Source organism: Pelophylax lessonae, assembly GCF_965119305.1.
Source record: "Pelophylax lessonae genome assembly, chromosome: 1".
NCBI classification, from domain to species: domain Eukaryota; kingdom Metazoa; phylum Chordata; class Amphibia; order Anura; family Ranidae; genus Pelophylax; species Pelophylax lessonae.
In genome coordinates, this window is record NC_138768.1 from 275,082,909 (window position 1) to 275,226,051 (window position 143,143).

General features: G+C 43.9%; 2 protein-coding genes across 2 annotated transcripts; one reads left to right on the plus strand and one right to left on the minus strand.

Annotated features, from left to right (window-relative positions):
* Positions 1-43,133: 43,133 nt before the first annotated feature.
* On the plus strand, positions 43,134-49,618 carry PIK3IP1 (phosphoinositide-3-kinase interacting protein 1). Its single transcript, XM_082254871.1, has 4 exons — positions 43,134-43,289; positions 46,145-46,318; positions 48,571-48,649; positions 48,762-49,618. Exons 1-4 carry the CDS (start codon positions 43,232-43,234, stop codon positions 48,964-48,966), a joined length of 516 nt encoding a protein of 171 aa, XP_082110997.1. The 5' UTR covers positions 43,134-43,231; the 3' UTR covers positions 48,967-49,618.
* A 2,057-nt stretch (positions 49,619-51,675) lies between these two features.
* Positions 51,676-102,431, minus strand: LIMK2 (LIM domain kinase 2). Its single transcript, XM_082243521.1, has 15 exons — positions 102,397-102,431; positions 96,593-96,698; positions 90,605-90,714; positions 85,090-85,254; positions 84,841-84,931; positions 84,532-84,695; positions 83,573-83,744; positions 82,945-83,031; positions 67,704-67,832; positions 67,515-67,571; positions 64,265-64,330; positions 63,920-64,094; positions 63,756-63,811; positions 54,928-55,085; positions 51,676-52,879 (listed from the first exon to the last, which is right to left on the minus strand). The coding sequence occupies exons 1-15, from the start codon at positions 102,414-102,416 to the stop codon at positions 52,702-52,704; spliced, it is 1,734 nt and encodes a 577-aa protein (XP_082099647.1). The 5' UTR covers positions 102,417-102,431; the 3' UTR covers positions 51,676-52,701.
* Between the last annotated feature and the right edge of the window lie 40,712 nt (positions 102,432-143,143).

Consider the following 143,143-nt stretch of genomic DNA (forward strand, 5'->3'; position numbering starts at 1 on the left):
AGTTATATGATCACTGTAAGTTCCCCTGTCAGTGTTTATTGGTTTGTCTCGTGTAACTGATACATCTGCAAGAACAACTTGTTCTTTTGAAAAATATCAGACTTACTGGCCAGATCACCAGATGGAAATAGAAGAAAGAAAGCCTAAAAAAAGAAAACTAATGCAGACATCACATCTAAGAACTGGTAAGATACAATAAAATAAATGTTTGCTTTTGGGTTTAATACCACTTTAATAAACTTAATCAAAGTTTGGATGAGATTTTTCTTGTAAACACTAATGGGCCATACACACTATAAGATTTTCTGAAGACTTTTTCTTTTAGATTTACCAAAACCATATAATATGAGGTCAAACCTAAACACTTTCAATTTGTATGCAATCTGGCAGACCCTTGCACTACATAGAAAAGGTAAATCTGAAGGAAAAAGTCTTCAGAAAATCTTATAGTGTGTATGGCCCTTAACTCCTGCTTTTGCCTCTCTGGTGGAGAAATCCTGAGAAGATCAGGTCTCCACTTGCAGCCCAGACAACAAAGAGGTGGTAGCGCTGTACCACTTACTTAGGCAAAATGATATTTTAAAGGCAATCTATAAATCTAAATAACAGGGAGATAGGATAACATAAACTGCAGAGAGAGTTACAGAAGAGGGACACTCCTGCTCTCTGAGCAGATGTGGGACCATCTGGCTTACTAATATAAGTGAGGTTAGATTTTCATGCTTGATCCAGGTGCCTGAGGCTACAAGTTTTACAAACATGACAGCTTGTCTTGGCCAAGTGTGATGGTTGTTGCCATTGAGCAGCACTTTCACACTGCCTATTCCATTGCAGATAAATAATGATCCAGGCAGCTTTTTAACTTTTGTAGCCTGCCTAATGGCATGTTTATTAAAAGGCAGCATTTAGGGGACCTCTAACAGATGTGAGATCATTACTCAATTCTGTAAAAAATAGCTGGACAGCCTGACTATCAATCTTATGCTCAAGGCAAGCCACAAATGACTTGATTCTCTTTTCTTCCACCATGGGTGGAAGGAAAGAAAATTGCTTGATTTCCCCATCAGCACAGTCAGGGTTGATGGGGGGGATTCCTCCCTTTGCAGCCTGCAGAACACAATGATTACTGCTAGCGGCTATAATTGCATGTAAGAAAAATCCAACCGGTTGGTTGTACCTAAGTCAATCAATGGATCGACTTGGATACAACCAGCCTGCCCATAGATGGATCGAATCTTGTCCAGTTCCACTGGGACCGGCTAAGATTCAATCCACCTATGGCCTGCTTAAGAGTATCCTTTGTCAGTCATACATAGGATGACATGTAGATAATTCTCAGGCAGTGCTGGTCTTTTGTTAAAAAGAAAAAGAAGACCATCAGGCTTTGGATGTATCCCGAAATAAAAGTTTTTTTATGTGTTAAATTAAAAAAAATAAAACATAAGTTTATACATACTTTTGACCAACAAACAAAATTGACCAAAAACCTTTGTAGTAGCTTAATAAAGATCCATGTGGTGTGTTGAGATATTTATTTCTTTATATCCAATATGCTTCTCTAATAAAATAATATTTTGCTTTTACTATGTGGTGATGCGACCATTCCTGATCGAGCTTCTTAGCTCGAATGTGCCTTCGTGCAGCTTGTAAGCTTCAGAGAGGACTTAGTACGGGTTTAGGACCACTGGGTCCACTCATATTGTATAACAGCCTAACCATGCCAGTGTAGTTGAATAAGTATGAATATTTACATCTGTTACATCGTCACGGATGGACTGGATGGTTCTCCACGCAGCCCCAGAATCAAGGATTTACTTTTTGAAGCAAAGTAGAAAAGCCCTTTACAGTCATTTTGTCATTCTCATAAAATACAGTAACTAAAGTAATCTATATCCTTAGCAGAAGGGCCTTAGAGGCACACCTTTATGTGGAAAAGTTGCTTTGAGTACCCTAGGGGCCATGAAGTGATAGGGAGGCAAACAAAGCACTTTGGCACACCCCCTATATCCCATACTGTGGTCAACACCATGTTGCATTAAAGTCTTTACAATCATGATGTGTATAGTTGGATAAGTGTGGGTCTGGAGACCTGTTTGTTTGGTTGGATGAGAATTTACAGAGTGGATGCACCAAGTATGTCTTCTTTGTCTAGTCTTCAGATGGCAAACACAAAATACCCCAATAAAATGCTAATTGGTGCGGAAGATGGAGATATTTGCACCACAAGGAACTTTAAAGCTACATTCCAATAGGTAATTACCAGTAGATGTGGCTGGAATGACAGGTGTGGGTGAAGAAGTGCAGCCGCTCAGCCTGTACAATCTGACGGCAGTGCAGCTATCCATGAGTGTTCACACAGCCAAGAATTCCTTGTGGTGGTCATGACTGAATACAAAAGGACCGCATCCAGCCACGATCATCTGTCCCAGGTAAGCATTAGCTGTGCTAACAGTCACAGATAGCTGCGGCCAAGAATGCTCAGATTCTGGCCACTAGAACTTGCAATCGCCTGTATAAATGTTGACTAATTATAAATACAGCATATCTCAATGCAAAATGGAGATTACTGGCATTCAGCACCCAGTATGATCTGGAGCCTGCTATTCCTGAATCCTCTCTCTGGTTGTAAGGCTGACCTTGTGTATTTAAAGTACGTATTTCTAAAGCCAGAACGTTGTTTTTGTTTAATAGTGTAGGGAAGGGTTAAACAGTTTCAATCTTTTTATTTAAAGTAGAAGTTCAGCCTAAAACTAAAATCTCGACATCTACTTGCAGCCATAAGACTAGCCTATCTAGCCCTGTTAAGGAAAAGTCGCTTTCCTTTTCTGAAGCCATTCAGGTCAGGTCCCACACTGAGCTGTCAGTGGCAGATTTTCTGTGTAGGCGGGTGCAGAAGAGGCAGCAGACAACATAAGTCCCATAGTAATTCTATGGGTGATGTCACTTCCATGCCATTTCCCAGCCGTTGTCAGCTGTCTCCTGCACATAGCTTCCGCCTCTGGAAACCCGACCAGATCGACCTCAAAAAGGGTATGTATAGAGATTTTTGCTTTCCAAGGCTAGATAAGATTAGTCTTAGATTGTGGGTGTAAGTAGATTTTGAGATTTTAGTTTTAGGCTGAACTTCCACTCTAAAGTGGGAGTAAACTCCCACGTTTAATGTTTACCTATAGGTACAGTCAAATATCTCCTAGGGGAAATGTTTAGAAGATACAGTATTTACTTTAGATGCAGCCGATGACATCACCGGTGCATGCGCTCTGAAGGAATGGCATACCCATGCCGTTTCCTCAGAGCCGTGCTGTAAACAGCGACTCCTGCACACATGCGTGGGAGTGACGTCATCGCCGGCTCTGCCATTCATATCGCCAAAGCCCACGAACCCAGAAAAAAAAGACCAGGCGAAGATGTAAGCGCCTTCAGCGGTGATAGCGCACCGTTGGAGGGCTTTATTTTCAGGTAAGTCTGTCATAATGTGCTAGTATGCAATGCATACTTTATATATAAGGAGAACTGCCCTCTGCTCTATTTGTCTCAAAATATGTTTTAATATGTAAAGCTATGTTAAAGCAATAGGACTTGTTACAGGGATTCATTCATACCCCAATGTGGTCTTGTAGTCATAAATGTTAAGTTAAAAGGAGATTTTATTATTATATAGGATTTATAAAGCGCCAACAGTTTGCGTAGCACTTTACAACATGAGGACAGACAGTACAATATATAGAAATTGGAATTATGGTCCAACCAAAGGGGTTGATATTATCTTAGCTGCCGTCAATTTAAAAAGCAGTTTTGAAGCTATGGAGACATGATCGATCCTGGAGTATTGATTATGGGCCCTAGAGTAGTGAGAATAGTCTTTTGCATCTGGATTAGCTTCCCTCCAAGCGTCTATCAAATCATGTTGGAAAAGGAGATCTGTCACTTAGTGGCTGTGTTTTGGAGGTGGTTTGTAGGTGACAGTTTGGGACTTATCTAAAATATGATCTAAAGCAAGATTAGAATTGTCAGCTAGTATTAATCCCCCTTCGAATTCCGAGGTAAGCAGTCAAAATAGAAATTAGAATTAGGAGTATAGTGAAATAAGAAAGTTACCAAACTCTCTTCCAGATTACTCTTTTCCAGTAAGAAACATCCCTTCTTATCTCTAATGGCCTTTGTTTCATTGGAGATTTTCTGCTTGGACAGAAAGACATTTTTCTCTTACGTCCTCTAACAGTCGCCGCCCACTCATACAGTCTTCACTTATGGGTATTGGTCTTATCCACAGGAGTAAGCCAGGCAGAAGATTTTGTTAGAAACATTCACATTCACTTTGCATAGACACACCTACAGGGGGCTGTCCCTCTGGTCCAATACCCCCGCCTAGCCTCATTCCCAATTCAGTTTGTCTTTTGCCTAGTTCAGGAGTAGGCAGGCTTCCCTTAGCTGGGGCTACAGTCTCAGCCTTTTCTCTGTTTTCTTGATTTTTATTTTCTGCTAAGTGTTTTTTCTTTACACTAATAGCTTTTTATTTGTTCCTGCGCTTAGTTAGTCAGACTTCGGAAGACTACAGCGTATGCAGAGCTGGGAATCGGACTGGTTGTACTAGAGCCTTAGGGAATCCCAGCCCGCCATTGAGCGTTTAGCAGGCTATGCATACGTCCTGGCCTCGCAAACGACCTGTCCCTGTCCTCAGGGACAAAGCCTGCGAAGTGGCCACTTCGCTAGGATTTCTCAACTGCGGTATGCCACGTGTTGCTAGAATCCTGTTTGGCTGATGGCACCCCCTCCCGGGGTGGGAGGCTTCCCGTCGCAGAGAGGCACCCACGTCTTTGCTGGATCGGTAAGTACCATGCTACCCCCTCTGTCTATGGCATTGTATGTCCGGGGGTGTATGTGGGGCCTCTGTCATGTGGATGGCAGTCTGTTTGGAGTCTGTGTCATCCCCCTCATGTCTGTCTGTGTGGTTCCCGATTGTCCCTCACAGTCCCTGCGGGGGCGCTATTTGCAGTCATGCCACGCTGTGGGGGGTTTATGGGGGTCCCTGAGCCCCTCGGTAATGTTTTGTGTAACGTTTGGGGGTGCAGGCATGCTTGTGGGGGCCGCTGCGGTGTGAAAATCGCAGGGCCGCCATTTTGGGTGTGGGCAGGCTGTTTTGGCTTCATGTGTGGGCATTCAGCAGCCATCTTCTCTGTAGTGATTTTGCGCCCTTTCGGGCGCCATCTTTAGTGTGGGCAATGTATTTGTTCATGTGCTCGGCGGCCATTTTCCCAGAGCTTCCCCATAGAATTACATTGGCAACCATTTTTCCTTAGCTCAGTTCTATTTTGGCCTCTAGCAGCGTGACGTCATTTCCTTTCTCCAGGCAGTTGGATCGAGCTACAAGCGTGGTATTGTACAGCTGCACTTCTGGGGGGCTTTTATGATGTTTTTTATGCTGTTTTTTTGGGATAATACCTGGCTGGCAGTTATTTTATTCAGTATTTAGCAACACAGGCTAGTCCTCATTGCGGTGGAATCCGCCGCTGTCGCTGATTTAAGGGGGCAGCGCCATAAAATTATTAAGTGTGTTTATGGATTCCCAGGACAGCAAATCCCCCCCCCCCAGCTCTGGTGGAGGGTTCAGGTACGCCTGAATTCTCTGCGATAGGCTCCCTTACTGCTGCACTTGCGACTTTACGCTTCTAAAGTGATCGTGTTAATATCTGCGCGGGCTTCTAGCAAAAGGCCCAGGTTTTTTCTTAATCTTCTGATTCAGAGCTAGATATGGTTGCCATGCACAGTGACCCCCCTGAGGGGTCTCAGTCCTCTCAGTCGGGGGGAGGTGGAAGAGGGGAGGTCTCCCCCTCTGGGTCGGCCAGTGAAAGCGCTGCAATGTCTGCGCTCGTTAGTTCTGTTAAAGATACGCTACATTTAGAGGATGAGCCCCACTCGCCGGGTAAGCAGTCTTCCTTTGGGACCCGCAGAACCCAGAAGCGACTCAGGTATTTCCCTGTCCCACTGATGTTTCACGAACCAGTGACTGTGCAATGGCGCTATTGAAAGCGCAACCTTGTGGTACCTAAGCGGTTTCAGTGCCGTTATCCTTTTGCGTCTCCGGTGGATTCGCACTGGACTGTGGCCCCTAAGGTGGTCCACACGGTATCCAGATTAAACAAGGCCCACGGAGGATTATCCGGTGCTTAGAGACCCGGCGGATAGGTGGGTAAAATCTCTTACCCGCCACTCCTATATGGTGGCAGGTTCCTTGATGGCGCCTGTGTTCGCCTCAGTAATAGTCTCTCAGGCTGTGGTGGAGTGGACTAAGGTGCTCATATGCACGCTTGTGGCTGATTCCGCCCCTCCTGCTACTTTGGAGATGGTGGACCAAATTATTCAGGCTGTTTTATACCTGTGTGATGTGGCCTTGGATGAGGCCCCTTTAGTCTCACGTTTATCTGCTGTCGCAGTGATAATCCGTCGCCTTGTGTGGCTGTAGAGCTGGTCGGCCGACCAGACTTCCAGGAAGACCGTGTCTGACATCCCTTATGCAGGGAATCGCCTTTTTGAGGACTCCCTGGACGAGTTGGTTAAGGGGGTCACTGTGGGTAAAAGCACTCTGCTGCCCCATGTGTCAGAGGGTAAGTTCTTTCCGCGGTAAGCGGGGCCCCTTCTTTAAACCTACCCAGGGGTCCTTTCGTGCCTTTAAGGCACAAGACAAGGGAAAATTCTTAAAGGCCTCTAGTGGCCAGAAGAAGCCTTGGGCGGGCAAGTCTAAAGTTGCCCACTCTGGCACGGCAGCCCCGTCCGCCATTCAGGACAGATGGGTTCAGGAACTCATTCGGTCGGGGTACAGGATCCAATTTTCGATCACGCCCAGCAGACAGATTCTTTCCCTCAAATCTTCCTTTGACCCCAGATCCTTTCCAAGATCTCCAACGGGCGGTTCAGGATCTCCTCGCCCAGGGGGTGATTGTCCTGGTGCCACATCGGGACAGGTTTCGGGGGTTTTGCTCGAATCTGTTCACGGTGCCCAGAAAGGAGGTGCTTCCGGTTCTGGACCTAAAGTTTCTAAGCCGCTTTGTGCGAGTTCACAAATTCCGTATGGAATCCCTCTGATCGGTGGTGGCCTCTCTGAGCCCGGGAGATTCCTGTCTTCAATCGACCTCAAGGATGGTACATCCCTATATTCGAGGGTCATCAGAGGTACCTCCGATTCACAATCGCGGAGGAGCACTATCAGTTCGTGGGGTTACCTTTGGTCTCGCTTCGGCTCCAAGGGTGTTTACCAAAGTTTTGGATCCTGTTCTGGCCCTGTTGCGGGCGCAGGGGATCGCAATCCTTGGATATCTGGATGATCTCCTGTTAAGGTCGAGTTCCAGTCCATGTTGCGCAATCTGTCAACCACGGTTCAGACGCTCCAGGAGTTCGGGTGGGCCATCAACTTGCAGAAGTCGACATTGTCCCATTCTGTTCATCTCCCTTACCTGGGATTGGTCCAGGCTTTCCTGCCGGAGGACAAACTCCGGACTCTGCAGAATGAGGTCAGGTCCCTCAGGGACAACGAATCCTCATCACTCAGGACCTGCATGCGGTCCCTAGGATTGATGGTGTCAGCCTTCGAGGCGATACCGTTTGCACAGTTCCACACGCGATCTCTGCAAGCGGAGATCCTAGCCAGGTGGGACAGGCACCCTCAGTCCTTGGAAAGGAGGATATCTTTGAGTCACTGGGTCAGAGCGGACCTTCTGTGGTGGCTCCAGTCTCCGGCTCTGACGGAAGGGAAATCCTTCCGGCCGTTGTTATGGATGGTGATCACCACGGACGCCAGCCTGTCGGGCTGGGGTGGCGTTCTGGGCAAATTGTCTGCCAAGGCACTTGGAGGATGAATCCTCCCTACCGATAAATATATTGGAGCTGAGAGCGATCAGACTATGTTTGCTCCGTTGGTGGGATCGTCTTCAGGGCCACCCTGTGTGGGTACAGGCCGACAACACCACTGCGGTGGCATACATCAATCACCAAGGGGGCACCAGGAGTGCCCGGGCAGCCAAGGAAGCGGCCGAGATTCTGTCTTGGGCCGAGACGCGGGTCAAGGTGCTTTCGGCAGTTCACATTCCGGGTGTAAAACTGGCAGACCGACTATCTGAGTTGCCAGACCCCGGACCAGGGGGAATGGTCCCTGCACCCGGAGGTTTTTCAGATGCTGTGTGTACGATGGCGCGACTCCTCTAAACAACAAGGTGGAAAGGTTTGTGACAAGAACACACGATCCTCTGGCAGCCGCCTCGGACGCGCTGGTGGTGCCTTGAAATCAGTATCGCCTGATTTATGCCTTCCCCCCGATCCAATTGTTGTCACGGTTCCTTCGCAGGTTGGTCTCGGAACCAAGGTTGGTGGTCCTGGGGGCCCGGACTGGCCGCGGCGGTCTTGGTACGTGCCTACGTTGACATCATGCAAATGGTCGTCGAGCCTCCCTGACGGTTCCCCTTACGAGACGATCTGTTGTCTCAGGGGCTGATCTTCCATCCTGCTTTACAGTTGACGGCGTGGCTGTTAAAAGCCAGGTCTTGAGAGATCGGGGTCTCTCATTGGCGGTCATTCCTACCTTGCTTAGAGCTAGGAAAGCCTCATCCGGTAAGATTTATTATCGTACCTGGAAGGCTTACTTCGCCTGGTGCGAATCGCAGGGTTTCCATCCTCGCTCCCTTTCGGTGGCGAGGGTGTTAGCCTTCCTGCAATACGGTGTGGACCAACGTCTTGCGCTGACCACTATTAAGGGTCAGCTATCTGCGCTGGCCATTCCTTTCCAGCGCCCCTTGGCGTCAAACTCCATTGATCCGCACCTTTATTCAAGGGGTACATCATCTGGCCCCCCTCAGGGGGCGTCCTTACCCCCTTGGGTCTTGTGTTTAGTTCTGTCCGTTTTTCAACGTCCTCCCTTTGAAGAACATCAGGGAGAATCCCCTGCCTGCGCTGTCACGGAAAGTCGCCTTTCTGGTGGCGATCACATCTGCTCGCAGGGTGTCGGAGTTGGCGGCCCTATCTTGCCGATCCTCCTACCTGGTGGTTCATAGGGATAGGGGGGTCTTGCGACCTCATCAATCCTTCCTTCCGAAGGTGGTTTCTGAAATCCATCTCCATGAGGACATTGTTTTACCTTCGCTGTGTGCGAATCCTACGCATCCTAAGGAGTTTGCCTTGCATTCTTTGGATGTTGTCAGGGCGATCAGGGTTTACCTGTCGTCTACCGAATCCTTCAGAAAGTCGAATTCTCTTTTTTGTCCTTCCTGAGGGACCTCGGAAGGGTATGACTGCGTCTGCGGCAACCATTTCTGAATGGTTTCAGGCGGTCGGTTGTACAGGCTTCTTCGCTTAGGGAACGGGTTCCGCCCTTCCCTGTCACGGCGCACTCTTCCGAGCGGTCGGTTCGTCTTGGGCCTTTCCCCTATCAGGCGTCGGTGTCCCGGGTGTGCAAGCGGCGACCTGGTCGTCCGTGCACACCTTTACAAAATTTACAAACTTGATGTTTAGGCATCGGCAGATGCCTCCTTTGGCCGCAAAGTTCTGAGTGCGGCAGTACTTGGGGAAAGACATGCCGTTTTTAGCCAGTTCCCTCCTGTTGGGGTTTTTCCCCCTTGGTTATTTTGCCTTCCTGGGTTTGTTCGCTCCTGTTGAGCTTTCCTGTTACCCAGTGGGTTACCTTTCTGGTTCAGATACGGTTCTTTTATCTGACCTTGGGTGCTTCGTTACCTTTGAGACGGTTGTGTTTCCCACCCCTCATGTCTACACTGCTTTGGGACATCCCATAAGTGAAGACTGTATGAGTGGGCGGCGACTGTCAGAGGACGTAAGAGAAAATAGAATTTTTGTAAGAACTTACCGTAAAATTCTTTTCTCTGAGTCCTCTGACATTTGCTGCCCCCCACCCCTCATTCGGGGTTCATGGACTATCTACTGCTTGCTACCAAACTGAATTGGGAATGAGGCTAGCCGGGGGTATTGGACCAGAGGGACAACCCTCCTGTAGGGAGTCTATGCAAAGTTTTGTGAATGTTTCTAACAAAATCTTCTGCCTAGCTTACTCCTGTGGATAAGACCAATACCCATAAGTGAGTATGAGTGTATACTGTATACAAATACTGTATGAGTGGGCGGCGACTGTCAAAGGACTCAGAGAAAAGAATTTTACAGTAAGTTCTTACAAAAATTCGATTTTTTTCCCGTAGTGTTAGCATAAGTGACAAGTAGGGACATTTTTTGAAGGTATTTTGAAGTAAAAGATTGAGGAAAGTTGTGTTTCCTGTAAAGCTAGAATGTCTGCACTTAGGTAATGGTAGAAAGTGAAGGCTCTGATAGGGGGAGTTTAGACCCTGTACATTTTGCAAGAGCAGTCATATGATTGCACTTGTATTAGCTAAAGTAGACATCGAGGTGTGTGGAAAAAAAATGAATGTACTCACCCAAATGGACCCTCCTTAGATTAGTGTGATGTAGTGGCTTGTAAAACCCGGGAGCAGCCCTCAAAGAAGAGAAACAAGAAAGACTGGAAGGAAGAAGAGAGAGAGTAGTAACAAGATACCTGAATTGTAGAGCAACAGATGCCAGAACCCTAAGTTCCAGGAGTAAAGGAGAGTTTCCAAGGGTACAGCCCTAGGAAGGGTCCTTTAAAAGAAAGGGTATTAGACCCCCTCTGGCACAGACCGACATACAGTGGTGATCAAAAGTTTGGGCACCCCAGGTAAAAATTTGTATTATTGTGCATAAAGAAGCCAAGGAAAGATGGAAAAATCTCCAAAAGGCATCAAATTACAGATTAGACATTCGTATATGTCATCAAAAGTTAGATTTTATTTCCATCATTGACACTTTCAAAATTACAGAAAACAAAAAAATGGCTGCAAAAGTTTGGGCACCCTGCAGAATTTATAGCATGCACTGCCCCCTTTGCAAGGCTGAGACCTGCCAGTGTCATGGATTGTTCTCAATCATCATCTGGAAGACCAGGTGATGTCAGTCTCAAAGGTTTTAAATGCCCAGACTCATCTGACCTTGCCCCAACAATCAGCACCATGGGATCTTCTAAGCAGTTGCTTTTAAGCAAACTGAAACTGAAAATAGTTGACGCTTACAAAGCTGGAGAAGGCTATAAGAAGATAGCAAAGCGTTTTCAGATGTCAGTATCCTCTGTTCGGAATGTAATTAAGAAATGGCAGTCATCAGGAACAGTGGAAGTTAAAGCAAGATCTGGGAGACCAAAAAAAATATCAGACAGAACACCTCGCAGGATTGTGAGAAAAACAATTCAAAACACACGTTTGGCTGCACGATCCCTCCAGAAAGGTCTGGCAGACACTGGAGTTGTGGTACACTATTCCACTATAAAGAGATACTTGTACAAATATGGTCTTCATGGAAGTCATCAGAAGAAAACCTCTTCTACGTCCTCACCACAAAAATCAGCGTTTGAACTTTGCAAATGAACATATAGACAAGCCTGATGCATTTTGGAAACAAGTTCTGTGGACCGATGAGATTAAAATTTAACTTTTTGGCCGGAATGAGCAAAGGTACGTTTGGAGAAGAAGGGACACAGAATTTAATGAAAAGAACCTCTGTCCAACTGTTAATCATGGGGGTGGATCAATCATGCTTTGGGGTTGTATTGCAGCAAGTGGCACAGGGAACATCTCACGAGTAGAAGGAAAAATGGATTCAATAAAATTTCAGCAAATTTTGGATGGTAACTTGATGCCATCTGTGAAAAGCTGAAGTTAAAGAGAGGATGGCTTCTACAAATGGATAATGATCCTAAACACACCTCGAAATCCATAGGGGAATACATCAAGAGGCGTAAACTGAAGGTTTTGCCATGGCCTTCACAATCTCCTGACCTCAACATAATTGAAAATGTATGGATAAACCTTAAAAGAGCAGTGCGTGACAGACAGCCCAGAAATACTGATACAGTGATACTTGCCAAAGGGGGCAGTACAAGATATTAACTCTGCAGGGTGCCCAAACTTTTGCAGACGTCATTTTTTTGTTTTCTGTTATTTTGAAAGTGTAAATGATGGAAATAAAATCTAACTTTTGTTGACATATTATAAGAATGTCTAATCTGTAATTTGTTGCCTTTTGGAGATTTTACCATCTTTCCTTGGCTTCTTTATGCGCATTAATACAAATTTTTACCTGGGGTGCCCAAACTTTCGATCACCACTGTAGATATGAGAAAAATGCATTGAGAATTTCATGTTAAAAGAAAATAAGAAAACTATCAGCTAGTATGCAGGTATTATTTCAGTGCACCAATTCTAACAGTAAAGACCCTACACAGGGGATCAAGTGATGAACAATGGAGTGAAGCAAAACATTCTGCGCACTGTCCCCCTCTCAAATCGGTCTTCTGCAGGTACCTGATAGAGGAAGATAAAATAAGTAAGCATTAGTCCACCATGTCAAAACCTATTGTTACAGTCCTAATGAGGGCAAAGCAGTAAACAACATCTCAATCTGTTAGTTACAGTGGAGAAAGTTGGCCTGCCGTCTCTAGTTTGGGATCATAGATTTCAGGATTCTTGCATCAAACATCGAAGGAGCAGAAGCAGATCTGAGAGCTTGAAGCAGATTTAGTAATGTTGCAAATCAATAGTTCAATCTGGCTAGATTCTTCTCTGCTTCCTGCCTCACCACACCAATACAGCATAGCAATCCTTAACTAATTCTGAAATCCCACTGCTTACAGTGACTGGTTACTGGAGGCTTAACCCCTTTAGTGCTGCAATACCGATTGTGAGTACCCTTGTGGGATAGATCTCACTACACATGGTGGATCGTAGGCATAAGGGGAATGGGTCAGCAGGCCTTGCCAGCTCACACGCAGGTAAACAGTTTAGAGGTCTGTAGCATCTCCATAAAAGGTCCTGATTCTGTTAGTGATGACTGCTGTCCCCAGTCTAAGCCACTGCCCTTTTTAGAGGCCTCCCTAATTCCTTTGGGCACACCCCTATCCTGTTTATAAAGAGAGGAGTTCTCAACCATTATGTCTGAATATTTGGGTAGGCTTTTGGCCCTTTTGGAGACCTCTGGCCGCAGGGGCTGCAAGTGGAGCCCTCCATCCTCTCCTACTAAATTCATCTCTGGCTTTCCTTTTACTACTTCTGTGCTTCCTGTGAAGGAGGAGGGTACCTCATTTAATTCAGGGGATTCAGAACAAGGGGGGGTCAAATTTGCTGATATTTCCCCCAAGCATAAAGATGCTTTGCCTTAGGGAAAACTGCATTGGCCCAGGCAAGGGTTATCAGTCTTGGTTCCTTAAAAATGCCTCAGCCTGCCAAAACATGCCCCTTACACTCCTTATACAAAGGATTTTATTAATATTCAATCTAACAGATAAGAACAACAGATTACATTGCATATTGAACAAAAACAAATCAAGAAGATATGCAAATTCCAGACTCGCCACCTCATGTCAACAAAGATCCAAATGTCACTAGCCGAGGCAGCTTGGAAATCCAAATTACACTGTATAATGAATTAGAACAAAGGCATCCAATTATACAGATAAATAGCTAGACATAAGACCTTATTGTCAGTTGGTTTACATGTAGGTGAAAAAGCAATATGAAAGTGGGGAGATACCGTAAACATCCCAACCAGGACAATGCCTAGCGGCCTGATAGGCATATTAAATAAATGAGTAGAACAAAACAGGAATAGCAAAGAAATTAGGACAAGAAGAGAAAGCCAGAAATGAAAGAGGGGCGGAAAAGAGAGGATGAGTCCCTGCGAAAGTGTGCATCGGAGGAGCGCTAAATCAAGAGAAGCATGTTGTCAAATCTGGAAGGTTGGATATATGCAATGCACGGGTTCCAGACTCGAAGAAATGGGTGTCCGAAAGAATAGCTGTCAGTTTCTCATTCACCATAATATCATTCATACGATTTTTAAACACTTCAAAACTATTTACAGGAGTTTCCCAAGCCCTCGTAATAGTTAATTTAGTTGTAGTAAAAAGATGCAAAGCTAGTTGACACTCCGGACTAAGCAGTTCTGCAATCAGTTTGCAAAGAAGAGCCTTGTAGGGGTCTCTTTTGAGATCAATATGGAGTAAATTGTGGAGAAGAGTATAGACCCTGACCCATAACCTACATACCTTCAGACAAGACTACCAAATGTGTGCCATAGTGGCCTCCTGTGAACATCCCCAGAAGCAGAGTGGAGAATAGGTTGGAATAAAACAAGCCAGCCTAGCCGGCGTATAGTACCATCTTTACAATATTTTGTAGGCATTCTCTAATATAAGAACATTTTTTGAGCACTTAGAAAGTGCTATAGTCATGATCTGCCAGTCCCCTGGATCCAACTGCCTCCCGAGCTCACTCTCCATTGAAGGTGATAAGGCCTCAATGGAGGTTTTCTGTAAGAGATTATTGATGTGTAACTCCATGATATTAGGCCCGGGAAGTGGGGTCGGGGTCTACAGAGGCTCTCAAAAGGGGTCAACATGTATGGAGTAGGCCAGGATCCTATAAGCTGCAGGGCAAAAAGTCTGAGTTGTAAGTAGCTAGAGTGTTCTTGCAGTGGAATATCATGAGAAGATCGTAGGGCATCATATGTTGTTTTGCTAGTAGGGGTAAAAAGAGAGTGGATGTCAACAAATCCATTGTCAGTCCACCAGGAAAACTGTTTAGGGTTTTCACATCCCAGAGGGAATAATGGGCAGTGGATAAGGTGAAGCAGAGGCAGATAGGGGGAAATCAATCCCATGGAAAATTTACCTGAACCTGAAAAAGCCAAGGGGCCAGACATGGGCCTAATGTGGTTTGATGGTGGATAGGAGGGGGGGGGAGGGCAGGGCAGGGAGGGGAAAGGTATAGGATAGGAATCCACAAGTTATAGTAGCCCATAATGGCAATTGATGTGTTTCATGGAGGTGGGACAGTGGGGCTGTATTTGCTGCCATATAATAAGCTTGAAAGCGTAGGAACCGAAAAACCGCCATTGATCCTACGGGCATACAGAACCTGCTTTTTATTTGAGGTCGAGTGGATCCACAGATGTATACGTAAAATATGTGAGGGGATTGGGATTGGTAGAACTCAAAAAAAAAAAGCAGTTTCGGAAGGTAGAACATGTGGACTGCAGCAATCCTGCCAAACCAGGACAATGGGAAATTGGTCCAGGAAGAAAACATGTAAGTCAGTTTTCCATACAAAGGTGGAAAATTGGCCTGATATAATCCTTCATACATCAGGCTTAGTTGGATTCTTAAGTAACGCAAAGAGAAAAGCCAATGAAACGGGAAGACATTTTTCAAGGCCATCAATTGAAAGGTTAGCAACATTGCTTTAGATTTGGTAGGGTTGACATAAAAGTGTCTAAAAGGAATAGCAAGTTAGGTAGGGAGACTCTGGGGGAAGTTAAGGTCATCAAGATATAATCAGCAAATACTGTAAATATATCCTATGTAAGGAGCCTGTGACTTCAATGCCTTTTATGTCTAGATGAGAACGGACCGCCTCCACCAAGGGTTCCAGAGCCAAGATGAATAAGAACAGTGATAGTGGGCAGCCTTGAAGGGTACCCCTCCTAATGGGAAAGAGAAATGACTCAAACTCATAGTATTTAATTTTAGCCTGAAGGGAATCATACTGTATAGCGCCGTTATCCATTTCAGAAATGAGGCACTAAAGCCATAATGGAAGAGTATGGGCACAAGGTAAGACAACGACAAGGTGTCAAATGCCTTGTTTACATGGAGTGATAAAAGTATTGTTTCTAGAGAACGACTATGAGCTTAATGTTGCAGCTGTAAAATTTGTCAAATGGTGTCTCCTGCCTGTCGTTTCAGAACAAAGCCAACTTGATCTTTTTTGATCCAGCGAATGAGGAAATAGTTTAAAGCGGAGTTCCGGGCACAAAAAAGATTTTTTTTTTGTGCCCCTCCGCTAGGTATGCCGCACCTGAAAAGGAATTGGATAGTTATTTTTTTTTTTTTTTGTTTACTCACCTTTTTATTGACGATCGTAAATACTCACCTATGACAGCTTCCTCCTCCAGCGCCGCGGCTCACCCCGTCACTTCCTGCCTCGCGATGATTCCTGGGAGCTAAACGTCATAGCTCCCAGGAATCAATGCGCCGCACCGGCCCCGCTCGTCATTTCCGGGCGACGCCGCATTCCCCTGCTAAACAGCTTCTGGGCATGCCCAGAAGCTGTTTAGGAATGCGGCGCCGCACCGGAAGTGACGAGAGGGGCCGGTGCAGCGCATTCTGGGACACGAAGACGCGGAAGAAGACGGAGAAGAGGACCGCGCCGGCTTCAGCTGCCCACAACCGAGATGGAAACGCTGTGGAAGAAAACTTCTAAGTAAGTATTTCTTCTAAAAGGTAAGTGCGAACCGGGACAGATCAGAGGCTAGCCATTGTGGAATGTGCTAGCCCTGACTGTCCCGGGGGTATGTTAAAAAAAAAAACGATTCTCTGCCCGGAACTCCGCTTTAAGTGAAGGGCTAGAATTTTAGTAAGAATTTTCATATCTAAGATATAAAAAAGAGAGTTGGGCCTAAAGTTGGCCCAGGATGAATAATCACAGTCAGGTTTTGGAAGCATCACCATGTTGGCAGTCAATAGGTTTGGTGTAAAGGCCTGACCATTTTTAATGGAATTGTACATGGCTGTCAGATGGGGCGCTAAGACATCTGCTAATTTCCTATAGTAAAGCACCATAAAGCCACCTGGGCCTGATCTATTGCCCACTTTCAGGTCTTTAATACATTGGAGAACTTCAAGATTAAACATCTCGGTCCATAAGAGTTATATGGGATGCAGATAGCTTAGGTAGCAAAAGACAGTTTATGTGAAATTGAGAATAGAGGCCTATGCCCTGCTACTAAGGTATAAGAAGTTGGAAGTGATTTGTATAAGTTGATGAAGTATGGTTAAAAAATAGGACGACGTCCTATGGGAAACAAGCAGCCAATTCTGTATTATCACAAATACTAACAGTAATTGAGGTATGTATAATGAATCGGCGCTAGTTTCTAAAGTGCTCAAAGTGAATATGAAACTATGCTAGTAGAGTAAATCAAAAATGGTGTGCAAAAAACGCATCCAATCCCAATATAAAAGAAGATACATCCAGTGACCACTAATTAAAGCTATGCATAATGCCTCCACATAGCAAAGAAGATAAAATCATATAGCAAGTAGAGAAAAAATTGAAGAAATAGCAAAATCACAGTGAGAACCTGGCAAGGTCTGATGTGTAGAAAAACGCATCTAATCCCAATGTGGAAAATGCATCAAGTGACAAATAATATAACTATGCAGGATGCATCCATGCAGCAAAGAAGAACGGTAAGTATTGTTTCATCTCTACTTAGGCAATTACCGTTCTTCTTTGCTGCATGGATGCAGCGAGCGGTGTCTATCCCACTTGGGCTGGAACTGCGACTGAGTCACGTGGTAGGCCGTGATCCTCTCACACAGCGACAAACTGGTGCACACTCGATGGATCCCGGGGAGCAAGAGAGTGTGGGCCAGGTCAGCAGATCCTTTATAGTCTCCCACAATTCTCCCCTGGAGCAGATGGCTTTCTGGGAGATGTAGTTCACGGATAGTTCTGCAGTTCAGTAATGTTTGTTTAAGAGACTACAGTCCCTCCTCTAGGCTCAGAAGTATGATGCATGTAATCCGAGCCCAGCACTAGGGGAATATAGAGACAGTCTGGGAAGTCAGAGGACAAGTCTGCAGTGTCATATAACTGTAATCCGCTCCTGGCTACATCCTCCCCCCACTTGAAAATCTTTGGTCCCCAAAGACAGGATACAATCTCATCAAAGTATTTATAAAAATACATGAAAGAATTGCAAATAATAAATCTGCTAACCAGACCCTACATTAGTAAATAGCTGTCTAATAGAGGGATTCCCCAACAGTAAACTATACAAGTCATCAGATAAATGTAAATCAATTTGATGACAGGCCGGTAATTGGTTAGTGACCCACCCAGTGGTATCAGAGGGTGGAACAGGGTCATCCTCTACCAAAGGTTCGGTAGAGGAAGCTGGCACTTGACTAGAACATTGAGCTGTAGAAATCGGAGCTTTCTCCAAGGGTGTCATATGTTAGTTTCTTAGATGGACAGATTTCCCATCTAAGTCTTGAATACATATTATCTAAGGTTTCAGGCTCATGATTCAGACCCCAAAAACGACAACGGGGCTCTGGTTCTTCCAAACTCTCAGGAGCAGTCTCTCCTCCTGCGTCATGGGTGGAGGGGGCTGGAATTTCTCCAAGATCTTGTACTTCAGAGTTGTCTGTTGGTTCTGGTTTAACCCCTCCAGTCCCTCTTACAGGGGATGGTACAGACCTCTCTGTCTCAAAAAGCTGATGTTCTACCCTTTGGGCTTGAGATATTTCACCCATGTCTTCCATTGGAGACTGAGAGACTCTGGTGGTATCCTCGAGCGGGGGATTACATATCCAGTCAAGGGTCAGTTCTTCCTAATCACTCTACTCTTCCTCATCCTCTAGGGAGGTAGATTTAGGTGTCTGACGGATTCTAGGCCTCAAAGTAGGAGAGCAGGGTGTATCAGAACAAGGGGATGAAGATACCCGAATACCTTAGATATGGGCAGGAGGTGGTTTTGATGCCAGGTCTTGAGCAGACCTGTCTTTCCCTCTGGGCAAATTTGGTACACAGGAAGTCCAGGTAGCTATTTGCAGACGATGTATGGCTTAAAACTTTCTGGTTGTGGATCTCCTTGGGGATGATAAGGGATGGTTCTGGACTTTTGAATGGTCAGCAGTTCACACAGCCATTTTACCAGTTTACTCTCAAAATCCCGACCTTGATCCGAATGTAGACGCTGAGGTAAGCCGTAATGAATGTAAAAAACTTCTCCACCAAAGTTTTGACAACCGTACTAGCTTGTTGCTCATTGGTCGGGAAAGCTTGAGCATAGCAGATGAAATGATCTCTCACAACCAGCATATTACTGTATAACAAATAAATAAAATTGATCTGCAGCATCTCAGCAGAAACCTACATCCCTATAGCTATATGCAAAAAAAGAAAAAGGGGGGGCCAGTGGGACTTTAATTGAGGTAAATGCTGTCTCAAAATAAACCGATTGAATAATTAGTAACCAAATATTAGTTTATTAGTAGCTACATGATGAAACATAATCACGCAGCAATTGTGAATATAAAGACATATTGGTCAATACATAGATAAATAAACAAGACAGGAATAGCACGTACATGGATACCATGGAGAGAAAAACATCTCACAACATGCATGTGTATAATGCATATAACATCAATAAAATAAAATGTATATAATATCAGACAAGGGTACATGTACATATAAAATACACAATACATGATTGCTGTTTAATCAGGAATAAATATGAAAAAATTAATCAAATATGAAAAAAATCCACATATCCAAAGACTCAACATTTTACCTCATGAATACTCCATGAATCCATGTCATGATCTATAATTTTTTAGCTCTACGCGTTTTGTGGAGTTTACATCCACTCTTCAGGAGCTTTGTAAAAATACCTGTAGATATAGATTAATTGGCACAGGTGTGATTATGGTAAAAGGAATACATCGGTAAATTCAACTTTCGAGCATCAAAGATCTGAAAAGCTGATACTTACAAAAACAGGATTATATTATACAACGAATCAACCAGAAAATCTCCAAGAATAATCTGGGATTAAAAGATATAGAAAAAAATCATTCCTCATTGTTGAATGCACCAGAACTCCACGAAACGCGTAGAGCTGAAAAATGATAGATCATGACATGGATTCATGGAGTATTCATGAGTTAAAATGTTGAGTCTTTGGATATGTGGATTTTTTTCATGTTTGTTTCATTTTTTTCATATTTATTCCTGATTAAAAAGCAATCATGTATTGTGTATTTTATATGTACATGTACCCTTGTCTGATATTATATTATATACATTTTCTTTTATTGATGTTATATGCATTATACACATGCATGTTGTGAGATGTTTTTCTCTCCATGGTATCCATGTTCGTGCTATTCCTGTCTTGTTTATTTATCTATGTATTGACCAATATGTCTTTATATTGACAATTGCTGCGTGATTGTGTTTCATCATGTAGCTACTAATAAACTAATATTTGGTTACTAATTATTCGAACGGTTTATTTTGAGACAGCATTTACCTCAATTAAAGTCCCACTGCCCCCCCCCACACACACAAGAAATCAATGCAAACCATTGGCCCTTGACTTTGTATATGGACCATTGGGGCAGCTTTACCAGGCAAAGGCTTTTTTTGGATGCACCAGATACAAAAGCGGCAATAACTTTTAACTTCCGCCCTCATGGATGGCCAATAGAAACAGTCCCTAACTAGCTTAAGGGTTCTATCCGGCCCCAGATGCCCATGGTCATCATGAAGAGCTGTCACTACTATCAATCTGTGCTTTTCAGGAAGAAACAATTGTCAAACACCTTCTGGTTCCTCAGAGGGGCCTTTCCTGTATATGATACCATCTTCCAACTGCTCCCATTCTTTTTAAACTACTTTTGCACTGTCAACAGAACTTTTCAGCAGCATCTGAGAGTCTCGAGCTACCAATGCCTTCTTAACAAGGTTACATAGTGGATCTTCATGCTGATCCCTTCTCAAGTCTTCCTTTGTCAGCTGAGGCAATTCTTTTTTTTTTTTTATAATTTCTTTATTTATTGAAAATATTACAGTGTGTAGTACAAGGTATGCATAGAACAGTTTGCAAGGATATCATATTTTAAGGTAAACCGGTGAAAACAAACAATAGGCAGCAAAAACAACCATAATCATATTCCACATAGGATAATAGAACTTCCTGTACAGGTCAAAAGCAGGCCAGTAAGGTATAAAACTATGACTCAGGGATCAGGAAGGGTCAATGATTTCCAATGCAAAGGGTCACCGTGTCTCTATAATAGTCACCCCTCAGAATGGACCACTTTGAGCATGTAATTCAGGCCTCAAGGCGCACAATCCCCAGTGAAGAAAAAGTAAAAAGAAACATGCTGCTCGAGTATTCGGAAAGAGATATGCATGTCATGGGAAGGTAGTCCCGTAGTAAGAAATACGGGGTGGCACTACAGGAAGGTTATAGGTGGTGTAATGAGAGCGTCGACTATACAGAGAATGAGGGTGGGATATGATGGAAATGGGAACAGATAAAAGAGAAAGGCAAGAAAAGAAAGGAGGGTATATGACTGTAGAGGAGAAGGGATCCACGCCCCGGGGCCCCTAGGCATCACTCACACAGTCTTGCCGTGCGGCCTCCTGTAGATAAACGTCCGTACCAACAAAGTACAGCCAAGGTCCCCAGGTATCATAAAAGGACCCCTCCCTACCGTAATGAGTAGCTGTAAGGTCTTCCATGTCCCTGAGTTCAAAGGGGGATGCAGGCCCTGGCTGCATTTAGGAGATGAATGGTCAGGGAAGATTTGTATTCCATGATCGGCCTCTGCGTGAGGTGTAGCAGGCATGCCGCTAGGTTGTCCGCCAGATCCACATTCGTCAGATGTTTAATAGTGTCAGTCACTGTCTTCCAAAAGGGTTTGAGTTTTGGGCACATCCAAAAAATGTGCAGTATAGTGCCCTGATCACCATTGCAGCGCCAGCATGTATCTGGAACCTGCGGGAAATATTGATGGAGAGTTATGGGCACCATATACCATCTGGTCAGGATCTTGTACCCATTTTTCTGAACTTTTGAGGCTATGGAGGATTTTTGCATGAAATACAGAATCTTCACCCTTTCAGAGGCCGTGAATGTCGTGTTGAGGTCAGATTCCCATCGGGAAAGAAACGGAGGGCAAAAGTCAGATGCCGGGCTAAGCAAGGCCTTGTAGCTGAGGCAATTCCTGACTGCGCACTTGAGTCAGATCACAGTAACACCAAGGCACTCCAGCAGGCGTAACTCCCGCGGCTTCAGCTCCCGTGGCCCCCTTATGATGATGTTCTACTTCTTGGCACACTGCGTAAACTCCTTTAGGAGTCAAATGAACCCAGTTCCTTGCACCATAATCTGAAACATACGGCCTTCGAAATAGGGCATCTGAATCCCAGTTTCCTATCCCTGGACAAGCTGAATTGAAACTCAGACAGTGCGGCCAACCAATGATGCCCAGTGGCATCTAATTTAGCAGGAGAGGGGACATGTAGGTCAAAGGATTGTTATCTGTTTTGACCACAAACGTAGCTCCATATAAGTAGTCTCGCAGCGTGTCCACTACTGTCCACTTAAGGGGCAGAAACTCTAACTTGTGCACAGGATAGTTTTTCTCAAAGGGAGTAAGACTCAGACTCACATAGGCTATCGGACGAAACTTCCCTTCTGTTTTTTTATATAGAACTCCTCTTAGCCTGTCTCGGGTAGCGTCCACATGCAACTCATAAGGCTTAGGAGGGTCAGCATAGGCCAAAACTGGAGTTTCAGTGAGGCTCTACTTCAGACGTCTAAAAGCCTTCTCACACTTCAAAGTCCATTGATCCTGAATAGACACACAGTCTCCTTGGCCCCAACTGCCTGGGCCACCCTGAATTCGACTTCTTCAAACCTTCGTTCACTTCCTTCGGCAACTCATTCAAATGCTTTGCAATTTGTGCAAAGTTTTTCACAAATTTTCTATAGTAGGAGCAAAGTTGAGGAGAAATGACCTCAACTCTGTAACAGTTCTAGGTCAAGGCCAAGAGGTAACAGCTTCCAGCTTTCGTGGATCGGTGGCCACTCTATTGGCTGAGACCACGTCCCCCAGATAGGCGACTGACGTCTGGTAGAATTGACATTTCTTGCATGAAGTCTCTGGAAGACTTTTACGAGTCATGCTTCATGCTCTTCTAGTGTCTTGCCAAAAACAATGATATCATCTAGATACACAAGCACCTCTATCAAATTCATGTCTCCCACCGTGTTCTCCATCAACCTCTGAAAGGTGACTGAATGTCACCACCCTCCTGGGGTCTTGCAGTAGTGACAGAACCCAATTGCAGCGGAACAGCACTCCCTTACAATCACAACCCTCAGGACAACCCTCAGGAGCACCTAGAAGTGGGGACAGGGTCCTAAAGGGTCTGTGGTGGCACGGAGGCCTTTAATGGGAAGAAGCAGAAAGTGAGGTCAGTCAATCCGAAGTCAGGGCAGGCGGCTGGCAAGAGAAGTTGATCAATCGGAAGTCAGGTCAGGCGGCAGGCAAGGAGAGTCAAACAGAAGATCAAGGGTCAAGAACCAGGGACACGAGCTTAGAAACAGGACAAAAGGCATGTATACAAGAGCAAGGAAAATAACAAAGCACTGACTGGAAGGCGTGCTTGGTTTGAATAGAGAGCCAGGATCACATGACTGACCACCTTCCACCAGTAGGTGGGGCACACAGGAGCTATAAAGGGAAGTCAGGGACCCAGCACCATCTTGATTTGCACCATAGTCCCTGACCTTCCTTCCCCTACCAGATCCGCAGCCCTCCACCTCCTCCCTGTACAGAACGCCGGTCTGCATTGTGGCCGCCATCTTGCCGCGATGGCGTTCTCGCCGCGGACCTCAGTGGCAAGAGGGAGAGAGGGAGCTGCAGCAGTCCTGGGAGAGAGGTCTCTAAAAAGTGGCGAGTGTCACGACCCTGCCGCGAGGATGCCGCGGGCACCTAGGAGCGGGTGAGTACACGGTAGTGCCATGACAGATCCCCCTCCCTAGATTTGACCTCAGGGCACGAAATAGGTTTGGCCGACCTGGGTGTCTCCTGTGGAAAGCTTGACAGGTGCGTGGAAATTCCTGGCCGGCTCCCAGGATCGTTCCTCAGGGCCATATCCCTTCCAGTGGATGAGATGCTCCAGATTTCCCCTATGACGCCTGGAGTCTAGGATCTTCTGGACTTCAAATTCTTCAGAGCCATCTACAACCACTACAGTGGGTGGAGCAACAATACGGGAAGCGAATCTGTTGGGTTTACATGGTTTAAGGAGGGATACATGGAAAACCGGGTGTAGCCGGTAGGTGGAAAGAAGCTCTAGATAGACAGCAACTGGAGATATGATCTCGGTTACAGTGAAAGGCCCTATGTAGCATGGTCCCAACTTCCGTGAGGGGCAGGACAAACGCATATGCTGTGTGGACAGCCAGACTTTGTCCCCTGACACATAAGGTGGGTTTAGCTGGCCAGCTAAGACCTGTCCTAGGTTGCTAATATGACTTACATGTATATACAGCTAGACCTGCTAATAACCTTAATGTTTATATGTGAGAGACAAGAGCAGAGTTATTTACTGTAATTTTATGTTTGGATGTCATATAACAGTTGTATATTGTGTTCACAGAAGCAAAGAGAAATAAGCCTTTAAGATTCATTATATGAAAGTAAGGTAAGCTCTATGACACAGCAGAATTGAAACCAGAAAGCATAGAATTAAACCTTTGTTACTCATCAGAAGTTTGGACCAATCACAGCCAATCTCACACTGAGCAAGAGTCTTGGCCAATTACAACCAGCCTTAAAATCTGTACTGACTGAGGAACAATTGGCCGTTCTGTTGTTGGCCAACAAAAATGTTATAGCCTGCACACTAGATTTTGTTCGGTCAAAAAGTCGCAGTCGGTTGTCAGAAGCATCATACTAACAAGCCGACAATCGGCCGACGTTGGCCGAAAATTTACGGCCAACAATCGGTGCGTGTGTACGAGGCATAACACCCATTTTTGTCTGGGAAAGTTCCTCAGCATGAACTGTTTGAACTCATTACACCAGAGAGAGAAGGACTGAACACACAGATCCAGTCAGAATCAGTTTTATGGAAGCAATTGGCCAAAAATATGGTAATTAATACAGTTATATATGTTCCTATTGTTAGTAATGTGTATAGAACTGTATACTGAACTAGTTATGTGTTCATTTGTAGTTCCACCAAACAATCAAACGTCCTAGCAAACTTCAAACAAAATCAAATATCATAGCAAATGTTCCAGCAAACAGCAATATGGAGCAAGTAAAACTATTGATTAATCATATTGATTATCATATATACCTCTCAGAGAGATCGTAAAGTGTTTAAACAATTTAAAGTGAAAGTACAGATACTGAAGAGAGAAATATATCCACCATTTTATGTAGAATGACAAGATTGAAAAGTTGAACCACCATTTTGTTATACTTCATTCAACACATGTTTGTACATGGACTGTCTGCTGCAAAAGTGTCAGTGTTATCTATGAATAAAAGTTGGAGTTAATAAAGAAGATATCTTAAGCGTTTGGTGTGCTCTTTAACCACTTTACCACCGGAGGATTTTGCTGTCTTATGTCCAGGCCACTTTTTGCGATTCGGCACGGTGCGACTTTAACTGACAATTGCGCGGTTGTGCAAAGCCATACCCAAACGAACTTTACGTCCTTTTTTTCCCACAAACAGAGCTTTCTTTTGGTGGTATTTGATCACCTGTGCGATTTTTACTTTTTGCGCTATAAACAAAAAAAGAGCGTCAATTTTGAAAAAATAACAATATTTTTCACATTTTTTATATGAAATCCCCCCCAAAAAAATGTAAAAATCAAATTTTTTTTTAATTTTTGGCCAATTTGTTTTCTGCTACCTATGTTTGGTAAAAAAAATCACAATAAGCGTATTTTGATTGGTTTGCGCAAAAGTTATTGCGTTTGCTAACTAAGGGAAAGATTTCTGTCATTTTTGGTGTTTTTTTTTTAACGAGTAATGGCGGCGATCTGCGATTTTTTTTTGCGGGACTGCGACATTGCGGCGGACAGATTGGACCCTTGACTGACATTTTTGACACTTTTGGGGGTACCAGTGACATTACTACAGTAATCAGTGCTATGCATATGCACTGTTACTGTAAAAATTACACTTGCAGGGAAGGGGTTAATTTTATTGGAGAGGGAGGGGTTAATGTATGCCTGGTGCTTACTAACATGTGTGGGGGGAGGTGACTGAGTGAGTCAGGGACAGATCGCATGTTCAGCTATGCTGAACCCTGCAGTCTGTCACTGTCTGTCACTTAGGAGATCCGCCCGCTCTGTTTACACAGGCGGGCGGATCTCCAAACTCGATTTCCAGACGATCGTGGAAGAGCAGCGTGCGCCGCCCACAAGGGGAGGAGTCCAGCGACGTAGGTCTACGTCGCTGGACGATAACTAACCACTTTGCCGCAGTAGAGCTTCCATAAAACGGCGCTAGAGGAATTTATAAAATAACAGTCTGGTTAGTCAAATTCTTCTAATGCCACAGCGCATAAGGCACTTCATAGTGCTGCACCTGCCACAGTGGTGGGACCTTTTCTTGTCGGCATATTCTTTGTAGCGTTGTTGTGCTATTTTTAGGTTCCGTTGCAACATATGCCTTTGTTGTCAGAGTTTGTTCAGACGTGAGTCTAGATCGGGCACTGTATTAGGACAAGGCAGCTCAGGAAAAACACATGGATGGAAACCATAGTTGGCATAAAAAGGTGTCATCTTACTGGATTGGTGCATGTGGTTGTTATAGGAAAACTCTGCTGTGGGAAGCAAAAATAGCCAATCGTCTTGAAGAAGTTTGGTGAAACAGCGAAGGAATTGGCGGCTGGTGAAGTTTTAAGATGGTGGGGCGCCAGACCCCTCCCTTCCATTTTGGCCCCTCCCGCTTCTCAGAAGCCACACCCCTTACATACTACACCCATTTCGTCCCCTGTATTTCGCTTGCGTGAACAAATTCTCCCAATATATCACAAATTAAGGGGTCTCTTAGTACTAGTATATCCCATAATAGGGAGCAGAGGCCCTATTATGGGATATACTGTGGGAGACACCCTATTATGGGATACACTGACTAAAAGTGACCCCCCCCATATGGGATATATATACGGAGAGACCCCTATTCTGGGATATACTGAGAGAACCCATGTGATAGAAGGTCTCCCAGTATATCCATAATAGGGGGGTCTCCCACTCTCAGTACATCCCATATTAAGGTGTCTCTCAGTATATATCCCAATAATAGGGGGTTAGGGGCCTGACCATAAATTAAGATTTTGATGCTGTCACAGTACACATACTACAGTAATACACATTTTACAGTTTTGTGACCACAAGAAGAAAATGTAAATCTGAATGTCAGCATTAATAATGAAAAAACCTTAAACAATAAGTTCAGGGATTAATGCTAGCTAGGGCTTTTTTTTTTCTCAGGAAAAAGGTGCAGGAACTTACAAGCCCCCCCCCCCCCCCCAGGCCATGCCCATCTCTGACCCTCCCAGACCACCTCCTAACATTGCCATTTGTCTGCACCTTTTTCCACCTCCTAGCACAGACACACCCACATACCAAAAAATGACAGCTGTGCAGAAGCACAATCATTTAATGACCCTCACCCGGCTGCCCGAATATTCTGCAGTAGCTGACCCCTGAAGAGGTTCTGCAGCAGTTGTCCACACAAGAGGTTATGGGAAGCTGAAGCAGATACAACCCCCCCAAGAGGTTCTGCAGCAGCTACCACCAACCACAAAATGTTCTGCAGAAGCTGGCACACCCCCAACAGGTTCTGGAGATGTTTATCACCCCCTAAGAAGTTCTTAAGCAGCTGCCATTAACCCAAGAGGTTCTGCATCAGCTGCCCTCTTCCCTTCCAAAGAGGTTCTGCAGCAGCTCCCCCTCAAAAAAAGGTTCTGAAGTAGCTGTCCACCATGAGGTTCTTGATTATCTGAACCAGCTGCCCCCCCTCCCCCAAAAAGAGGTTCTGCAGCAGTTGCCAAGCCTAACCCCCCCCCCCCTTCCCAAGAGGATCTGCAGCAGAAAGCCCCCCTCCTCAATCCAAGAGGTTCTGCAGCAGCAAGGCCCCCTCCCCAATCCAAGAAGCTCTGCAGCAGCTGTCCACCTAGTAGGTTTTGGAAGCTCTGAATCAGCTGCCCCCCCCCCCCCCAAGAGGTTCTGCAGCAGCTACCCCTTACCGCAAAATGTTCTGCAGAAGCTGGCACACCCCCAACAGGTTCTGGAGCAGTTGATCACCCCCTAAAAAGTTCTTCAGCAGCTGCCAGCTAACCCAAGAGGTTCTGCATCATATGCCCTCTTCCCTTCCAAAGAGGTTCTGCAGCAGCTACAACCGCCCCTTCGCAAGAGGTTCTGCAGCAGCAAGGTCCCCTCCCCAATCCAAGAGGCTCTGCAGCAGCTGTCCACGCAGGAAGTTTTGGAAGATCTAAATCAGCTGCCTCCCCCCAAGAGATTCTGCAGCAGCTACCCCACTTCCCACACACCAGGGGTTTTTGCAGCGGCCCCCTTTCCTCCTCCAAGAGATTCTGCAGCAGCATTACCAACCTCCCCCAAGCAGTTCTGCATCAAGAGGTTCTCTGGGGGATCGGAACCAGGTCCAGGTCCACCCCCCCCCCCAAGAGGTTCTTCAGCAGCAGGCCCCCTATCCAATCCAAGAGGCTCTAAAAGAGCTGTCCACCCATGAGGTTCTGGAGGATCTGAACAAGCTACCCCCCCCCCAAGAAGTTCTCTACCGTAAGTTCTCTGGGGGATCTGAATCATCTGTCCCCCAAGAGGTTCTTCAGCAGCAGGCCCCCTCCCCAATCCAAGAGACTCTGCAGCAGTTGTCCCTTTTGCAGAGGTGACCTGTCATACCCATCACACACCCCCCCTTTACCTTACTCTGGCTGGGCTCCCCTTGGCATCACTCTTCTTCCTCTTTGGTCGGGGTGCCCTCTCGGGTCCCTCTGCTCCCCGGGGGTCTCTCCGATCCTGGGGGTCTCCCTGGTGTCGGTCTCCGGGGGATGGGGGATGTCGGTGTGGAGGGGGGCGGTGGATCCAGTAGGGTAGCCCAGGAGGAGGTAGAGATGATGCTCAGCACAGCGGCCAGCAGCAGAGAGTGATTCCCAAGCACCACCCCTACGACGTCGGACGTCTGGACCAATCAGAGGACAGCAGTGGTGAGTGGGAGTGTTCGGGGTGCATCGCTCTGCGCCCCGAGGACACTATAAAAGGCCGCCAATCACATTACAAGAAAAGAGGCACATGATGCCAAAGCCCCCACCCCTCCCATAGCCAGCAATGTGTCCAGCGCCCCGCTGCCATTAAAGGTGGTGATGTAACGGTGACTAGCCTTGGGGGGGGGGGCCCTGCGCCCCTTATTGACCAGCCGCCACTGGTTCTAACGTCTGGTTGGTACATTCTGTTTGGCCGTTGGTCTGAGAATGATATGCTGAAGATAAACAGCGCTGAATCTTTAGGTGACAACAAAAATGGGGCCAGAAACTGGAGGTAAATTGAGAACCTCGATCAGTGCTAAAGCTTTGGGGCAATCCATATAGGTGAAATATGTTTTGCAGGAACAAGGAGGTGGACTTGGTGGCAGATGGGAGTCCTATGGAAGGAATTAAATGTACCATCTTTGTGAATCTATCCACTACCACCATGATGGTGTTGTGTTTGTGTGATAGGGGTAGATCCACAGTAAAGTCCATGGCTATGTTGGTCCATGGCCCTTGAGGAACTGCTGGAGGTTGTAGAAGGCCCACTAGTTTTATCTTGGGGTCTTTGACCGGGCACATACATCGCACGAGAGGACATAATCCCTGATGTCCGTCGTGATGGATGGCCACCAAAAATAACTGCTATTTTTGTCAAGTGTCTGGGTAACTCCTCCATTGCCCGTTGAGAGAGTATCATGGATCTGGCTAATTACCTCGGACTGGAGTGAGGGTGGTACATACAGCTGTTCGTTGTGGTACCACAATCCTTGTCTGGGTCAAAGGAGGTACAGTAACTGGTGGTTGGACCACTGAGTTGCGTATACGGTCTAGGAGTGAGATCTGTTTTGCTAGGAATTTGTGTGGGGGTAGAATGGTGTCTTGGGTGTGATCTATTAAATCAGTTTTTTCATACATGAGTGACAGGGCATCTGCTTTTTGATTCTTTGACACAGGGCGGTAGATGATCTGTAAGTTGAATCTGGAGAAGAACAAGGCCCAGTGGGCTTGACAGGGACATAGTCTTTTGGCAGCACGTAGATATTCTAGATTACGGTGGTCTGTAAATACGGTTATAGGTAAGGGTGCTCCTTCGAGTAGATGGCGCCATTCCTCTAGAGTGCCCTTGACCACAAGAAGTTCCCTTTCACCCACATCGTAGTTTTTTTCAGCGGGCAGGAGTTTGAGGTTTACCCGACAGCAGTATAATTGTAGTGCGAACACATAATCATTGGGGTATGTGCGGGGTTTTAAAGTGAAGAGCAGCTCACAAGCCGTGATAAATGATCGCAGTTCAGTCCTTTTTCTAGTGAACTTGTCAGGCATGGGAATGGCTGGCTCTGGAGACTTAGGCGGCATGTGGACAGCGGCTGGGGGTGAATCGGGAAGGGGTACGGACTGAGCCCTTCTCTGTTGTAGAAACGCGTTGTTACTGGCTTGCAGACCCTGAACTGCTTGGGCCAAAGCAGTCATCTGTTGGGTCAGAGCAGTTATAGCTTTGGCTGTTCCTGCGGATTCCATATTTTGGCTTGGTTATTATGTCACAACCCTCCTGGGGTCTTGCAGCAGTGATGGAACCCAATTGCAGTGGAACAGCACTCCCTTACATTCACGACCCTCAGGAGCACCTGGAAGTGAGGACAGGGTCCCGAAGGGTCTGTGGTGGCACGGAGGCCTTTAATGGGAAGAAGCAGAAAGTGAGGTCAGTCAATCTGAAGTCAGGGCAGGCGGCTGGCAAGTCGATCAATCCGGAGTCAGGTGGCAGGCAAGGAGAGTCAAACAGAAAATCAAGAGTCAGGAACCAGGAACACGAGCTGAGAAACTGGACAAAAGGCAGGTATACGAGAGCAAGGAAAATAACTAAGTACTGACTGGAAGGTGTGCTTCTTTTAAATAGAGAGCCAGGATCACATGACTGACCACCTCCCACCAGTAGGTGGAGCACACAGGAGCTATAATGAGAAGTCAGGGACCTGGCACCATCTTGATTTGCACTGTGATATTCCTTCCCCTACCAGATCCACAGCCCTCCACCTCCTCCCTGTGCAGAACGTCATGGCAGCCGTCATCTTGCCGTGACGGACCTCGGCGGCGAGAGGGAGAGAGAGAAGCACAGCAGTTCCGGGAGAGAGATTTTTTTTTCAGTTTTTTTATTTTTGTTCAATTTGCAAAGATTTCAAACAAACTTCTTTCACATTGTCATGATGGGGTATTTTTTTGTGAAATTTTGAGGAAAAATGAATTTAATCCATTTTGGAATAAGACTGTAACATAACAAAATGTGAAAAAAGTGAAGCGCTGTGAATATTTTCCAGTTGCACTGTATATACAGTATACTTACCATTCCAATGAGTCACTACACCCCTAAACATTTTTTGCTTAATAAAGATACTTTCTTTATTTGTAATATCTTCTGACATGCACAACAGTTTCAAGTCGGTCCCCCTTAGGTGCACTGCTAATTACACCAAACAGACAGCCGCAATATGTAGCACTGTCATTGTAGGGCTTGCTGTGTGTTGACCTCCTGGGTCTCCCTCTGATTATCTGCCAACAGTCGCTAGGGGGGATTTTTCACACATCCATCCTTACTCCCAATTGCATGTTACTCAATAAACAGTCCAGGGGATTTGGTTTTATATTTATTGTGGAACTGGGATGGGAGAAGGGAATAGTGGGATACTCCAAATGAACTATTAGAGTAGATGGGGACAACTCTCACTCTCACCCAGTTATTTGTGGAAGTAGACGTAGTGCTTTAACCATACTGCCACTTGTATGGAGGAATTTGGTCTTCTTGCTCTCTTCAGCAGCAGACTTGATCCAACTATTTTATCTTCAGGATACTCTCTAGCATCCCCTTGACTGTCACCTGTCTACTGACTCTTATAGCTGAAAGAATGGACCTTTCAGGACAGGCCCTATGACACAGATCTGTACTCACTGTAGGCAGAATCAGATCCTTTCCAGTGTCTCCCTTTAAGCCAGCTCTGCAGGACATCTGGGTTCAGCCCCTCTCTGACTCAGGCCCTCCGGTTGACCACCTGAGGCCACATGACAACTCCTACATAGGAGGGGCAGCCGCCCCCTTGGTCTGGGACCCCACTCCCCAGCTGAAAGACCCGGAGCACATATGCCCCTGGCATTTTTACAGTATCCCAGCATGCACTGAGGCACTTTCCTCTGCCAATCACCGAAGCTGTAACAATGCCTATGCCCTCACTTGTCAGGTTTCCTCCCACTGTCCAATATGCCTCCCTATTGGGCCACTGTGAAACATTTCAGACAAGCTGAGCTGCACCTGAGCACCATGAGCAGACTCTACCAATGGATCCTACTCCCTGGTAGGCATAGAGCAATATCAATGTACCTGGCAATCTCTCTGGTAGGCAGAAAGACCCAAAAACTATGCTCTCTCTTCTAGAACCTACCTAGGAGGGTGCTACAATGAAATAATACTTCCAAGTGGAAATACAAATCCTTTAAAGCGGTATTAAACCCAAAACTAATAGTCTTAGTCAGCGCTATTGGTCTTGAGTTTCAGCACCTGCTACCAGTTTGGCACTTTTACATAAAAACATGACTGCTGAGGCGCATAGGCCCAGATACAAAGTTAACATAATGACCCAACACCCCCTTGCCCCCTCCCCATATAAAAAAAACACGCTTACCACAATTAAGTTGGAAAGGGCAAGGCCACAGCTTTATTTATTTTCCAATAATAAACCAGAACACGTCTAGACCAGTGCCAGTCACAGTTGTACTGTGAGCACTCTTACTCATTAACATAACTTCCAAAAAGGGGTAAGGGGGAAGGGGCTGTCCTTACCATCAGTGCTTGACAGACAATACTGGAAAAGAAGGGTGGCGCTCACTTGTGTCTATAGAATACTATCCTCTATGGATGGAAGACTGGAGAGTGTCTCTTAAGTAGAAATGGCATTTATTGAAAAATCACAAATAAACATTAAAAATGATGCCACACCAGTCCCAACAATCCTAGACCTCCTTGGGTTGCTGTGAGATTCCAAGGGAAATGCTGACCCAGCAGGTGGTGCCCAGTATTGTCTGGGGATCTACAAGCGTCACACTTATGGATACTGGCTAATAGGGGATGGGGTACCTCAAATAGCACACTTGCGCTGTTGTTGAGCTGAAGGGGGACGCTGTGCGTGGCCGCCGCACAGTCCCACGGCTGATGACAGCTCTCCTGTGTTCGGGTTCCCGAGTCCGCCGGTTCCTCCGCGGTAACCGGAAGTGACGTGGGGATCGCGTCACCGGAAGTGACGATCAGCTGCAGTCAGGAAGTCGGGCTGGTCACGGACATGGACGTACTTGCTTTCTGTTTGCCGCAACTACATGTTTTGCGCACATGCGCTTTATCAAGTTGCGGCAGACAGCCTACCCCCCAATTTACAAACAATGGCGTAACTCATTACCGGAACTTTAGCGCTGGCAAGGTCAAAACCGCCCTGAAAGCTGTGACAGACCGACCGAACGTCAGGGTGGGGGGGGTGGGCAGCTCTTCACCGCGATTCTTCTCAAAAGGACCAGAATTCCTTGGGAAGGTCCTCTTAACTGAGCTCAGGCCCATCCCCATACCCAAGGCTCCGTCCAATCCATTTGATCCATATATCTTCCTGCTTGGTCCCAACTTCTGGCCATGCCCCCATCAGTCAAGGCTCTCTTTCCCTACGGGGGTCAAGAGGCCTTCACGATCATTTATACCAAAGTTTGCTTTAGGGGGTTAGTTTACCTTTACCAAAAAAACTGCATATGCAATTGCAGATGAGGGGCATGTGTAGCTAAAAACAAACTGCAGGCTTGAAGTTGAATAATAGCCTTGCTGTAGGCCGTTTACGTACTTCATGAAGCCTGATCTGAAAATTCCCAGGACATTGCTAGGATGTTGCTAGGCGAAGCCCAGGTATTACTGTTCACCTTCGCCATCAAAGGAGTGAGCTCTCAAACTCTGAGCTCAGAGCTTCTGCATCAGAGAATGTGCTTGTGAGGAGGTTTGATTCAGAGAAAAAGCTTACTCCTGTGATGTTGAAGATAAACAGTAATAGTTGGGCCTCATTTAGCAATGTCCTAGCGATTAGTTAAACCCACAAGTGCTTTTATTACCACTACTATACCTTTATATTGGCTTTTGAAATGTACAAATGCAACAATTTAGAATTTGGATAAAAGGTTTGGCAATGTAAAACACTATTTGAGAGCTATATAGGGTATTTCATATACTACTATATGGATCAGAGCAAATTAGGGACAAATGATGAGGATAGAGGGGGCTTTGTTCTAAATCCGGAACAGTTGGGAGCTAAGGTATAGATGTGAAAACTGAGGGGGAAAAAGTAATGTTTGTTTAATCTATTTTTTTCTTTCTTAGGTTTCTTCAAAAGAAAATCTAGTAAACTAACATATTATACAGTATATAGGCTTTATTTACATTGGCAGTGACATACATACGTTTATAGGATATTTACAAATGCATATGTACAAACAGGGCTGCTGATAGAAATCATGGGGCCCAAACAGCCTACCTGGCAGCCCCTCCCCCCGATTATATCAAAGACAATATTTTCACTAAAAATACACTAAAAGTATTATTAGCGGACACCAACATAACAGAGAACCTGTATAAATTAGCCCTTCTTAATTGTTTTTTACATTTAAAAAAATGTTAACATTTTTTACAATTATTTTATTTTACAATATTTTAAAATGATTCATTACAATGTTAAACCACTTCCCGCCCACCGGCGGAGCGGTGCGGCTATTGTGCAGTGCAGTGATCGTGGCGGCGCCTTGTTGCTAGGACACGGCGCGCCCCCGAACCTGGTGAAGAGCCAATGACTTGGCCTTTTACCCATGTGATCGGCTGTGTCCAATCACAGCCGGTCACATGTAAATGAGGAAGTGCCGTTTATTGGCTCTTCTCGCCTCACACTGTCAGAGTCTGTGGCGAGGAGAGCCGATCAGCGGCTCCTCCCCAAAGGGGAACCTAGAAAAGGTTAACAGGGCACTTATCATGAGTGCCCTGAATAAAGAAAAGCTCAAAAACAGTGTCCACCATCAGTGCCCATAGTGCCCACAATCTGTGCCCATAGTGTTGCCAGTCAGTGCCTGCTCATCTGTGCTGCCCATCAGTGTCCATCAGTGCTGTCTGTCAGTGCTAATCAGTGCCGCCTCTCATAGCCCATCAGTGCCACCATTCAGTGCCCATCAGTGCCGCTTATCAGTGCCCATTAGTGCGGCATATTAGTACTTCCTCATCAGAGCCACCTTATCAGTGCCCATAAGTGCCAACTCATCAGTGCAGACTATCAGTGCCGCCTCATCAGTGCACGTCAGTGAAGGAGAAAAATTACTTATTTTCAACTAAATTTACTCACAGAAAAGAAGAAAAACTGGCACAGTAAAAGGGGGGCACACGAGGAGGGGGAATCGGAAGCAGGCAGAACAGGGAGGGAGATCGGTGTTGGAGAAGTAATTACAGGAACAATGCCCTGTGTCTGTGTCTCTCCCTGCAGCAGCTGAAAGCTGGCAGGAGGGGGAGAAACTGGCTTTCAGCTGCTGCAGAGAGCCGCACAGAGCTTCCTTCTGTAATTGAGCCTCCGCACTGATTCCCCATGCTGTTGGGGCCTCCCTATCAGCGGCCCTGTGTACAAGGATATAAAAGATTGTTAATAGTATAATTCACTCTGTGCACTTACCTGAGTTTAGATGTATTCAGTTTAGCACTATTTAGGGAAAATAGAAATCTATACATCCGGGAGCAGATTGGATACTCTGAACACATCTAAACATGTAAACGCAAATACATTTAGGCCCCGTTCACACTGGAGCGATCCGACTTCCCAGGGCGACCTCATAACATTGAAGTCAATGCAGGTCGCTCCAGGTCGCCCCAAAGAAGCTCCGGACTTATATGCACAAGAACTTGTTTTGGAAAGCATAATGTTAGTTTACACTTCCTAGATAATTTCTCCTGGGTTTAGATAAAACCAAATGCAGGAGGCTAGTGTGAACATAGTGTTAGGGAAATGAATGTGATTATCGAATGAATATAAAATAGGCCTGAGATTATGAACTTTCCAAGAATTTTAGATAACTAAAACAGGAAACTTGAAACGTTTTATGACATGGCCAGCTGGTAACAAATGTCAAAGGTAGAACTGCAAGTCTATCTATAATGTGACATACCATACTTGGTAACCTTTTCCAAATTGAATATGCTTACAAGCTGCTTGCGTCTAACAATGTTGACCAACCATTATTTGTGCCTCCTACACAGTATAAATAACTGTTGTAAAAGAGCAACTGTTGGCCAGTCCTCTTGGAGCAGTGGTCCTCAACCCTGGCCTACAGGGCCCACTAACAGGCCAGGTTTGCAAGATAACTGAAATACATCCCAGGTGATATCATTTGCTGCTCAGTGATTGCAGTACTCTAGTCTGTATCTCCCCAAGGTAATACTTAAAATCTGGCCTGTTAGTGGGCCCTGAGGACCGGAGTTGAGGACCACTGTCTTGGAGGACTGGTCCATACATGTTTATGTGTCAATAAAACACCTTTGTTCACCGTAAGCCTATGGATACCTGCGACCAGGATCTCAGATGTTCCAATCAGCCGCGACTTATTAGCCTGAGTGACAGGCGACACAGTCCTGTGTTGCTGTAAGCATGTATCTGCACCATAGGCGTGTGCACGGGGTATGCCAGATTTGCCGTGGCACACCCTAATCACTCTGTCGCATTAGTGTAGCTGAGGGCCGACTGTCTCCCTTGACCTCTCTCCCCCTCACCACTGTGGGCAGTAGGGGACCCAGAGGAGAGGCTGCTGTGCTGTGGGCTGTCTTCTACCTCCCTCCCCGCTGACACCGCTGTGCTTACACTTTCTTCTACACAACCCGCTGCCGCTGCACACAGACAAAGTGCAGCAGCAGGTGGCAATGTGTCTGTGTGAGCCCGCTCCCTCCCTCCCTCCTGCAGCCGCCATGCCAATCAGCAGCAGGATGAGGACACTGGACAGCAGCAAGGGACGTTGGGAAAAGTAGTTAAGAAATATGACCAACAGCTAGCACTGAAAGTTCCCCCTCCCCTCATGGAAGGCAGAGGAGAGAGAGCTGGTTCTGCTCCTCCTCCTCCCGCCCTCTCCTCCTATGTCTGCCCCCGCCCACACTGCCCAACAGTGGGCGGGAATTTTGAATCCCAGCAGCCAGAAAAGGAAAGATGTGGCCTGCCGATCCATACATCCACTATTGGTGAAGTCTCCCCTCTCCCTTTTTTCTCTTTCCTCCCAATGAGTACTCTAATGTAAAAGGGACTCTGATGTAAGGGGGGCTCTGTGGTCTGTCTTTCTTTTTCTCTCTCTCTCTTTCTTTCTCTCTCTCTCTTTTTTTATTTCTCTCTCTCTTTCTTTTAATTTCTCTCTCTCTTTCTTTCCTTCTCTATTTTCTTTTCTCTCTTTTTTCCTCCATTTTTTCTCTCATTTCTTAATACATTTGTCTACATTTATTTATAATGCCGGCCACAGACGGATCGAAATTTGACCGGTTCAGCAGGAACCAGCCAAAATTTGAATCCATCTATGGGCAGGCTAGTTGCACTGACTGAAGTCGATCACTGTCGGCTACTATAGCTGCAAGCAGGGGCTGACTGGCAACTTTCGGCCCAGGGGGCAAGTACAAACCAGAGGTCCATGGTGCAGCGACTCTGCCCCCCTCCCACTCTCCCTCTTCCCAGCCCAAATCCGGGTTCCCGACCTGGCCAGCAGGGGGGCAGTTGGGGGGAGCTGGGACAGCTCGGTTGGAGCTGCCTGGCGAAGGAGAGTCTCCAGTGGGGCATGGAATCGGCCCCTGCTCAGACACAGTTTACACCATCAATGGGGGGGGGGGGGGTCTGTGCTCTGTCCTTGTCTATATCCCGCACTCAGTAAGTCAGCAGTGGGGACTTTTTACTTCTCTTCACCAAGAATCCTATAGACATGTCTGCAGAAGCAATGCAGCCTTTTTACTGGGCATCGGAGTGGCCCGGGGGCAACTGCCCCCCTGCCCCCTGGTCCAGTCCTCCCCTGGCTGCAAGCAGTGATCATTGTATTCTGATGGTGGGGAAACCTCCTGCTGCGGAGCTTCACCATCAACACTAACTGTGATGATGGGGGATTCCAGTGATATTTTTTTCCTTCTACCTGTGGTGGAAGAAAAGAAGATGATATAATCTAAGGGCTGCTTAAGAGTTTGTGTGTATCTGTGTATGTATATATGTGTATACTATACACACACACACATATGTGTGTGTGTTTAAGCTTTGGGGTGCACACCCTAATGCATTAGGCTGCTTACACCTATGATCTGCACATCCAGCCCTTACCTGCGGTTAGGGACAGATGTCCACCTCTGCACACAATCTCTGCTTTAACCACTTGCCGACCAGTCACGTTGACTGTACTGCGGCAAAGTGGTTCGTTATCGTCTGGCGATGTAGACCTACGTCACCAGACATTCCCCTCTCTCGGCGCCCCGCGCGCGCCGACGGAGGCTCGCTACCGCTGTATTTAGTTACAGCGGGAGTCGGGCCAGGGGAGGAGTGTAAACAAAGCGGGCGGATCTCCTAAGTGACAGACAGGGTCAGATTGCAGGGTTCAGCATAGCTGAACCTGCGATCTGTCCCTGTGCCACTCAGTCATCTCCCCCCACACATGTTAGTAAGCACCAGGCATACATTAACCCCTTGATCACCAATAAAAATTAACCCCTTCCCTGCCAGTGTCATTTTTACAGTAACAGTGCATATGTATAGCACTGATTACTGTAGTAATGTCACTGGTACCCCCAAAAGTGTCAAAAATGTCAGTCAAGGGTCCGATCTGTCCGCCGCAATGTCGCAGTCCGGCAAAAAAAATTGCAGATCGCCGCCATTACTCGTTAAAAAAAAAAAAACACCAAAAAATGACAGAGATCTTTCCCTTAGTTAGTAAACGCAATAACTTTTGCGCAAGCCAATCAAAATACGCTTATTGCGATTTTTTTTACCAGAAATATGTAGCAGAAAACAAATTGGCCTAAAATGATAAAAAATTTTGATTTTTACATTTTTTTTTGGGGGGGGGGGGGGAATTTCATATAAAAAAATGTGAAAAATATTGTTATTTTTTCAAAATTGTCGCTCTTTTTTGTTTATAGCGCAAAAAGTAAAAATCGCACAGGTGATCAAATACCACCAAAAGAAAGCTCTATTTGTGGGAAAAAAAGGACGTAAATTTTGTTTGGGTACGGCGTTGCATGACCGCGCAATTGTCAGTTAAAGTCGCACAGTGCCGAATTGCAAAAAGTGGCCTGGACGTAAGACAGCAAAATCCTCCGGTGGTAAAGTGGTTAAGGGGCGGACATCTGTCTCTAACTGCAGGGAGAGCCATGGCTCCTGTAATTCAGTTATACAGACAGAGCCGCCTTCGCTGATCGGATCACTTGGGATCCCAGCCAGAAGTATACTTGCGGCACCATGGCAGTTTAGGATTTGTGAATGAGACCTAAGATACATACAGTAATATATGCAATGAATCACCTAGAGCATTTCTGTATGTGCATAATATCTTATTTCCTTTACCAGGGTATCTATTTTTAGCTGCCTTTCCAAGTCCAGCACAATCCAAAATGCCCCTTCCCATGTAACAATTCCACTGCAATTGTTTTATAATAAATTATTATTATTATACAGGATTTATATAGCGCCAACAGTTTGCACAGCGCTTTACAATGTGAGGGAAGACAATACAGTTACAATACAATTCAAAACAGGAGAAACTAGAGGGCTCTGCTCGTTAGAGCTTACAATCTAGAAGATAAATGAATAGAAAGGAGAATAACTGTGGACACTTGTTATTTTCCTGTCTCTGAATAGAAAGAGCAAGCTTTGCCCATTGATGACATTAGAAATTCAGGCCCTTTTTTTTTTGAAATCGCAGAAGAAGCCATGAAACTCCTGATCATGTAATGATCTCCCTACAAGACTGTACAGAGAATATGGAGAGAGATTGCTGTGAAATGACTGCAGTGATAAGTTGAGCGGATGTACTGAGCCTTGAGCAGCTCTACCCACAGAGCATGCACAGAAATCCTGTCCAAACCGGCTCTTACCGACTGCTCTGGCAGGCTCGGCTCTTCTACCAAAACAGCTGCCCCACCCCCAACAGCAGGAGAAAAGAGCACTGATTGGGGACAATGCATTGTGTATATAACAGCATGACCAAAATAAATGCCTTTTCCTGGCTAGGATGATATATATACAGTATGTACAATTATTAATCAGAAGTAAATATTTTATTTATTTTTATTGTATTACAGGTATTTATATAGCGCTGTCAATTTACCCATTGCTTTACATATATATTGTACACTCACATCAGTTCCTAACCTCAAGGAGCTTACAATCTAAGGTCCCTAATGCTGGCAATACGTTATACTATTTGCTTGTGCAATTTTCCATTCGATTTACCAAAACCATGCAATATGAGTTCAAACCTAAACACTTTCAATTTGTATGCAATCAGGCAGGCTGCCCTTGCACTACATGAAGATAAATCTAAAGGAAATCGAATAAGAAAAATGTATAATGTATGGCCAGCTTTACTCACATGCATACATACATATACTAGGGACAATTTAGACAGGAGCCAATGATCCTACCAGCTTGTCTTAAACGTGGGGTACACACTATAGGAAAATTGGGTGAACGATCGTCCGATTTTCCTCGTTGTTTCACAGCAAATCAGAACCGATGAAAGAAAAGTCGTACGAAAATCCTGTATGGCAAAGGCTTTTTTTTTTGTCGTTTATTGTTTCTAAACATGTGCAGTCTTTCGTTTCTGATTTTTTTTGTACAAAAATGGTATGAAAACGGTACACATTAAATGAAAATCGTTTGTTCTGTTCCTGTACGAGAAACATTTTAGACCTTATTCCTTTGGAAATTTTCACCCGATTTTCTTTTAGTGTGCATGAGTCTAAGGCTGGCCATACACTATACAATTTTCTTATTCAATTTCCTTTAGATTTACCTTCAACTACATAGTGGAAGGGCCTGTCTGATTGCATACAAATTGAAAGTGTTTAGGTTTGACCTTATATTATATAGTTTTGGTAACTCTAAAGGAAAGTTGAACAGGAAAATTGTATAGTGTATGGCCAGCCTTACAGGAGTTGTAAAGTCTCATGGTTTTTCACGTTAATGCATTCTATGCATTAAAGCGCAGTTCCGGACATATTTTTTTCAATAAAAATACCCCCGGGACAGTCAGGGCTAGTACATTCCACAATGGATAACCTCTGTACTGTCCCGGGTCGCACTTACCTTTTAGAAGAAATACTTACCTTGAAAATTTCTTCTCCAGTGCTGCCATCTCGGATGTGGGCAGCTGAAGCCAGCGCGTCCTCTTCTGTGTCCTCTTCTCCCAGAATGCGCCTGCACCGGCCCCGCTCGTCACTTCCGGTGCGGGCGCGTCATCCCTCCACAGCTTCTGGGCATGCCTAGAAGCTGTTTAGCAGGGAATGAGGCGCCGCACCGGAAGTGACGAGCGGGGCCGGTGCAGGCGCATTGATTCCTGGGAGCGATGACGTTCAGCTCCAAGGAATCAATGCAAAGAGGAAGTGACGGCGCGGGCTGCGGCCACAGAGGGAGGAAGTGGAGGAAAGGTGAGTATATTTTTCTTCAATAACAAGGTAAGTAAACAAAAAAAAAATCGTAACTATCCATTTCTTTTTCAGGTGACAAAAAGCAAGCGGATGGCCCAAAATCGATTATGTCGATTTTGTGGCCGGAACTCCACTTTAAGGTGAAAAACCTTTTGTGCTATAGCTGCCCCCCAGACTCCCCCTTTTTCTTACTTGAATTAGATTGTCCCAGCGATGAGCACGAGCTGTCTCGGGTCCTTATTGGATAGACTGATAGAAGCGGGAGCCATTGGCTCATGCTGCTGTCAATCAAATCCAGTGACACAAGAGTCGGGGGCGGGGCTGAGTCCTGCTGTCTGTGTCAATGGATGCAGCAGCGGGACTCGTGAGCGCTGCCGCACAAGTGCCCCTATGTAAAACCTTTGCACAGAGCAGGTAAGCATAACATGTTTGTTATTAAAAAAAAAAAACAAACAAACCTTTACAATTAGTAAACTTTTAGTTTTAGTCCCGGTTCACACTACCGCGACTGGTCAGCCTGACAAGTCGCGGTCCATTCTGTGCTATGGGAACCGTTCTAATAGGAGCGACTCAAGTCGCTCCGACTTAGAAAATACTTCCTGTACTACTTCGGGGCGACATCGGAGCGACTTGCATTGACTTCCATTATGTAAAGTCCGTGCAAGTCGTGCCGAAGTCGCGGTGCACGCGACTTCACAGGTCGCCCCCGAAGTCGGATCGCCATAGTGTGAACCGACACTAAGAGTGTTTGTGAAAACCGGAGTACCCTGAGGAAACCCATGCAGCCACAGAGAAAACATGCAAACTCCAGGCAGGTAGTACTGTGGTTGGGATTCAAACCGACAACCCTAGTGCTGCCAGGCGGAAAAGAATCAAAGCTCTAAAATATGTAGAATAATTGGATATGACACCCTATATAACCTCTAATGGTGGTCATACACGGTTCAATAAATGATCGATTTCTTATACGAGTAAAGTCCACAACCCATTTGATCAATATGACACACGGAAAAGTGGATTTCAATTGATACGTTCGTAATTTCAAATCGTAGATTATCAGTAACCAAGATCAATCAGTTTTGATTGAATCAGACATCAATCGGATAATAAAATCGAAGCATACACTTTAATCTTATTATACAATTGATGTGTGAGATACTTTGTTCATGAATACGATCGGATTTTGATGGATGAGATTATGACATCACATGATGGAAACAGTGATGCGATCGATCAAAACCCAATTCCCTGTGTTTGGCATATCGATGGAATTGGTTTTCAACTGTCAATCGATTATTCCTCTTGGAAGAGATCGATCGGAAAATAAATCATTAATCGAAGCACGGCCACCATAATACATGTTTGGAACAAGGCAGTATGTGTGTGTTTTATTTTACATAGAAGATGTGTGTCAGGTCCTCTCCTCCCCTAGCACAATCCCTGCAGTGCAGACGTTTCCGGCTTTCAGGTCCTCCCTATGTGATGGAAGAAGTAGGAGGAGCAGCTGATGTGAAAAACAACCCTGAACAACAGTACTGACACAAGAGAAAGCCAGATACACAGCACAGACACGATGCTCTTCCATCTATGGATCTTAATGCTGGGCTGCCAGCTCATCTGTGGCACACCAGGTACCCTTTCTTTAGGCATATTTATTTACATCTGCATTCTTGGTTGTTAGTGCATTTTTTTTTTTTTTATGATCAGTGCTAATGTTTTGGGATGATCCATATTGGGTATGGAGGACAGTGATTATTAATGCACATAAAGATAGGCGATCACCCCCAATGCATTGCAACGATCTTCAGAGCCAACTATGAGCAATGCATGCAGAGGTGCTGATCCATGCCCAATGCAGCTGTGCATTATAGCAGAGAGCTCTGGGTATGTTATGTGCACATGAAGTCGAAACACAATTTTGCATGATCTTATTTTGTATTTCTTAGTTTATGCATCATTTTTGTATTGCACGCTGTTGATCGCCCTTTAACTCCTTCTTTCCAGCATGTCACCCTAGTCACATGACCTTGTTTTTCAGTAAGAGTCGGTGGGTGGGCTGAACATTTGCCCTCCACCCATTTAGTGAATGGATTGGATGGTGCTGTTGTCGAGCACTTTCTGTACATCTTATTGGAGGATAAGTTGAAGCTTTTGTTTCTGTTGCAGTACAATTGGTTCTTTAAATGCCAAGAAGCACACCTAACTGCGAATTTCCTGCCCTAGGTAGACTTGAACAACGACATATTACCTGTTTGTGTTGTTTGTTTAAGTACGGGCTTACCAAGCAGGTCAGTTATGCTTACACAATACACGCTGCCTAGGAATGGAAAAGCTCCAGGTAGCTTTGTATGTGTCAAGTCTCAGACACTTTCTACGTAAGGTGTGGCTGTTTTGTTCTTTCACATTATTTTTTTGAATTGAGTTATATATCGTAGTTGTTTACAGCATATAGGTTCAAGGCACACAAGTTAAAGGAGCAATTACAGTAAACAAGATGCAAAAAAAGTGATGGCAACAGAAGTCGGTATATCACTTAAATGTAGGGTATCACTTAAGAAGGTTTTCAAACAATATAATTGGGTTTCTGACCTCCTTTGCTGGTGCCAAAGCTGTGCAGGCAGATGAGTTTTTAAGGGTAGGCTAGGTATTGTGAAGAAAATGAGGAGGATGCTTCGGGGTCTCAGTTGCTTCAAAGTATTGAGAATTGAGAAAAGAAAGGTTAACAATCAAAGATTGGTTAGGTACGTTGGGATGTTGGACAATGGGGTGAAAGAAAACATAGGGTCTGGCCAGAATATTCGGTGCCTTGGCTCAATGATATAATTAATTCGAAGGGAGAGTAAAGAGCAGTCTAGGTTCATATGGAGATTGTTATCCAACCAGGGATACCATATTTTGAGGAATTTAAAGTGAATGTCATTAAGGACAGCTTTGATTTTCTCATGTATCGAAGAACTCGTTATTCTCTTCTTGGCCTCCATGAAGTTTAGAGTGGGTTGTTTCCATTGTGTTTGCCAAATTTGTTATTTTCTTCAGGCTGTACAAGTTTAGTCTTATACGACTCTTCCAGTGCTGGCCACCAAAATTAAATATTACACATAGTATTATGTGAGGGACCTTAAAAAGCATTTGTTTTAACGGCATACACTTTGTAGCAGAGTAAGGCTGGCCGTACATTAATATATTCTACAATTGTCTTGTACAATTTTGCTTTAGATATACCAAAACCATATAATATGATGTCATATAGACATTTCTGGCCCTTTACGGAGCAAGACAGATTTTGCAAGATGTTGCTCAAACAAAAAGCTGGCAAATTTCATATAGATGTTGTAACAGATCATATGAAATTTGTTACACTACGCTCTTTGGGTAATTTCCTTGCTGAAGGGCTTGTTTTTAGTCCCAACACGCTTCATTAGATGAGGTTGCCTGAATGATATCATCCCTATTTTACGTTCTCAAGAATGTTTTCCTATACTCCCCCATTCTAGTTCCTCAAGGCATTATGGATTTGCCAAAATTTCTCAGACAGCGGGGGGATTTTTTTTCTTAAACTGCTTTAATTTGATTTTAAAACTTCTACAATCCTGTCTATGGGTACTTGTATCTCAGTTCCACAGACACAAGTTCCTGTCAAGCATCAGCCATAACTCATGTAAACAGTCATGAAGCAAGACTTTAGGTTCTTGGCTGCAATTGCATTGGCACTGCACACAGGAGAACTGGTTTTTATCTGAACTGCCTCTCCCTATTGCGGCACCAAAGGGTTTTTCAGGGCAGCTGTGACTTATCTTTAGCACAGCTGAAGCAGCAAGTCACATTTACTTTCCTACAGACTCTGCAATATTAAGACAGTAGAGTTACCCCAAATATGCCACTAGCGGGGGAATGGGGGGTGGAATAAGGTCATTCTCCTTACTATGTTACTTACATGATCTGTCAGGTGCTTCTGGATGTCTTTTTTCTTTAATTAGAAGCCATAACCTTTAAAGCTGAACTACAGATACAAAAATATGTTTAAGAATGTAAATAATATGTATTCTCTTGTCTCATTCCACGCATCCCAGAAATAAAATGATTCCTCATTTCAAGATAATGGGTGGAATCATGCAAATTGTTGCTTTACATTCCACTGGCCAGAAGCACATCCCTAACCATTGGAGTATAGTGAAAATAGAGCCTAACGTTACAGTCATTTCTTCCAGACTACATATAGCTGTTTTGTTGTGTTAGGGCAGGGATCTCCAAACTACGGCCCTCCAGCTGTTGCAGAACTACACATCCCATGAGGCATTGTAAAACTCTGACATTCACAGACATGACTAGGCATGATGGGAATTGTAGTTCCTGAACAGCTGGAGGGCCGTAGTTTGAAGACCCCTGTGTTAGGGTGTAGGCAGCTAATGACTCCCACGGCTTTGGTGTTTGCAATCCCATATTAAGTCTACCGTGACACTAACTATATCACTTTTATGATTTACAGCTCCAACAAATGATATTCCAGCGGAGACCCCAGCACCACAGACCACACATAAGCCAGAGGACTCAACAACTCTCTACAATGAACCAGAGAAGGTCAACGTGGCACAGCCTGTGATCAGCATCAGTGAAAAAGTCCAGGCCAAACCCCGTGAGAAGAAGGACCTTGGCACATTAGGTAGTCATTTCTTCTGAAATTACTTACTTGACTTAATGACTTACTGCATTTTGATACAAGTATTACAGAGGCGAACAGAGTAATCCCATGAATAGAGATACAAGGGTTTATAAGGCATAATGATACAATAATTTAATATATAAACACTGACTAACAGCATAGTGTATATAAAGAACGATTTACTGGCGGTTAATAGGCATTCTGTCTATAATTTACAATATACAGTAAAATAGTCATGTTCACCTTTTTCATTAGCTAGATCCAGCATAATAATTTGCCATGTGCTGTTTACTATAGAAGTCTGGGCACTAAATATGGGGAAGGGTTCTGCTCATCTGATTTACTGAGCCACAATTCATTTCAGACTCATGTTCCTGCAATTTCCAGATTCCCCCTATAATTGTGGACTGGATCACAGTGGTGCGTGATGTAGTGCTCATTTTAACTGTTCAACCAAAAGTATACCATTTTTGCCCGTCTCCCAGAAGTAAAAATATAAAAATCCTTGCAAAGGTTATCAGACGCTACGCGGATTCCTATTCTTTGGATCAGTGGTATTCTGTCTATAGTACTCAGCAAGAACCTCTCCAGCCCAGATTTAAGCTGGCCATAGATGGATAGAATTTGTGAACGGAAATTCTTAGGAAAGTTCGTAAAAACATTCTCAGAACATTTGTTTGTCTTTCAAAGATTTCTTTTGCTTTTAGAATTTGATTTGGGAATAAACGGACTTTACCAAACAAAACCCACACACACAGAAATTTAAGAAAAATTTTCTATCTGGCTCCTTTTGAGTTTTCCGGTTTACTTTGGTTGAAAACAATTGTCTATTTGACCCACTAATAATTAAATCCAAGAAATTATGCAAGACATTTTGTTCAAATGTCTACCCATCAATGGTCAGCTTTACAGAATGCCTAGAGAGATACAGGAGTCAGGAAATGCAAGGTTGTTGAGCACTTAGGGGTATAATCCTGTTGCACTTAAATTTCATTGCAGCTCATTTTGGAAAAACATTATCCCCCCCCCCCCTTTTTTTCTCTAAATAGGCTAAGATCATCAGCAATGATCTGTGGACAGCTTAACCACCCACTAACTGCTAGCGGGCGGCACAGCCAGGCACCGAGACTTACCAGTAGTTCCTGGATTAGAGGTGCACATGCGCGTGCCCCCCCTGCTGACCTGTGTTGGACAAAGCACAAGATTGTCAGCAGTTTACAGCCAATTGTTTTAACCATATACCTGCTGATCGGCTGTGGCCAATCACAGCACAGGTCTGTGTGTTTGTAAACACAGGATCTGGCTGGATTTCTCCCTGCTGTTCAGGAATGAAAGCAAGGAGAGAAACCCAGCAAGATCAGTGAGTAAAAGCAGCACACATACACTTGTTAGGCACACAGTTTACCCCTTGATTGCCGTTCTGATCACCCCCTGTCACCCAGCCAGTGCCATTTGTACAGTGTCAGTGTACAGTATTATCACTGATTGCTGTATAAGGGTCACTAGCGACATCAGTGTCAGCTGATGTCCCTCCCAGCCTGGATTAACGCCTGATTGTCCACCACACTATCACAGTCACAATATAAGTTGCTGATCACAGCATTTACTAGTGTAGTGTCTGTACAGATCAGTATGTTGATCACGATTAGAACTATACTAGTGTCCCCAATAGTATAGTATCCCCAAAAATGCAGTGTTGGCAGGATCAGCCCCCAATCACTGCCAGAACTTGTGACATGTAGCAGAATGCATTGTGGCCTAAGTTTATGAATTTGATTTTATTGGATGTGTTAGAACAAAAGATTTTTTTGAAGAGATTTTTGATCTTTTTTTTTTTTTATTTACAAAATAAAAAAATTAAAAACCCAGTGGTGGTCAAATCCCACCAAAGGAAAAGTCTATTTGTGTGAGAAAAATGTATCTAAATTTAATTTGGGTACAGTGCTGCCAGTTAAAGTAGCACAGTGCTGAATAGCAAAAAAGGTCCTGGTCATGAAGGGGGTAAAACCTTCTGGAGCTCAAGTGGATAAATATGTACACACCTGCCATATATTCGAGAACTAAGCTCCTTGGGTTCTAGGATATGTTCAGACCTAAATGCCTGTTTTTGATAGTGTTTGTCATTTGGAAAGGGGGAACCTGCCAGATATTTAGCTAGATATAGCACATCTGTTAGACAAAACAAAGCCATTTCATGCTCTGGATTCTCCCAATGCTTTTCCCACTATCATTTCTATACTTTCATTTCACAGGTTATGTCCTTGGCATCTTAATGGTGGTGATAATTATAGCTATTGGCAGCGGCATTGTGGTTGGATACGTATACAAGAGGTCAGTAGTGTGCTTGAAAGGGGTGTTAGATTGATCTACAATTTCTAATGTTTATGATAACCCATGAATTCTGTTACTTATATAAAGTTCTCTTGTATTTTTTTTCCTGTAGGGGTAGAGATCTGAAGACACTGCGTGAGCAGGAAGCAGAAGAAAGGCAGCAACAGCGGATCAATTTACCCCTCTCTGCTTTCTTAAATCCAACATGTGACATTATTGATGAGAGCACAATAGAGGTATCTTCCAATCACACCCCTAACACAGTACAGGAGGGTGTTGTACCCCTCATAGGCAGTGCTGGTACCCCAGGAGCATGAAGGGAGGAACAACCCTAAGTGGACATCATTGTGGATAAACAGTACTCCTTTGTTGTGGAAATGACATTTTATCATGCTGTGGCACAGGCCCAGTGGACTATCGAAGGAGAGTTGTCTTCATTACCCGCATTATCTTATTTGGACAGAAAGGGGCATGGATTTCTACATATCTGGTGCAAACTGATCAAACATCCAATGTTTTTGCTTCCAAGGCAAAGAAATGATTACTGTAATTGCCCTCTGTTTCCTGTATGCTGATGTTGGGTTTTGTATGATCGAAGTGGTGGAAATTGGCTGCCAGTGGCAGCTTCTGTATTGCTAAAGATTAAGTTGTGTAGATACCAAGAAATAAACGTAAAGCTTTCTTGGTAATCACCTGAAGGCTATAATAGAGGTGGACAAAGTCCTCTACCGGGTGTGTACAGTGAAGCTCATGTTGTGACTTGTAGTACAAGTTTCTTCCAAAAACGTATATCACAATCTTTTCTGAGACCAGGGTTCTTCCTCTTAAGTGTGCTGCTAAGGTTTTTAAATGGACAGAGACGGATGTATAAATTGTAAGAAAATTGTTTATTGGCCTTTTTTTTTGTACATGAATGTTGCATTTCTATAAATAAAGCATTATCGGGCAGCGCCTGATGATTAAACCAGTCTTATGTGAATCCAGTGGAGTGGTGGTTGATCAGCAATGTAAAAAAGAAATTCAAAGTAAGCAAATTGCAGTGACCTGTGGCAACCAGATATATTTCATTGTTCCCATTGTACTTAACACAAAAAGCTACTAGCACTAAGGGGCAAACTTTTAAACCTCATTCACACAGGTGCATTCAGGCATCCTTTAGGGTCCTGTTTCAGTGACCAAACAGTCACTCCAACAAAGTCACAGACAGAAGTGTAAAAAAAAAAAAAAAAAAATTTGACATGGGTTCTAACTCGAGGTGCACCAATACCAATACTTTTTCTCAAGTACTCATCGACACTAAATTACCGATACCTATTTTTAGTGCCTGGTTCACACCAGTGCGATTTGTCATGCTATTTGACAGTTCAAAATCGCATTACAAGTTGCATCCCACCGCCGGAAATGGAACCGCTCAAGTTGCAGCAACTTTGTAAAAGGGTTCCTTTTCTGGCAGAAAGTGGGCATGTAATTATGACTTATTAAGTCATAAGTAATTAAGATTATGACTTTGTGTTTATGTTTTTTCAATTGACAGTCAGCCTTACATTAACCTTTAAATAAAGAAAGAATTGCAAAAAAAGTTCATGCCATACTTTCTTGCGATTTAATTTACTTCTGTTAAATGAAGTTGCAAGCCTCAGTGAAATCAGGGGTCCAAATCGCAATGATCTGGGGTTCTGAAATTGTGCTGAAGTAGCAAGATTTAAAAAGCGCACTGGTGTGAACCATGGTTAAAGGTGGCAGTTACAGTCTGCAGACTTGAAGATATCGGTTTAAGTATCGGCGCATTTGCACGAGTACAAGTACTCGTACAAATGCTTAATATCGGCACCAATACCAGGATCAGTGCAATGCAAGTTCTAACCCTTTCCTAACCTATCCAAAACCGTTTTCTGAAGTTCCAATTTAATGGAAACTTCATAAATCCTCCTCATCACAGATGTCAAACTGGCGACCCTCCAGCTGTTTAACTACAAGTCCCATGAGGCATTGCAAGGCTGACAGTTACAAGCATGACTCCCACAGGCAGAGGTATGATGGGGCTTGTAGTTCCGCAACAGCTAGAGGTCCGCCAGTTTGACACCCCTGCTCCTGCTCTACATGTTCAGAGATGCTATAATTCTATAGTTTACCTAGAGTGCCACCTGCTGGTGAATCGGACATCCGCAATATAAAACAATGACATGCTTTAGAAAACGATGGCCAGGGTTCAATTTACTATGGTCCGATGGAAAGGAATTCTTCTGTGCATGGAAGTTCTGATAGGGGTTTATGTTAAAAATGGAAATTCCCTTTAAACAAAAGCACATATTAAAGTGTATATAAACCCAAAAACTGAATGTATTGTCATTTACCAGTCCTTAGAAGAGGTCATTTTTTTCAGGCTTTTTTACCTGGTAACCTTGTTGACAACACACTTCTTGTCTTTTAATTGCTACACTCATTTATCCACTGTAGCAATGACGGCAGCCACAGTTGTGACACAAGCTGAACTTCTTGATGGAAAAGGTAGTTTACAAAAGAAAGAAAAAAAAGGTCCTTTGTGCTTTCTGTACAGCTCACAGGAAGTGACCAGTACACTACATTTTTGCAGGATCAATGGGTATTTTATATACTTAAAGCGGAGTTCCACCCAAAAGTGGAAGTTCCGCTTTAAGGACTCTTGACCCCCCTGACATGGCACATTTTGGAATGTCATTTTTTGGGGGGGTAGCGGGTACCTAGATTTGACAGGATATCCGCTCCCACTTCGGTCCAGGCAGCCCTAGGCGGGGCTCAAGAGGAAAATCTCTCTCCCTCCCTGCAATCTTCTGAGACATGTCACAGGTCCCAGAAGATTGCCCAGCTGGCTCAAAACGCAATCAAATCGTGGAAAAGTAGTGCAGGAACTACTTTGAAGTCGGTGCGACTTCAAAACGCACTGATATGAATGGGGCTCATTGAAAATAATGGAAAACGACTTGTCATGCGATTTTGCGGTCCAAAATCGAGGGACAAGTCGCACTAGTGTGAAAAGGGCCTTAAACAACTCTACAGACACTAAATTTGTAAACATTTTTTTATGAAAGCCTTGCCAAGACATGACAGGTTATGGCCACTTTGAAGACTGTTTTTGGTCAATGATCCAGACAGACAATTCAAATCTCCCGCTATCAAAGCCCAGTTTGAAACAAAAATTACCACTTGTCATAAGAGAAAATGTACAATTTGTAAATACCATAAAAACCTGTACTATATCTTACATCAAAATGGCAGCATATACCCTCACTACAAATGTCTCCTTGCATAAATCTGATAGCCTAGAAGATAAATGCACTCCATGCCCAGCTGCCAAAAATATCTAAATAGACAGTAGCAAAAATATTAAGTCACGATTCAGGCAAAATTCCCATGGTGTCATAAAAATCCACCATACACACAGTATATACACGAAGGAGAAAAGTGCAGTCCAAATGCTTACAAAATCAACTCATCATCAGAAATGTAAAATTCCAGTTTTCATGTAAAAAAAATACAGCAGTATCTCCACAATGGAGTACAAGTGCTAAGATAAAAGTGGTTACTAAATCACATTATGTCCCAAGAAATGGAGTGAAATATTTTACCGGAATAAATATGTGGCAGGCTTCTGCCTCCTGGTTCTTTTCTATGTGGTAGACTAATTCAAGTTTTGATCTATGCATGTAACTGAAAAGGGGCTCATAGCATGTAAAGCTATAAGCAGTATGGACACTATGAAACCTTTTAAAAACTTCTATGACCTGCTGTGGTTCTAAAATATACACATTTGTAGCATAGAAACCCATGAGGTAGCCTTTATCGAATAGGATCTACCAAGACTGGAGAAATGTGTGCACTTTTAGGTTTCAAAGTAATTTTTCCCTTAAACACAAGTTCATAGCTTTTTTCTACATAAACTCGTGACTTATAATGAAATGGTTTAGTTTAGAGCAGTGGAATCTTCTACCGCCAGTCAACATATGTAACAGTTTTCTTAGTGATCAATGGAATGCTTTGCAGAGATGAACTGGTGGGTGCTTCAGCTTTCCTCCTTATCTCTGCTCAGGAATGTGATCTGCTTCATCTTGTGGAGAGTATTCATGTTTCAGACCATATTGCAACCTCAGATTAGTCTCCATCATTTCTAGTTCAGAAGGTAGTGGAATGGCCAGGTCCCCCAGAAACAGAGACAGGGCTGAAAGGGTATCATGCAGAGAAGGGAAGTCTGGCCTAGGGTATAAAGAAGAAACATTTTAGGGTTAACAATACATTCAATTAATACAATTATCAAAGAGAAGAAAAGGTGCCGCTCACCAACCCAGTGATCAAGCCCTGGTGAGCGGGGCGAAACATGTCAGGGAGGGCATAACTAGAGGGGCGCTGGCTGAGGTCACATTCATCTACATATTAATGTTCTGGGTTGGTGTACAGTGCCCTTTCTTCTCTTTGATAATGCTGTTAGACCTCCTAATGGTACAAAAGCCAGCTCTCTTCACTGCAACTGGTGGAGAGATCTCAGTCTCAGCTTAGAGCAGCACTGCAAGTTTTATTTGCATCAACGAATACAGTTAAGGCCCCTCATAGATCGGGCAGTACATCCCTCCCAGCTATTTTGTGCACCCAGGAGGTACAGGTGCAGCATGAAGCCCTGCTGCAGTTGGACGGGGCTGAACGCTGTACTCCGTGTAAACGGCATTTAGAGGCCTATGCTTTCAGAGACCTTCCTCGTCCCTGCAAACTCACTGCTTCAAAGTCCAGCACCTGTCTTCTTCCAGTTGTGATGCGCAAAACGTCAAAAGCCTTCCCCCTGGGAGTGGATCATCAAGCCACCCCGGGGTCACAAGAGAGCATTGCAAGAAATGGTCCAATATCATTATGTGGTACTATCATTATGTGTACTTTGCAGGTTTCAGGACTCGCTCACGGCTAAGAAATGAAAAAAAATGACATCTTTTTATTTTTTATGTCACTTGAATGAAATGACATAAAAAAAAAAAAAAATATATATATATATATATATATATATATTTATTTATTACACACATACACTGCTCAAAAAAATTAAAAGGAACACCTTTTAATCAGAGTAGCACCAAGTCAATTAAACTCCTGAGATATTGATCTGGTCAGTTAAGTAACGGAGGGTTTGTTAATTCGTTTCTGCTGCTTTGGTGTTAATGAAATTAACAACAGGTGCACTAGATGGGCAACAATGAGACAACACCCAAATCAGGAATGGTTTTACAGGTGGAGGCCACTGAAAATGTTTTCCCTACTCATCTTTTCTGACTGTTTTCACTAGTTTGTCATTTGGCTAGGGTCAGTGTCACTACTGGTAGCATGAGGCAATACCTGGACCCTATAGAGGTTGCACAGGCAGTCCAACTCCTCCAGGATGGCACATCAATACGTACCATTGCCAGAAGGTTTGTTGTGTCTCCAAGCACAGTCTCAAGAGCATGGAGGAGATTCCAGAAGACAGGCAGTTACTCTAGGAGAGTTGGATGAGGCCATATAAGGTTCTTAACCCATCAGCAGGACTGTTATCTGAGCACTGCCAAAGCCCTGCAAAATGACCTCCAGAAGACCACTGGTGTGAGTGTCTCTGACCAAACAATCAGAAACAGACTTCATGAGGGTGACCTGAGAGCCCGATGTCCTCTAGTGGACCCTGTGCTCACTTCTTGACACAGTGGAGCTCGATTGGCATTTGCCATTGAACACCAAAAATTAACAGGTCTGCCACTTTTTTTTTTTTTTTTTTTTTTTACAATGCTCATTGTGCAGTGTGGCAGATCCTAATTTGTTATACTATACGCTCAATTTTGAAAACAAACACACCAAGAGAAGTGTACTTGTTAAAAAAAAAAAAAAAAAATGACAGTTGCTTTCAGCAGGTATATGAGAAAGAGCACTGTCTCGGTACAAATCTGAAAGCTCCTTCTACAACCACAAATCTCATTTAGGTTTTAGATAAAGTAATAAATGGAAAGAGAATCTAAGCTCCTCAACAATGCCACAGACAAAAACAAGAAATAGATTCTAATGAAAGATTAAAAATACGTTTTCGCTGGGTTTTCAATAGGGAAAAAGTAGAGCTGGAATCTAATGAAAATCGGTAAGGAGTAGCACCTTTGATTTTCCATTTTTGGCACTATAAACTTTTTTAATAGGGGGAAACAGTTTTTTGTAACCTAGAGCAAAGTCACCCATGGAACACTGGCCTTAAAAGACTGAAAACATGCAATGACTGGAACAGCTGATTCATGTCAACTCACCTTTGGTCCGGCTCCAGCTGGCAGCAGGATGTCGCCAGGGGGAAAAATCCTGCAGGACAGTCCTTTGTAACAAACTTTTCCCAGAAAAGACGAACATTGAGGCCATAATCAATGGTACGTGGCAGGCAATCCGGATCAGCATATACCTGTCCAATAATCTGCAAAAACCCATAATACATTAAAATAAAAGTAAATCAATTCAGAGTATTTACACCGAGTGCAGTGATAGAAGTTAGTATAAACTAAATGTAAAGTTGTTTCAGCTTTTCAGATACGAACACCCCACCACAGTGTTAAGTAATAACATGGCTTTAAAGTAAGAGTGAATCTGGATCAGAATGCTGTTCAGACCTGACCCGAGTGCATGTATTGCCGAGTTCCTTCTGGGGACACAATTAATCACAGATTCAGGCTAGCCATACACACTTTGTTTTTTTCTAAGCCCCCGCATGACAAATTGCAGCCTATTGCCGGCAATGGCATTGTCCCAATCAGTGCAATGTCCAATTTGCAGCGCTGCACCGGTTTCCAAAAGTAGTCCCTGCACTACTTTTGGCGACTTCGGGGGTGACTTCAATAGACATCTGTGCATGAACCCGAACAGATGTCTTTCAAGTCGCCCCTTAAGTCGGACTGAAATGGGGCTTTGAAATCATGCTAGTTTAGGTGAATTTGCACGATTTCAAAGCTGTGACAATGTGAACGAGGTCTTAGGCTCTGCAGTAAAATCGCTGTAAAAACGCATATGCATTTTTACCGTGATTTTGCTGTGTTCCACACGCGTTTCCTGTACGTTTCTGGCTTGCCTACACCTGAGAAAAAATGGACATGTGACTCAAAAGCGCACCAAAAACACAAAACGCAGTGCAGTTTTCTACAGCGATTTTACAGGGATTCCCATTCATTTCAATGGGGAGCTACATTTTTGGTGCAGTTTTTAAAACCGTATCAAAGATGCAGCATGCAGGACTTTTCAAAATGCACTGCACCCATAATGCGTTTTTCTTTCAAATTAAAAATGTGGGAAAAACGTACAAGTGTGAAAGGGTCCTAAGTCAAGCAAAGACAGCAAGTGCTGCTGTCTGGAGCTGTAGTTGTGACAAATCAGGTGACATGTTGGACCCCAGGGAGGTTCGGCCTGCTGCGGAGCAGCTGAATTTTGGATTGCACCAAAGCTTTTTTTGGTCATACTTCTCTTCTGGATCACAGGGTGCACACCTGTAACCTAGAAACAGCAGACCCCAAAAAGAATGATCAAAAAGCTCCCAACTATATTGTCGGGAACCACCCAGCTGCCTAACTCACAGCTGACGTCAGCTCTCAGTGCATGGAGCGGCAGAGTGGAGACTAATAGTCACTGCTCTCCTCTCTGAGATGACCAAGAACTGAACAAATCGGCAGTCATGTGATAGCTTAGTTCTCAGTCTTCGAGCGTCCATGGGAAAGCTGCAGCATCACGCTAATGCTGCAGCATAGAGGCGATGAATGTATGTTTTTTTAACCCCAAACGTCTCCTTTAAAATAACAACCATATTTAGTACACTTCACCTAAAACCCCATGTTGTTATGCACCCTAAGCTTGCTCACACTTTATAGATTACAAATCACATTTGGGCATAAAAGAATCTCAGGATTAAAGCAACGTTTCTGAACGCTCGTCCTCAAATACCACCAGGTCATGTTTTCAGGTTTTCTTTCATCTTTTACTTGTGAAGTTATCACAAGGGCAACATACACTGTGTGCGCAATCAGACAAGTTGTATTTTGAGGATTAAATTTTATTATTGAACAACTAGAGTGCTCTCTGCCAATCCAAAATGTTAATAAACCTCAAACCTGAATATTTAGAAAAGTAAAAAAGTGAGGTTTTGGCTTTCTTTTTAGGATATCTGTGTGTGCACAATTATTGGGCAACTATTAGTGCGCAGCATTATTATGCAACTAAATGAAAAACAAAAGTTTTCCTATCTCACGTGTTTATTTTAATCTCTGCTCTAGGTAATCAGTTTAGTAGCGAGCAGTATTAAAAGTATCAGAACTCCATAGAGGGGTGAGCGTTGTGTACGTTGATGAACTCGGAGAAATGGATTTTACGGTATGTACAAAAATCACATTTTCTCTTTTGTTCATCAGCGGACACAGCGCTCCATAAATCATAACTACTGGGATGTCCAAAAGCAGTGCCAAAAGGAAAATGAGGGGTGAGGAAAATAAACCAAGGCTACACATAAGAGCCCTTAACGAGGACACAGGAGCCTTAACCGGGTCACAGGAGCCCCATCTGAAAAATGAAGGTTTACAGAAAAAACACCCCTCAAGAGGGAACAGCTCCTCTTAAACAGCAGCCTACAAAACCTTGCGGCCATAAGAAGCATCCGCAGATGCCAAAGTATATACCTTATAGAATTTTGAGAAGGTATGCACGGACGACCAAGTGAGCACCTTGCAAACTTGTGATATTGAAGCCTGATGACGGAAGGCCCAAGAAGCACTCAGAGTAGAATGCACCGTGACAGCGAAAGGTGGAACCTGACCTTTATTGGAATAGGCCTGAGTAACCGTCTGTCTGATCCATCTGGAAATGGTAGCCGAAGAAGCGGCCAGCCCTTTTCTTGGTCCGTCCGTCCTTGGGACACAAGGAAGGCAACACAATGTCCTCATTCAAATGGAAGTCAGAGAAAACTTTGAGCAAGAATGATGGACAGGGACGAAGAACCACTTTATCCCTATGGACTACCAAATAGGGACTGAGACAGGATAATATCCAACTCTGATACCCCGCAGGCCGAGGTAATAGCCACAAAGAATGCCACCTTCTGGGATAACGTAGACAAGGGAATCTCCCGAATATTCTCAAATTAGGTTTCTGGAGAACTGAAAGCACTAAATTTAAATCCCATGATGGCAAAAGAGACTGTACAGGAGGAGCCACATGTCGAACCCCCTGAATGAAGGTACAAACTAATTAGTGCGCGGCTAGGGGGTCGCTGAAATAAGATTGCCAAGGCAGACACCTGGCCCCTGATGGTACTCAGGGCCAACTTCTGATTAACACCCCATTGAAGAAAGGTTAAGATCCGAGCCACAGAAAAGGATCGAGGATGAGCGCCAATCGACTCACACGAAGAAATGTACGCTTTCCACGTACAATGGTATATCTTGCTGGAAGACCACTTCCTCGCCTTCACCATAGTAGGCATCACTGATCTAGACCGACCTCTATCCCTCAGTACCTGGCTTTCAAAAGCTAAGTCATTAAAATCAGCAATTGTAAAACAGGATGGTAGATTAGCTTTTGGGACAACTGGTCTTCTCTGAGAAGAAGCCCCCGAGGGATGTTTACGGCCACCAGAATGATTGGAAGATCCTCGCTCTCGATTCCTTGCAGGCGCTGAGGAAGTAGCCTGAGCCAAGGATGATTCTGGCCTTACCGAGGCCCTTGGATGCCTATGGTGTCTGCCAGAGGAACCTGTGTTGATTCCACGAACCTCAGGGTCCTCCTGTGGATTCGAACCTGCTAAAAGGAGCTGCATGTAGGACTGTGCAAACAGAACTGTCTTGAAGTTGGATACCACCAGACTCCGAACCTGTATGCAAATCGGGAGAGAGAACTGTCTGTGTGAATCACGGCCTGTGGTTCCTGAAATATGTCCAGAGAAAGACCACCCTGGTCAGAATTAAAAACAGACCTAGGTAATTGAATTCCCTGGATAGGGAAAGGGGGAACCTTAGGTAGTTCGGACATCACCTGAAGCTTTGCAGGATTTTGCGGATCTCCTTGACGCTTACCAAAGTCGCCCCACAGGGCCGGAAACCAGCAGAGATGTCCCCACCCCAATAATGGGTGAGGGCAGACCTTCATGCTAAAGGGGTCTTGTCTGCTGGTCTGGAGAAGCCAGCTCTAGACTTACTAGACCAAGGTTGCTTGGAACCTCAAGGGAAGATTTGAAAGATCTATTTCCCCTATTCTCTGTCCCAGAAGGACAAAATAATTTTCTATGTGCTGAGAAGAAGGGCCCCTGTCTGCGACGACGCTCCTTCCCTTTCCTGGATTGTGGAAGGAAGGTACTCTTCCCCTCGTGATACCCTTAATGATGTCATCCGGGGTAGCCCCAAACAGGCGATCTGCTTGAAAGGGCAGATCAATGAGAGCTTTCTTAGAGGCTTGGTCTGCAAGCCAATTCTTAAGCCACAGCATGCGCCTAATCACAACCGCTGAAACAGAAAGTTTGGACAGCACAGGAGCTATTTCCAAGGCTGCATCACAAATAAACTGCAGCCCATAGACCAACTGGTCCGCTAAATCAACATACGAAGCGGGGACCTGCCAACCCCCCCAGGCCCTGGTGCAAAAGCTTGGCCCATTCAGTTAGGGTCTGAGACACCAAGGCTGAGGCAAAGACTGGCCGCAATGCCGAACCAGCCATAGTAAACATGCTGCGTGCCACAGCCTCCGCTTTCTTGTCAGCCGGGTCCTTTAAAGGACGGGGATTCCTCCACTGGGATCATGGTTACTTTATTCAACCTGGAAAAAGGAGGGTCCACCACTGGTGGACTAGTCCACTTCTTTAAAAGTGACTCCTCAAAAGGGTAACGTACAGCAAAACATTTGTGGACCAAAAACAGTAATTTTGATTGTTCCCATTCCTTACAGGAAAACCTGTCAAAATAAGGCACGTAAGGAAACACTTTTGGAGTGTGAGGTGACTTATGCGTATCAAACGACACAGCCACGTCTGTGGCTACATCAGCTGCATCCTCCATTTTTAAAGTCTCACGCACTGCAGTGATAAGTGCATCTACCAACGCTTTTTCATATCCTACTGCGACTATGGAGGAATCATCCTCACTATCGGATGGATCTGGGGGTGTGATATTAAGGCCCCCTGGACGGGCCGTGTTCACGGCGGCATCAGGCTCAGAATCAGATGAGACAGACTGAGCAGGGGAAGGCGGGGGACACTTTCTTCCACACGCCACTTCCACCCAGGACACCTAAGGACTGCAGGACCGCCGTCAGTGCAACCATGGGAAGCTGGGATCCTGAGGGACCTACCACCTCCATGGGGGGGGGGGGGGGTCAGTGGGGGAGATGTGACCTTGAGGTTCCATAAGGAAAGGAAAACCTTGCAGTACAAAAATTATCTTTTTGGCACCACTAAAAGGATCCCCCCCAAGGCTCAGGGTACCTATCAACAGAGAGAAAGATAACAGGGACCCCCAAAGACTCACCCTACCGACTGGAGGAGCGCCGAGAATTCGGAGCCAGCATCATCATGGACGCTATCCTTGTTCATATGTCCCGGGCACAGCAAGAGGAAACTAAGGAGGAAGAGGAGGAGCTTTGGAATCTCCACGAGGCCTCAGTCCTCCAGGATCCCCATGACATCATCCGCTACACAAGCATGGCCGCCAACCGGAGACCTGCTAGACTAAAGGAAAATGGCCCCTGTGACATAATTTGGCTACACAAACATAGTCGCAAACCAGAGACCAGCTAGACTAAGGGAAAATGGGCCCCATCAGCTACACTGAACCATGCTGCCAGGACCTTTCCTGCACCATCTGCAACGATGCACCCTCTGCAAGGGGCCCCCCCTGAAGGTAGGACACACGTTTAGGGGAGACTCTGCTGTGCACTCTGCACCGGTACCCCCCCTGTACTATACCCACACTGCAAACAGAAGGGCATGCACCTAGGGGTCTCCTACACTGGAACCCCTCCAGACTACCAGGGTGGGACATACACTATCCCAGAACCCTTACAAAGTGGGGATATCGGAGGAGACCCCAGGGGTCTCTGCTGCATTCTCTGCCCTGGGACCCCCACCAGACTCTAGGTCCAGACAGGGGGGAATTGGAGTGGGGGAGGCCCAGCTCAGTGAGGGATTTAAGCATGGAAGGAGGGAACCTGCAGAAAATCACCAAAAGGGGAGGGGGAGACTGTACTTACCCTTCCACAGTGGGGGTAACGCTACAGACAGAACTCCTCGCCACCGAAGTAGGGGAGCTGTTGGCCAAGGGACTGCTGCAACTCGGACCCAAGCCCAGTTGTATGCGACCCTGCGAGTCGTTTAGCTCGCAGGCCAGCCTCCGTCCGTGAGGCTATGTCGCCACCAAACTAGCGCACAGCTGCGGTCTACAGGCTCCCGCTGGCCGGGCTGGGGGGAACCACTGAATCTAGATTATCCGGCCCGTCGTCCAGCCAGGCAGTTGATTGTAGATCTCCCGAGAGAAAAAAAACAAAGAAAGATGTAAGGAAAGAAGAAAGTTGCTAGGGCCAGAGATCCCAGCCGGGAGCCTAGGTCCTTATTCCTGACTAGACAGATTAAAACCGATTACCTAGAGCAGAGAGGGGAGGTTATATACCAGCTGGGGACAGCCCATGGACATAACCAGGTGTTTTTTGTTCTGCCTACTCCTAGAGGAGGTAAAATAACCCACTAGTTATGATTTATGGAGCGCTGTGTCCGTCGATGAACAAAAGAGAAAGTTTAATTTTTTATTCACTGTACTGGAAAAGTTTAATTTCTTATTCATTGTATAGGTGCCCATTACATCGCTTCTAGTAAAATTCTACAACAGTTTTTAGCTTTTTTTAAATTTTATTATTGTTATAAAAATCTGAATTTTACAGCCGACAGCTTCCATGGGCAGAATTACATACTGCACATATGTAATTCATTGTTCTTTCTACTTTAATACAACTCCACTTTTTAAAGAGGTCATTGTACACAGTTCTGTGGTTTTGGGACATACAGAAAAAAGATTACAACGACAGGGGAAACCCTAAGTACAGAGAGGGAATTTCCAATGTGAAAGTGAAAATTCTACAAAACTTTTTTGGGAATGTTTTGGTTGTTAAAGCAGGTAAATACAAAAAAAAACAAAAAAAAAAAACAAAAAAAAAAAACCCAATTTATTCCAGTTGATGATTCATTATACATCTTTTAATGCATTTTACACACAGCTTGAAAAAGTGGCCAAACGCCTGGTTTTCAGCCACCTACAAGCCTTTGTCTAGCAGCACTCGGCAGGACAGGCAAGTACTGTAAGATAATAAAGCCTGGTACACACTAATAGTTTTTTCCGTTCAAACCCCCAAAAAACTGACAGCTCCAGTCAGATTTTCTGTACTAACAGTCTGACATTAGTACAGCAATCTCCCCTGCTAAGCTGTTGTGTTCAACACTCTGGTCAGTGCTCTTAGCAATTGGCTGAGAGCGCTGATCAGGAGCTGGTCGGCTGTTGGTTTTCCAATATGTTTGGCCGGCTTTTGTCAGACCACCTGACATACACATGGGCAAAATGTCGGACAGTTTTTATTGAACCGGCTGATGTCTTCCAGGCCGTATGTACTAGGCATAAGCTTCTACTGCATTGCAGAGTGCTGCCAATTTACCATTGGGCTTCCTCACAGGAGAAAAGAGTAGAGTGAGGATATTATCAGCGCCCTGCTGCTCCTTCATTGTCCAAACAGAGTAGGGCAGGTTCTAGACAGGCTTTATTTCTCAGCACAGTGTAGTTTGCAGAAATGCCCAGGACATGGTCCTGCTGTCCGGCAGGTGTTCCTGAATGACAATACTAAAGCCCCGTACACACGTACCGATCGTCGGCCGAACGATCGGCTGTCTTTTGTCCAGGGCTGTCCTGTCTGTTGAAAACTGCAAAAGACTGCACACGAATTTTGTCGGCCAACAACAGCCGACTGCAGAAGTGATGTCATGTGATGGTTAACTTTCCTGGTCTTTTTTCTTTTCTGAGCATGCCCAGTCTTGCAAATCTGCTGTCTGTCGGCCGAATTCTGTACTGACTGGCGAACAATCGGCCGTTCTGGTGTTGGCCAACAAAAATTTTAATGCTTGCACGACAGATTATTTTCGGCCGAAAGTGCGCTGTCGGAAGCATCATACTAACAAGCCTACAATCGGCCGATTGGTCGTCGGCCGAATCTTTACGGCCTACAATCGGTACGTGTGTACGGGCCTTAACTGAAGAGAATTACAAATCCCTTGGAGGGTAGGACACTTGATATATATGTAGTTTAAAGTTTGTAATTAGCCAATTGTGTAGAGTTTTGCTTTAACCACTTGCTTACTGGGCACTTATACTTCCTTCCTGCCCAGGCCAATTTTCAGCTTTTAGAGCTGTCACACTTTGAATGACAATTGCGCGGTCATGCAACACTGTACCCATAGGACATTTTCATCACACAAATAGAGTTTTCTTTTGGTGGTTTATATTTACCACTGTGTTTTTTATTTTTCGCTAAACAAAAAAAAAAGGACAAAAAAAAAAAACAAAAAACGTTTTTTATAGTTTGTTACAAAATTTTGCAAACAGGTCATTTTTCTCCTTCACTGATGTGCACTCATGGGCACTGATCAGGCGGCACTGATAAGTGATACTGATGATGAGGCACTGATTAGCAGTACTGATGGGCACTGATAGATGGCACTGATTAGTAGTACCGGTGGGCACTGATTAGCAGCACTGGTTGGCACTGAGGGGACCGATGTCCCTGTAACAGAAGCCAGCTAAAGGTCGATAACCAGCTTCTGTTTACTTCTGTGATAAGGTGTCATTGACTGACAGCCCTTTACCCTGATTTGTGATCAGCCAAGTCCCAAAGATTCTGCGATCATAAGGGGCGGGCGGGCAGCGCCAGAACAGGATATCCATGGACGCCCTCCTGGTATTTTAGGCCCGCACTGTAGCCGTGTGTTGGCTAAAGCGCTGGCGCCAAGTGGTAATAAAAAAAAAAATGATGTGTTGCGTTGGATACCAAAACTTGAAAGGAATACCAGCTCTTTTAGGGGTCTACTTACCTCACACAGCACAATTCCAAATGAAAATACATCCACTTTCTCATCATATATTTTACCTGTAATGAAAAAACAGAGTATTAGCTGTACATTTAGCCTTTTAATCAGCCCCACTTATTGAGTAGAGTAATAATCCTACTCAAACCCCCTCGATATTAGAATATTACCATTTAACATTTCTGGTGCCATCCAGTATGGGTTGCCAACCACTGTGTAACGCTTCTTACGGTCTGTTTTACGAAGAGTTCTCTTTTTTGTGGGAGGTCGGTCTGGTGGGGGTTTGGGTTTTTCTTCTAAAACGAGTCTGGACAATCCAAAGTCAGCAACCACTACAGTTCCATCCTACAGTAAAAGACAGCTAGCTGAGAAAAGCTGGTTTGTAAGAGCAGAGAAAGTCATGTGGGCAAGTACAGGAAATCCAAGATCTATAGCACAAGAATGTTGTGGGAGGAAGAGGAATACAATCAGGTAGGGAATGCAGTGAATGAGCATTGTGATAGCAAAAGTAATACCATTTTGATCAGACAGTTGTGGGAGTTGAGATCTCTATGTATTATGCTCATGGAGTGAAGATATGCCTGAAAAAAAAAAAAAAAAAAAAACAATTAAAGCTACTAGTTAAAAAATATTAGAATACTTTAGAAAAAAAAGCCTTAATAAGGAAAACTACAGTGATTTTCATTTTTTGTTTTGAAACAGTTGGTGCATAATAAATGGTTTTAATATTTCAGTAGCTGCTTTTTATTTATTTATTTATTTTTTTTTGACGGGACAAAATAGATTTTTAGTGTAGATTCTGCAAAAGATGTTGAGTTTGCAAAGTAGAAAGCCTAGCACATAAATGTAAATTGCATGCAGCTTGCTCACTAAGTGACAATACATCCACATTCTCATCATAGATATTGCCTGCAGTGAGAATACAGAGTACTGTATGAACTCGCTCGGCTGTCAGTCTGACAGCTAGGTCCTACTCTATGCAGAAGGGTTTCAGTATGAAGGAAGTTTGTGAGTTCCAGCAAAAAAAAATTTTTTTAATAAAAGTAATACCTGTTTAACCCCTAAGTAGGCGGCAAGTATACTGAACTGCCCTTATGCTCCGACATATACAACCTTTTACTGAAATCAATGGTGGCCCACATTGGCAAGGACAGCACTACGAACCACTAAGATAGCAGGGTCATTTGGCACTGCGCATGCACAGCTTATAAAGAAAAGCCAAACATTGAAAGCACTGCGAGTCCCTGCTGAGTCAGATTAGAGAGTGGTGCATCTCCCAAGATGGGCCACTTACTGATCTAAGGCAAGCAAAAGAGGGTATAGTTAGGTTTAATTTATTAATTAATACTTGATCTCTAGCTATTTTTAGTGCCTTTCTCTTTTAAGCTATCTAGTCAATGGTACAAAAAGTATCCTGTTCTCTTTGAATTGATTCCTTTGTGTGAAATACATGGTGATCCTGCCAGTCACCCTGCTTTCCTATTTCAAACTGACCATGCTAGGCATGAAAGCACATCCTTCTCAGCATGGTCAGTTTTCTGGCTGTGCTGTAAGAACAGCCTGCGTGTCAACCAATAGAGATGGGCTCAGGCGTGTCCTGGATGCCAGTCCCAACCCACCTGCCCGATCCCGCCAGGAAGCAGACACTGCACACCGCTAATCACAGGCAGTAAGACATTTCCTGGTCTGTGCAGCAACGCGACCAGGAAATGTGTTACTGCCTGTGACTGGTGGTGTGTAGTGTCGGCTTCCTGGCGGGATCAGGCAGGTGGGTTTGGGACTAGGACCTGAAACAGGCCTGAGCTAATTTCTATCCACCAATAGTTAAACTTGTGCTGACACACGCCCCCCTGGATAGCCATTTTATGGGAAGATCAGCGTACTGCTGCTTCTCTGCCTTCTGACACACCCCCCTGCAATCTCCACCCTCAGCTCTCTTGTGCAGCGGAGATTATTATATATATATATATATATATATATATATATATATATATATATATATATATACACACACACACACACATACATACACAAATACTGTATATATATATATATATATATAGCTTTATTTTTATTTATTTACACACATGCATTGCCTTTTAATTCCTTTTTATTTTAAACTGAATAGGTTTTATAAGGTGAGGGTTCACATATACTTTAATTTGATTCTGTAGCATTGCATTTAATAAATACACATTGTATAAATATAACCACCCCTATGGAGGGAATGGTGCTATCCATCATTCTGAGACAAGACTATACCAGCACTTATTGATTGAAAGGGGCCACAATGAAGAAAAGCTGAAGTTCTGAAACATGTAACATGGTCATTGTTGTTATACATCTTGGTCACATAGGGGGTCAAATAGGGGGAGATTTACCAAAAACTGGTGCAGCTGTGCATGGTAGCCAATCAGCTTCTAAATTCAGCGTGTTCAACCAAGCTTCAGCAATAAAACCTGGAAGCTGATTGGTTTCTATGCAGTTGCACCAGATTTTATATGTTCCAGTTTTAGGAAATAGCCCCCCATAGTGCCAAAGCTGCAATCCCACCTTCCATTTCCTAACGCTTTAGGTACTGGGAAATGAGGAAGGATACAGCAGCCCTATCGGGAGGTATTCTACACGCAATGCCAGGTGTCAACTGCAATACCAATGGCACACTGGAAAGACAGGGATGTAAGAGAAACACAAAGCATCATTTAAGTCAAGTATGCAGTCTCCACTTGCAGCCAGTTTGAAAGCTGTGTGTATGCTTTTTTTTTTTTTAATCCAGTAGTTTTTTTTTGTAGAACTTATTGGTAAGCAAACAAGATGTTCCTTACATAAATCAGAAACAATTAATTATCATCAAGAATAGACCTGGATGAAATAGTATACAGTATAGAAGGCACTTAACTGCAATGCATATATCATGAACTTTAGGGTATAAAGGTGATTGGAAAAACACAAAAACATAATTTTTTCTCACTGGACATAAAAAGACACCTACAATCGGTAAACATGTCAAATAAGAATTGAGAGAGAGAAAGAGCGAGCAAGAGAGAGCGAAGAAGCTCAATGAAAGGGATGATAACCAAGGGGACCATTTTTTTTTAAAAGCCTTTGGGCAACCCCTGTTGAGATGTCAGCTTTTCTCTTCCAAAATGTCATTAACCGTATCGAGCCACTGTAAAATTGGTAGAAAGACCTGTAGATAGCCAGCTTATGAGCAAGAAATAGTAGACGTACCAGCAGTAATTTGAATGCTGGTGGTACTACATCCTCAAGGACAATGCTCAGAAGCGAATGATTTTTTTTTTTTTTTTTTAATAACTTGTTTCACATTACACACTATCAATAATCATTTTTTTCCCTTCCCCCATGACCACGTATACATATTGTCTTCTATACAGAAGAAAAAAAAAAAAGGAATGACTTAGGCTGGCCATACATTATACAATTTTCTTGTATAATTTTCCTTTAGATTTACTAAAACCATATAATATGAGGTCAAGCCTAAACACTTTTAATTTGTATGCAGCAATCAGTCAGGCCCTTGCACTACACAGTTGAAATAAAATTGAATTAAAAAAAAAAAAAAATATATATATATATATATATATATATATATATATATATATGTATAATGTATGGCCAGCTTTAACCTGTTCCCTCAGGTGTCTTGCCTCTTCCTATACAACTCCAATGCAATTTGCCAAGTGAACTGAAGCACTGTTGATAACATTTATACAAAAAACGACATATATTCCATTTTCAACTTACCATTCCACATGCAATGTCCTTAGAAAATGAAACCTTTTGTTGCCAAGGGCATGTTTCCTACAAAAGATAGGACAAAAGGCAAAAATAGAAACTTGTCAAAGTTGTACCATTGATATATTTTTATAGCAAATCCCTCCACTCAGATTATGACCGCCCTTAATGCAATCATATGACTGCTCCATGTCTCACCCCTCTAAGGAAGTCCTTAAGGGTTCCACATTCTATGTATTCAGTAAGCAGGTTTAATCTTCGATCCTTATACAGAACTCCAATAAAGCGCAGCACGTTGGGATGATCCAGAGAACGCATGACCTTGACCTTTTAATAAAACAAACACAATGCAAATTCAGTGACTTGCATGGTGCAATTATTTTATTATGTGCAGATTTTGAAATGTGTATATCTCAATTTAGGGGTCAAACAACCGTTTTTGAGGGAAAAAAAGTAAAATTCTACAAGTTTCAAGAAGTTTCTCAAAACTTAACTGCAAATCCTTACCTGCTTTGTTCTGCAAACAAATAAGTGTGAGGGTCTGGTTAGTATAATCACATGGTAAGATTCACATTTTTTAATTAGAGACACCAATGCTTTTAAGAGTGCAGCAGTCTGCCACATATATATATATATATATATATATATATATATATATATATATATATATATATATATATATATATATATATATATCCCCAGATAAAATGCAGTGCATTGCTGGAAATATATATATATATATATATATATATATATATATATATATATATATATATATCTATATCTCTCTCTATTACCCCAGATAAAACGCAGTGCCATGCTGGAAATGGCGGTAAGCTGAGCTCAAGCTCTGTGTGCGTAGGGAGTACATTACAAGAGCAAAGAGACAGAAATTCTTGAAAGTTTTATCTGCAAAGCACTACTTGAATGTTTCCAAGGAGAAGAAATCTGAATTTTCTTGCAGTTTAAAAAAAAATTGCTGGGTGAAGACTGAAATAGAAAGGCAATTTTTAACAGTGTCATTGTAAAATGGTTTCATAGAAATCATGTTACAGTTACAAAAAAGAAAAAAAAAAAAAAAAGAAAAGAAAATACGTATTTTTCCTTTAAAGTAAACTCCTCCTCCATTCTAGCTATCCAGAATGTAAAAAGTTCCTGCTTATAACTCCTTTTTTCAATTACCTTCAACTTAAAGCGGTAGTATCCCGCTTTTTGGCACTTTAACCTACAGGTAAGCCTATAATAAGGCTTACCTGCAGGTACAAATAATATCTCCTAAACCGGCACGGTTTAGGAGATATTTACAGTGCATGCAGCCGCTCGCGCGAGCGGCGCATGCGCTCTGAAGGTCCGGGGGGACCTTCAATTAACTTGCCGGGAGCTTGCCGGAAAAATCACTCCCGCGCGCATGCGCGGGAGTGACGTCATCGCGGCTCCGGCCAATCATCGCGCCGTAGCTTCTGGCCAATCACCGCGCCGGAGCCGCCGAACCCGGAAGAGACGGCGAGGGATCATGGCAGCGCCCGCAGCGATGTCCGGGGGTCCGTGTCGGGGCTTCGTTCTAAGGTAAGTTACACTTAATGGGCTAGTATGCGATGCATACTAGCTCATTATGCCTTTGTCTTGCAGGTTTTTTTTTTTTTTTTTTTTATGTTTTAGGGTTTACAACCGCTTTAAGGCCTTAAAATAGGACACACGGTCATAAGAGATTATTAGTAGTTGCCATTACCGAAGTCTTCATTGAGAATGCCAGTTCCCTGGTCGTCATTTTGATACTTTGACTTCAAACTAGTCTGAGTTAATCACCTAAAATAGAGAGAAGTAGTTCTCATACTTTTCGGACACTTATTTCCAGCTTGCTTGTTCCCGGACAGTGAATGGAACATATTGAAGTCAAACACAGCCAGGCATCTAACATTCTTAGGAGCTGGTCTGCAATGACAGCACTGACTCTTTTTAGGATAGAGCAACTTTAGGCTCCGATTACACAAAATACTAAGCTCCACCCACCCGCCCAACGCCTGTTCTGTAAAATAAGTGGGAGAGGTGTTCTGTGTTCCTGTTGGCCAATAAGGGAACTTTTAATAAATAAGAGGGCCACTGGGTGGCAGGAGCTAATTGCAGTAAAATAAAAGGGAACAGAAGTGAAGCGCACAACTAGCACAATAAAAACCTAAAGAGAAGCTCCAGTCTCCCCTCAAATACTGTAGCTGCTGAGTTTTAACATAAGGACAGGGATCAAAGGTCCAGCGCTATCCTCACCCAAGCCGATTCTTCAATCTGATTCAGGGGCCGACACCTCATTTAAGGAAATTTGAGCCGTGCTGTGCTTTACAAATGGTCCTGCAGTCTTCTGGAATCTGTGATGTGTCCCAGAAGCAGAGATGTATAGTAACTAAGTAGAACTACTTCACTACTGTACTTAAGTACCGAAAGGCGGTATCTGTACTTTCCTGGAGTAGAATTTTTTTCCCCTACTTCCACTTTTACTTCACTACATTTTTTCGATGATTTCAATACTTCTACTACGATATTTTTTTTTTTTGTGCTGCATAGTTACTCGTTACAATTATAAAAATTACCACTGCCAGAACAGTAGATGGCAGGTTTCATGAAGTTCAAAAAAATGTGTATAATGACATGTGCACAGCCAAAGGAATTGTGATGGTCCTTTAGGTTAATTATTTGAAATAATAAAAAACAATATGATGTTCAAACTTTTGACTTCTTTCTTTAAAAACTACATAACAGTACTTGGACTTTTACTTTCAGTACTTGAGTAGCAAAATTAAAAAAAAAAACTACTTGCAATACTTAAGTACAAAAAATGTTGAATACTTTAGTACTTCTACTCAAGTCACTTTTTGATAGAGCACTTCCATTTCTACTCAAGTCACTTTTTGATAGAGCACTTGTACTTTTACTCAAGTATGGGTTTAGAGTACTTTATACAAGTGTGCCCAGAAGGCTGCAGAGGAAGAAGGGGGGACCTGTCAAATCCAGGGGGAGGGGGAGGCAAACAAGTGGAACCTCCCCTTTTGGGTGACATTCTTCTTTAATTATTAAACAGTGTTGTCAGCCCTGCCTCGTTTTCTTATAAATACAAAAGAAAAAACAAAAAAACCCAACAAAACAAACAAACAAAAAAAACCTCACCTTCTCATTTCCATAACACAAGGGGAGCAATTTGTAGTCCATTATAGAAAAATTAGAGCATTATTAAACCCAAAAGCAAATGTTTCATTATATTCCAAAAGGAAAAAACGGTTTGCTGTAAGGGCCAGTTCACACCAGAACAAGGTGCAGGAAACCCAAGCTCTTTGCACGTTTCAGGCACCACGTTCAAAATACAGTACATTCTGCTGCAGGTGTCAAAGTTAATGTCATCTGACACGCAGGTTGCAAACACAGTGCGTTTGCCTGCATCGGATCACATTGCATTCGTTTATCTCAATTTAATGCAGAAATGGCAGATAAAATGGCACACAATCATTAAAGTATACTGTTCGCCACCTATGTTTGTTTTGCATTAAGTCTGTTCATAGAAATGAGACCTCATTTAGATTTGCAGTTGGGGGGGGGGGGGGGGGTTTCAAAAATGTGCAGTTGAGCTGCCTTTTTTGCTGCTCACCAAATGCCCCCCCTTAAGCTGCAATAGGCAGCAGACAGGGATGTTTACATGGCCCGGCTGTGATGTTTAGTTTTGGGCCTCCAACGAAGTTGACCCAACTTTTAGCGCTCAGCAGGTGGTAAGCCTGACAAACACTACACAGTAAAGTCAAACGCCCCGAAACTGCGTGCAATGCACACTGTTGCAGCTCACTTGCCAACAAAAATTGGGTTAAAAACAGGGTGACAAGAAGTCACATTGCTTCTTTGCAACCCTAAATCTATTTAGCCCTGTAAGAAAAAAAAAAAAAAACACATTTCACAGTCCTTGGAGATGAGGAGTTGTCCCATTGCTTCTTCACCACCTTCCAGTAGCCTCTGCAGCTCGATCTGAACATAGATCAGGTTTCAGAGGCAAGAGAGATTTAAGCCTGGTACCCAATACTGTCAGTCTTGGTTGAAGACGCTGCACTAATGATCCAACATTAGTGCCGTGATCTCCCCCGCTGAGCTGTTGTTTTCTGACAGGGGCAATGCCCCCCGCCAGAATTGCCAATCTGTCATTGGTGGAGATCCCTGATCGGGAGTTGGTTGACTGCCAGTTTTCCAGCATGCACGTCCGACAGAAGCCAGCCGAGCGGCTGACCTCTGTCAGACAAACCAACATACACATGGGCCGAATGTTTGACGTTTTATTTTTTCAACCAGCTGATGTCTCCCGGCATTCGGCCCATGTGTACCTGGCTTTAGACGCAGGTCTAAATCTACCCCAATTGTCACAAGAGAGGTGGCACAGCCACTACAGAAGCTCAAGAAGACTCAAGTGATGATAGCATTACTCCAAAGGTTTAAATCATATCTCCAGGGAAAACAAAATATCTCCCTTAAAGTAGGGTTGCCGCTGTTCACACCGTATATTTGCTGTGGTGTACATAATAAAGGCAGCTCAATGGACATGGTGTCAACAAGCCCTTGCACCTTGTATGCTCAAGCAGGTCAATGGCATAACCGCTTATCAAGGGTAATCAAATAAAAAGATTGTGACAACAGAATAAAGTAATATTTACAGTTGCTTTATCTAAAAGCCTTGGGAACACGCTGTTCAAAGTAACTGCCATTTAAAGGGAAATGTTATAGTATTTTTAATGAAGGCACACTTGAGTTATTATTGCAGGGTTTACCTTTAAGAACTCAAGACAGTTCAAAGAACCCCCAGAACTAAAAGGTAATTCTTTTTTTACCTTTTTTGGATAGACTAAAGCCTAGTATACACAATCAGAAAATCAGACGAAAAATACCGCTTTCGAATCGATCGTACGATAATCAGATTGTTCGTACACAGCTTTTGAGAGCCAAACAGGACAGTCCATATGAAATTCAAAAAGGGACAAACACGAAAATTTTAGTTTTTTTGATTTTCAATTATTCAGTACAGTTTCTTCCAAAAAAGGAAGAGCAAGACCATGCATGCTCTGAAACTTCCGAAGTTGTATTCTGTTAATCGAAAACTTTCCTAAGTTGAGTAATCTTTTCATTTTTGATAGACTAGCATGCAAAAAAAAATAAAAATAAAATGGACAATCATTCATCTGATATTCTCATTGGGTGTATGAGGCTTAAGCAAGGGTTAGAACTCCTGGCAGTTGTTTTTGCCATCTGTATTCCATTGGGATAATTTTCTTCACATCCTGTCCCATAGCCAAAACAAAAAGTGAGAGGAAATCCCTCCACAGTGAGAGAATCCCTGTATGTCACCAGAACTGTGTCCACAAGATTCCCTCTCCCTCTCCCTCTTTGACCACCCAAAATTTTGAGGTTTTCCTTTACTTTCACTCTCTGTGAGAACAGTAAACAAACAGGCCAGATAGAGAGGAACAATCTCTCTAATCGGAATACAACTTAATTAAAAGCTGACAGGTGTTCTAATCCCTCCCACTTCAAACTAAAAAAAATAAAAGCTGTGCCATTAGTTATACTTTAAGTAATCATTCAGTGGCATCCCCTTACAGTCATTTTTCCTGTTCTAAAAATTGGATTTTTGACTTACCGTAAAATCCATTTCTGATCTTCAAAACCATTGGGTTATACTACCCCCTACAGGAGTAGGACACTAGGTGGAAAAATAATCTGGCTACGACTATGGGCAGTCCTAGGGGTTATACCTCCTCTCCCTGTTATAGGTACTCAGTTTTGTTACAAGCAGTGTGAGAAGAATTACAACTCCACAGAGGGGTAGGTGCTGTGCCCATCAATGATCATCAGAGAAATGTATGTTACGGTTAGTCAAAAATCCCATTTTCTCTTTCGTTCATTGACAGCCACAGCTCCTGATCTTCATAACCATTGGGACGTCCCAAAGCAGTGTTAACCGGTTGCCGACCGCCGCACGACTATATACTGCGGTGGTCAGCCCCGGCCAGGCAGAGTGACGTATGGGTACGTCACTCGCCTGTCACTGACTTGAGAGCCAATTGCGGGCGGGCGCGCGCCCGCCGCGGCTCGTTCACTGACAAGTCAGTGCGTGTGACCGGCGGACCCGATGTCCGCCGGTCACACTACGATCGCTCCGGTGAAGGGAGAAAGGTGGAGCGGCTTATGCGATAACTTTTGCGCAAACCAATCAAAATACGCTTTTTACGATTTTTTTTACCAAACATATGTAGCATAAAACAAATTGGCCGAAAATGTTAAAAAATTTAGATTTTTACATTTTTTTTTGGGGAATTTCATATAAAAAAAAATGTGAAAAATATTGTTATTTTTGCAAAATTTACGCTCTTTTTTTGTTTATAGCGCATGATCAAAAAATCGCACAGGTGATCAAATACCAGCAAAAGAAAGCTCTGTTTGTGGGAAAAAAAGGACGTCAAATTCGTTTAGGTACAATGTCGCACGACCGCGCAATTGTCCGTTAAAGTCACGCAGTAAAAAAAAAAAAAAAAAAATCGCAAAAAACCCCCTGGTCTTTTAGCAGCCAAATCCTCCGGGGCTTAAGTGGTTAAACATGAGGGGTGGGAACAGCAAAAAGATTCCTCAGGCTAAACAGTAGCCAACCAGGCAACAGGAGCTCAACCAAGACAACTGGAGCCCACCTGAAAAAAACAATACACCTTAAAACAGGATCAAGTTTTCTAAACAGCAGCCTGCAAAACCTTGCGGCCAAAAGAAGCATCCGCAGATGCCAACACATCCCCGTTATAGAACTTTTTGAAAGTGTGCACGATAACCAGGTAGCTGCCTTGCAAACCTGCGTCACTGACGCCTGATGACAGAAGGCCCAGAAGGCATTAAGTGCCAGAGTAGAGTGCACCGTGACAGGGAAAGGAGGAACCTGACTCTCGATGGAAAAGACCTGAATTTACCATCTGTCTGATCCATCTGGAAATGGTCGCAGAGGAAGCGGACAACCCTTTCCGAGGCCCATCCGCGAACATAAATAGTGAGTCTGACTTCCAAAAAGACTCCCTAGCTGCCAGGTACACCCCTAATTGCATGGACCACATCCAAGGCATGTAAGGCAATATCATTTGGATGTTTCGAACTGGGACACAGGGGAGTCAGTCAACACAATGTCTTGATTCAAATAAATGAAAACCAGAGAAAACCTTTGGGAGGAACGATGGACGGGGCGATGAACCACCTTATCTCTGTGAATCACCAAGTAGGGTGAACGACAGGATAACGCCGCCAGTTCCTACACCCTGTACGCAGAGGTAATGGCCACCTTTTGTGACAGCGTAAGCAAGAGAATCTCCCAAAGATTCTGAAAGGGAGGCTCCAGGAGGACCGAAAGCACCAAATTGAGGTCCCAAGGCGACAACGGAGACCGCACTGGAGGAACCAAATGTCAGACACCCTGAAGAAAGGTACGCACCAGGGAAGAAGGAAGAAGATTGCCAAAGCCAACACCTGGCCCTTGATGGTACTTAAGGCCAATTTCTGTTCAACCCCCAGTTGAAGGAAGGTCAAGATCCAAGCCACCGCAAGAGACTCACACCACGCAATGTACGTCTTCCACGTACGATGGTAGATCTTCCTAGAAGTAGATTTCCTATCTTTTAACAGCGTTGGAATCACTGAATCAGATAAACATCAGATAAACATCAGCACCTGGCGTTCAACAGCCAAGCCGTCAAAGCCAGCAACTATAAAGCAGGATGGAAGATTGGTCCTTGGAACAGCAGATCCTTCCTGAGAGGAAGCTTCCAAGGAACATCGGTGACCAGCCGCACCAGATCGGCTATCAAGCCCGTCGAGGACAGTCCGGAGCCACTAAGATGACCAGAATGCCTTCTGCCTCCATCCTACTTAGAAGTTGTGGCAGAAGCTTGAGAGAAAGGAAGGCGTTAAAATCAGGCAATACTGACCCCACAGGGCCTCCAGCACGTCTGTGGCATCCGCCAGAGGATCCCATGACCAATCCACAAACCTCTGCACCTTTCTGTTGAGCCGAGACGCCAACAGATTAACCTCTAGGATGCTCCACTGGAGACACAACTGATGAAACATCTCCGGATGAAGGAACCACTCCCCTTGCTGACTGAGGTAATCCGCCTGACAGTTTTCCACACCAGGAATGTATACGGCGAAGAGGGCTGGAGTGAACCATTCTGCCCACCTTAGAATTCCGGCTACCTCCAGAGCCGCCAGGACACTTTTTGTGCCCCCTTGGTGATTGACATGAGCCACGGCCAAGGCCTTGTCCGATTGAATGCGCACTGGACATTCCTGAAGACGATCCGTCCAATGGTCTAGGCACAGTCTTGATTGTTCGGAGTTCCAAGACATTGATCGGTAGTCTGGACTCTTCCAGTGTCCAGATTCTTATGAACAGAATTTTTGCAGAGGACGCCTTCCCAGCCCACCATATCAAGGACTCCCTTGTTCCCCGGCTCAGCTGGATCTGATTGTCCAGAGACTGCGGAGTCTTTTCCCATTTGGCCAAAATCTCCCTTTGCAGGGACGTCGTATGGAACTGTGCAAATGGAACCGCCTCGAAGGTAGACACAGCCCAGCGCCCACCGCCCACATGCAAATCCAGGGGGATGACCATCTGCCGGACAACAGGAGATGAAGCGCAGCCTGCAATTTTTGGGGTTTGTTCAGAGGAAGGAGCACTCTGGTTAAGGCCGAGTCCAGAGTCAGACAAAGATAGTCCAGCTTTGTAGATGGAACCAGAGCAGACTTCTGAAAATCCAGAATCCAGCCAAACTCCCTCAGAGTTCGTATGGTGATTTCCAGGTTTTCCACCAGAGCAGTAGGGGACTCCGCTCGCAAAAGGTCTTCCAAGTAGCCCGTTACGCCAATGGGGGATTGCAGTAACAATGCTAGCACCGGGGCTAACACTTTTGTGAAGACCCGAGGAGCAGAGGCGAGACCAAAAGGTTCAGGGGGATCCCCTGAAGAAGCCACGTGACCGGAAGTGGCGTAACGCGTAGGGCAGTATACCAGAAGTGACGTTGGAAGCGGAGAGACAGTCCGCAGCAAAGCTGTACTCGTTTATATGCTTTTAAACCTTCGTTTTATGTGAGTGCAATATATATTTTCTTTCAATAAATGTTTTTATAGAAATACTACACTATATAAGCACTTTTCTTTGAGATTCGTGGCACATCCAGAGAATATTTACCCCGATCCAGAGGATAGGCTATCACCATCCCCCCGTCTGTGAAGTGGGTGAAAAGAGGGATTGGAAAAGGAGAGCCATATAAATAAAAGGCGCATCCCTTTACAGTTTGAGGTGAGAGGCTAGTACACCCCTAGGGGTCCTAAGGATTTAGAAGCACACCTATTAATTAGGGCTGCAACTAATGATTAATTTGTCTGTCGACTAATCTATCGATTATTTTTACGATTAGTCAACTAATCTAACGTTTATTTTTATTTTATTTTTTTTGCTTAATTGAGTGTTTTTTTGATTAGCTAATTAATCCTGTAATTAATACAGACCACTCAGTAAGCCCCCCTCCCAGTACAGACCCCTCAGTAAGTCCCTTCCCAGTACAGACCCCTCAGTAAGCCCCCCTCCCAGTACAGACCCCTCAGTAAGTCCCTTCCCAGTACAGACCCCTCAGTAAGCCCCCCCTCCCAGTACAGACCCCTCAGTAAGCCCCCCCTCCCAGTACAGACCCCTCAGTAAGCCCCCCCTCCCAGTACAGACCCCTCAGTAAGCCCTTAAATGGAACCTGCTGGCTAACCAAGGCGGTCTGTAATAGAACAAATTACTGGACCTTCCTGACCCAGATTTTTACTACACAGGGTTGCTGTAGATGAAGTGGAGAGGCACTGTTGAGCACCTCAAATGTCTTCAACACAGGGATGCTGTAGTTGTAGTGAAGATGCACTGTCCAGCCTCTGTAAAATGTCACCTACGCAAGGCTGCTGTAGATGTAACGTGTAACCAAAGCACTTTTTAAATGTCACCTACACAGGGCTTCTATAATTGTAGTAGAGAGGCACTATCAAGCACAAATGAAGTGCCATCTACACAGAGCTGCAGTACATTTAGTGGAGCGGCACCATCAAGCACCTAGAAAATGTCACTTCTGCATGACTGCTATAGCTGTAGTAGAGGGGCTTCGCCAAGCATGTGTAAAATGCTACATGACATTGTATGAATATGCTGTTGTATACAGCATGTCTAGTTTGTGGCTGTACCACCATTTGACACACTCAGAAGAAATATAGAAGAATGACAGTTCATACTGAAGACATTTTTAGGTTTTGTGGCAATCTTTCTGCATTTTGTAAAAATATGGCTAAGCTTTAATTATGTCACAAGTTATGACAATGTTTCATTTCAGTAAGTAAAAAAAAAAAAAAAAAAAAAAAGAAAAGAAGGGGCATTTTACTAACTTTTGCACCAGCAGAGCATTGCACCACATCACTGCCTCAGTGTGCAGAGCGTCGCTCGCCTCCGGGATGTAATGCCGCACATAGCGGCTGACGTAGAAGAGCCGGACACTCTGGACTGGAGCGCAGCGGGGGCCGGGGGCGGGGCAGTGCAGCCTGCAGCGGCCCCAATCAATGCAGCGGCCGGCCGGCAATGCGAGCAGGGGGCGTGTGACGTCACGCGTGACGCGTCGACGCCTTTCACGCACGTCGACGAATTTTTGTAGTCGACTACGTCGACGAGTCGTGGCAGCCCTACTATTAATATATATAATGTATAAAACATACACAAATAAATAACATTAAATGGCAGCAATGTATAAAAGCATGATATAGTAACACAGATCACCTAAAAAACTCCATCCACATAAAAACTACTAAAAAGAAACAATAATTGCTAATAAAACAATTAATATTGAGGTCTATGTTTAACCCTTTTGGATGTAAAGAATTCGTAAGGAAGATCCAATGTGTTTCACGTTTAGATAAATCTCTAACCCTATTGGATCCCCTCCACACAGGATCTACACGCTCAATACCCCAAAATTTCAAGTTGGTAGGATCCCGATTGTGATGATGTTTAAAATGAAGTTATACATTATGATCTTTGAACCCTTTCCTGATGTTTGCAATGTGCTCAGATATTCTGATCGCAAGGGCACTTTTGGTCCTACCTATATAGATGAGCCCACAAGGACATTCCATACCATATACGACATGAGTCGTATGGCAAGTGATCAAATCCTTGATATCAAAATGTTCACCATTCGCCGAGGAATAAAATTAAGTATGTCCTCGCAAATGAGTACGCACCTGTTTACAAGACTTGCATCGCCGACATGCATAAAAACCTGTTCTATTATCCCAGAACATAATGGGTTTGGTTGGTGGATCTAAAACTTTACGTACTATTTGGTCCCCAAAAGTGGGTGCTCTCCTGTAAATAAAAGAAGGTACTGATGGTAGATCATTACATAGGATTTTATCCAAACAAAGGACACTCCAATGTTTTTTGATAATTTCCTCAATCTCCTTGTATTGGGAGTTATACTGAGTCAAAAAAATCCACTCATGTTTATGGACTGGTGCCCGCCTATGTTCTACCAAACACGCTTCTTGTGAGCGTGTGGCCACTTCAGATATATCTCTATCCAATACATGACCATCATACCCCTTTTCCAGAAAGCGCTGTCTAATAACCAAAGATTGGGTCCTGAAGTCTGTATCCGTGGTGCAATTTCTCCTCACCCGCAGGAGTTGCCCCTTAGGGATATTTTGCAACCAACGATGATGATGACCACTCTGAATAGGGAGGTAGCCATTGCGATCCGTGGGTTTGAAATACACTTTTGTCTCCAATGCCCCGTTCCGCAACATCACCTCCACATCCAGATAATGTATAGATTCGCGACTCCAATTGAATTCCAATTTAAGGTTGTTGACATTGGAATTCAATGAGTCCGCAAAATCCTTCAACGTATTTTCAGGGCCCTCCCTTACAAAAAATAGTTCGTCTATGTACCTCCTGTACATTTTCAACTCACTCTTACGTGGGGCATAAATGAACCGATCCTCCCATTCCCCCATAAATAGGTTGGCGAGGCTAGGGGCAAACTTGGCTCCGATAGCCACGCCTCGTTTCTGACTATAGAACATGCCATTAAACCAAAAATAATTATGTGCCAAACAAAATTCCAAGGCGTGTCTGAGAAACCTCTTTTGGGGGTCCGGGAGGTCGATTCTCCTACTGAATACCCAATTTAAGGCTAGTAGGGCATCCTCATATTGAATCACCGTGTACAAGGAGGATACATCAGCCGTCACCAAAAATACGTCTTTGTTTGGGGATATCTGGACATCTTTCAAGGCACACAGAAAATCTTTAGTATCTTTCAAATAAGACCTTAAATCAACCACACTTTTTTGCAGAAAGAAGTCCAGATATTCACCCAATCTAGACGTGACTGAATTAATCCCATTCACTATAGGTCTGGCGGGGGGATTCAGAGCATCTTTATGAATTTTGGGTAACGTGTAGATCGTAGGGATCCGATTGAAACTAGGCATAAGATACCTCTTTTCTTTTTCAGAGAGCACTCTCTGATCATACCCGTAAGATACTAGATTCTTTAATATCCTCCGATATTCAGAAGTGGGGTCTCCCTTTAATTCCGCATATGTATCTGTGTCGGATAATAGATCAGACAGCTGCGTAACGTATCACTTTATTTTAAACATCATCACAATCAGGATCCTACCAACTTGAAATTTTGGGGTATTGAGCATGTAGATCCTGTGTGGAGGGGATCCAATAGGGTTAGAGATTTATCTAACGTGAAACACATTGGATCTTCCTTACTAATTCTTTACATCCAAAAGGGTTAAACATAGATCTCGATATTAATTGTTTTATTAGCAATTATTGATTCTTTTTAATAGTTTTTATGTGGACGGAGTTTTTTAGGTGATCTGTGTTACTATATCATGCTTTTATACATTGCTGCCATTTAATGTTATTTATTTGTGTATGTTTTATTGAGATTTTAATATCTTGTACTAAGAAGTGGAATATTGAATGAATATCTATTTTAGGTACTTGTATTTTAAGAATTTCAATCATTTTTAATTGTATATTATGCCATTGCACTTTATTTATCCGCCTCTGGCAGTTATCACTGAGATCGGGGATCGATACAGTGAATATAGACAATAAGGATCTGTTGGTGTATGATCCTCCGATGATCTGATGTCTGAATACCCTTGTAGTCTGAGGAATTGGACGGGGAAGGGCGTATCAGATTGGATAAGTGACGGAGGTGATGCCTAGTCAGGGCAGAAGTAAAACTCATATGGAGATAGATGAGGTATGGGCGGAAGTACGTGGATTGAGATATATTCGCGTCAGCTGTTTAACAATGAACACCGCCCACTCCTCAGTAGTTAAATAGTAGTGACCGTGCCGCGCGTCCATGCCCTCTGTTGAAGTCAGAGCGTGATCACGCGGTTACTAAGGTTACCCAAGTCTGACGCCAGACCCGGAAGTTCGGCCAGCTGGGTACCGAGCGGCGAGCTGTAAGAGCGGGGAACGGCTGCAGGACACAGGTTTTACCTTCCATTCTACGCTTTCATGTTTATGATTTATGTAAGTGCATCACTTGAGGGGTTTGTTTATTTGGGGAAATAAAGCTGAAGTTATACAGTATCACGCTATGTGACCTCATTACTTTTCATGCACTACGATATGTTGATTGGTCCAATGTGAGGAGAGTATCCTACCCAGTGGTCATAAGGCTTTGGAAGCACTTTTGGGGCATTTGCAGTGCAGTCTATCCTTTATCCAGTGTCTAGAGGGGACCGGATGATTCATTGGCTCCCAGTGGATGACGGCATCATTTGGCTTGCATTGATTACCCTTTCGGTGAGTTTATTACCATAGGGTGTGCACGGCAGTGAGGTGGAGGTTCCTTCCTATTTGGTGTTTTAAATACACAACGACTGAGGATCTGCATCGTTTGGAGTGTCACCTTCTATTTGGACTTAGTGCATGAACTTGATTTTACCCACCATAGAGTTTTATATATACATATATATTTATTTCTTCTACATATAGACATATATGTGGTGGTGCACACCCTATGTGATGGTATATGTTTTTTTAGCGCTGCTAGTGTGTCATCTATGGTGAAGCTTTTAAGTGTTTTTTCACCTAGTGGATACACCCTGTTTATGCACCTATAGGTTTGTTCATACCATCTGATATCTTTATAAGCATGCTGGGAGCATCAAAATCCTGGTGCATTAAGTTATGCAGATAGACATTTGTTTCAGATATTGGCGCATTGGTCGTTCTCCATCTGCATCTATTAGTCCCTCAATGTGGGACACCCTTGGGCACTTCTACAGATACCTAAAAAAAGGTATGTGCAGACATCTCCTGCTTCCAGCTTAGCAAGCTTAAAATTACACTAAACTCCATCAATTGCTCTAAAATAATAAGTACACCACGGCTTGCTTTTAAAAGAAGCATACCCAAAACTATTATGGTTTTTCTTCTTCTGGGGATTACAGTAATGCAGTTCGTTCTGTACTCCTGTGACCCTGTTGACTGACCTCACTCAGCTGGTCCAGGCTCTAGTTCAATGCCTGGACCAGCAGCTGGCTCAGCAAGCCACTGGAGACTAAGCCAGCTGCTCCCAACCCCTGCAAAGCCCAGTGCTCCAGTCTGCGCTGGAAGAGCAGTGCAGAGAGCTATTGACTGACCGTCATCGTTTTTTTTCTTTCTGAAGACTGAAAACTGAGCAATTAGCGGTCTTTGATCACTCAGTTCTCAGTCTTAGAAGCTACGGGGAACAGATGCAGCATTGGATTCATGCTGCATTCACTTTGGCAAGTATAAATGTTTTTTTTTTTTAAACCCATACTTCTCTTTTAGAAATATGTTACCCCTGTTTTCAGGCTTCTTTATTGTCCTGTGCACACTCCCTACCCTCCACTGATGCACCGCACAGCTAGTAGAAGGAGCAGTTATTTCTGGTTATATGATCCACTCTAAGCATTCAACAATTCCCATAAAAAATGAATGCGTCTGCACAGAGATGTGTTATCCATCTCAAGACGAACTGAAAAAGGGTGACTGTTCACATACAAAAAGGGGGGCATGGAGATCCAACATAGCCACCCTAGAACAGGAAGTCCTGACAATAGCAGAAAAAAGCTTGCCTTTGAGAAATGAAAGGAATAAAAAGAGAGATAGAAGGTACATTCTACTTATATTTAGACATATTTCATTTATTTTATAAAAAATGTAAGCTTAGGGTCAGTTTAGGCCAAGTAAAATACAAAGCAGGATTCGTTCAGAACAGTAAAATTTCAGCAGTGCTACCAGACACATAAAATGAAATTGAAGAAAATAAAATAAAAGTAAATATACTAAATTTACCTCTGTCAAGAACGTTTTCTGAGTTTGTTCATCAAACTGTATAAGTTCTTTCATAACCATCACTTTCCCAGTGGCTCTGTGTGTGACCTGTAAGCAAAAATGATTTTTTGTATGGCGTTTTAGAGAATAAATCTGTATTAAAGCAGTAGTAAACTGCATTTAAAAAACAAACAAACTGGTCCCCTGCAGTCTCATGTAATAATGTGTTAGTATGTACCACATACTAGCACATTATGACAGACTTGCCTAAAAAAAAAAAAAAACTGATCCCTCCAGTGGCGCGCTGTCACCACTGACAAGGAAGCCATCTTAACCCAGCCTTTCTTCCAGGTTAGCGGGCTCCAGCTGTTTTAATGGCGAAGCCACGCTGGCATCAATTCCACGCATGAGCACAGGAGTCACAGCCACGGCACGCCGTCTATTGAGAACACAGTGCGCATGCACGGCAACGTCATCGCCTTTGACACGTGTATATTTCTCCGAAACAATGCATGTTTAGGAGCTATTTACTGTACCTACTGGAAAGCCTTATTATAGGCTTACCTGTAGGTACAAGATTAAAAGCAGAGTTTACAATCGCATTAAAAGAAAAAAAAAAAAAAAAAAGAAAAATCTAGAAACAACCCACCTTAATGGCTCTTCCAAAAAATCCTTTTCCCAGTTCTTCACCATGTAGCAATTCACATGGCCGGAAGATCTGCTGAGTTGCCCCTGTGCAGCGCAGGGATTCAGAGCGGTATACGGAGCGAGGGTCTTTCGGGGAACACGGCCCTGGAGAACGGGTGTTACTGTTGCTGCGTCTGTACGTGGAGTGAAAAGTCATGGACACGTCAGATGACAAAAAGATAAAGGTTTGTGTGGCTGGATGAGATACAAATCAAAAACTACTGACACAGAAAGACAAAAAAAAAAACAAGGAAAACCACAAATAGTGAATTTCTAGATGAAACGATGCCAAGAGGTATTGTAGGCACGATTATACACCAAAACAATAAGGGCGATTTAAGCTGGCCTTACAAAATGAGCCAAGATCACCTGCATGAGAATGATCAGGCCCTCAGGGTATCCCTTTTTCACATGCATATCCACTGTTCACACATGCTAGGTGAACTTGCCCCTACACAACACATTTGAGTGTTTTTTGTACAGTAAAAGGCAGCCGGTTGGGTGGCTGATCTCTGCATCAGTCCACACTGGTGTTGCAGCACAATGACTGTATAGGCCTCCTCCATCAACATGAAAATGGCTGACATTTAAATCCTCAGGGTATTTCCTTAGCGCTGGTCTTTTGAGGCTCCCTATGTCACATAGAACTGTAGTTGTGTTACACAACCATGCCAATACAGGTTATCTGTTTTGTTCTTTGTATGGCCAGCTTTGGATCACCAGATGTAAGCCAGAAGAGTACAGGCAATATTATAGCACAAGGAGTGCCGATACTAACAACACCGAAGGGTTACCTACTAGAGAGAGAGGGAAGGGTTAATAGATTTTACTAGAGCTAGTAGAAACATATGCAAGAATAAAATTTGTGGTTTTGAAAGTGTAAATGAAGTAAAAACAATTGAACAGTGAGTGTAATCTGACCGGATGGAGCACCGCTTGGTGTTGTTTTCACTGAGGCCCCTTGCATCACGAGGGTGACGAGAAGGAGATTTAGGGGGAGCGCAAGTCACTGGGGAAACCAGTGGGGGGTTGTGCTCTACCAGAAGCTGCAGGGTCCGAGCTGAGCAGGAAAGCAGTTTATCAGCCTGAAGGAAGGGTGTAGGAGGGGGATTATAAAGGAGGAGATGGCAAATTACCAAAAATCACACACATAAATTGAGCCTTCATGCCAACAACATCTAACCAGGATAGGTACCCCCATTCTGGACAAAAAACAATGCAACTCCTGACCTCTGTAGGCGGTAATGAAATAGCAGGAGAGCCATTAATTTCCAAGATGCGATCCCCAGGGTATACCAAGTTCCGTGCCTCAAAGGTTACTCTGCAATTGCATTAAAAGAAAATATATATTCAAATACAGACTGCATAAAAAATAAAAAAATAAATACATTCCCTATTTTTTAATCTTTCTTCCTTAGAAAAAAATACTAAAAATGTATTAGTTGCAAACACTAAAAAGACAAAAAAGTGCCTACTCACTCTGTGACCTGCATGTCCTCCACCGATACAGAGAAGCCTCTATCGCCAGTTGCATTAGGAGGCAGGCGTAAAAGGGTGAGCATGTGAGGCTGCTGTTCCTGAGCAGATTCATTGCAAAGGCCCTCAAAACGTGGCTGCAGAAGAAGCAGCTTTTGGCATGGACCACTATTCACAGAATGAAACATGGAACAGCATTACCTACTATATTAAAAACAATACAAAATATAAAAACATGCACTGTACATCACGTGAGACATTTACTATCTGGTACAAAATTCCCCCCTACAAAACTAGTTAAAAGTTTCCTATAGTAAATGTGATTTAATTGTTTCCAAAAAAAAAGAACCTTAAATTCTAAGTCACACTATACCAGAGTTATTTATTTGGTTAAACATTTCCAGATTGCAGGAACAGATGTATCCTCTTTTTTTAAAATGTTTCCGTTTCCTTTTGTTTACTTGGATGAGAGATATAAAGCACACAAATATATTGCTGCATGCAAGTTCATTGCTTCTCTGCAATCAAAGACTGCTTAAACTGCAGGCTTATTGTGACCATACGCTATACAATCCGATTGTACTCTCTCCTTTAGGGATCATTCTCACAGGTGCCTAAAACATAAGTGTACAGCATTTTCTATACATCTAAACTCAACACTACAGAAATCAATGGAGCATCTACAAATGGAAAGAAAAAGGATGAGACCGCTAGCACGGGGATGCATGGAAACCCTGTTCACCCCCGTGCCAGCAAAACACGGCCCTGCAAGGGGTACGCATGCAAACGCTTTGATGGGCAAAGCCTAATGGTTAATGGGGACAAATCTTCATTTGTTTGTTACCATATCGACAAGAAATTTTACGAAAACATGGAAAATGTTGTTGGTTTCCTATCTGAATGATTGTAATTCTGGTAATGTGGCCCTTAGTCGGGAAAAATCCTTTGTACTGTATTTGTATATTATTGTAAAAGGACTGAAGAATCAAACGTTAAAGTAAAACTAATGGCAAAATTTTCAGAGGGATTAGAATGCATGTTAGTTTTTATTGTGTCTGTGCCCCCGTTAAGGAGATTCACCATCTCTATTTGTCCTGTGTACAGGTATCATTGAAAGTAAAAATAAAAGAAAATCCAAAATATTGGGTTGTCTACAGAAAAGTAATCAAGGGGAAATCTTACATAGTTTGTGAGGCTAAAAAAAGACATCAGTCCATCCAGTTCAACCTATGATGTGTGTGTGTGTTTGCTGTTAACCATACATTGTATACCCCTGTATGTTGTGGTCTTTAAGGTGCCCATCTAATAGTTTTTTGAAACTATCGATGCTCCCTGCTTATACGACTGCCTGTGGAAGAGAATTCCACATCCTTACTGCTCTGACAGTGAAGAACCCCTTACGTATTTTAAGGTTAAACCGTTTTTCCTCTAGTTTTAGTGAGTGGCCACGTGTTTTATTGTATTCCCTTTCTCTAAAAAGTTTGTTCCTTATGCTAGGGTCGCCAGTACAGTATTTGTACATTGATATCATATCCCCCTCATTCGTCTCTTCTCCAGAGAAAATAAGTTCAGTGTTTGTAGTCTTTCCTCATAGCTGATGTCCTCCATTCCCCTAATTATTTTTGTTGCCCTTCTCTGTACTCTTTCCAATTCCAGCACATCCTTCCTGAGGACCGGTGCCCAGAACTGGACAGCATACTCCAGATGTGTTCAAATGGGGGCACTAGTTCTGGTGACCCCTAAGGGAATTCCTTATTTTTCAGGGATTTCCTCCCATTTCCTGTTTGGCTATGAGACAGGAAGTGAAGGTAAATTTCCACAATGGGACACTGATAGCGATTAAAAAAATCTGACAGGGGTTAGAACCCTCCCTTGCGCTACCCACAATGAAATACAAAACATTTTTCCTATAATGATACTTTAAGTTTCTATGCATTGGCATAGCAACTGAATGACAATTTATTGCAGTTAAACGAAAAGTCAATGATGGGTACATCGAACGCTTTGTCAAACAAGTGTTTAAAAAAATTTGGCAGTATAAGGTCAGCTTAATTACTTGCTGCCCTTAGGACCTATAAAACATCCTGACTTTTCTCTCTTCAGTTATACCTGACTTCTGGGATCAAAATTCCCCCCTCTCCCCCTTGGCATACGTACAGTTGTTGCCTCATCTTACACCTGATGTGGTAGCCGGCCGCCTGGGTTGCTCTTCTCCGTTCCCGTATACCCTACAGACTTCTGTTGCACTATGTGGCACATTAGGGTCCAATATCACAGTACATTTGAGCCATATCTGCAGACCCTACTGTCCCAGAATGTCACTGTTTCACGTAATCGTCTCACGATGTCTCTTGGGATCTCTTTTGTTTTTCATGCACATTCTAATGTTCTTTTTTCATCTTGATGTTTGGTCATGTATCATTGCTCTTGACGATAGTGTATGCTTTTTCCACTTCAATAAAGAATTTGGAAAAAAAACATTCTAGACTTTTTTTTATTATAAAAATACTTTGGCTCTATTTGTGACCATCCCTCTCACATTGGCAATGAAAGTCCCGCTGCTCTTTAGGATTGTGTCTTGTTGACTTCAAGACTTAACGCACTTGGTAAAAAAATTTTCAGCAGGCAATTGGCTGTCAAAAAAAGTGCTCAATCGTATTTACCACCCACGGTGCTCCCCTTACCCTGGGGGAGCCAGGACCACAGTAAATCTGCCAAAACTTGATAGCAGGAGGAGATCGAGAAACATCCCTTCCCCAATCTGCTCTGCAAGTAATTAAGCTGGAAGCGATGAGGATTTTGTAACTTTCAAGTTCAGAATGGTCACGTCCAAGCTACGGTTGCCAGGGAAGCAGCTAATCAAGCATGATCTCTGCTTGATTAGCTACAGTGGAGGGGGGAGGAGGGGGCAGGGAAGACATTGGGTGTCTTGTTAACCCCCCTTGTGATAGCAAAAAAAGGTTTGAGTAGGGAAGGAGAGAAGCGCCAAGCCACTTCTAGTGCAGTATCGTTTATTTCACAAGTTTTAAATGTACAAGGTAATGAATACACTCACATGGTGTCCAGTAAAAAAGGCTTGTCAAGTCGACAGTGTGAGAATGAGGGAGCCTGGATGTCAGCAGAAAGCGCCGCGTGCTAGCCTCAGCTTCAGCCGCAAGGCAGAAACTCGGGGAGACGCCGGCAGGATCTCTTGGTGTTCAAGTAAATCCAGATCTGTCAAAACTTGGTACCCCTACCACTGTGCTGGCCAATCAAAATGCGTTTTGGAGGCAAGGCCACGCCTCCATCAGCCTTAGCCTTCCGAAACGCATTCTGTTTGGCCAGCACAGTGGTAGGCTGTACCAAGTTTTGACAGCTATGGAATTACTTGAACATGGAGGGATCCTGCCAGTGTCTCTCCGAGTCTCTGCTTCACGGTTGCAGGTAAAGCTGACACGTGGCGCCTGCTGCTGACATCCAGGCTCCCTTTTTCTTACACGGTCAACTTGAAAAGCCTTTTACTGGGTGATATGTGAGTGTATTAATTACCTTGTACATTTGAAACGTGTGAAATAAACAATACTGCACTAGAAGTGGCTTGGCGCTTCTCTCCTCTCCTGCCCCTGCTTTTTGCCTTCATAGTCATCGGGTTTCCAGCCCATCTTGGAAGCAGCCTCGTCACCACTAGCAGCCATATACAAGAGACTTCAAAAGTATATATGACCTCTGAAACTCCTCCTGGCTGGGGCGTAACTACAGGGGTGGCAGAGGTTGCAATTGCAACCGGGCCCCATGCTCCAGGGGGCCTGTGCGGCTCCCTTGTACACCTGGATAGGGGGGCGGTGGGAATAGCATATAAAGAAATCCCTCCTATCTAGTTCACTTGTGTTCTGCTGTCTCTGGGCCCCTGTGTGCTCCCCTGGTTCCCCTCCCCTACTGTGCTCCCTTCCCTCTCCTGCTGGCTACTGCAGGGGATGTGTCAAAATAGAGAACCAGGAAGGGGTTGGTAAATATGTAATTTACCAGCTCCTTCCTTTTCTGAATGGACAGAGTCATAGTCAGTGACATTGTAAAAAAATTAAACAAAATGATGAAAAATAATAAAATGAACATACCAAAAAATAAAAACTACTGACACCAGTGGGTGAACTTCCAGGATCCCAAAGGTCACACTTGCGACAGGACCCTGGCATTCCACCGCCGTGGGGAGTTGCCAAGATGGCAGGAAGGGGGCCCACTGCAGAACTTGTGAAAGGGTCCATAATAAAGAGCCCCGCAACGAGAGTAAAAGGGCCCCAGGATCAGTGGGAAGAGCCCCAGACTTGAAGGGAAGGGCCCCGGCCAGGGGTCCGGGGTGCCCTTTATGGCTTCTTCCACTGGGGCCCTGAAGGTTCTAGTTATGCCTCTGCCTCCTGGGACTATTCTAGATTTACCATCTGAACTGATTTATCACAAACAGCCAGTGACTTCTTGTTCGTCAATCAGTACAATCCCCATATTAATTTAAAGATGGTTAAGAAAAAAAAAAAATCAACACAGAGTATTGCTTTTAGTAAGTTCAGTTTATTGACAGTGCATTCATTCCTTGTTGGATACAATGGGTGAATTGATTCACAAAATCAGTGAACCACAGAGTATCTCATTTCACTTGTTCAAACTGCCAAGGAAAAAGCATCTGATCAATCAAGATTGGCTGGGTTCCTAAACTGAACAATTCTTCATATATCAGGAAATCTGCATGTAGAATGAATGCAGACACACAGCATGTGCTTTTTATACAATTAGCTGTGCTTCATGTGTAGAAATGCAGCAGAGTTTTGTAGTTTACTTTCTCCTAAGCTCAGCTTTAGGCTACATTCACACCTGAGCGTAGCGTTTTCGCGCGTTTTTTACCGCGATTTACAGGCGTTTTTTGTGCAGGCGTTTCTAGATTGAATAGAGACCAATGGAAAACGCCTGTAATCTGCCCAAAAAGAAGCTCATGTACTTTTTTGAGCGTTGGGCGTTTTGCTCACAGCGTCAAAACGCTCAGATGTGAACAGGGGCCATTGAAATGAATAGGATTAGTCTTGTTGGGCGTATTGAGAGCTGATCCTAGAGCAGAAAAACTCCCCAAAAATGCCCCAAAACGCCTACATGTGAACGGAGCCTAATGGAAAGAGTTTGGTAAACAATGTTTATGGTACTTTTGAAAAAAAAAAAAAAAAACAACCACAAAATGTCAATAATTAGATATTTTAGATATTTGAAAAAAAACTTTAAAAAGGCTATTGGCAGTCTATAAAGAGGAGGATATCAAGTGTTCATCATGAGCACATACCGTATACCTGCATTAGTATACATACCAAAACAGATATAATCAAAAGTTCACCAAGCACAAAAAAATAAAAAAAAGGGCAAGTGTTGCGGAAGTTATTAAAATTAGGCTTACCATATTCGCATACTGTATAAATACGTAAAATCAGTATAAAATATATTATTTAAAAAGAAATCATAGAAAAAAAAACAGATACCATACAAGACAAAATCATTAACTCACCAAAAAAGTGCTGTACTGTCCACTAAACTAAATGACTCCCCCTCTTCGATCACTGCTTTGCAGCCAGAGCATAAGAAGCATTCCGGGTGGAACTTGTAGTGGGAGACCACCTGAAAGGGAATGAAGATAAATGCTGAAGACAGACACAACTCCCAGTGTGAGTTACAAAGATACATAGTTAGGTGAGGAGTTGTATAGAGAAACTGTATAGACTGTACATCAATACTGCAAGAAATACGAGCATTAATAAAATTGCAATCCAGCATACCATACAGCAAAATTTCATATCTCCCAGTTTCATATAATGATGCTTATTCTAAAAAGTACAGTAAAGAATACAAGGTTTGTCCAAATTTCCAATTTCACGTTGCATGGGCAATATGTGTGCCTTCAGGACATGCATTAAACACAGGGATATGCAAACTGTGGCCCTCCAGCTGTTTCTAAACTACAACTCCCATCATGCCTCTGGGCATCATGCTTGTGGCTGTCAGAGTCTTGCAATGCATCTTGGGACTTGTAGTTCTGACACAACTGGAGGGCCACAGTTTGCATATCCCTGCACTAAAGTGACATTAGGTAAAGCACCGCACGTGTCCTTCTGATGCTGGCTATTGCTGTTTTTTCTGGTTCAGTTTGCAGGATGAATCAAAAAAATAAATACTATATATATATATATATATATATATATATATATATATATATATATAATAAAAAAAAAATATATATATATATATATATATATATATATATATATATATATATATATATATATATATATATATATATATATATATATATATATATATATATATATATATATATATACATACACACACACACACACACATATATATATATATACACACATACATACACACATTATATAAATATATATATATATATATATATAAAACCAATTTCTCCATCCATGCTATACAGTGTGGATGGACGTATACCCCTGCTGTGCGAATATATTCTGCCAGCTGCTGGCAGAGAACCCAAACAGTGGCTGCATTCAACCTACAATCTTACACACAACTTCTTTGATTTTTCAATAAGGCACCTTTCAATTTTTCACCAAACATAGTCATGATGATCTGACTGAATTATGAACACTGTATTAGCTTGCCTAAGCTGTCATTTTGTATGTGGAAAAAGCCCAACGTGCAGGGTGAAGAGGGCTGTGCTAGGGAATTGATTAGTCAAATTTTCTAGCAAGTTCAAAGGCATACTGCAACTAAAAAAACATTAATGGAAAGCAATAAAAAAAAAAAAAAACAGCAAGAAGGCATTTAAAATACTTGATTTTTCTGTGGTTTTCGCTGCGATTTTTTTTAAGTTGGTGACAGGGTCATCTTTAAAAGGAAAAAACTGTACCTTTATACAACTATCTTTTAATACATTTCCCCCACCTATCCAAGTGCATCCCACTATTATTAGTCCCAGTTCAACAATCCTCACTGTGCAGCCCCACTTGCCTGGCTGTCATTGCTGATCCAATAACATGAGTCGCTGAGCTGGAGACACCATGCAGTTCTGATTTCACCTGCTGCATGCTTTTTTGGGTCACTATCTTCAAGTATTGAAGTCTGATACAATATCTTTATCAGCAGGAAAATATTAACAGCCTCATGTTTTAATACAGAATTCTAGTACCTGTCTGCCTCCTGTTTTACTTCTATTTCTCCTATAAAGGGCAATAAAAACAGTTCAATTCTTTAAGAAATGTCAAAAGTAAACCGGTTAATAAAAAAACAGGAGGGCTTCAAAACATGCCAAGTCACTGACCCAGAACAGTTCCTGCCCCGCTTTCCTACTCAGCGGTAGCAGCACTAGAATATTCTCTATGGCAGTGCAGAGGGGGCAGCTGAATGCCAAGAATAAAGCACTTTTATGCCCCGTACACACGTGCAGATTATCTGAAGACTTTTGTCTGCAGACTTACCTTTTCTATGTAGTGCAAGGGCCTGCCGGATTGCATACAAATTGAAAGTGTTTAGGTTTGACCTCATATTATATGGTTTTGGTAAGTCTGCAGACAAAAGTCTGCAGATAATCTGCACGTGTGTATGGGGCATTAGGATATGTGTTGACAGGTTTTTGTTTGCTTGAAGCAGTTTTTGCATCCCAGGCTACATTCACACAGCTGCATAGGGGCAGCCAGGGAAGGGTGCTGGCAACAATTGGTACATTTTTGCCGGTGACATTAAAATCTGCAAGCTGTGTGCGATCAAAGGCAGCTGTCAGATTTCTACTCTGTATAAATCAATGGCTGGCGCCACTGCTATTTGCATATAGCAACTCATCTGAGCAGTTACATGCTAATAAAGCCTCCATCTGACCCTGGGTGCAGTGAGCATCAAGGCTGTGGAGTTCTGGATGCCAGTGCTGGGACAATGTCATCCAGCGCCCAAAGCAAAGATAGCAAACGGCGCCCCCCAACCCCCCCCCCCCCCCCCGATCAGACTTCGGCAGGTCATACATTATACAATTTTCTTATTCAATTCCCTTTAGATTTACCTTCAACTATGTAGTGAAAGGGCATGCCTGATTGCATACAAATTGAAAGTGTTTAGGTTTGACCTTATATTATATGGTTTTGGTAAATCTAAAGGAAAAGAAGACAATTGTATAGTGTATGACCAGCCTAATAGTGGTGTAAGGTCTGTAATGTTTGTGACATGCACTGAAATAGTACTTAGTGTTACACTGTAGCAACCTGGAGTGTTTAAAATTGGTGCACACATATGGGGTAGTGGTCCGTGGTGTCACTGGAAGGAAAAATGTCCCAGCAGTGGTGGTGTCCGTGGGGAAAAGTGCCCCCGCGTCTGTAGTCTCACTAGAGGAAAAAAAAGTCCCTGTGTTGATGGTATCACTGGGAGGAAATTATGCTGCTACAGTATGTTGTTTGCGTCAATCTGAGGAGGACTGATTGACCTCCATGTCAGTGGGATGAGGGAGGTGAGGTGGACTATGAGGGGTGCATGGACTTAAAGGGCTCTAGGGGGGCTTTGAGGGAGGAAGGTGGGTGAAAGGTCTCTAAGGGCTCATTCAAACATGTGGCTATCATTGCTGGTGTTTGACAGGTGGTGAGGGGGCCATATGTTGCTACCACCTGTTTTATCCCTAACAACGCTGACTTACTGTGCCTCTATTGTGTGCAGTACATGCCATTTCAATTTTGCCATGTGTACAGCCCTGGATGACAGCATCTCCTTGTTCAGGAGGGCAGTTGGGAGGCACTAAATCTGCAGCTCAACTGCCTTATTTTACCTCCCTCTCACTTGTATGAATAAGCCTTATGGCCTTGCTTATACTTGTGTTGGGGGGGGGGAATCATAAAATAAGGTGGTTGAGCTGCAGTTTTACTGTCTCCACCCCTTTAAGCTTAAAATGCAACTGTATGGGGGGAATGCACATGATGCAGCTTTGATGCTATGCATCCCAAAATGTTTTGCTCAATAGGCTGCTCTACAGGCGAGAAATGTGGAAAATAAGTTCATGACTCTTTTCTAAAAATGTGCCACACCAAACCACTGTGCCACTATTTAGTTTGGTGTGTATGAAAATGTGTGTGTTAGCAGATGTGTGGGGTGCTCTTAACTAGCAATGGCACTGCTGAGCATCTAATAAAAAGACAGTGTGCTTCTGTGTTTGTCAGGAAAGCCACAATTTTGTGCACAATCCTGACCTAGCCTTATAGCAGTTTCGCACTGGTGCGCTGTGGTTTGTCGACAGTGCGATTGTATGTTCAGTTTATCTGCAGTTTTAGGTGCGCTCCCAATGAATTCTCATGGACTGTGCATTTTCTGAACGTGCATCAAAAGATGCAGAATTCAAGACTCTTATTTTGCTTTCATGAAAACACGCTGCCTAATAGAATTTAATGGAAGCACACCTAAAACTGCAGGTAAACCACAGCGCACCAGTGTGAACCCACTATTAGGGATAGGAAAAGAATAAATCAATGAGAAAGTTGGGGTGGTAAGAGAATGTGCTAATGAAGAGCAAAGTGACGGAGTGCAGAGAATATTCTAGGCTACATGATGGGGACAGGACAATTACAAGAGCTAAAAGCAAACTGGGATAGAAAGGGTGTAAGATTGGTGTAAGGAATGCTGAGCTGAGACCAGAGGCTGCAGGAAATGTGTAGTAGAGATCTATGAACAGATAATAGATGGTGAAGGGGAAGAATCAACAGGGCAGAGAAGCAAGGGGGATCGGTGCAGACTTGTTGACTTGACTGTATGATCGTGCAGGAAAGGTAGAGAGAGGTGTAGGTGAGGCGGAGCGGAGATGAGTCGGACAAGTGAGAGTAACAAGGAAGACAGTGAGGTGTCCCAGGAAGGACAGCAAGGTGAGGGTGGGAGTGTGGGAGGAGAGAGCGATTAGTAGCTGCAGTAGATAAGGCAGAGTTGGATGAACAGAGGAGTAGATATGCGGTGAAGATACGGCACAGTCTCTCCTGTCAGTGAGGCAGGAGCAGCAATGGTGGTTCCAAGTGCGCCCCCCCCTCTCACCACAGAATAAGACACCGCCCAGGGCAGGTGTCCCTCCCGCCCACCCCTTGTACCAGTCCTGCCAGACGCACTAAACTGGTCACAGCTATTACACAAGTTTGTATGCAGCCATAGCAATGAGGGTTGATGTGTCCAGAAGTGATGTTTAGCCACCTCTAAATGCAGCAAGTTATCCATCGCCATGCCCATGTTCACACCGTTGCTCTGTGGTCTGGCCACAGCACAGGTGTACCCATAGCATTCATGCAGTTAACCTGCAGTTTCCCCACAGACTTTCTATTCGGTTGTGAGGTTTGGACACGCACCAAAGATGCAGCATGCAGGACTTTTGGTACACTTTCCGAAAATGCGCTGCCTAATAGAATGTCTATGGCAAACTGCAGGTTACCCACATGAAAGCTGCAGGTACACCAGAGCTACAGCCAAACTGCATCACAACAGCTTGAAAGAGGCTTTAAGGCTAGGTTCACACAATCAGCTGCCTATGAATCACACAGGAATGCACACTACATTTCTGTGCAATTCACATGCAATTCAGTGCAATGCAATTTGAGTTGGTGAGTAATTATTTATTCTTTAGGGCGGCATCACACTGCCTCTCTGAGCTTTTGCTAAAGCACAGCAAACCCCCAGTTTTCATGCGTGTTAGCAGCGTTTTCCCATAGACTTCTAAGAGGTGTTTTTGTGCCATTATCAGAAAGCACACCAAAACTCCTGCATGCTGCATCTTTGGTGAAAGCTCCCCACAACTAAGGGACCTCATAGAAGTCTATAGAAAAGCGCATGAAAACAGTGGGTTGGCTGTGCTTTGTCCACTGATGTAGTGTAAAGCCGTCCTTCGGTGTCATAAATGTATAGTACAGTGATTAAAGTCCAACTATAGGAAGCTTGAAAACTCTCCCTTGCAAAGGGGCTGTGCCCAAACTGCAAGCGTTAAATTGCTCATTTAGGTCTAGGAGGCAAAGAAATGAAGAATTACTGTCCTGATCCTCCTTGCTGTTAGACCACAGCATTTTCTACCCCCCACGCTCCAGCATTCTATGACATAATAATACCGAGTGATGGTACACAGCCCGAGCACAGGGGAGTGCCGTCTGCTGGGTGAGCAGAAGATTGGGTCAGTAAAAGTGATTTTATGCTCCCCTAGAATAGAATAAATAAGCAGTTAACCCATGCAGTGTGGGCGCAGCCCCTCTGCAAGGGGGAATTTTCAGATTTCTGGGAGTTAAGCATTAAAATTATTTTGTGCCAAAAATGTTTTTCACCAAGGTCAATTTTCAGAAGTCCAGTTTTACACATGTCAGTGTTGCTGCAATAAGTATGAAGAGCTCCATCCACCACAGAGAACTGGAGGAGTAGCAGTCAGGAAGAGCTCCTATGAGTGTTTTTAGTGTGAAGCAGTAGATGTAGGCCCCTGTCTGTGGTGAAAGTATAGTAAAGGGTTCATGGGATTTGTAGCTTTTACCATAGCTGGTCCTGTTAGGCGTAGATTGCAGCTCACACATTGTGCTGGCTCTACGATCCAGGGCTCCACGGGGAAAAGAAGTCCTGTGGTGTCAGGTTTTCTGGGGCTGAAATAAAAAACAAAAATAGACACATTACCATGTATTGCCATTGCTGGACACATACATTAAGCCCCCGTTCACACTGGGGCGACCTGTGAGGCGACCTGGTCGCCTCACAGGTCGCCTGCCATACAGAAGCTATGGACCCGTTCTAATAGGAGCGACACAAGTCGCTCCGACTTAGAAAAAGGGTCCGGAGCTTCTTTGGGGCGACCCGGAGCGACCTGCATAGACTTCAATGTTATGAAGTCCGTGCCGGCCGCTCCGAGGTCGCGGGGCGAGCAGCGCGCCGCGACCTGTGAGGTCGCCCGGCAAAGTCGGGTCGCTGCAATGTAAACGGGGCCTAAAGCTGTATTGTTTAATTTATTATATTTGGTGCCCAAAATCTTAACAGGTGATGGTTTATTCATATATAAAACAATTGTGAACGTGGATAATCTGGAAATGTATTCATTCTTTCTTGCATAATGTAAAGTATTTGGTGACCATACAATTCCAAATAATTGTTTCTCTGAAAGGCAGTGAGGTTGCACAAGTGGAAAAAAAAAACCTGTTTGGTTGATAACATTACATGCTTCTAAAGTGCATTAAGGAGTCGGCAAAGGCAGCTGCTCTATCTCTTACTACAGATTTCCTTTAAAAGGAAATGTGTGCCATTAAATGACACACAACGAATGCATGCTGCATAAATAGTAATACTTAAATATGATATAGTAAAAAGTAAATATGTAAAAAAAAATATAAAAAAAAAAAAACCCCATAGTAAAATTTGGAAGCACTCAAAGTACATGACCCTGGGGTGCCTTCAGGTTTCTTGGCAAAATGCCTAAAAATTGCCCAAAAATTGTATACAAGCCAGCGGGTTGATAATGTCTGCCTTTTAGTTACACAAAGTCACAGGTTCTTATTGTGCACCATTACAACCTTCCAGACTCCTGTGTCCTAACAAACAATGACATCATCGGATAATAAGTAGGATATGCACAGCATCCATGCTTGCTCCTCCTCTGCCCCTCTTTGTCAGCACTGGGGCTACTTCAGCTGAATGAAACATTGCAATAATAGTTAGTACCAGTGTGCAATAGGTATGGACCAACAATTTGTTTTGATTTTTACATTTTAGAATGGGGTGTCGTGTGTTGAGAAACACTGCTCTCAGGTACCAGCTTAATATGTATCCTTGTTTTAGTAGAGTTGTGTGAGGGTATTTTTTTTTAGCATAGTTTTTATGTCCTATTTTATCTAATTTTACCATGGTCAAGACTATCTTTGGGTATTCCCTTGGACCTTGCGATAAATATTAGCCGTTTTCCTTAGAATGCTGTCTTTATCTCTCCTTCCCTTGATAGACCTGAGTGTATTTACCTTACCAAGTGTGCTAATGTTTGCTAATGTTTTTTTTTTATTATTGTTTTTGTGATTGAGCCAGGGTATGCCATGTTGTCTCTGTTTTGTACTATTATATCATTAAATCCTAAAAAAAAAAAAAAAAAAAAAAAAAAAAAAAAAGAAAGAAGAAGAAGCACATGCAGCTTCCTGACACTGCTGCTGATACTAGCAGGATCTCTGGGTAAGAAGGTCTGCAACGGATGCACAAAAAAGAAAGAAAGAAAAAATACACACACACACACACACACATTATATATATTTTTTTTTTTTCTTTATATTAGAGTTGCGAACATACAAAATATAGAATTTGTTTACATACACTTTTGGGTTTGATATGCTTTAAATCGCTTTGAGATACCATGCTGCCTTCTATTATTCTAAGGCCCCGCTCACACTGGGGCGATCCGACTTCCTGGGGCGACCTCACAGGTCACGGCGCGCTGCTCGCACCGCGACCTCGGAGCGGCCGGCACGGACTTCATAACACTGAAGTCAATGCAGGTCGCTCCAAAGAAGCTCCGGACCCTTTTTTTTAAGTCGGAGCGACTTGTGTCGCTCCTATTATAACGGGTCCACAGCTTCTCTATGCCAGGCAACCTACGGCGACCTGTCAGGCGACCAGGTCGCCTGACAGGTCGCCCCAGTGTGAACGGGGGCTAAAGGTCACAATACATTAAAAGTATCAAATGGTCTTTAAACAAACAACAAAAAGAATGTTACTCTCAGTATCTGTTCCTAGTTTTTATAAGTTTTTTTTTATAAGTTTTGCACAAATAAAATTAGTTTTTAGGTGGACAGAGAATGAATTTGGTAACTATAAATGAAAGAATGAATTATATTTTAAAGATTTATGGAAAAAAAAAACCCCCAAAAAACTAAATAATCATTCTCACTTAGGTGGATGCTGCATGGGTTTCCGCCTCAAAGACCGAAAATTGAGTGATCAAACATTGCTGATTGTTCAGTTCTTCATCTTTAATGAGCAGCTGACAGTCACTGGCTCTGTGCTCTGCCCGTCCAGCGCTCACTGAAGCACCAGGCTGGGGAGGGGGGGGGAGGGATTGACTGGCTCAGGCTCTCAGCAGCACACGAATGGTTAAACCAGCTGGTGCTCAGGCATCTGGATGGATCCCAACATTAAAGTAAGGATTTGTCCAGAGTCTGGACTGGCTTAGTGATGTCAGCCGACAGCAGACTTTATCCCACTGTCAAGTGAATACAGTTCACAGAAGGCCCTGAGGAAGCATGTGCCTTCTCAAAACAACCTCATAATGGAGTATACACACACATACTAGCTTTTTTAATCTGGAACTAGTGGAACTCAGTTCCACCACCACTGGCTCAGTCCCTCTCCTCCCTGCTAACATCATCACTTGTAAACCCAGCTGCTTGGCTTCTGAGTTTACAAGTGACAGCTTGTCTCCCAATGGCTCCCACAGATCTGATCTCCTTTGCGACAAGGGAGATGCAAGTGCCGCTCGGATTCCGGTACCCCCACTGGATGATCTCTCTGTAAGTGAGAGTTGGAGCAGCCTACAGTGTGCAGGGAGGTACTAGAGCTGGCTGGGTGCTTCAGCCTAGTATAGCAACAATAGTAAGACATGTGGAAGATGGTGGAGCTTTTAAGGAGGGAAAGAGGGAAAAGGGGGGGGGGAGAAGATGGGGGCAGTGAAGAGGAGTTGCATACAAAGGTCAGAACTGAAGAAGGGTGAACGTAAGTTGTGGATGCAGAGGTAAGCAGCTGTGGATGAAGACGGATCTCTGCACTATGTATGTAGCACACCCCTAAACTGCACACTCTGTAACCCCCCCCCCCCTAAAACTCTGCACTCTGTACATAATGCACTCTTGGTTATTAATACCCCTTTAAGACCCTCCCACTGTCAGTGAAATTTAACCACATCCACTATTTTATCCGGTTTGGTGTGTGTGTGTGTGTGTCAGACACACACACACACACACACACACACACACACACACACACACACACACACACACAGTATCTCACAAAAGTGAGTACACCCCTCACATTTTTGTAAATATTTTATTATATCTTTTCATGCGACAACACTGATGAAATGACACATTGCTACAATGTAAAGTAGTGAGTGTACAGCTTGTATAACAGTGTAAATTTGCTGTCCCCTCAAAATAAACCACTGGCAACAAAAGGGAGTACACCCTTAAGTGAAAATGTCCAAATTGGGCCCAACTAGCCATTTTCCCTCCCCAGTGCCATGTGACTCATTATTGTTTCAAGATATCAGGTGTGAATGAGGAGCAGGTGTGTTAAATTTGGTGTTATCGCTCTCACTCTCTCATACTGATTACTGCAAGTTTAACATGGCACCTTATAGCAAAGAACTATCTGAGGATCTGAAAAAAAGAATTGTTGCTCTACATAAAGATGGCCTAGGCTATAGGAAGATTGCCAAGACCCTGAAACTGAGCTGCAGCACGGTGGCCAAGATCATACAGTGGTTTAACAGGTCAGGTTCCACTCAGAACAGTTCTCGCCATGGTCGACCAAAGAGGTTGAGTGCACGTGCTTAGCGTTGTATCAAGAGGTTGCCTTTGGGAAATAGGTGTATGAGTGCTGCTAGCATTGCTGCAGAGGTTGAAGGGGTGGGGGGGGGGGGGGTCAGCCTGTCAGTGCTCAGACCATACACTGCACACTGCATCAAATTGGTCTGCATGGCTGTCATCCCAGAAGGAAGCCTCTTCTAAAAGATGATGCACAAGAAAGCCCTCAAACAGTTTGCTGAAGACAAGCAGACTAAGGACATGGAATACTGGAACCATGATGAGACCAAGATAAACTTCTTTGGTTAAGATGGTGTCAAGCGTGTGTGGTGGCAACCAAGTGAGGAGTACAAAGACAAGTGTGTCTTGCCTACAGTCAAGCATGGGGGTGGGAGTGTCATGGTCTGGGGCTGAAAGAGTGCTGCCGGCACTGGGGAGCTACAGTTCATTGAGGGAGCCATGAATGCCAACATGTACTGTGACATACTGAAGCAGAGCATGATCCCTTCCCTCCGGAGACTGGGCCGCAGGGCAGTATTCCAACATAATAATGACCCCAAACACACCTCCAAGATGACCACTGCCTTGCTAAAGAAGCTGAAGGTAAAAGGTGATGGACTGGCCAAGTATGTCCCCAGACCTAAACCCTATCTGTGGGGCATCCTCAAATGAAAGGTGGAGGAGTGCAAGGTCTCTAACATCCACCAGCTCCGTAAAGTCGTCATGGAAGAGTGGAAGAGGACTCCAGTGGCAACCTGTGAAGCTCTGGTGAACTCCATGCCCAAGAGGGTTAAGGCAGTGCTGGAAAATAATGGTGGCCACACAAAATACTGACACTTTGGGCCCAATTTGGACATTTGCACTTAGGGGTGTACTCACTTTTGTTGCCAGTGGTTTAGACATTAATGGCTGTGTGAGTTATTTTGAGGGGACAGCAAATTTACACTGTTATACAAGCTGTACACTCACTACTTTACATTGTAGCAAAGCGTCATGTCATCAGTGTTGTCTCGAAACAAGATATAGTAAAATATTTACAAAAATGTGAGGGGTATACACTGTTATGAATATATATATAATACAAATTGGGTTAAAGCCTCTTTAACATTTTGTTTTCTCCCCCATTGTTGTGGATGTGCATGGCTTGATTTTGGTTCAGTCTTGGCTGCCCCATATTGCCACTATATGTACACACTCTCAAGAGTAACTATGTTAGCAAATAGGAGTTCACAAATCTGCAAGATGGAGTAGGGACTGGCCAGACAGGGATCACTTGGTAGAAGCTGGGTTAACGGGAAGGGTTAATAAGTGGCAACCCCTTTAATATTTCATGTGTTGTAAATATGAAGCTATTTAGGACATGAGCATTCATATTCCCATTTATACTGCATACGTAGTCCTGGTTGGTAACTAAAAAAGCACAGGGATGCCTGAAGTTGCTATAACCCCTTTGTAATACATATTGATTAGTTTGGTGTTTTTTTTTGGATCTGCCTGGTTATTTGCATAGAGAACTTGGTATAAATACTGGTGCTGTATTCCCTCAAACTTATATACAGTACACAATATATATATTACATACACAATATTACATACACACACAGTACATATACACACATATATACAGCACACACACACACACACACACACACACACACGTACCCCCCAAAACCGAGGAACTATCCTATAACCCAACCATATACAATGCAGCATGTTATTTTACAGCTGTTTACAGGCTCTCACCGCCCAAATGTTCAATATTGGTTGAAGATTACAGACCTCCTAGACTTACCAAGAAGTAATCGCCTCCATCTCAGCATCATGAGTAATTACGTTTTCAACAAAAACCTTATCTGAAATCAAAAGCACATGTTTATTTAAGTTAATCACACAGACCACATAACAAAAATAAAACGATTTTAGTCTGTTAATGAAAAGTACATCCAGAAGGTCCCAAATCCTGTTATTTATTACTTGATGTGCAAGTCTCAAAGTAAAATAGTGCCGTCCAAGGCCTCTACCCAGCCTTCGGGTCCCGACGTCCCCCATCTTCGAACAACATGCATGTGATTTCCTGTTCATACACAAAGATGGCAAAGGGGGATGGGCGGGGGTGGTGACGGACCTCATTCTTACCTAGGCAAAAAATGAGGTAGTGCTGCCTTGCTGCACAACTAAATAGCATCAGTTAAAAAAATAAAAATGAATGTCCAACTGTAAGAGAGGACAGAGGGACATCAGTGTAATATCACAAACTTTAGAGTGAAGGTTTGCTTTAAGCAAGAAAAAATACACCAAGCAAATAGACAAAAAAAAAAAACCCTCTTGGCCAGTATTAAAATGTATCATAGAAGGTTATTATTGGAAATCCTTTCCCCGACATGAAACATTTCCCCAGGGTCTAAGAGGTCTATCTCCCACATGTTAACTTTAGAGAAGTCAATGTTTTTCACGGAGTGGTAAATCACAAGAGTTCAGTAATAAACAATTAGCAAGATGACACAAGACTCAGATGACATTGCACAAGATATTTGTTTCTATTCCAGATGTTAGTAATGTAGCAATCACACGCCTATATGATGGTCAGGGTTTTTCATAAGGATCTAGTGATGTCAGAACAATTAGAGATCACTCCTCATTGCCTGAGGCATAACCTAGTAACATAGAGCGTGTAAAATGTTCAAGCTCCCTGTTGAAGAGAGTCAGATTCTGGCCCAATAACAGGTAAAATCTCCCAAAAGGGGCATTTATTCCAGGGGGTGGGGTTTCCCTTTACTTTGGAGATTTTCCTTTACTTCCTGATAGGTTTCTGGGACAGGAAGTGAAGGGAAAGCAGAAACACAGACAGCATTAAAATCCAAACAAAAGGTTCTAACCTGGTCTATTCTATATTGAAAAATAGGTTGCCGAACACAAAAGAAAAAAACAAAATTGGCAGTCTACTGGTCTGCAACCCATGTCCATTGGTAAAGCACATTCCCGTACACGATGGTGTAAACAGGCCCTCAAGTAAACCTGTGCTCAGGCTATGGTCATTCAAGGCCATGTTCAGGCTATGGACATTCAAGGCCGTGTTCAGGCTGTGGACATTCAAGGCCGTGTTCAGGCTGTGGACATTCAAGGCCGTGTTCAGGCTGTGGACATTCAAGGCCGTGTTCAGGCTGTGGACATTCAAGGCCGTGCTCAGGCTATGGACATTCAAGGCCGTGCTCAGGCTATGGACATTCAAGGCCGTGCTCAGGCTATGGACATTCAAGGCCGTGCTCAGGCTATGGACATTCAAGGCCGTGCTCAGGCTATGGACATTCAAGGCCGTGCTCAGGCTATGGACATTCAAGGCCGTGCTCAGGCTATGGACATTCAAGGCCGTGCTCAGGCTATGGACATTCAAGGCCGTGCTCAGGCTATGGACATTCAAGGCCGTGCTCAGGCTATGGACATTCAAGGCCGTGCTCAGGCTATGGACATTCAAGGCCGTGCTCAGGCTATGGACATTCAAGGCCGTGCTCAGGCTATGGACATTCAAGGCCGTGCCCAGGCTATGGACATTCAAGGCCGTGCCCATGCTATGGACATTCAAGTATATTTTGAATAAGCAGTCCTTTTCTCAGAAGGTCAGCTAACATGGCTCCCACTCCCCAAGTGTCTGCTCTGTTTACATTATCCGTTAGAAGCCTGGAAGGCAACACAGTCAGAATGACTTCAGTGATTCTGCTCATTTTTGAGCTCATTTACTGTTTGTGAAGAATATGTAAACTTAATAAAATGGTGTACCTAGAGGGTGGGGGGTGGGTGTGGTCCTCCCCAAGTACATTCAGGTTAGGAGGTTCAATACAACCACATCCCCAGCCATTGCCACTATGTGGGAGTCCCAGCAAAGCAGCAGGGTCGCCATGCCTGTGACTCCACAGGGCCACCTATGTGCCCGGCTGCCCAGTTAGATCTGGCAGCAGTTTTTAATATCCTCCCCAGGTGTGATGGGTCATGACACAGATGAGGGAAAGCCTGGGAGAACTTCCCCTCTCTGCTAAGCGCCACGGTATTTGAGATCTGGCAAGTTTCAATGGAGGAAGAGGGGAACATTTGCTAGAGAAAGAGGGGTTGGGGGGTGTTGAGGTGGCAATTTTTGCTTGGTGGAGGAGAAAAGGTGAATAGGGTAGGGACTTTGGCTGTTAAGTGTCACAGTAGAGCATCTGTTCACATTTTGTATCAATCGTCTATTTGTTGTCCTTAAATTGTCAAATGTAACAGGGGGTATAATTCTTGCTGTAGCCTGAAAACAAAGCATCGCAGACACAGCACAAGCACAACCCTCTTTAGCCACTGTGTTCGGTTAAGAGGCAGAATCGCATGTTCTTACAACCTCCCAGGCCTTAGAGCTCATATTGCAAAACATACAGCCATGTGGCTGTAGGTGCAAGAGAGCCTAGGCACCCTCACTTACAAGGAAGTGCACTGATACTTTTCAGGAGGAATTCAAGACAAAAAGTTACATTTTTCAGGTACTGCTTAGACACAGTTGACTTTCTTAGATGTCCCCATATCATAGAAAATATTTACTTTTTTTTAAAGGTCATTTTTTTTTTTTTCCAAAATGGGTCATTTTAAATAAAATTAGCAAGCTTGAATAAAAATAAAAGGCATCATCGCCTAAACTGTATTTGGTCAGTTTCTAATCAGTCCTCCTAGATGTGTTTTTGCCAAAAGGTAATGTTTTCTTCACACTGATTTGAAGCCGAAAGGAAGTCAACCCAGGAACAAGCATACATAGATTACCAGCCCGGCCAAGGCTGACTTCCTGTCTGGGTCACAATGCACTGTGAGGCATAAAGGAAGGTGGTTTGGGTCAGTCTGTCAGAATGAGTATGCTCATTCCTGGGCTGGCTTCCTCTGTTTCCCACAGTTTAGTGAGGAGGAAGCTAGCATGTGAAAAAATCTCAGCCAAGGAACTTTTAGTGCCGTTTTGATTTTTTTTTCTGCTCACAAAGTACATCCAAACATTGGTCAGAACGGGTCTCTCAGCAGTTAGCCTATGGTGCAGAGTATCTTTAAATGCACATATGGTTTTACTTTTAAAAAGGAATATGTGATAAACATATGTTACAGCACTCAACACACTTTCAGTTCCAGAAAAAAAATAACCTTAAAAAGAGAATCGTTGTTAATGTTATTTTAATGAAAAAACATTTTTTTTTTTTCTCCTTTACTTTTTTTAATTGTGTTATTGGTTAAAGCGTATTATGTTTCATGTTCTCATTCCCATAGCACAACTTAAAAAAATTTTATATTGCTGCTCTTTTCTGAAAAATTGCAAAACTGAAGCTTTCCTCTGCTATGGAGGAGGGGGCCGGGAGTGAATAATTACAATAATTAACCTTGTCTGTAGAGTGCGGCTGATCTTATTATAAATAGCAAACTAGGTTTGTCCTGACTCCGAACTAAAAAGTTAAAGAGATAGGAGCTTGGCTTCTGCATTGTATATTTTTTTTATTCCTTTTTATTTTTTATTCCATTGCATTGTATGTTAATGAGCGACAACTCAGTGTGTCTCCAGTCTTTGTCTGGAGTCAGACTCACTTTGACAACGTTCAAAGTAGCCCAGAGGCCTTCTGCAAAGAAACATCTAAAGCCCCTTTGCACACAGGGCCATTGATCTGCAGCGCGTCCTTTCTGGGTACTCATCCCTGAACGTATAGGGCCTTAAACATGGTTACAATTCAGTAGAGTGTGCAGCCCCATCCTACCGTCATTTTTGAGCCTGGGTTTGCACATATGCGATGCGGAAAACAGTGCGATTCCAGTGTGGGTTCCCGCATCGCATCTCCCTCGCATGCAGTTCACACTGCCTTCTGCGAACCCCTGCGGGTGTCAATACAAAATTAATGACACTGCCAGATCGGTTTGCAGATCGCAGTGCAAACTGCAAATTCTGACAGGATTTGGATGGCATGGGTGTGAGCAAAACAAAAAATAAAAATTGGCCCGGAACTCCGCTTTAATGTATCCAAAAGCATTTTATTAAAATAAATTTGACAAAAATCTAAAAATTCAGATTTAAATAAAAAAAAAAATAGATTTTTTTTATCCACCCAGACGCTAGGCGCGTTTAGCATTTGATCATTAATTCAATGACCAGAATAAGTTATTATACTGGCCAATGAAATTAATGAATGCCCAAGCGATTGACACCTGTAAACGCTCTACAAGTGTCAGGGGTTTTTTTTCTGCCAAAGCGCTGCTGCCAGGAGGAAAGGCTTCGAAGAGAATTTTCAAAACGTCCTGTGTACAATAAATGCAGGAAAAAAAAACAAAAAAAAAAAAATGGACATGGATGTCTTTTACCTTCTTCTCCGAATCAGCAGGGGATTTGCTCACAGATTCCCTGCTGATTGGAGCAGACACAACCCATGTAAAACAGGGCCTTAAGTGCAATTCTGTACTTGTATTGGTGTGCAATTTGTTATATTTAAACGCTTAATACAAATATATTTAACATGTTTTATATATTGGAACTCAGTATATTACTGGATATCTTATCCCCAGAAAATATAGATAGGACTGGAATGGGATGCATCAAAAAAATTGTTATGCAAAATGGTTTGTGTCCGATTTCAGAGTCAGCGCAAATAGATGGGAAACATTTTGATTATGATAAATGTATTATTCTAAAACACTGTATTAAATTAATTGGTGAGAACTATGCTACTGATAACCATACAGGAGGAAAAAAGCCACACAATCAGGTAAGAAAAAAATAAATAAAATAAAAAAATCACCCATGAGTTGTATTAACATGAACGAGCCATGAAGCAAGCATAAGCACCCTCTGTACGAGACAACCCTAATGGTTCCTATATAGGCCACAATCACAGTTCCTGATAAAATATTTCTTAGTCTCCAGAAAAAAGATTGCAAATTATTTTCTGATGACTTTGTTTTTTCATGACGCTGCTTCTTTTCAAACAATAGTCTTACACCTACAGACATCCGACATTTGAGCTTATCTAAACTCGCACTCCCTTTTTCATCTGAAAATCCATGTGCAATACAACCATACAACATTCCAGCTATTTCTGCAGATTAGCGGTTAATCAATGAGTCACCTGGGATGTTGGCTGCTACTGACATATTGGATTTTAGAGCTGCAATTTTCATTTTATATTATAAATGTATTATCTCCTTAGACAAAACACAAAAAACAGTAGTGAATGCTAATCATCTTGTTTAATCCCCCAGCCAATGGCTCCAGCATCACAGCCAATCAGAAGGGAGAGACCTGGGAGAGCCTTGGGTCTAGTGCACATTGCTGGATCGAGATCAGGCTTAGGTAAGTATTAAAGGGGGCTGAGGAGGAAGCTGCACACTAAAGGTAAACCATCTTCAGCCTTTACAACCACTTTAAGGCTAGGTTCACACTAATGCAGTATGGGAAATGCCACAATCTGCGCACGTGTCCTACACCACATTCAAATCGCACTGCCCTTGTGATCCACAACAGATGTCAGTGCAGACTAAATGATACATCAAACAAAGTGCGTTTGAGGACACAGGATCACATGATACAAAACGACCATGCTATCTGATTGCATTGCGGTTCCAAAACTGCTGCAATCATGTCTTTGGTGCGATTTGAGCCCATTCACAATGAATAGGCTCAAATCACACCGCACTGAATCGAATGTGAAATTGAACAGGAAGGTGGTGCAGTTCCCCATTCACATACGGTCATAGTGTGAACTGAGCCTTAAAAGCCAGGTCGCAAGTATGGAAAGCTTCCCAAAGACACGCAAGTGCTAGATGGGTTTCTGCATCCACAAGGCCTTTAGCTCTAAGATTTAGGCTCCATGTACACGGGACGTTGTTAAAAGTCCCTTTGAATGCTGGAATTTTTAGGACGTTTGAAACGTCCGTTCGGTCGCGTTTGTACCCGCGTTTAGCGGGCGTTTAGCGGCGTTTGGGGGCGTTTGCGTTTAGAAGCGTTCCTAGAGGTCAAAAAAATTATTCCCCTTTAAAATGGAAAAACGTGAACGCTAAACGCGGGTCATCGCGTTCAGACGCGTTCGGACGCGTTTAGGCGCGTTCGGACGCGTTTGTGCGTTTGAAACGCCGGGAAACACACGTTCAAACGCAAATAATTGCGTTCTAAAAAAAGTCCCTGAACGCAACTGCCTGCAAATGACTGTAAACGACCTGGTGTACATGGACAGATAAGATAAAATGTAGATGGGTTCAGGGGCTTCTGAAAAAAACGCCCAACTGCTCCTAAACGACCATTTCCAGCGTCCCGTGTACATGGAGCCTTACGCTTGAAAATAAAACCGCTGTTACAAATTTTTCAGAAGTACAGGGCGTGTGAACTGCGCTGGTACTCAGGCATTAAATTCTCATAAATATCAGAATAAATCTGCCCATTATAAGGCTGATTCATACAGACAAACATTGAATGAGTCAAGGAATTATCCATCTGTAAATCACAGTATTAGAAAGGCTTGGTTGGACGCCACCTGTTTAGATGTGCTGCAATGTGTGGGTGATTGGTATATAATAGACTAATATTTTGGTACTGAACATCTAACCTATATACTACAGTTAGGTGCCTAAAGCCCCGTACACACGCACCGATTGTTGGCCGACCGATCGGCCGTCTTTTGTCCAGTGTTGTTGTGTTGGTTGAAATGTGCTCTAGACTGCACACGAATTTTGTCGGCCAACAACAACCAACTTCAGAAGTGATGTCATGAGATGGTTAACTTTCAGTGTGTTTTTTCTTCTCTGAGCATGCCCAGTCTTGCTCAACTGATTTTTGTCTGCCGAAATCTGTACTGACTGAGGAACAATCGGCCGTTCTGTTGACAGCCAACAAAAATTTTATAGCATGCACACCAGATTTTGTTCGGCCGAAAAGTCGCAGTCGGCGTGTGTACGAGGCTTTACACTGAAGCTGCAGACACCATGCAGTAGACCATCCAAACCTCACCTACAGCGTTCAGTAGTGTCTACTGAAGAGGAGACATAAATGGCTTTAGTCCTTAATTATTCATGACGTTTTTCGATTAATCACTTGTTCAACAATATTTTTTGCAACAGACTAAGACCGAAATACTCTGAATGTAGCAATTGTCAGCAAGATGTTAATCTCATGCTACTAAGTGATTAAACATCTCTTGTGTAGTTAAGCCCTGGAGGATCATACATACAGCTGATGAATGCAGAGGCTGCCAGTGCTCTTCAACCAAAAAGGCAATTTCATTGAACAGAAAGATCACTGCTAACCACAGACACTGCAATCCATGTTCATTTTAGCACAAAGCAGTGCTAAACAAGACTGATGCCTCATACGTGGCTTTGTTTATTGGACTATATGGCTTGAGTCACCTTGTGTCCCTGAGGAAAGCCCACTACTCAGCAAAGTGCACTGGATACCCTTTTGCTAGATTGCACAGAAGAATCCAAGATACCAGATCTCCATCTTACATTGAAGGTTATGAAGTCTGTAAAGTATTGTTCAGATCACCTGACCCTGCTGCAAATGGCATCATGTGCTTTCTAATACCCGGACATTTCACTCCCATTGAATGTACATTGAGAAAAGGAATGATCCGTAAACTTGCACTGCAACAAGTGACTCAACGTCTAAGTTAACCTTTTCACAAAAAAATTAAAAAAGGTGAAGCAACTCCAAATATCCTGGCCAAACCTTCACGCAACACTGCACATATCAAAGATGATGCCCTGTGCTGCTAATGTAACAGTCTGTACACTGCAATACACAACCCCAAAGTGAGTATACATCATAATTCTCGTAATGGCTAGCAATCATTGGTCAGCCTTGTGACTGCGCTGGCCAATCAATAAAAAAAAAACAAAAAAAAAAAAAAAACACCTAAAACTTTTTCTTCTGGTAAGGTGTGCCAAAAGAAAAAAGCATTTCTCATTGGTCAGTGCAGTCTTGCTGACCAAAGAGCACTTGCCACTGCGAGCATTATGATGCAATTGCGCACTCTGGGGTGGTGTATGGACTGCTGCACCAGGAGCATGAGGCATCACAGCTGCTATGTGTAGTGGTGTAATATGAATAAAGCCGGCACACGAAAAGGCTTCTTCCAAGTAAAATTCTTTATTCCAGCTTGGATAGCGGTGACAACATGACAAATGCTGACGCGTTTTGGCTTTATGCCTTCATCATAGCATGCTTTATTCACATTTGGTTTGGACGTTTAGCCTTAGCAGCGACACCTAGCTCTTTATCTCCTCACAGTGGCTAGGGTGAGTTGTTGTTTATGCTATGTGTAGTGGGGTACAGAGGGTTGGCCAGGGTAATTGGAGTTAGTTTATATTTTCATTTTTGAAAAAATGTGAACTTCCCTTTAATAGATCACTTGTTTATGTGAATGTAAACCCTAACAACAAACTTCCTATTCCTTTCCTTTAAAGTGTATCCAAACCTAAAACTTTTTTTTTCCCCTTAGGTTTGACTCGAGGAGAGAAGGGTTAGCAACCCTATCAGGTTTAAACTGCTGTCTGTATCCTCGGTAGTGAGATTAAGGGCTCTTTCACACGGGCGGTCCGATCAGATCCGCCTGTCAGTTTTTTAGGCGGATCTGATCGGATCCTCCATGCAGCTCTATGGGGCAGCGGGTGTCAGCGGAGGTCACCTCCGCTGACACCCGCTGCCATCCGCATCCGATCCTGTGCTGAAATCTGGACGGATGGAAACCCTATTTTTCCATCTGTTCAGTAATCGGAGCGGAGCGGATCTGATGAGAGCGGACAAGCGGTCCGCTCTCCTCCGATCCCCCATAGAGGGCAGCGGGTGCTGAGACACCTCCCTCTCCGCTCTGCAAGCGGAGACGGAGCTGTCATCCGCCCGGCTCAGCGGGGATCGCGGATCGATCCCCGCTGAGCAACACGGATCCGCCTGCGGAGGCGGACCGTGTGAAAGAGCCCTTACCCTCTTTTTGTCCTGAGGGAGAATCCAAAATTTTGAGTTTTAACCAGAATAGGAATATGTGAAAATTTTCCAATGAGGACACTATTGTAAGGACAACTAAGAGTTTTCGCCTAATTTGGAAAAATTTCCTGCTGTGCTTACTAAACAGGAAGTCAAGGAGAATATCCTTAAAATTTCAAGGTAAGTATTTGACAGGGAAATTTCCGTTATTCTGAGTAACACAATGGAGGCATACATATCTGGGTGGGCACGGTATCAAAATCACTTAGAAGCAACTTGGCCTCCTGGAGCATAACCCGTTGCTAACTTCTGGAATAAGGACTGCCCCTTGTTCCAGTTCATCCTAAATTCTCACCTGTGTTTGTGTAAGGGGGAGATTGCGGTAACAGCTAGTTACCGCCTACAGTACACAGCAATAACACACTGATTGCCCCCGGTAATAAAGAGGACCTCTCACAGCCCATCAGAGTAACCGAGTACCTGTCAAAACCCATTCGAGTACCTATCTGCAGCCCATCAGAGTACCCAAGTACCTGTCCCCAGCCCAGAGTACTCGAGTACCTGTCCCCAGCCCAGAGTACCCGAGTACCTATCTGCAGACCATCAGAGTACCCGAGTACCTGTCTCTTGCCCATCTGAGTACCTGTCTCTTGCCCATCTGAGTACCCATCTCCTGCCCATCGGAATACCTGTCTCCAGCCCAGAGTACCCGAGTACCTATCTGCAGCGCATGAGAGTACCCGAGTACCTATCTGCAGACCATCAGAGTACCCGAGTACCCGTCTCTTGCCCATCAAAGTACCCAAGTACCTGTCTCTTCCCAATCGGAGTACCCAAGTACCTGTCTCCAGCCCATTAGAGTACCCGAGTACCTGTCTCCAGCCCATCAAAGTACCCAAGTACCATTCTGCAGCCCATCAAAGTACCCGAGTACCTATCTGCAGCCCATTAGAGTCTCTGCCTCATAGATTATACATTGGGGTGTTTGCTTTCCAAGATTGGGTCATTTTGTGGGGATTTCCATTGTCCTGGTGCTCCAGGGCATTCAAAAGTGTGACAGGCAAGAATAAAATTAGATGTGCAATTTATGCTCCTAGAACGCCTGGAGGTGCTCCCTGAATGTCGGGCCTCTGTATGTGGCCAGGCTGTGTAAAAGTCTCACATGTAGGATCACCATACTCAGGAGTAGCAGAATATATTTTGGGGTGTAATTTTGCTATGTACATAAAATGAGTTAGAAAGATCTTAGGAATTGACAACTTTGTGTAAAAAAAAAAAAAAAATTATATTATATTATATTATATATATATATATATATATATATATATATATATATATATATATATATATATATATATATATATATATATATATATAGACACACACACACACACACACACACACACACACACGTTTTCATATTCTTTCCACATTTTCCAAAAACTTGTTAAAAAAAGGACATGTTCAAAAGACTCATAATGCCTCATAGAATATACAATGGGGTGTTTGCTTTCCAAAGTTGGGTAATTTTGTGGGTAATTCCACGGTCCTGGTGCTCCAGGGCCTTCAAAAGTGTGATAAGTCGTCAGGAAATTATATGTATTATTTATGCTCCTAAAACGCCTGGAGATGCTCCCTGCATGTTGGGCCTCTGTATGTGGCCAGACTGTGAAAAAGTCTCACACATGGGGTATCGCCATACTCAGAAGCAGAGCTGTATTTTGGAATTACATTTGAAAATATGTGGTGTTCATGGCTCTCTCAGCCAAAGAGGTTCCCGACCCCTGGCCTATACTGTTTATAATACAGTAATATTGTCTTACCCTGCTTTTGCACACGCTCAGTTGCCTTGTATTTTTTGGCACTGTGCCTAAAATGAGAGAGAGAGAGGATGAGAGAGAGAGGAGAAATGAGAGGATGAGAGAGGGGGGGGTGAGAAAGAGAGGAGGGGGTGAGGAGAGAGGCGGCTCGAACAACCAGTGGCCAATAGAGTCTCAGGTGGAGGGGGGGGGGTCAGCTTTTTTGCTGCCCCCCTGAAAAGTGCTGCCCTAGGCCTGGGCCTTGTCGGCCTAGGCCAAAATACAGCACTGCTCAGAAGGAGTAGCAAAATGCATTTTGGGGTGTATTTGCAAGTATCCATATACTTTGGGTGAGAAATAACTTTTTTATTAAATAACTATTATAATAATTTTGTGTAAAAAAAATAAAAATAAAATAATAATTTCTTCTTTTTTCAAGAACTGTGAGAAAAAAAGATTACAACTTCAAAACACTCCCCATGCCGCTTATTAAATACTTTGGACTGTCTACTTTCCAAAAAGGGGCCTTTGGAGGATATTTGTACTGTCCTGACATTTCAGGGCCTCAAGAAGTGAGATAGGTCGTCAATAAATCAGGTGTGATACATTTTTAATGATTGGCACCATAGCTTGTAGACTCTAACTTTCACAAAGACTAAATAAGATCCATTAATTTTGGGTATTTTCAATAACTAATTTATCAACAAAAACTACTTATTTGCAAAATTTTATAATAGAAACTAAAAAAAACACGAGAATTTTTGCTTTTTTTCACTGATATCGCAAAAAAAAAAAAAAAAAAACAGGGGTGATTACCAAAAGAAAGCTCTGTTTGTGTGGAAAAAAATGATAAAAATTGTGATTGGGTACAGTGTTACATGACTTAGTTTTTCTCATTAAAATTGTGAGCACTAAAAGCTAAAAATTGGTCTGGGTATGAAGGGGTGAAAGTGCCCTGAATTGAAGTGGTTAAAGCGGAACTTTACCTATACCAAATTGATAAAAAGATGACTAATGTTCTTTAGCAAGAAACATACATTCAACATTAATAATTATGCTACCAAAATTAGCGTGTGCTGTAAATTGTCTCCAACATTGTTCCTTTTTCTACTTGCTGAAGGCCCCCCATTTTCTTGAAGCCCAGCTCCCCTGGGCAGCAGCAGCAAATCTTTTGTCTACAGATCGGCCTCTACGTTTTAGGCACAGTGCCAAAAAATACAAGGCAACTGAGCGTGTGCAAAAGCAGGGTAAGACAATATTACTGTATTATAAACAGTATAGGCCAGGGGTCGGGAACCTTTTTGGCTGAGAGAGCCATGAACACCACATATTTTCAAATGTAATTCCGTGAGAGCCACACACTATATTTCAGGGGTCGGGAACCTTTATTTAATATTCATGGGCCGCAGCTATACAGTGAGTAGATGGAGCCGTGTGAAAGTGCCTGGAGTCCGGTTGGGAAGAGAGCAGAGCAGGCAAGTATGCAATGAGGCCGGAGTGGTGAAGCGTCTGCAGGCCTGCGAGTGATGGAGGAGAGTATAGGCCCTGAGAAAATGGCGGCCGGCCGCTGAAGGCCTCAGAAGTGGATGTGAGAGGCAGCTCCCGCGGGTCCCCGGATGTCGGAGGGGAAGGAGATCGGGTCTGTTGGGGCACAGGAAGCGGATGGCAGGTCTCCTTACCAGGTGGTGATTGCCAAGGCCCTCAGATGCACAGCACAGGAGTCGGCGGCGGTACCGCGAGTAGGCCACGGGGTCCATATCGCGGCAATCCGGTCACCCAGAGACGAAATGGGGGTTGCGGTGGGTAGCCCACAAAGTGTACCTTCGATGGGTGCAGAAATCTCCTTGGCACCGGGTACAGCTACGCGGATGGCATTGGATTGAGTGGTAGACGCGTTGGAGCTCTGGGACTACACGTCCAGCGCGGCTCACGTCCGGACACGCCCCCCTTTATTAAAGATTTGTCTGCGAGCCAGATGCAGCCATCAAAAGAGCCACATCTGGCTCGCGAGCCATAGGTTCTCTACCCCTGGTATAGGCACTTACTGGTAATGTTTTACAAAGCAATACCTGTAAAAGGGTCCAGCAGGACTTAATTTTCCAACTAAAGTTCAATTTTAAAGAAATTGTGACTACCTGTTTTTTTTTTTTGTTTTTTTCTTACATTATTATTCCTGGCTGCTCCAGTAAGAGTTATGCCTGCCCAGGCATGAGTGCCACAGATCCAGTAAACATCAGGTATAGGGCAAGCACGATGGCATGATGGTAATATCTGGAAGTACCACCTGTTACCCCTTACCTTTTTGGCAAAAGGTGGTTGCAAAAAGGTGTAATCTATTCATGGCTCACTGTTAAAAAAAAAAGATCTGTAGAGAGTGTAGCCAGAAAGAAAAACTATAGTGAGGCTCCGAAGAAAAGGGGAATAATTTCTGCAGGAAGAAGAATATTTACATTTGCAACTCATGATACATTAGTGTGATGGTCAGTGGGATGAATGCTCCTTACTAGGAATCGACCGATTATCGGCAAAGCCAATATATCGAGGGCCAATATGCACTTTCCCGATATACCGGAATCGGCCCCGGAGGTTACTGATATTGACGATATTTCGGGAAAGTGCTTCTACCGGGGTGATGCCTGCAGCTAGAGGCATTACCCCGGTACCGGCATCCATAGCCGACGGTCGGCTGTCTTGAAATGACAACTGATGTGGCTGAGAAGTCGCTCGGCTGTCATTACAAGAAGCGGGAGGGGACCTACCCCCCCCCCCTCCCGCCGCCTTCTGCAGCTCGCTTGGGTCTCCCGTCCCACCGGGAGACCCAGGCCACAAGCCTGCACGGCCGCCGAAGACCCGATCAAAGCCTCATTCAGGCTCTGATCAGGTCTCCATGCAGAAACCTGGAAGTGATGTCATGAGTGACATCACTTCTGGGTATTGGCGCCAGATTAAAACAAATGACATCATTCAAAACAGCCAAACTTGGCGTTTTGAATTGTTTTAAGTGCAGAGGAGGGGTTTGGGGTCTTTTACACCCCCAGATCCCTCACCAATAGTACCTGTCAAAAAAAAAAAAAAATTTTTTTTTTAAATGTACAAAAATATCGGCCGATACTGATATGCAATGGCCAAAATATCGGTATCAGCAACAGAAAACCAATATCGGTCGATCAATACTCCTTACACTTGTGGATACTGGGAAGAATTACCTTCTTCCAGATAGCTAAAAAGATCAATGGTGTCAGGGGAACTCATCTGAGAGGCAGAAACTGCCCATTGCTCAAGGAACCTCTAGCAGCCTCTGGAGGAACCCTAGGGTTCCACACAACCCTGGTTGAGAAGCACTGCCATAGAGTGTAAAAAGTGACATTAAGGGCTCTTTCACACGGGCGTTCCGTATGTCCGCAAATCATCCTATTTTTTTGCAGATGATTTGTGGACATAATGTAAGTCTATGGCATTGCGGATGTCAGCGGAATACCATCCGCTGACATCCGATTTCCTTCATTTCAGTTCTGTTCCGTTTTTTCGAAGGAACAGAACCCTATTTTTCCTCCATTCAAAAAACGGAAAGGAAGGAAAATCGGATGTCAGCGGTGTCATCCGCTGACATCCGCAATCCCCATAGACTTACATTAGGTCCGCATATCATCCGCAAACGGATGGGATGATATGTGGACCTACGGAGCGGATGACAGGAATGTCATCCGCTCCGTGAAAAAAAAAAAAAGGACCGCAGCGGAGCTCTCACACGGAGCGGCCGTGTGAAAGAGCCCTTACTCAGATCAAAGTCAGACTGAAGTTGCACGGCAAAGTCGGATCGGAAGTTGCATGACTTTCATGTCGAAGCAGTGTGAACCTGGGCTAACACAGAGCGCTCTGCCCGTTCCGTGCCGCTGTGGAATGCAAGAAACATTCCAACAGCCATAACAGGCCCACACTAGACACAAGGGATCTGTAAATAGCAGCTAAACACTGGGAAACCTAACATGCCCAGGGACAAAAAAGAAGGCAAGATGCAAAAGCAAGAGAAGAGCCGTGGTGTCACCCCTATATACAGACCTGCTGCTTAGCCTGGTGATGTTTTTACTGATGTTAATGTCCCTGCTGCAGATGTTCACCCCTCTATTTGTTTAAGTGACTACTGTCACCGAGACAAAAGAAAAAGACAAATTTAACATTTTAGCATTTTAGTGAGGTCACCAGAGCAAGAGATAAGGGTCAATTGGCCAATAGAGGCAAACTGACAGCTGTCAAAGATGGGGATTCCCCTCCTTTTCATGAGATGTCCTCTCATTTCTTGCTGTGCCTTCAGGAAAGAAATGAAGAAAAATCTGCTCAGTGGCATAAAAAAGACCTCATTGGCATTTTAACCCTTCCCTGCTCTATCCAACATAGAAAAAAAGTATTGGCTTTACATACACTTTTTTCTGTAAATTTCTTTTTATTAGGCTTTACATAGACTTTAAGCACGGGTAGCTGTCCCACCCAGCTATTGTGAAAAGGGAAGGAATTGCACTTGCATAAATGCAGATGTTACAATGTTTTATCTCTTATCTAACAGTTAATAAGAATTGTATTTCATCACAGCTCGCTCTAAGAGCCCTTTCACATAGGTGGCCAAAGGGCAGTAAGAACAGCAGTCGTGCTGCATTTTGACTGCCCAGCTAAATTCTAGTATTGGAGTCGGACAGTGCTGTACGCAAGCTGTGAATGCAGAAATTTTAATACGGAGTTCCACCCAAAAGGGGAAGTTACACTTGTAGACCTCCTCTCCCCTTCTCTTCTCTAAATGGCACTTTTTTTTTTTAATGGAGGGGGAGAAGCGGGTACCTGGTTTTGACAGGTACACATTCCCACTTCTGCTCGGATCGGATCCAGTGATGGCGAATCTTGGCATCCCAGATGTTTTGGAACTACATTTCCCATGATGCTCATGCACTCTACAATGTTGTTGACCATTATGGGAAATGTAGTCCCAAAACATCTGGTGTGCCAAGGTTCGCCATCACTAACCTAGGCGATCAGAGTGGAAGTTCTCCTTCACCCCTCCCTCCCCGCAGTCATCTGGGACACATCACAGATCCCAGAAGACTGCGGGACCATTCACAGTGCGTAGCATGGCTCGCACAGAGGACACTTGGCTGTGAAGCTGCAAGCGGTCACAGCCGGGTACCCACAATTGAGATGCTGGCACTAGGGAGAGAAGAAAGGGATAGGGGTGGCTCGGGTGAGCACCTCGCTCTATTGTGGGACAGGTGAGTGTGTGTTTATTAAAAGTCAGCAGATACAGTTTTTGTAGCTGCTGACTTTTAATAAATACAAAGTGACTAAGCTCCTACTTAACTCAAAACTTCACTTAACACTCTCTTTAGGCTCCGTTCACATATATGCGTTTTGAACTGCATCCGATTCGCATGACATGTGAATCAATATTCACATATATGCGGTGCTGCGGCAGTGCGAATTTGCTGAGAATTTAAAAGGAGTCCTGTGCATTTTCTGAGCACTGCGGCATGATTCAGATGCAAATTCCCGGCTCATTGCCTTCTATGGGAATGCATCTGAATCTCACATCTGATCAGTTTTGAATACGAATGCGATCCAAAAAAAAAAAAAAAATCCATACCAGACCCTTAGATTGTAGCCCCCCCCAACCCTGGTGTAGATCCATTGTCAATCACACCGCCTGCCGCCACTGCTGACCCAAGAAAAAGTCTGACAGTTCCTAAATAGCTAAGGGGTGAAGCCCCCCATCGACGCCACCTGGTGCCATCGCCCCCTTGGGACATCACCGACCCAGCATGCATGGGACGGTGAAGTCACAAGGGAACGGTGCCCACCAGATGATGTTGCCAGGTGGCCCCACCCCTTAGCTATTTAAGAGCTGTCAGATGGCAGAGCAGGCATTTTTTTTTTTTTTTTTTTTTTTTACGGGTTGCTGGTGGCGGCAGGCGTCGTGATTGACAATGGATCTACACTGGGGGACATTGTTTTTGCTTTTTTAAATAAAGGAATTGTCAAAAACTGTCTGCGTTTTTATTTATTTTTGACACTTTTTTTGGCGAATGAGTAAGTGCCGGTTCACACTAATACGACTTGTCAGGCGACTTGGTCAGCCTGGCAAGTCGTGCACCGTCACGGTCATTGAGTAGTACAGGACCGGTTCTAATAGGAGCGACACAAGTCGCTCCGACGTAGAAAAAGGGTCCTGTACTACTTCGGGGTGACCTGGAGGCGACTTGCATTGACATTCATTTTATAAAGTCCGTGCACGTCGTGCCGAAGTCGCGCTGCACGCAACTTCACAGGTCGCCCCCTAAGTCGGAGCGACCTAGTGTGAACCGGCACGAAGGGTAAAATGTACCCCATACTCATTCACATGGGGGGGGATCCACTTTTCCATAAGCCTCCTGCTCACAGACCCCCACAACCACAACCCAGGGTTTTGGGGAGGAGGCCCTTGTCCTCATCAATATGTGGACAAGGTGCTTTGGGGTGGGAGGACAGCACGCCACCCCCCTTTCTGGCCTGCCAGGCTGCATGCTTAGATAAGGGTCTGGTTTGGATTTGGAGGGGGGGGGGGCACTCCATTTTTTCCCCCATTTTGTTGTGGAGGCACCCCTCAAAATCCATACCAAAACCCTTAGTTCTGTTATGAATTTGGAGGGGGGGGCCCATGCTTTTTTTTTTTGGCACAAAAAGGGCCTAGTATCGATTGGGATGGGGGGGAGGCACATTTTGTTTCCCAATTTTTTTACTGCCGGCAATGTTTTTTTTTTTTTACATCAAGATTGCCCGCTGACAGTGGATGAGTCATCTGTTAAGGACTCGGCGGCTGGCTTCCCAGTCCGCTCCTTGAAAAGCAGCTAATGTTAAAGACGCCAGTGACCACTGGCTCCACAAATTTGCATTGGGACCGCATCTAAAATCACAGCTGCTTTGGAAATTTGCAGTGAAAACACTGGACATGTGTGAACCTAGCCTTAAGGTATTTTTAAGTAGAAAAAGAAAAACTGTGAGCAAGGAGCAATGTCTCTTCTGCAAAAAAAAGAAACCTACCTGCCCGCTCGCAGTCTGCTCTGGAATGTACGCTGAGCTGTGCAAGTGCAGTTCAGTTTACATTCTGGCACATTGCCGCTGTACTGGGATGACTGCATTCCTGTGCGGAAGGCATCATTCTGCACTGGCCAATGAAGACGGCTTCAGCACCTGGGAGAAGCTGGGTTAAAGATGCCAGCGAAGTACATTGGACAGTTGAAGGAAAGGCAAGTATTGCGGAAATTAGCGCCAATCTTTGCTTGGCCGTGCTGGTTTTGTCTCGCTCAGTCAATGTCTGATTCAACTGCTTTGACTCAGAAATCGGTCATTCTGTTTTATTGCACTGTGTATGGGCACCATTATAGAACTGATTGTCATATAGCGATCAATCTAACATTGGCCACACACATACTTTGATTCTTTTATCTAAATTGAACTGATCATTCAAAATGAATTAAAAGCCATAACTTCGCTTCCAATCGATTTAGAATTGATTGCATTGGATCAAACTGAGAAGACAACCACCGCTCAGTTGTGCTGTGGGTGCTGGCCCCGGCTCGCCACCGCTGCAACAGTAGAAATGAAGGTGAAATCGGCCGCACATCACCAGCTACTAGGAAGATGAATCCTTTATTAACATACGTCAAAGGTACACAGGATACAGGGATAGACGTGTTTCATATTTTCAAAGTGCTTGTTTAATACTAGCACTATAAGCACTTCGGAAGTGTGAAACGCGTCTATCTCTGTATCCTGTGTTCCTTTGACGTATGTTAAAGCAGAGTTCCACCCAAAAGTGGAACTTCCGCTCTTTTGCTTCCTCCCCCGCTCCGGTGCCACATTTGGCACCTTTCAGGGGGGAGGGGAGAAGGGGTACCTGTTTTTGACAGGTACCCTTCCCCACTTCCGGGATACGGCGCCGCAGCGCCCTCCCTCAGGAGTTTGGCCCCCCTCCTCCTTCCCCCGCCGCCAAGCCAATAGGAATGTGCAGCGCGCTTCATGCATGCGGACCAGGGACCCGCCCGTGAAGCCGCAAGGCTTCACTGCCGGGTTCCCTTGCCGGCAAAGGAGGCAGCAGCAGCACCCGACAGCCGATGGAAACATCGGCTGCGGTGCCAACATCGCTGGACTCCAGGACAGGTAGGTGTCCTAATATTAAAAGTCAGCAGCTACAGTATGTGTAGCTGCTGACTTTTAATTTTTGGAGGGGGTGGAGGAACTCCGCTTTAATAAAGAATTCATCTTCCTAGCAGCTGGTGGTGTGCAACCGATTTCTCCTTAATTTCTACTGGATAAAACAGAGTCATGATCAGCCAATGCACAAACCTTTTGCACCGACTGTCAGCACTGGGATATTGTGCTCATGAAAGACGATTGTATTTTGGTTGATGATCAGATTATCAGATCACATGGTGGAAACAGAGATGTGATTGATAGCCTAGGATCGTTCGTTACGATCGTATCTTGCCATCAATTGAAATGTGCTTCCGGGTGTGTAGCATATCGACAGAACGGGTTGTCAATAACAGATCAATCGGAAAAGAAATTGATAGTTACGTGTATAGCCACTATTACTAGGAATTAATGTTTGGCCAAAAGCCAGACAGCAAGAGGAGCTGTGACAGCACCCCACAGAGAGGGAATTCTAGAGATCGGAAATAAAGCATACAAGATCTGCCCCCATATGTAACCCCCATACACACACACAGACCGATCTCTCCTATTATCAGTCACTAAGCAATGGGGGCGCCTGAGCTACAAGCTGCTGCCAATGAAAAACTTTAGAGAACAAAGGAATGGCCAGCCCGGATCATACAATAGTTGTGGGCAGTGTGAGGAACAAGCACAGGATACGAGCCGACATACATTCATACAACTTCTGTCCGATCGCAGCCCCCAGGTCACCCCGGACTGCACACAACCCTCATATACACATTATTAGGAGTGAATCTGTATACGGGTGTAGTATGGTGAGCTCCCACATACCCCCCCATACCTGTCCGCACCTCCGATCTCCCCGGGCCGCTCCTGCTTCATACACACAGAATCGATGACATCTTCGGGTGACATCACCCTATGGAGAGCCGGGAGGATCAATCCTTTACCTGCAGCAGACACCTCCCTGTACGGCCGACGATCAGATCTCCGCCACGCCCACTCGGACAACTCTTCAGGAACCCCGCCCACCTTGGGCGTCACCGCTGTGTGATGTGGGCTCCTGTCACTACTGCACAGTGGACTGAAGCAAACACCCACATTACACAGCCCACACCTGCCCTCATCTGGAATGCCTAAAGTAGAACTATAGGCAAAAGTTTTTTATTTTCAATTTGGATGGAGCAGGGGAGGGTTATAAGTTATAACCCGTGTCAGATTTCTTTTTGTCATCAATGAAAAATCAGTGCAGCGCTCCGCACAAGTACAAATAAGAACAATAACATAAAAGTAAATATAGAAAGTCCCATACAGTGATATTAATGCTCCAAAATAAAGCTCATGAGTGATCAGGTGATAGAGTTCCTCCACCAGTAGTGCAAGCCTCTCACCTCAATGGGCGACCCCTGAATTAACTGAACGCGCTTGTCGCCTTTTCCAGCATAGATCCCCAATAGGACGGGCATATCCCAAGACAGGAACAGATAACACGTCCCTTCAAGCTTATCACTCCAGGACTCCCCAGCAGATGTCATATAAAATAAAGCATATATATATATATATATAGTATTCTCCATTTGCAGATGAAAGGCTTTAATGAAGTAGAAAATTGCTTACATGATCGGCACTGTAACCCAATGCCAGATGATACAAGCGTGTATACAGAGCAGAGAGACAGGATGACTGCGGGTGACGTCAGATGCTCCCCTCCTCCTCCATACGCGTTACGTCCCGTGAGCGGGACTTCTTCAGCGGACCTTCTGGGATTTGATATTTTGACCCAGAGTGTCCAGCTGTTGTTATTTTGATTCTAGTTATTGTTTTGTGCTGATTCATTCACTATTTGCCATAGATTTTCTTTTTTTTACCATCAGTTTCCCATTGCAGAGATGACCACAGGTAACGTCAGATGCTCCCCTGCTCTTCCATACGCTTTACGTCCCGTGGGCAGGACTTCTTCAGCAGATTTTCTGGGATTTGATATTTTAACTTTGAGTGTCCAGCTGCTGTTATTTTGATTCTAGTTATTGTTTTGTGCTGATTCATTCACTATTTGCCATAGATTTTTTTTTCATCATCAATGTCCCATTGCAGAGATGACAACGGGTGACGTCAGATGCTCCCCTCCTCCTCCGTACGCGTTACGTCCCAAGGGCGGGACTTCTTGAGCAGATTTTCTGGGATTTGCTCTCTGCTTCCTCTGTGCTTTCCGGCCCCCCTAGTGCTCTTCTATCTTCTATCATGTCTGCAGTCTCTGACCTTCTCTTGTATCATGTCCTCAGTCTCTGACCATCTCTTGTATCATGTCTGCAGTCTCTGACCATCTCTTGTATCATGTCTGCAGTCTCTGACCATCTCTTGTATCATATCTGCAGTCTCTACCCATCTCCTGTGTCATGTCTGCAGCCTCTGACCACCTCCTGTACCATTTCTGCAGCCTCTGAACACCTCCTGTATCATGTCCGCAGCCTCTGACCACCTCCTGTACCATGTGCGCAGCCTCTGACCACCTCCTGTACCATGTCCGCAGCCTCTGACCACCTCCTGTACCATGTCAGCAGCCTCTGACCACCTCCTGTACCATGTCCGCAGCCTCTGACCACCTCCTGTACCATGTCCGCAGCCTCTGACCACCTCCTGTACCATGTCCGCAGCCTCTGACCACCTCCTGTACCATGTCCGCAGCCTCTGACCACCTCCTGTTCCATGTCCACAGCCTTTGAAAATCTCCTGTACCGTGTCCACAGCCTCTAACCTCCTCCTGTACAATGTCCGCAGCCTCTAACCATCTCTTCTACCATGTCTGTAATCTCTGACCATCTCTTGCCTTTTATCATGTCTGCAGTCTCTGAGCGGGTGTCTGGAGAGGAGTCAAAAGTGGGAGAGCCATATCGCGATGGGGATCACAGGAGAAGTCAGACATATGTGGACTGTGGAGAGGAGACTACAGGATAAAACCAGAGCATGGAGCACCTAAGAGGAGGTCAGTGACAGTGCTGCCAGGCCAGTCTGAGGGGGGGTCACTGATGTAAGAGGAGTGAATACAATAATGTAAAGGGGCACTGATATAAAGGTTCCCCCTTATATCAGGACCCCCCCTTCCTTAGTGCATTTACTCTGTGGAAGGTGGTCTCTGGTTACCAAAGTCCCCCCTACATCAGAGTACCCGGAATTACCCTTTACATCAGTGTGCAGGATTTCCCCTTACAGTGCAAGGGGGAACTCTGTGGATGCTGATGTGAAGGGGAGCTCTGATGTGTAAAGGGCAATGCTGCAGACCCTGATGTAAAGGGAAATGCAGTGGACTCTGATATAAGGTGGTCTCTGGTCACCAGAGCCCCCCCCCCTTATATCAGAGTTCCCCTTTAGATCATGATCTGCAGAGTTCCCCTTTATGTCAGAGTTCCCCTGCCCTGTAAAGGGGAATCCTACAGACTCTGATGTAAGGAGGAACTCTTTTGTGGCTGGGTTATATTAACCTGACCTTCGTGTTAAATAGAGAAATATGGTTTTTGACTTTTGTTTAAATTAAACACATTGCTAAAAGCATTATCTACATGTTTATAGTTTAAATATTGATATTTGTACTGCTTAGCACAGAATACGGGCATTTTAGGTACTTTTTTGCAATGTCAGTGGGGGGGTGAGTTCCCACGCTTTTTTTTCCCAGGACTTGACCCCTGGACAACTCTAATTTGGCCTCACCAGATTACTTGTGAAAGCAGACAGACTGCTTTAACCAGACTGCCACTTGTATAGAATAATTAGGTCTTCTTGCCCTCTCTAGCAGCAAACTTGATGCAACTACTTTATCTTCAGGACACTCTCGTATCCTCTTTACTGACACCCATCCACTGACTCTTCTACTTGAAGGGATGGCCCTCACAGAACAGACCCCATGACACAGATTTGTACTCACTTTAGGCAGATTCAGATCCTTTCCAGTGTCTCCCTTTCAGTCAGCTCTGCAGGACATCTGGGTTCAGCTCCTCTCTAACCATGCCCTCAGGTCGACCACCCAAGGCCGCATGGCAGCTTCTACAGAGGAGGGGCAGCCATCCCCTCCCTCCGGGACCCTGCTTTCCAGCCGAAGACAACAAGCACATGTGCCCCTAGAATTTATCACCAGGGCTGTAACAATGCCTGTGCCTTCACTTGTCGGGTTTCCTCCCACTGTCCAATATGCCTCCCTATTGGACCAGTGTGAAACATTCACACAAGCTGAGCTGCATCCGATCCCCATGAGCTGACCCTACCAATAGATCCTGATCCCTGGTAGGCAGAGAGCACTTTAACCACTCAGCGACCGCCCACCGCACTTTTACTGCGGCAGGCAGCTGCTCCTGGGCAAAGTGATGTAGTACTACGTCGCTCACTCAGGAGACTCTAGGAGCGCGCAGTCCCGCCCCCGCTCATCAGCTGGGGAGCCAGTGCGTGTGACCGGTGGCTCCGATGGCCACTCACGATCTCCCGCCCCTGACAGAGAAGGAGAGACGGCTGATGTAAACACAGCCATCTGCCATTCTCCCTTAGATGATCACAGAGGCTATGTGATCCTGCTATATAGGATCGCATGTCTCAATTAAATTCAATTCAATTCAAATAAGCTTTATTGTCAGGACCAAATACATTTTAGCATTACCAAAGCAGTTGAGTTTGGGGGGGTAATGGGTAATATAAAGGGGAATGGGGAGTGGGTCCATGTAAAGGATTTTTAAGTCCCTCTTAGTCTGTGACACGCTGTCACATATTATGCAGCTATTTTTACCATTGTCTCCTCTTCTCCCAGTAGGATTTGGAGTTTCCTCTTCTCTTCTATAGAATGTCTCTGTGATGATCTCACAAGCCACGCCCCTCTACAGTTATAATCACGCCCCTAGGGTCACATTTAACCCCTTGATCACCAGTACAGTTAACCCCCTCCATGCCAGTGTAATTTTTACAGTAACAGTGCATATTTTTAGCACTGATTACTGTAGTAATGTCACTGGTGCCCCAAAAGTGTTAGTGTTAGTTAGGCGTACGATCTATCCGCCGCAATGTCGAAGTCCCACAAAAAAAAAAAATTGCAGATCACCCCCATTACTAGTAAAAAAAAATAAATAAATAAAAATGACATAAAATCTTTCCCGTGGTTAGTAAACGAAATAACTTTTGCGCAAACCAACCAAAATAGGCTTATTGCGATTTTTTTTTTTTACCAAAAATATGTAGCAGAAAACAAATTTGCCTAAAATGTTAAAAAATTTTGATTTTTACTTTTTTTTTTTTTTTGAGAATTATAATATAAAGTTATTTTTTCAAAATTGTGACTCTTTTTTTGTTTATAGCGCAAAAATTAAAAATCGCTCAGGTGATCCATTACCACCAAAAGAAAGCTCTATTTGTGGGAAAAAAAGGACATCAATTTGGTTTGGGCACTTTAACCGGTGCTCTGCTGGACACTGATAGAAAACACAAGACTGCTCTAACTGCTGATGAAAAAAGGTATTTATGAGTTTATATTTGCTAAAACGATTGCATTTCCATGTTCTGAGTACTGTGGGAGACCAGATATAGTGAATGCAGGGTTCTGGTTTTAGTAACACTTTGTTGAATGTTGAAGATGATTTGTAGCTTCCCCAAGCTATCAAAACATAGTAAAAGACTATTGAACAAGAAAGTACTTTTTTTTGGGGCATTTCAAGATAATGCATACCATAATTAGAGTAGCCAGTGAAAAGAAGACGCCTTTGTGGAGATCCTGTGCCTGCATGTTTAGCAGTGTTGGATAGAATTGCACATAGTTGTACTTTCCTGCTACTCCATTGTTGCCCGAGGGCATTCTCTATTAAAAGCAGAGCAAACCTTTGAATTCCAATTGAGACAGGAATGCCATGGCCTTCCCCCCTGTGAGAGTCCCGTGCACGCTCTGTCTTATGCTCTCATTATAATACCAAACACTAGGAATGCTACCAACCGCTACTAAAAACCTTATTCAATTCTGTGATTATTAAATTATAAGGTAATATGCTAGCAGGTGGTAGTATTGGTTTTATAGATTCAGGATTATTTCTACTGCCAGAGAAAAAAAAATTCTACTTAAAGGATAACTAAACCCAAGAACAAAACTGTAATATATTGCACATTACAGTCCTTAGATGGGTTGGCTGCTTTCAGTTTCTTCTTTCTTTTTTCTCAGCATAAGAACATTTTCAGCAAATACATGCAGAAATGCTGAGACCTTGTCACTTCCTGTGAAATAAAATGTAGCACCCTCCTAGATAGGTGCTAGGGAAAGTATAGTTTCTTTGCTCTGCCTGCTTATCAGGAGAGCCTGATCCATAGTTAGGCCTGTTGCATGTGTCCATGTGTGATTCACCTGGTTTGAGGGAGTGTCCCCACTGTATCCAATAGGGGAGCCTGTTAGATAGTGGAGGAAACCCAGCCAGTGACACACAGGCTTTTGTAACTATCTCAGTGGGTTGGCACAAGCAGTGGTGCATCCTGGGATACGTTATAAAAGCCAAGGGCACATGTGACAGTGTGTCTTTGGGCGGGAAGCCAGGTCCCAGGAGGAGGGTGACGGCTGTCTCTCTTCCTGTCCGTATGGAAGATGGTCACAGACAGTTGGCCTTGTGAATTAGAGTTCAGTGGATGCTGACAAGGGAGTTGAAGGCAGAAGCAACCCAGGGAAAAACAGTGTCCGTGAGTACCGGGAAGCGTGCCGGGGGTCTGCCCAGGAAGGGGACCACTACAGTAGAGTGTCAGTGGACAGGAGTTCACACAGCTAGAGAGAAAGGGGGTGCCAAGTTAGACCCTGAAGATTAACCTAAACAGAAGTCCAGATTCTTCATCTTCACTTCAGTGGCAAAGTGAAGCAGCGTCCTTGCAACACACACTACAGTTAGTTGACCTCAGGATTGTGCATAGTTCTAGTTGGAGTATCCCACTCATCCCTTCTCCCATCCCAATTTCAAATAAAACACAAAAAAAAAAACAAATACCCTGGACTGTTCATTGACTGAGTCAAGAATTTAAAGTGATAAGTTTAACAGACTGTTGCTATGGGTAACCCGGGGGAATCCAATTTCAGCAGCTCCCTAGGGGGCAGTGCTACAAAAATATACCACCGCTACTCCTTTTGACTCCTTTCAACTGGGACCACGGAAGTTTTGCGGCAAATCCTGCAGCTACCTCCATCCACAAAGAATCACCGGCAATCTCCCGCTCCCCCGGTAGGCACAATAATACGCCAACATCTCCAATTGAATGACCGGACACTATACATCTTGGAAACCGATGGAATATTCTTTATAAAGCTTCTAATCAAGACAAGTGAGTTCCGGATTTCATATGCTTAATTGCTCAGGCTCATTTAATGCTTGCTAATACTGACTGCAGCTCTGCATTCCCATATGCCTATTAGAAGTGTGAAGCCTCCTCTCCATTGCTCATCTAGGGACGGAGGGTCTACATATCTATATACAAAGGTGGAATAATACCTCCCAACGAATTGATTCCCTAGCATGGAGAGTAGTAGAGCATTACACAAGGCTTGAACTTCTATCTATCCGCTTGCTATCTGTGATGCTGCATATATGTTGTCAGTCTGCCTGCTACATGCTATACCGCTGAATATTCCCTGCACTGCTTGCATTTTCATAGACATTCAACCGGGATTCTCTGTCATTATAAGTGCCGAAACCGGAATGTGATATTGTGGAGAAACTAAGCCCATAGCTTAGATTTGGTGGATGGAACACTGGTCCCCAATATATATGATACTTTGAATTTATTTCTCACCCCCCCCCCCAATTCAGCCTCCCCTCCCCTGGATGAACTCTGACACAAGTTTACCGGTATCAAAAGATTATCAATAGTCCTGATCAGGCTTCATTAAGTCTTCATATTGATTAATGGCTCAGAGGTGGGTAGACATTTTCTAGGGGTACACTTTGTGGGTGACTCATATTCTAGTTAGCCCGGGGTGGCCTGGGTGGTGGGTGGAGCCCTAGTGGGGTACGGTGTCATCTCTTAGGTGGACCTCTTATATTGTGTTTGATCCGATGTCCAATTGCTTCTTTGAGTTTCTTTGTATTTTGTATTCAATTATTGCCCCACAGTTTTATCTGCTTCAATAAAGTACATTTTTTAACCATTTACCAGTGTTTGAGCCATACATGCAACTCCTTTCTCTCCAATTTTCTCGTATGTTTATAAGTTGCTTGGCTCACCGGCTATATGCCGCAAGGTGTTTGATGGTATAATCGTATCTGGTGTCATATCCTCATATCCTTCCACCTACAGGATATTTGAGTGATCCTTCCGTGGTCCCTTCCCTATCTCACCCCTTCCCCAATACACTTTTTTGTACTACAAAAATATATCTTTCTTCCTATCTATCTTCTGTAATCTAAAATCACCTTATGTAATAGTGGTGATACAGACATGTTTGTAGTCCACATCAGTAGATCAGCCTAGGATTACAAGCATGGTACCCTCCATAGATACAGTGAAGGAGTGACATAGCCACCCAGGGACAGGAAATGTATTACTTGCTGGATTTTCAAATGAAAATAACGCAAAAGAAGCTTGGAGAAAGAAAACAAATGCAACCATCACACCAAGGACGAGTAAACTGCAATTTATTACAATTTTGGATTAGGGTTTAGATACATTTTAACATACTGTATATTATTATTATACAGAATTTATATAGTGCCAACAGTTTGCACGGCTCTTTACAATAAAAAAGGGAGACATTACAATTACAACACAGTTCAATAAAGAAGGAATAGGAGGCCCTATATAAAAGAGTTCACTGACCATCCATGGAAAGAGCACAGGTTCTCAAAAGTCAGACAAAATGATGGTCATACAAAGTCAAGATCAGAACCTTCTCAGGAGGATGCTATCCTGGAGCTCATTGGTAGTTCTGTATCTAATAAAAAATTTAGACAAGGCATGCCAAACTGTTTGTTTTAGGTATCCTTCTTGTTATTTGCAGTCCTTGACCAGTTTAAGAATTTAAATTAAATAAACATTCTGGCTGTTATATAGTTGAAAATAAATCTATAATAAGTTACAGTTTTTATGGCATTTACCAAGGTACAGTAATATTTTTGGAAATCATGTATTTGTAACCTTCCATAGATCAGATGCCGATCCTTATAGATTTTTTTTTCTTTTCATTTTGATCTTTAAGTTCAACCAAGGACAAGCAGCAGATCAACTTTGATTTTCTGTCCTACACATAATTGTGATTTGAATCGAACCTACAATCATTTACCCAGAGGATAAATGTCCATCATCTCACCCGGAAAGCTGTAGGATTCTCTGTGGACATTTTTAGAATTTTTGCGTAATGAAGACCAGGGGAGGTCTCTGCAGGGTTCCCTTCTAACATGCAGAATTCAAATAATTCAGGCACCCCCCAGATCAAAAGCACATGACACATTGGTAAATAAGTGTACCTTTGAAGCTGTTGACCAACGTATAGCTGGACAGAACACATTTATCTGATTAGTCCGGAAAATACAGAAGTACATATGAAAGTAGTGAAAAACTGTGAAACATCTGATCCTTCACACGTCTCCAGAAGAGTGATGGTACAGAGACCTGGTTGCTGAAAGGTTTTACAGTTTGAAAATTACCCTGTTAATGTCTCGAACATGCGATAAGAATATTAAATGAACTATAGTCCATTTTTTTTTGCTAGTTTCAATATTGAAAACCGATCGAAACCGAAATTACAAACATTCTCATACAACAGAATACAACTTCTGAAGTGATTTAATGTATTGTATTGTAATGTATTCTTTCGTTTCTGAGCATGCATGGTCTTGGTCTTCTGATTTTTTGTTGGACAAATACTGTACTGATTATTCGAAAATCGATCCTTTTATTTTCTTACGAGAAAATATTCCTGTTTGTCCCTCCAGGAAAATTTTGCATGAACTGTCGTGATCGTCTTTCGAAAGCTGTGTACTAACGATCAGATTAGTGTAAGATCGCTTCGAAAGCAGTATTTTTCGTCCAAATACTCATCATGTGTACTAGGCATAGTGAGCGCCTCTAATCACCCGAGGTATTATTATTGCCCCATGATTGCAAACAGTGCTAAAATTCCAGAGCATAGCGCTGTTTATAGCCATGCTAAGAAACAGCTCCCGCTATGGTTCTATCAGCAGGGCTCACAATTCTAAACACACCACTGTCATCTCTCCTCTGTTGACCCTTCACAGGCATTATTTATGCATGCTAATACCCGTGTAGAGATTACTCCTTGTTCCTAGCATCTCTGCACTAGGGCAGAGGGTGACCCTTTACAGGCATTATCTATGCATTCTAATACCAGTGTAGAGGTTTTAAAACCAAGAAAAACCCAGCGCAACCACTTATTATTAAAGTGGTTGTAAACCTTTTTTTTTTGTAATAAAGTGGATGTAAACCTGATTCATGAAATTTGTCCTGAGCACATCTATCTGCAGTATCTCCAAAGCCCTGAGTGGCTTTCTCCTGCTCTGTTCTCTGTCAACTGAGATAAAACCAGGCTTTGTGTGTGGGAGGTTTCTATAAATAGATTAGCAGACAGCTGGTCTTGTCACAGCACAGCTCTTCCTTCCTCTGCCTATGTGGAGTGGGGGTGTGTGTGTGCCTTTCCTCCAATCAGCTGTCACACAGTGTAAGGCTTCACTACACACCCAGTGCTGAACAGGAAGAGAAAATCTCTAACATGATGAGCACTTTCTAAAGAATATATAAAGCTGAAGACAGCAGATATGCATGTAAAACATATGTAGGGAGATTTGTTTCATCTCTATGTATCATCTAAGGCTGTTCACTTCACTTCATACTTACCTGCTTTGTGCAATAGTTTTACAGAGTCCAATCCTCTTCTTCTTAGATGCCCCGCCCCAGTGCTCCAGGCTCCTCCTCTTCATTGGGTGCCCCCAGGGAAAGCCACTTTCCATGGGGCCACCAGTGCGGGCTTGTTCCCAATGGCTCCTGCTGTTATCAATCTGTCCAATGAGGAGAAAGACAGCGGCTGGAGCAGGCTGCGCTTGTGCACATCTCTCATTCTAATCGGCTCAGGTAAGAGAAAGGGGGGTCTGGGGTGGCACTGGAGCACAGAATACATTTAGGTGAAAAACCCTAAAGTGGAGCTCCACCCAAAAGGGGAAGCTCCGCTTGTTTGATTCCTCCCCCTCTCCACTGCCACATTTAGCACCTTTCGGGGGGGAGGGGGAGCCAGTACCTGTTTTTGACAGGTACCCCTCCCCACTACCAGGGGACCATGTCTGGCCCCCCTCCTCCTTCACCCGCCGCCGGGCCATTACAAAGTGCAGCATGCTTAGCGAATGCGCAGTAGGGAACCGGCTGTGAAGCCGCAAGGCTTCACTGCCAGTTTCTCTTACAAAGAATGGCAGCGACAGCACACAAGAGCCAATTGAAAAATTGGCTGGGGTGTCTACATCGCAGAATCCCTGGACAGGTGTGTCCTAATATTAAAAGTCAGTAGCTGTTCCAAAATTATCTCGAAAATTCTTCAACCTTATGTGCTTGACCGCATGATTGCCCAAAAATCATACTCCATCTCAGCCTCCTATAACTCGTTCCGACAGGCAATAAACAACATCACTACTGAAACCCTCTTTGAAAAATGGCAAAAAGAATTCCCTATGGATGATCTTGGTACTAAAATATTGCAAAGATATCGGACAGTTAGAAAGATCATTATTAACGAGACATGGAGAGAGATGCAATTCAAACAGGTACATGCAGCCTATTTCCCTTTTTCTACAAAAGAACCAACCCCCCAATCTTTATCCTGCCAAAAATGTGGCAAACACAAGCCCACGCTGGCTCACAGATTCTGGGACTGTCCAATAATATCATCCTTTTGGGACCAAGTGATAAAAGATCATCTGATAAAAAAAGACCATCTGATAAAAGATGTAACAATACAGAAATCACCTCACACATTGCTGTTCAACTTTTGTGAATTGGGTCAACCAACAACTAATCACCAGAAATCCACCATCCTTCAATGCGTATACATACTGTATGTCTACTGGCGACAAGAAAATCAATCCTAAAAACATGGACTACATCAACACCACCAACAATTGCGGCAATACACAAGGATCGCACGACACTTCTCTACAGAGAAAAGTTAACCACGGAAATTCAGAACTTTACCAGTACAAAAAAAATTCTTCCTGAGGTGGCGGGCATACATTGAATCTGCTTTCTCTTCAACAGAAATAACGTCATTACTGTCTTCTTTCCAATATACTGAATGGTATCTTAAGGCATCTCTTGCACAAACGCTGGGCAAACTAAAAATTCAATCTGCGTAAATCTGCTACTAGGACCTAGATACTTACTCATGAGACGTTGTATGATACCTCACAAATATGCTTCTCGTTACATACATAGTTACATAGTAGGTGAGGTTGAATAAAGACAATAGTCCATCCAGTTCAACCTGTGTAGGTGTGTGTGACTGTAATCATCTAACATAGCCCTTTATCTCCTGATCCTTGAGATGTAAGTCTAAGAGTCTTTTGAAAGTCACCATACTACCCGCAGAAACCACCTCTTGTGGTAGACAATTCCACAATCTTGTAGCCCTAACAGTAAAGAACCCACCACGTTGCCTGAGGTTAAAACGCTTCTCCTCTAATCGCATTGTATGTCCTCGAGTCCTCATGCAATTCCTTCGAATGAACAGCTTTTTTTCTAAGCTGAGATCCCCATTAAGATATTTATAAATTGCTATCATGTCCCCTCTCAGACGTCTCTTCTCCAGGGAAAATAAATCGAGCGATTGCAGCCGCTCTTCATAGGTAAGGTCCTCCAATCCCCTAATTAGTTTAGTTGCCCTTCTCTGGACTCTCTCCAGCTCCAACACATCCCTCCTGAGGACTGGCGACCAGAACTGGACAGAATACTCCAGATGCGGTCGGACCAGAGTTTTATAAAGTGGAAGGATTATAGTCTTATCTCTGGAATACATCCCTTTCTTTATGCATGCTAATATTCTGTTGGCTTTGGAAGCTGCCGCTTGGCATTGCATGCTGTTGCCTAATCTATCATCAACCAAGACTCCCAGATCTTTCTCCATTTTTGAGTCCCCCAAGGGTTCCCCTCCTAACATGTATTGTGTTTTTATGTTTTTGGTCCCCAAGTGCAAAACCTTACACTTCTCCACATTAAACCTCATTTGCCATGTCGTTGCCCACTCCGTAATTTTGTCCAGGTCATTCTGTAGGATATCTGCTTCATGCTGTGCAGTTATTGCCCTGGCCAATTTTGTGTCATCTGCAAAAATTGATAACGAACTACTGATCCCTTCCTCAATGCTGTTTATGAATAAATTGAACAAGGTTGGTCCCAGGACTGAGCCCTGGGGCACCCCGCTTACTACCTCAGCCCAGTCTGAGTATGCGCTGTTTATTACTACCCTTTGGACACGGCCTTTTAGCCAGTTCCGTATCCAAGAGCAAACCCTGCTGTCGATACCTGCAGACCTTATTTTATAAATTAAGCGCTTGTGGGAAACTGTATCAAACGCCTTAGCGAAATCCAAGTACACCACATCCACTGGTCTGCCCCTATCTAGCTCACAGCTCACTTCCTCGTAGAATGCTAAGAGATTGGTTTGACAAGAACGCCCATTTGTAAACCCGTGTTGGTTACTACTGATGATGTTGTTGTCTTTAGCATACTCTACGATATAGTCCCTTATCATCCCCTCCAGAAGTTTACATACTATTGATGTCAAACTGACAGGCCTATAATTTCCCGGGATATGTCTCTGGCCCTTTTTGAATATCGGAATCACGTTAGCCTTCCTCCAATCCCCTGGTACATCTCCTGTCCTAATACTGTCAGCAAAGATTAGGAACAGTGGTCTAGATATAACCATACTGAGTTCCTTGAGCACTCTCGGATGTACGCCATCCGGGCCTGGTGATTTGTTTGTGTTAAGTTTATCCAGTCTTTCCCTGATTTCCCCCTCTGTTAGCCATAGTGGCAAGTCCTGTGTATTACTACTAACCATACAGTCATGGTCAGTGTACCCCTCCTTTTCCTGCGTAAAGACTGACGAGAAAAAAGCATTCAGCACGGTTGCTTTTTCAGTGTCCTCTGTAACCATCCTCCCATCATCGTTAATTATGTGTGCAATATGCTCTGCCCTAGTTTTTTTGCTGTTGATATATTTAAAGAATTTCTTTGGGTTTTTTTTACTATCCTCCGCTATTTGTCTCTCAAAGTTGATTTTAGCCATCTTGATTTCGTGTTTACACTTCTTATTTTCCTCCTTGTATTGCTGGAAGGCCGATACTGTGCCCTCTGATTTATATTTCTTGAAGGCCAATTTTTTTCCCCTAATAAGTTTTTTAACGCTACGGTTTAGCCAGCCAGGTTTGGCTTTGTCTCTTCTAAATTTATTCCCCATAGGAATGCACTGCAAGATGCCTTTGCTTAATATGTTCCTAAAGCATTCCCATTTTTCCTCAGTGGTCAGGGATCCCAGGGTTTGGTCCCAGTTTACCCTTTCCATCATTGAGTACAATTTTGGAAAGTCTGCCCTTCTGAAGTTTAGGGTTCTTATGTTCCCCACTTGCCTTTTTATATTGTTATTTATACTAAATGTGATCATCCTGTGATCGCTAGAGCCCAGATTGTCCTGGACTCCTACCTCCGAGATTATGTCTGGGTCATTAGTGATCAATAGATCCAGGATTGCATTCTCTCTAGTAGGGGAATCCACCAACTGTGACATGTAGTTATCCTGTAAGGTTTCCGTGAATAGACGGGCCTTATGCGAGTGTGCAGTCCCCTCTTCCCAGTCAATGTCGGGATAATTGAAGTCCCCCAATATGATGACTGATCCCAGTTTTGCCGCTTTACCTATTAGTGCTAAAAATTCCAGCTCTACCTCCTCCCCTTGGTTAGGTGGCCTATAGCAAACCCCCACAACTACTTTTCCCTTAACTTCTTCCCTATCGAGTTCAACCCACACAGATTCTAAATCCATGCTCATCCCATCCGTAATGTCACTCCTTTCTAGCACCTTTATATTGTTCTTGACATAGAGACATACCCCTCCCCCTCTTTTTCCTACCCTGTCCTTCCGGTACACAGAATACCCTTGGATATTTGCCAGCCAGTCATGTGAGGGGTCGTTCCTTCCCTTCTTTTCTTTAGGGGCGAGTCGCCCCACCACATTTGATCATTACTACCAACTAGCAAGTTTAGGCAATGGTTAGATATCTTGTTGAGTTCTAGATTGACAAAACAATAGGTTATACTGACCAGCTTAACCACTTATCCACTGAGCACTTAAACCTCCTTCCTAACCAGACCAATTTTCAGTTTTCAGTGCTTTCACATTTTGAATGACAATTACTCAGTCATGCAACACTGTACCCATATGAACTTTTCGTCCTTTTTTTCACACAGACAGAGCTTTCTTTTGGTGGTATTTAATCATCATTGGGTTTTTTTATTTCTTGCGCTATAAATGAAAAAATACCGAAAATTTTGTAAAAAAATGCATTTTTCTTTTTTTCGGTTTTAAAATTTTGCAAATTTAGTAATTTTTCCTCATAAATTTTGGCCAAAATTTATACTGCTACAAATCTTTATTAAAAATAACCCAAATAAGTATACATATTTTGGTCTTTGTGAAGGTTATAGAGTCTACAAGCTATGGTGCCAATCATTGAAAGTTGATCACACCTGATGTACTGACGGCCTATTTCATTTATTGAGACCCTAACAAACCCCTTTTTGGAAGGCAGACATTCCAAGGTATTTAGTAAGAGGCATGGTGAGTTTTTTGAAGTTGTAATTTTTTTTCCACAATTCTTTGCAAAATAAAGATTTATTTTATTTTTTTCACAAAATGGTCATATTACAAAGTTATTTCTCACACACTTTATTGGCATACTTGCAACTACACCCCAAAATACATATTGCTACTCCTCCTGAGTATGGCGATATCACATGTGTGGGACTTTTCCACAGCCTGACCACATTCAGAGGTCCAACATCCAAGTAACACCCCAGGTGTTCTAGGAGCAAAAATTACACATATAATTTCCTGACAACCTATCACACTTTTGAAGGCCCTGGAACACCAAGACAATGGAAACGCCCACAAAATGACCCCATTTTGGAAAGCAAACAACCCAAGACATAATCTAGGAGGCATAATGCGTCTTTTGAACATGTCATTTTTTTCCACAAATTTTTGGAAAATGTGGAAAGAAAATGAAAACGCATTTTTCTTACACAAAATTGTCAATTTATAAGATATTTCTAACACATAGCATGTACATCACAATAATAACACCCCAAAATACATTCTGCTACTCCTCCTGAGTATGGCAATACCACATGTGTGACACTTTTCCTCAGCCTGTCCACATACAGAGGCTAAAAATGCAGGGAGCACCGTCATTTCCTGACTTCCCATTACAATTTTTTGAGGCACTGTAGGGCACTGATAAGCACTGTAGTGGCACTGATGTGGCATGGATGAGCATTGATGTAGCATGGATGTGGCATGGATGAGCAATGATGTGCCATGGATGTGGCACGGATGAGCACTAATGTGGCACGGATGTGGAATGGATGAGCACTGACGTGGCATTGATGTGGCACGGATGAGTACTGATGTGGCACGGATGAGCACTGATGTGGCATGGATGAGCACTGACGTGGCATGGATGTGGCACAGATGAGCACTGATGTGGCATGGATGTAGCACAGATGAGAACTGATGTGGCATGGATGTGGCACGGATGAGCACTAACGTGACATGGATGTGGCACGGATGAGCACCATGGATGTGGCACGGATGAACACTAATGTGGCACGGATGTGGAATGGATGAGCACTGACGTGGCATTGATGTGGCACGGATGAGTACTGATGTGGCACGGATGAGCACTGATGTGGCATGGATGAGCACTGACGTGGCATGGATGTGGCACAGATGAGCACTGATGTGGCATGGATGTAGCACAGATGAGAACTGATGTGGCATGGATGTGGCACGGATGAGCACTAACGTGACATGGATGTGGCACGGATGAGCACTGACGTGGCATGGATGTAGCACAGATGAGCACTGACGTGGCAGGGATGTGGCACAGAGGAGCACTGACATGGCATTGATGTGGCATGGATGAGCACTGATGTGGCATGGATGTGGCACGGATGAGCACTGATGTGGCATGGCATGGATGAGCACTGATGTGGCATGGATGTGGCACGGATGAGCACTGACATGGCATGGATGAGGAGCAGATGACCAGTGACGTGGCATGGATGAGGAACAGATGACCAATGACATGGCATGGATGTGGCACCAATGACCACTGACCTGGCATTGATGTGGCATGGATGAGCACTGACGTGGCATGGATGAGCACTGACGTGGCATGCATGTGGCACAGATGAGCACTGACGTGGCATGGATGAGCACTGAGGTGGCATGGATGTGGCACGGATGAGCACTGACGTGGCATGGATGAGCACTGAGGTGGCATGGATGTGGCACAGATGAGCACTTGCGTGGCATGGATGAGTACTGATGTGGCATGAATGTGGCACGGATGAGCACTGATGTGGCATGGATGTGGCATGGATGAGCCACGGATGAGCACTGAGGTGGCACGGATGGATGAGGCACAGATGTGAATGATTGGGGTATGGAGGAAGCAGAGGATTGGTGCAGCTGCAGTTTCTCTCCTCTCTTCGCACACTATACCGATCATTGTGTACAGTGTGCGAGGAAAGGAGAGAAATTAACGGGACATACCCCGGTTTGTTGACAAGTGATCGCTCTGTCAGTTGACGGAGCGATCGTGTGGTAAAGGGCCGCTGTCATTGGACCTGTGATGCGCCGAGTGCCCAGGACCCGGCTAACACGGACACGTCCATGTGCGTGCCCCAGGGGGCACATGGACGGCGTGATTCTGGGAGGATGTCATAGTACGCCCACCCAGAATAAGCCGACCGTGGTGCAGCCGTCATTCAGCTATGGCCCGGTCGGCAAGTTAAAAGTCATCCAGACCTCAGGGCGGTTCTCTCTTCCTGTACCATGCGAGATTACCAACCTTTGTATGGATATCTGTTACTTTTCTTGTTTTCACTATTTCATACTCTGTTTGTAATACTCAAACTCTATAATAAAGATACTATAAAAAAAAAAAAAGTCAGCAGTACAGTATTTGTAGCTGCTGACTTTTAATATTTTGGTGGGGGTGGGGATTGGAGCTCCGCTTTAAGGCTTTACAACCACTTTAGGTTGCATATATTACTGTGTGGCACTAATAAGTGGGGTACACTTAGAAAATTGGGCAAATGATCGTCTGATTTTCCTCATTGTTTCACAGCAAACTGATAAAGGAAACTTTGTACGAAAATTCTCGTATGACAAAGGCTTTTTTTTTTATGTTTATTGTTTCTGATCATGCACAGTCTGTCGTTTGATTTTTTTCGTACGACAATCATACTTTGTTCCCGTACGAGAAAAATTTGAAGCTTGTCCCTTCGGAAATCTTTGTTCAGAAGGTCGGAATCAGCTGTAGAGCGTTGTGTACACACTATATAAAAATTGGAAAGTACAAAAGTTCCTCGGGTGAAAATGTTCACCCATTTTTCTTATAGTGTGTACAAAGCTTTAGTAGCACCACCACAGTACCACAGAGGGTGACCCCACACAGGCAATATCTATTTTTTTAACACTGTCCCTTTAATTTTTTTTTTATCACTGTTATTCCTATTACAAGGAATGTAAACATTCCTTGTAATAGAAATAAGGGATGACAGGTCCTCTTTATGTGGAAATGAGGGGTCTATAAGACCCCAAATCTCTTCTATACCTTTGAAAGCAAAAGAAAATGTAGATCTTTTGCTTTTAAAAAAATAAATAAATTGTTTACTTCCCAGTAAACTGGATGTCGCTCCGGTCCTCCTAGATCACAGAGGTGATCAGAGCTGATCTGGTCTCTGTTCACCCCTATGGCCAGCTGTGCAAACCGTCGGATCATTTCCCAGACTTGCTCGAGAAACACTGGTGAACTGCAGGAGGGGACCCCTCCGGCTGCTACCGAAATTGATCCAGCGGCTAGTTAGCTGCTCAGATTGCTTTCATGAGAAAGAGAATAACCGGCTATTAAAAAAAAAAATGAAAATACTGGGGATATGTCTGATAGCTTCAGCCATAACCCCAGTGAACCACTTAAAAGTCGAAACCTATATATATAGGTAGGAAAATAAATAAGGGGTTGGGACTTTATATGAGATACACGACACTACTGCCAGGGTAATGGTAACATGTTTATTTGCACGTATGATATAAAGCATATAACATAACATGTACATTGTATAAAAACAATACAGATAGCAGAGCTGATACATGATCCCCAAATCCAGATGCATAACAATCACATAATGAAGTATAAAGGAGTAAAAATTGATTGAATAAAATCATAACAACATCAAACTCGACTCGTTTCGTGGACTTAGTATTGCCACTTCCTCAGGAGTAGTTGTATGATATAAATCTATAAAAGATATATATATATCAGTATAAATAAGTAACATCAATGGAGATTGATAGAAGCTGGAAGGGGAATTGAGGGAGAAAAGCTTCTATCAATCTCCATTGATGTTACTTATTTATACTGATATATATATATCTTTTATAGATTTATATCATACAACTATTCCTGAGGAAGTGGCAATACTAAGTCCACGAAACGCGTCGAGTTTGATGTTGTTATGATTTTATTCAATCAATTTTTACTCCTTTATACTTCATTATGTGATTGTTATGCATCTGGATTTGGGGATCATGTATCAGCTCTGCTATCTATATTGTTTTTATACAATGTACATGTTATGTTATATGCTTTATATCATATGTGCAAATAAACATGTTACCATTACCCTGGCAGTAGTGTCGTGTCTCTCATATAAAGTCCCAACCCCTATTTATTTTCCAATCAACAGGGATGGAGACGCATGACTTACCCATCGTGCGCCTCATTTAAAGTCCCCCCCCAATTTCTATATATATATATAGGTATTGCGGTCTTGAAGTGGATATGATTGTTATGTGTTACTGTTCACACAGCATACATAAAAATAATGAAAATATATATATTTTTTTGTTGTTTCTTTGGATTATATACAGGACTCTAAAGGCAGTTTGTATTATTCAAAATAACTTGCAAGGGACCAGTGGCGTAGCATGGGGGGTGCAGGGGGGGCCGGCCGCACCGGGCGCAACATCTGGGGGGGCGCATCCTGCAGTTTCACTCTGTCTGACATTATATATATTACTAACACGGTGTCATCACACACTGTTTGCGGCTGCCGCCATCTTTAGGCTGCGAGATAGCCGGCGGGCGCCCTATGGCTGGAAATTGCGGGTCGAGGTGGGGCGGAGCTGTATTGTGCCTCCCCTGCCCATTGGCGTAGCGTTGCAAGCCAAGCCCCGCCTGCCGGCGGCGTGTTCTGCACAGCTCAGTCAGCTCAGAGAATCAGCAGCCTTCTTTTCACTGAGCCGCCCGGCGCTGTCACAGGAATCATTCATCTCTATCTTTCCAGTTGTGGTGAGCAGAGCGTGAAGAGGACTGAAGAGAGAGTTGTGAGAGGTGAGGTGAGACCATGAGAGATGTTTTTCTGGACTTACAGACACACAAGGCATCTAGGGAGGGAGGAGGAGGGGGGGGAGCGGGGAGCAGCCTGGACTGGAGAGCACTGACTGCAGTAAAGTGAAAGTGGAACTGTAGGGGAGGTCAGTGTAGATGTCAGTGGGGGGTGGGTCAGTGAAGGGGGGTCAGTGTAGGTATCAGTAGGGGGGGTTAGTGAAGGGGGGGCAGTGTAGGTGCCAATTTGGGGGGGGGGTCAGTGTAGGTGTCAATGTGGGGGGGGTCGGTGTAGGGGAGTCAGTAAAGGGGTCCGTGAAGGGGGGGGGTCAGTGTAGGTGTCAATGTGGGGGGGGGGCAGTGTAGGTGTCAGTGAAGTGGGGTCAGTGAAGGGGTCAATGTAGGGGGGTCAGTGTAAGGGTTCAGTGAATGGGGGGTCAATGTAGGGGGGTCAGTGTAGGGGGGTCAGTTTAGGGGTCAGTGTAGGGGGGGTTAGTGTAGGGGGTGTCAGTGTAGGAGGGGGGTCAGTCTAGAGGTCAGTCTAGGGGGCAGAGAAGAAGGGCCAGTGAAGGGGGGGACAGTGTAGGTGTCAGTGAAGGGGTCAAAGTAGGGGGGGTTCATTCTAGGGGGGTCAGTCTAGGGGGGTCAGTGAAGGAGGGGCAGGAATGGAGGGGCAGGGAAGAAGGGTCAGTGAAGGGGGGTCAGTGTAGGTGTCAGTGTAGGTATCAGTGAAGGGGTCAGTGTGTCTGGGGGGGGGGGTCAGGTAGGTCAGTGTAGGAATCAGGAATGTCAGTGTAGGGGTCAGTGTAGTAATAAGGTAGGTCAGTGTAGTGATTAGCGTTGGTTAGTGCAGGAATCAGGTAGGTCTGTGTAGTGGTCAGGTAGGTCTGTGTAGTGGTCAGGTAGGTCTGTGTAGGTGTCAGTATAGTAATC

Bases quoted from the DNA above. Each gene is read 5' to 3' on its own strand.
- PIK3IP1 (XM_082254871.1), top strand. From the start codon at position 43,232: ATGCTCTTCCATCTATGGATCTTAATGCTGGGCTGCCAGCTCATCTGT. The intron at 43,290-46,144 runs GTACCCTTTCTT...TATGATTTACAG, and splicing joins GCTCATCTGTGGCACACCAG to CTCCAACAAATGATATTCCA. The intron at 46,319-48,570 runs GTAGTCATTTCT...TTCATTTCACAG, and splicing joins GAAGGACCTTGGCACATTAG to GTTATGTCCTTGGCATCTTA.
- LIMK2 (XM_082243521.1), bottom strand. From the start codon at position 102,416: ATGGAGGCGATTACTTCTTG. The intron at 84,932-85,089 runs GTGAGTAGGCAC...ATGCAATTGCAG, and splicing joins GAGGACATGCAGGTCACAGA to AGTAACCTTTGAGGCACGGA. The intron at 67,833-82,944 runs GTAAATTTAGTA...TTTTATTAAAAG, and splicing joins AGAAAACGTTCTTGACAGAG to GTCAAGGTCATGCGTTCTCT.